Source organism: Glandiceps talaboti, chromosome 7 (assembly GCF_964340395.1).
Source record: "Glandiceps talaboti chromosome 7, keGlaTala1.1, whole genome shotgun sequence".
NCBI lineage: Eukaryota > Metazoa > Hemichordata > Enteropneusta > Spengelidae > Glandiceps > Glandiceps talaboti.
Window position 1 is genome coordinate 25,216,734 of NC_135555.1, and position 140,991 is coordinate 25,357,724.

At 35.1% G+C, this 140,991-nt stretch overlaps 3 protein-coding genes across 7 annotated transcripts; 1 reads left to right on the forward strand and 2 right to left on the reverse strand.

Moving 5' to 3' along the window:
* Positions 1 to 9,208: 9,208 nt before the first annotated feature.
* Positions 9,209 to 18,707, reverse strand: LOC144437646 (uncharacterized). 2 transcript variants are annotated; one of them, XM_078126632.1, is made up of 6 exons: positions 18,497 to 18,707; positions 13,957 to 14,201; positions 13,238 to 13,464; positions 11,825 to 11,958; positions 10,473 to 10,659; positions 9,209 to 9,657 (listed from the first exon to the last, which is right to left on the reverse strand). In XM_078126632.1, the coding sequence occupies exons 2-6, from the start codon at positions 14,181 to 14,183 to the stop codon at positions 9,401 to 9,403; spliced, it is 1,032 nt and encodes a 343-aa protein (XP_077982758.1). In that variant the 5' UTR covers positions 14,184 to 14,201; positions 18,497 to 18,707; the 3' UTR covers positions 9,209 to 9,400. The 2 variants fall into 2 exon arrangements, with proteins under 2 accessions (XP_077982758.1, XP_077982759.1); XM_078126633.1 differs by having other exon boundaries at positions 11,825 to 11,937; positions 18,497 to 18,705.
* Positions 18,708 to 29,309: 10,602 nt separating this feature from the next.
* LOC144437116 (putative phospholipid-transporting ATPase IIB) lies at positions 29,310 to 111,423 on the forward strand. Of its 4 annotated transcripts, none has more exons than XM_078125970.1 (23): positions 29,310 to 29,504; positions 51,454 to 51,624; positions 56,160 to 56,310; positions 57,467 to 57,580; positions 58,322 to 58,489; positions 61,701 to 61,752; positions 62,624 to 62,718; positions 66,542 to 66,695; positions 67,299 to 67,465; positions 73,107 to 73,177; positions 74,309 to 74,474; positions 75,483 to 75,791; positions 76,600 to 76,761; positions 77,437 to 77,529; positions 79,270 to 79,353; positions 80,508 to 80,678; positions 91,850 to 92,038; positions 94,949 to 95,093; positions 96,420 to 96,484; positions 96,921 to 97,141; positions 99,466 to 99,574; positions 100,748 to 101,009; positions 108,712 to 111,423. In XM_078125970.1, exons 1-23 carry the CDS (start codon positions 29,320 to 29,322, stop codon positions 108,843 to 108,845), a joined length of 3,438 nt encoding a protein of 1,145 aa, XP_077982096.1. In that variant the 5' UTR covers positions 29,310 to 29,319; the 3' UTR covers positions 108,846 to 111,423. The 4 variants fall into 4 exon arrangements, with proteins under 4 accessions (XP_077982096.1, XP_077982097.1, XP_077982098.1 ...); XM_078125971.1 differs by lacking the exon at positions 29,310 to 29,504 and adding an exon at positions 40,010 to 40,093; XM_078125972.1 differs by lacking the exon at positions 29,310 to 29,504 and adding an exon at positions 40,258 to 40,447.
* Positions 111,424 to 118,047: 6,624 nt separating this feature from the next.
* Positions 118,048 to 133,962, reverse strand: LOC144438209 (bestrophin-4-like). The gene is made up of 9 exons (XM_078127253.1): positions 133,771 to 133,962; positions 129,594 to 129,882; positions 127,943 to 128,097; positions 127,216 to 127,293; positions 125,816 to 125,968; positions 121,167 to 121,247; positions 120,227 to 120,381; positions 118,750 to 119,200; positions 118,048 to 118,080 (listed from the first exon to the last, which is right to left on the reverse strand). The coding sequence occupies exons 1-9, from the start codon at positions 133,960 to 133,962 to the stop codon at positions 118,048 to 118,050; spliced, it is 1,587 nt and encodes a 528-aa protein (XP_077983379.1).
* Positions 133,963 to 140,991: the final 7,029 nt, after the last annotated feature.

A 140,991-nucleotide genomic window follows, 5' to 3' on the forward strand; every position in this document is an offset into this window, starting at 1 on the left:
TTATTATACTATAGTAATAACACCACAAAATATCACCTTAATCTTTTTTTTTTGTGTGTAGGAAGAATGGGAGTACAAATGTATCTACTTTCATTTTAGTGTTTTGTCTATGTTTTGTACAAAATACACTTTATGTTTGGTACATTTTATGATGCAAAATGATATTTAAGTCAGTCAACTTAATAATTAATTATTTCTATTTCAAGGGATGCATTCAGCTATCCATGTAATTAACAATGGCTATTTGTACAATTGCATCTTATTTACATGTATTTATAGACAATGCACAAACCAAGTTATTGTGTTCAAACAGAAAATGTAGATATACCTGGTCGTTCTGTCTAGACAAACTGTGTCTATGTCACTGGATGAAGTGCTGATGATGAATCGATATAAGATATTTATTTAATCTTGAAGAAAATCATTCACCAAGAATGACATTTGTGCAAGTTTTAAATTTGTAAATTTTAGTTTTAATTAAAGTGGCCATATGGATGAGGATTGGGTATTTGTGTTGGATTTTTAATTTACAAAACAGTTTTATCATGGCTTCATACATGTAAAATCAATGTGAAACAACATAGACTAAGTCTGTGTTTGTAGCTCAATTCAGTGCAAAAAGCTCAAAAGTGTGTAAAAAGTTTGTTATTGTACATACAATAACAAAGATTTGACATATCTATCAATCTCCTGCAATTTATTGAGTTACAACCAAGTATTTGGGATATGTTGTTTCATATTGATATTTCAAGTAGGACGCCATGATAACATTGTCTTATAAATTAAAGATCTAAAATAAATACCCAATCCTCATCCATATGGCCACTTTAATAAATCATTTAAATAGCATGTTGATTATTTGAAATTGTATAAAATATGTTTGAATTATAACTGTGATCACCCTTTTATTAAATCATATACATGGAACAATTATATGTACAATATGCTGGTAAATCCATTCTATTTTCAGCTACACTTCATGTATGTATACATGCATGTATGACTGAACACCAAGTTTTGAATTCTGCAATGATCAATTATAGTAGTCGTATAGTATTATAGAGTGCTCTGGACACCTACCTACATGAGCATGCACCAAAAATTACCCCAACTGCACATGTACCTACAAAATGTTATAGAGACATAGACTCAGTTTGATTATTTTCATGTATTGCTATTGAGTATTGTCTACTCGGACTCCCATAAGGCAATGCTTGCTCATAACAAGGAGCTAACATGAACAGTGAATAAGGAGAAAGTTTCAAATATGTATTTCTAGGCAACTATGCATAATATAAGTGATATAAAATCATGAAGTGACTTCAGATTGCAGTGTTTATATACAAAAATGCCATTATTTCCATTAGTAGTGACTTAAGTTTATCCCCTTTTAATGCCTTGGACAATACCCTTGGATGGAAATCTCGCATTGTAATCCCCAATCTCACTATGGAGCAGTACATTTGCAAACAGGACATTCAGTTATGAAGTGTGCACATCATATTTATTATTGTTTTATAGTTTAAAGATTATTAGTCAGCCAAGTAGTGAAAAGGAGATAATACCGTCTCCATCAAATGGCATCTATAGATCTGGCTATTAGGGCAAAACTTTTTTCAACAATATTAGGAATTTGTGGAGGAAATATGTTGGAGAATTCAGCATTCTGAAAATTGTTGTAGCATAGAACTAAGTAATACAGTGTCAGCAGGCAAAGGTATCGGGCATCCATCTTTTTTGTAGCATTAGCTGCGGTCAAAGACGGCTTTCACAACGGGATTACTCTCTATATATACACAACTCCAGGTGTTAAATTTGAGTTGTCAATGAGAACCAATCAAAATAAAGACATCCCCAAACCACCAGCTTTGAATGGACATTTTGGCGGGAAACCATTGTCTATCATATCTACTAATAGTGACGCTAAGGTATTGCACCTGTTGCATTGGGAAACAGCCAATCAGAGTGCACTGTATACATTACTTCTTTTCTGTGAATTTACAAGTGTTCAAAAACATTCTTGCATAACATACACAGGGGGTTGACACTATACACTAATAAATTGTTCGTCTCGAAATGCAAATACGGAAATTGAGCAATGTTTGTGAAAGAACTCAGAACGCAGAAGTCAGGATGTGTTTCCCCGTTTGAATTACATACCTTTGGTATAATATAGCCCAACAAATGTAAATAAGATCAGTACGATTTCACCGGTACCTGCAGCATCGAACGTGCATTAATTGACAACACAATTCAGTATCACCGGTACCTCTATTGACCTGCATTGAAAGGAATTTTTTGAGAATTTATAAGTCGTCAGTCAGATTAACTGTCATTTTATGGTAACAGTTTATACATATATTGATTACTGAACGCGGTTTCAGACTTGTTTGCTGTCCTCTAGGTTATATATAAGTTTCTATCCCATATCCATTGACTCCTCAACACGTTATCAATATAATTTAGTAAGCTTCTTTTTTTTACAAAAATGCTGAGGCAAGTAATAATCCCATAATGTAATGTAAAAATGTGTTCCATAAATAGTTTAGACATAAACGTAACTGTGATTTTTCCATATCTTTATGTTAACGTCGCAGTACGCTGGGTACAAGAAAACATTTTTAGTGATATTTCAGCATAATTTTCCTCCCGTTTAAAATCAGTTATAATCTATATTCTATGTTTTCTTTTACTCCCAGAATGATTTACAAAATATACAATAAACTATTGTATTATGTTAATTCGGTGCACACATTTGATGGCGTTCTGCATAATCTAAGATAATTTATAAAGGGGATTTCTTCAACATTCTATTATAGTTAATGCTAAATTGGCAAGATAATTGTTTATGCATCAAATATTGGGTTTGCGTTATGAATACCAAGAGATGGTTAAGTTTCCTTGGTAGTATATATAATACTGTAAGTACCATTTACATGTAATATACGAGGAAACGTCTAAAAACGCAGATAATGACCGTTTAAAAGAGTTATACGTTATAATATTAATAACATTATGTCACTATTTATTTCGCGACTGAATGCACAACTTGACGCTTTGATTGACAATTCACGTTTATCAACTAAATAAGGGAAAAGTCACTTTTTAGTATAATCTGGTTTTCTTTGAATAATGTTTAAAAGTCTTCTTTATTTTTCATTGTGCGATCTAAGATTGAATTCGCCAAAGTTACGCATATATTTGAACAGTCAGCAATTGTTATCACATCGCCACCTAGCGGCAGCTACAAACACAAAAATAGCTAGCTATTCCGAATATATCACTTTTTTGTGGTCCTATAGACACTCAACACATTACTTTTTATTTCGGCTCGGTTTGATAACACTTCAATTTTTAATTATATACAATTTTGACCTCTAACAACTGTCAAGGTAAAGCCTAAGCGAAAAATGTAACACGTCGTCATACATTGCCAGCGTTTTCTCAGATTAAATGGAACAAGAGTGAAAAATTATCTTTCAGCTAGTTTTTCTGAGCGTGAAAATGAATGCTACCGCATATGTATGTATGTATGTATGTATGTATGTATGTATGTATGTATGTATGTATGTATGTATGTGTTCACACACATTAGTATATATATGTGTAAGCTACACAGACTTAGGAGACGGGGCAGGTCACTGACACCATGGGCACTAATTGGGGTCAAAACAAATGTTATAATAAACTCTGAATATATGAAATATAATGAAATGACAGTGTATTCTCACTTGTCAACATATTATAAGCAGTTGATACAAAACATAACTGTTCAATACAAAAAGCAATCATGAATTGACTTTCAAAAACACCACCGGATCAATGTCAAATAATTTTAAATGAATACAATATGTTATTCTTAAAAATGAAATTGCGTAACTTATTATCAAACACTAAATATGAACATGTGATTTAAATCGACTGGATATAAAATGGGACGACTTTGTCTCGGCAATAAATGTTACTGACAAGTGTAGATAGAGTATAACGTATGTTAAGACTATAATAAAACTGCCGTGGAGTTACCGTACACTGGAATAGAAGAAAGTTCACGTAGACAGAATAAACCGGATAGCTCCTGACAATAATACCCACGTAATTCATAAATACTTGTTCAAATAAAATTCACTATAACTAAACAAATAGTTGAACTTGATAATTCATGGAAAGTACCGTGTAATCTCGTCCGTATTCAGCAATGAATTCACAATTGAACTTAGAAATCCGTCGAAGGAGTGTTTTGTCGACAGGACAAAGTTATGTCCCTCCTCACAATTCTGGCATACAAAAACACGAAGTTTGAGAGCAACGAATCGAAAGTTTTCAATGTAAATAGAATGTGGAAATGTTGGCTGTTTTAGAAGTGACAGCAAACTTATGGGTCGTACATATCCACTTATATTACCTTGAAAATGATTTCTCAAGACAAACTTCTTTGTCAATGTTAACAACATGTACTCAAGGTAAGATGGAATTCTTTTCTTGTCAAATAAGATATCCAAATGTATGTTTTCAATACTTAATTCGCTGATTTTATTCTCCAAAGTTATGGAGCGTTGTTTCTACTATGTCTATTCTTAGAGTAATGTATCCCTGATCAAAAGACAACCCATTATTTACATGTATGATTTATTTTTTTTCATCATTTCAACAGAGAATCGAGAAAAAATTGACGAATTGAACAAATGGATACAGAACTTGAACAGAAAGAGAGGGGAGTTTATGGCAAATAAGACGGAGTAGAAGAGAAACTCAAAGGTCTTGAGAAAAGAAATTAAATACTTGACGGCACTCAACAACAGCTAGAAAACCCAAAAATGAACTCCGTATGTACAGAGAAAGAGATCTGAGATAAGAGCGATAACAGTCTTCAGGAAAACGACCTCATCAATTACTTTAGTCCGATGGGTATTGTTTCAAATGTTCAGAACTAATTGTCAGCAATTATTCAAAACTAGTGACCTTACGGACACGTGAGCTTAATGAGGGGTCGTATGTGACTGGAAGTTTGTATCGCACTCAGTCTCCACCTCAGTCGAAAATTTCAAGTCACGAATTTCAAGTTTTGTGTTTGGAACAAAAGCTTAACGTAATACATTGGTTCACCAGCAAAGTTGTATTTAGCATGTAGCATATTTATGAATACACATATAGTATGTGGGCATATACTGTATGGGATACCGATGTGTGAACAAATATACTTGACACAGTATGTGGGTATACGTATGTACTGTTATGTATATGAACACATATATACAATTGTATATGTCAATTGCCACCTGTTGATACATAGGCCATCTGATGACACCCAGATCTACATTTGATTCATTTGTCTTTGTAACTAAAACAATCAACTGGATCGTCGTTGTAATTGTCAACGTGATTGCAAGAACGAGCTCGAGTCAGAATTCTGATAGGTTACCTTTAATGCTGAAAGTGTAAATTAAAAGTGCACAATTGCTATCGGGGGAGATCATTTTAACCTCGAAATTGGCACCTTTAACTTCCCAATTAGTGGTTGCTCTTACTTTATAATCAACATACACAATGCGACGACGCAAGAAATGCTCCCTATGTTAACCTGCGATGGTCATTATCCCCATGCATGACGGTAAATGTCCGGCGCGGAGAAAGGAATGCACTTTGCTAAGGTCTGTTGTTCCAAGAAAAAAAACAACGACCAAAAGAACGGACAATCACACAGAAACAACAATCTGTAAGATAGATTGACGTTTTGCACTGACGAATCTAGCTCAGACAGCGAAACTGAAGAGAAAAATCAGTATTTGTTCAGTATCAACACTCGGCAAGTGTATACCGTGCGTACCCGAACACACCCCAACATTCTACAACGGATATCACTATCAGTACTAGTGGTAAAACTTTTAACTTTATCATCGACACTGGCTCATCAGTCAACGTTCTCGAAGAACACGACTTCATGATACTAAAAGATGAAGTAAATATTCGACGCTCTAATACGTTAACATCATCGTCGCCAGTAGCGGGAAAATATACCCCATGTGACCTATCTACATGTCTGAAAGTTACCGTGTAGCCGACTTCCAATCTTACTCCCGGTCAACTCCATGTAGTCATTACTGTAGGAAATAACAGAAAACAACCCAACACTACAGATACTTGGCATATGATATTGTTTGACTTGTAATAGATAAATTCCCAATATGTGTTATTGGGACCATTATAGCGTCAGAACTGTCTTTTAAAAACCTTGCTGGAATACCATCTAAACCTGTGCTTTTGCACACACTCAGATTGTCCAGGTCAGTCCGTATGAATTCCATGGGTATTGGTTGCAGGGAAAATGAATTAGGAAGAACACTTTTGTTATTGTAGTAGTCTTTGACAGTGTCTGAATTAACATTATAAACACCTGTTACCCTAGGAAGCTTGCTTACAAGGGTAGGTGATATTGTAGTGTAAAACTTATTGATATGTTTGGCAATTGATTTGCTATCAAAACACAGTTCCCCGTCGATATTTAGAATGACATTACACTTATCTTTGGATTTGCAATATTCTTTATTAAGTACCTCGTTTTTGTTTTCCTGAACTGAAATTAATACTGCATCTCTTTCTGAAATACATGCAAGGATTTCTACTGTCATCCACCGTTCTGAACCTTGTTTCAGCCTTACTTCTTACTTCAGCCTTACAGGTGCAACAACGTTCAGAACATCTGTAAATATGACTTTAAATAATGACCAGGCCTCATTCACATCCTTACAGGTGAACACTTAACACTGTCCCCATTAGTACTTTCTAATTGACCAGTCAGTGTTTCCTTTCAATAATTTTCAGTGATCTAATTGTAACATTTTTGTGGCAATTGATAATTTTCGTGGAACAGTATATGAGAAAGTGATCACTTATGCCAGTGGGGATGACCCCAGACTGACTTATTTTTTCAGAGTTGTTACACAAGATATGATCAAGAATTGTGGAGCTATTAATGGTTACTCTGGTGGGATTTGTAATGAGTTGTTTGAGCCCAAACACACCACAAACATTTGAATATTTTCTATATTGAGATGACATTGGATGAAGAGAACAAATGTTGAAGTCACCAAGAATAATAATTTCACAATCTGATCTGATTCTAGACAGAATTTCCTCAAAGCTGGTGGTAAAAGAAGTTTGCTTTGGTGGTCTATAGCAAACACTTAAAACAATGGGTTTAGTTTTAGTCAGCCAAATTTCTGTCCATATGGATTCTTGGTCATCAGAGACAACATCATTTCTTGGAGTAAATGTAATATCGGGGGCGAATGTACATGCATACACCACCGCTGTTCTTGTCCCGATCTCGTCGGAGTATGTTGTACCCGGGAATCTTTACCTCATTGGCGGTGACTGTGTCATCGAGCCATGTTTCACTGAATCCGATGATATGAGACTTCGACTGAATTGCTAGGACACGCACTTCTCATATCTTAGACAGCAAGGAACTAGCGTTGAGATGAAAGCAGTGCAGTCCTGTCTTTTTAAAACAAATCAAAACTGAAACTAGAGGCGTCAGATATATACTGTCTACAGGAACCTGGATATGGACCAAACAACTCCAGACTGCCCCTTACGGAAGGCATTCAGTTTATATCTGGTTATTATGTACTCTTATTTTTATTCCTGCGATTTGAACTACGTATGTCTTCTTTTGACTGGCGGCTGCCACCTATAGATACTTAGGCCGTCTCATGTTTACCAGGTCTACATTTGATTTGCTTGTCTTCATAACAGTCATATGTGTATACGGAGCCGTTCACTGTTGTCCACGTACCAGTTGTGTTTGTGTAGTGTGCAGACCCTGGTGTTAACAAATGAATCTTTCATTTGCAACAGATTAACTATTTTAATGTTGTCATTGTTCAAAGTTCCCTAGAGTATGTGATATAGGATTCCCTACTATCCATGACAAACGTCACATTTGGTTTGATACTATAAATGTTGTATTAGTTTACAATAAAACTTGATAGGGCATTCAAACACTTGAAAGATGGTCGTAGAGGACGCACTCCTTACATATTTGGTTCATTATTGATAGCTAATTCTGAGTCTGTGCTCATTATGGCTCCCAGGGTATGGCTTATTACTGATGGTTACTACTACTCTAAATATCTCGTCGTAGGTTACCGCTAGCGTATAGTGATTGAAGAAATCTAAAAGTTTGTGGCAGACCATAAATACATCCCCTTCACTGGTTACTTAGATACCCATGGCAGGTCATCAGTCTACGGACCCGTGATGCTCGCTAGCTTTAATTTTAATATTGTAAAGTAGTACAGTTGTCGTGTGGTACACCTAAACAAAATTTATCAATTTTTTTACCCAAAACACACATCTCAGATGCGATCGTTTTCATTTGAACAATTTCCCATCTACACACCCCTAAGTAATATACCCACCAAATACCATGGCAATCGGATTGGCGGTTTTAAACTTTAAGTCGTTTACACACACACACACACACACACACACACACACACACACACAAACAAACAAACACAAACAAACAAACAAACAAACACGCACACACACACACACATTTCGCCATGATTACAGCACTACTGAACTTCAGTGCAGTTGTGTTAAAAACGAGTTATAAAGAAACAACAATAGACATGATATTATATACTTGTATTGAATGTAAAAGTATAAAAGATCAGAAAGAAAAGTAGAATATAAACATAATTAAACAAAGGAATTTTGAATGATACAGTCCAAGTAGTAAATAATATGAAGACGATAAAGTATAGTCAGTACTTACAATTTGTAAATATTAGGAAAGAAATGAATCATTGTTCTACATCTCCATCGTGTAAGTTGAGATTTGAGGTAGTAGACATATACATATAGAGGTATAGTGTACAGCCCTTTGCAAAATAATCATTCTCTCAAGTCAGAACATATTTTTTCGCTGACAGAACAAAGTAATTTGTATTTTCAGCTATACACCTTGCGAAGGAAAACACACTTTAGGGACACTGTGGAAAAATTCTATAGAAACCTGACAGTGTTTTATGTATTATTACTATAACAATCTATAAATTATGCGTTTACAATATTACTCACTAGTGCTGTGAAGTATGACGACTTTTGACGCTAACGGTGATGCATCGTTTAATAAAAAAAAAAAAAAAAAAAAAAAAAAAAAAAATAATAATAATAATAATAATAATAATAATAATAATAATTACAACAGAAAGACAACTACATTGTATGTGTGTCTTCATTTGGAGACGCTATCGAAACTCTCAATAGAAACATTTATCGGACTCTTGTCTATGTCACAGTGAGCTGTTTTCTAAGTAGATTAGCCTTGTTTGCAATTAATTCAATTGGATAAATTCCGACAATATGTAAATCTGTGGCATGGTTGTTTTTAAACGGTTGTTGGCTCCTTTTGACAAAGTCCAATTTGTCTATAAGACCTTGTCACGTGTTTGATGCCATCTCGAAGTCGATAGGCTGTTACGTCATCACACATTTGAGTACTTCGGTGGATGCAACGTCTGTAACCTAGGAGACTATTACAAGGAGCTTCATCTTTTCGGAGTTCGTGTATGAAATCTGTATCACAATTGATAATTGATGACAAACCACACTTCCTATCTGTAGCGTTCTCGTTTTGTGTCATCCCTGAAATAAAGACATATGCAGTTGATGCCCTATGAAATTTATAATGTATCGATGAAAGGAAGCAGATTTTCCACAACTCTACCGAAAATAGTGTTCGGCGTTTAAATGTGATGGGTCATTTGAAGCAAAATACACAAAAGCGATGCGTATGTGTCATGAATGATGATTATAACATTATCATGCAAATGTTAAAGAACTGAAAAAAATAGAGTCCGTTGCATATATCAAATCGATATCGCGTAACGAAAGAATTGATACAGCCAAAGGAGAACTAAAGCTTTGCATCTAAGACTATGGTACGATATTTCTATACACTGTAGACATCTAAGACTATGGTACGATATTTCTATACACTGTAGACATCTAAGACTATGGTATGATATTTCTATACAGTGTAGGCATCTAAGACTATGGTACGATATTTCTATACACTGTAGGCATCTAAGACTATGGTATGATATTTATATACACTAAGACTATGGTACAATATTTCTATACACTGTAGGCATCTAAGACTATGGTACGATATTTCTATACACTGTAGACATCTAAGACTATGGTACGATATTTCTATACACTGTAGGCATCTAAACTTGATCGTCTGTTTATATTTACGACAGGTCAAATTTAATCCATCAAGTGTACATGTTTCAAAGGTTAATATAAGCTGCGTGACGGCTTTGCAATTGATGCAACGTTGTCATTTTCATATCAAATTTGCTCTCACGTGGCCCGACATCAACCAATCATAAACACCTATATTGATAATTGATTTGCATACTTTTCAAATTATGAATGATGGGCATGTTGTTTACCTTGAACTTGAGCGTGTCTTCTTTTTCTGTTTTGATGTTCTGTTGGTGTAAGTAGAGCATTTACATCAATCTCCGGACAAATGTCGTCTGCTTGGAATGACGACACTATCTTCATGACAGCCGATGTAAAACTTTGACTTTCACATACAGTTGGAATAAGTTGCCTCGAAATACAATCAACATAAGTCTGTTGTGTAAACAAATAAAACAATTCATAAATTTGTCAATATTTTTACTAGAAATGTGAAACTACATACTATACACTAATACTCATTTATAAAGTCAAATTTCATGACATCCCAAACAGAATATATTACTCCGAGAGTACTCATATATATCTAGGCGATTTATTAATGATTAGATCCACCCGTCGTTCCCTTCGGTCGCAATCCGGTAGCGTGGTGAATTTGCACCAACCGATAGGGAACACTGCATACTATGGTGATCGGGCCTTCTCTATTTACGGCCCACGCCTTTGGAATGCCCTGCCACCATGTCTTCGTTCTTCACATACTTTGAACAGTTTTAAATCTGCCTTGAAATGTCATCTTTTTAGATCTCATTATTCTTAACTTTTAACTTTTTTACATTTCAGTTTTTTAAATGTCATTCCGTGTCTTTGTATTTTTATCCTGTTTCATATCATGTTTATACTTGTGTATATGTACATTTTAAAATACTGTTATACTTTTGTTCAGCGCATTGGGATTGTTTTAATGTAATGCGCTCTATAAGAAATAAATATTATTATTATTATTATTATTATTATTATTATTATTATTATTATTACTAGTGCCATCGTTCTTCATCATATTCAAGAAATTGTCGTTATGAAGGGTTCACTCTACAACTTTCATATCAACATTTCTATAAATAACACTCCATATCGATGACTCTCTCCTCCCCATATCTATAGCCGTACAAATCTTAATTGGTACACCCCGAGATAGTGGCATGCTGACAGTGACAGCCCTCACCCCGGGTCACACTCCATCCCCACCCCGGGTCACATCGTAGGTTAAATCTACATCAACTCACCTACACATAGACATTTGACTTCTAGATAAATAAGGACATTATAAACCCTAGAAATAATTCTTGTATGGTTTTGTCGGTTGTTAATCTTATTGTAGCTTTTGTTATAATTTTCGAGTCGCCTCAAAAGTTCAAATGAAATCATATTATGAAAGACAGTGAACAGTTAATTGTCAATTAGGCTTTCTGATAGTAATTCGCTATAGTCACAGACAAGTAAGAAAGCGCAGTACTGTACCAAATCTGGCGATAATAATAGATTAAATTAGTCTATATTGATGCTAGGAACCAATGAAAACAAGGGAACTGTTGTTTACCTGAAGACCTAGGCAGATAGCATCATCGTCATTATTTGCAAGTCTCACTGTGTTGATGAATTGAATGCCGCACTGATTCAATGCGATGACGTCACAGCCAACGGCGTGAGAATCTTCAAAGTGAGTAAAGAAACCTGTCACGTGACGTCATATCCGTTTGATTCAAGTCATGATGGCAAGCACGTCGGAAAGATTGCAAATCAGCATTTGATAGCAAACACAAAGATGTGAATCGGAAAGAAAGACAGAAACGCACTTTGATGAGTAAAGTTGAGTGAGAAATCGAAGAGAAAGATTCTTGAGGGCAGATGATTCGATAGTTCGAGAAAACTTTAAGTTAGCTTACATGCAGAGTAAAGGGAGAGCGTTATATTACACTTTACGCCTGCGTTTTATTTTAGCAAGTCTTAGAGTAGCTTAGCATTACAAGACTGAATATATTAATTTTGTCTTTACATGATCACTCACATAGGCTGGAGAAACTGACCGGTCCCTTACATGATCACTCACACAGGCTGGAGAAACTGACCGGTCCCTTACATGATCACTCACACAGGCTGGAGAAACTGACCGGTCCCTTACATGATCACTCACATAGGCTGGAGAAACTGACCGGTCCCTTACATGATCACTCACACAGGCTGGAGAAACTGACCGGTACCTTACATGATCACTCACATAGGCTGGAGAAACTGACCGGTCCCTTACATGATCACTCACACAGGCTGGAGAAACTGACCAGTTTCTTACATGATCACTCATATAGGCTATATTAACAATCACGTGCAAATGTTCACAGCTATTCTCTGACTCTGGCAAAGATTCTTCAGTAGATTCCAACACAAGGAAAACATCTTTACCCATTCAGCAATTTTATTTTAATGTCGATATTAGACTGTCGACAGTCGTTCGTGCCTTTTTTTGCTACGTTTCATCTAAAACAAAGTCGTCGCATCGCTCCGTAGCACTGAATACTAATGCGTACTGATAGGAACTGCGAGTGCCGAAGATTGCCGAAGGCACGACACGCGGTTATAGTATTGCTCCGGATCGGAGCGAGGCGACGACTTTAGTTTTAGATAAAACTTAGCAAAAAGGCACGAACGACTGCCGACAGTCTATGTCGATATTATTTCGACATGCATGAAGTACAAAAAAAGGTTGCCATGGAAATTTTATGATAAGTGGTATAGCCTCGATCACATCATTTCTACAGTTCATCTCCTGTGATAACATAATTATTGTCAAGGAAAGTCGCAATATGGATAACAAGATTTCGATGACTGCACTATGTCAAAAAATGTATTTGTTTAAACGGGCACATAATATAGTTATTTGACATACACCGATGATCAAGGAAATCCTGTTACTCGTAGTAAATAAAGCATTGTTCTATTGAATTTATAAACTTACCGATATTTCCTTCTCGTAGGAACTCAACTTCCGAGACTCTATTGTCGCCATCTTTGTCATAGACTTCCATAACTATACGTGTGTCTTCGTCTGTCATATTCGGATTATTCTCTTTGTATTCATCTCTTGTTATAAACCCGTCTTTATTCGTGTCTGTATTCTGGAATATTTTCACGTGCGAATCAAAATATTGATGACTCGAAGTATGTTCAGTCTGTCTTTTGTATCTATAGTGAAAACCAAACTTATTGTAAGTTATAATCAAAGCTTCCGTAGGGGCATAAGATTTTTTTGTTTACGATGGGGCATTTAAAAAGTGTTTGTTTATTCTATTTAACTAAAACATTTGAATTCACCGTCACTTACTACATGCAAAACTCAAACCTGGTATTCAGACATTGTGTAAATGACTCAGTGACATACTTTACTATAGTACATAACATAAAAAGCATTAAAAAAACTGCGATTGTGGCATCAACTGTGCTGTTAAAGAACGCTAAATCAAGATCTACGTCATCAACGGCATGTTTTTAAATTAACATTGTACTGGAATATTTTGAGACGACGTGTTTTGGCGGCGATATTATTGATTTGGACAAAGTCATTTCCTTGTTCTTGATTTACCTTTTATATCTACGTGAAATGGATGTATACATACAAATAACAACAGTACATGTACAACGTATGGAACTGACAATACCGTGATATGGGCCACTTACCTGATGGTTCCATCTTTCTCATTGGTTGATAAAATCTTAGGTGTGTCACCAGCATCTTTCCCTGTTTGCAGATTAATGTTGTCAACAGGTTTTAGTCCACTAGCTATGTTAGAGAATCTCTTAGCTCTTACATCATTGATGCTTGCATCAAATCGTGCACATCCGGTTACCATGGCTACGACACAATGTAGTAGCAAGATAGACATTAACAATCTGGCGTTCTCCATTTCAAGGTGACCTCTGACCTGGTATCAAGAAGCAAAAGTAAACGTTTTAACATATATTGCGGTATGTAGTAGTACCACACCAACAAATGCAACTAGCGCTCAACAGATATTTACCAGGGTGACACAAAGACCACAAGTTTGAAAATCATTGAGTCATATACTTTAATAAAGTCGACATAAACTTTGAATAAAACAGACAACCATTATTATCATCAGTATTTTACATCACTAAGATCAGTAGTTTACGTCACTAAGATCAGTAGTTTACGTCACTAAGATCAGTAGTTTACGTCACTAAGATCAGTAGTTTACGTCACTAAGGTCAGTAGTTTACATCACTAAGATCAGTAGTTTACGTCACTAAGATCAGTAATTTACGTCACTAAGATCAGTAGTTTACGTCACTAAGATCAGTAGTTTACGTCACTAAGATCAGTAGTTTACGTCACTAAGATCAGTAGTTTACATCACTAAGATCAGTAGTTTACATCACTAAGATCAGTAGTTTACGTCACTAAGATCAGTAGTTTACGTCACTAAGATCAGTAGTTTACATCACTAAGATCAGTAGTTTACATCACTAAGATCAGTAGTTTACATCACTAAGATCAGTAGTTTACGTCACTAAGATCAGTAGTTTACATCACTAAGATCAGTAGTTTACATCACTAAGATCAGTAGTTTACATCACTAAGATCAGTAGTTTACGTCACTAAGATCAGTAGTTTACGTCACTAAGATCAGTAGTTTACGTCACTAAGATCAGTAGTTTACGTCACTAAGATCAGTAGTTTACGTCACTAAGATCAGTAGTTTACATCACTAAGATCAGTAGTTTACATCACTAAGATCAGTAGTTTACGTCACTAAGATCAGTAGTTTACGTCACTAAGATCAGTAGTTTACGTCACTAAGATCAGTAGTTTACATCACTAAGATCAGTAGTTTACATCACTAAGATCAGTAGTTTACGTCACTAAGATCAGTAGTTTACGTCACTAAGATCAGTAGTTTACGTCACTAAGATCAGTAGTTTACGTCACTAAGATCAGTAGTTTACGTCACTAAGATCAGTAGTTTACATCACTAAGATCAGTAGTTTACGTCACTAAGATCAGTAGTTTACGTCACTGAGATCAGTAGTTTACATCACTGAGATCAGTAGTTTACGTCACTAAGCTTAATCAGCATTTACACACTGTTTAAAATCAGTAGTGTGATTGTCTTTTAGTGCATCTAGTATAATACTAAGCGGGAGTTTTGTCCGGAAGTATTTTCCGATATGACCGAATGGATTAGAAAAAATATTAGCAGAGTTATGTTCACAAAAATAGTTCTACATGAAATGTGTGGAATAATCGCTGTCAATGATACCTGTCAAGCGCTACTCATAAGAAAGTTCAGTTATGCGAGTTGTGGTTATATATGCCATATGCAAGATTTTACCTAATATAATATGTGTATCTTGATATATATATATATATATATATATATATATATATATATATATATATATATATATATATATATATATATATATATATATATATATATATATATATATATATATATATATATATATATATATATATATATATATATATATATATATATATTATATATATATATATATATATATATATATATATATATATATATATATATATATATATATATATATGCAGTCGGAATGCGGTTCAAAATTGCTAGTCACTTAAGATGGCAATGTTGCAGTCGTCAGACGAGTTGATGAAATATATAGATTGGGTGGATTGAAATAGCCTTTATAGGCCAAATCAATATCAGCCATGGAACTAGAAGTTTCGATGGGCACTGCATACCCAGCATCCGTTATAGGCCAAATCAATATCAGCCATGGAACTAGAAGTATCGACGGGCACTGCATACCCAGCATCCGTTATAGGCCAAATCAATATCAGCCATGGAACTAGAAGTATCGACGGGCACTGCATACCCAACATCCGTTATAGGCCAAATCAATATCAGCCATGGAACTAGAAGTATCGACGGGCACTGCATACCCAGCATCCGCCAAATCAATATCAGCCATAGATCTAGAAGTATAGACGGGCACTGTATACCAAGCATCCGTTATAGGCTAAATCAACATCAGCCATAGAACTAGAAGTATCGATGGGCACTGCATACCCGTACCCAGCATCCGTTGGTCCTCTCTTTCACAACTTTTACACTTCGTTAGGTACTGGGTTAAAAAACATTTTGAAACAAACTTTCATACTAGAGATGGATATAAAAGCCTGCATTGACAAAAACAGTTCAGTGATTCATACTTCCAATCGATCATCTGTGTACACAAGCGACGCGACCGTGGCCAAAAATCTACAAAAATCCTTGGGAAAAGTCTTGTAACTTATAAAGTTAGCAATCATACATGTAATTGTTTTACTATGGCTGTTAAAAGTACTGTCACTGTGTAGCAAACTTGATACGTGGTATTAACAGGATGATATATGGAGACGATGGACGTACAGCTTCTTTTATCTGTACTTCGCTAGCTCTCATATAGACTGCCTAATATTTTGCATACATATATTTCCACTTTCAGGTAAGTAAAACGTTTAGGAACAAATGGAAAATTTTGGGGAGGGTGTAATGAATACTAGCAACCATTAAAGAAGAAGACCACTCCAGGAAATATAGACACTTTCTTAAACTATGGGTCCTGTCAGCAGAAATAATATATTCATAGTTGCACACTTTTCATGAAAGATGTTTTACACTGAAGGGACCAGGCACTTAGAAGTCATTAATACTTGTACAACCATGAATATATTATTTCTGCTGACCCCCATGATGCAATGGATCATAGCCAAGATATCCTATAAAGCACAAGATCAACTTGGTGAAATCGCACGAATTTGTGTAGGTGACCGTAAAATAATGGAATGGCTCTAGATCTCCTGAAGCCATAGTTTTATGCTTTTATTTTCTGGAGTGGTGTTCCTCTTTCCTACCTAGCAGGATGTTTTAACATATTCCAATCACTTTCTGAGCCATAAAATGGTTGGTATTTTTTTATTATTAATTTAGTTGCCCATTCTGTTATTGTCTATGATATAGGGACGTGAGCACATTACAGTCTAGACACTGTCAGGATGATATGTTGACACGGCGATACATTAACCAATCACGTTTATGCATTCTTCACACGGATACACCAAGTATATAAAGGATAATAACGGGATTACACTGCTCCACAAGAGGTCATTGTAGTTACGAAACAAAGCCAAATGACATTAGAAGCAGTCGAGGACGGGATTGAAGCACGTATATTACGGTATAACGTAGAAAAATCACTGTGGTAGCATTGCATCATCAATTGATATAGGAACGTCTATATTTGAATACCTTGTCCCGAAGACAAATATATACTATTCATTAAAAGCAACGTTCCCTGTCTAGTGTTCAAATAGATTATGCAAGAACTGGGCTAGCAACACGAACAGACCAAAGAAAATTCCAAAACAGCCCAAATGCCACAGACATTTCAGACATTTACACGTAAGGCCTAACTTTGTTCAGGAATCGAATGTTTCTCATCAAAGAGAATTTGACACCAATGAGAGAATCTGAGTCGAAGACCAAGTAAACATTACGTTAACTTCGTTATAGTTGCATGTCACGTGATTAATACACTGGCTATCCTCGACGTTTAACGCTAAACGTATGCCTAATACTCGTAACCAAGCAGTAGGAGAAGTTTATATAGAATTATTGAAGATATACCAAGGCCCTTCAACGCCGTGAATCATTAGCTGCATCAATATTAAACCCAACAATTTCTGTGATATGCATTTTTATTCGTAGGTAAATTTTCCTCTGATTGGTCCGATATTCATTATATGGTGACAACTTACAAGTCTAATTATTTGGTTAGATAAATAAACAAAGTCCGTTATACTCCTAAAAAACCCGGGTCTTCTACAGCTTTTAACTTGATTGTGAAGGACGTTTGATATTCTTATCAGCTGCCAAAATTATTAAAACCGTCACAATTTTATCAAATCAAGACAGAATATGTAAATCAACAATTGCTAAACGTCGATAGTTGTTTGGGAAGACTTGTGCTTGGAATACATAATTGGAACACAATGTATATCTACATCGACTGATGTCAATAATACAACTACTGTACCGTGGACATATGCACTACTTTAAGTTAATCTGAATTGGAGTCGTTGCAGAAAGATGGATTTAAACTTGAACGTGATTACGAAACAAACCAGGCATATAACGAGTGTAGTTTTACCAATACAGTATGATATACTCACCCTTTGTATAGTACCACCAGTACTAATGCTGGCCGTAATTAACTCTGGTGGAATCAAGGACGGCTATATGGTATTGAAGTCTGAGCGTTATGGTAAATCCAACGTTGGCCCTATATGTGTCTCTTCGAAGTGTTGTGTCCATCAACTGCTGAGAACGAGTGTTTTGGGTCCTTTTATACCCACTTCTAGGATACTAACGTACGTCAACACCGAGATATCGTTTTGCGTGCGGTGTTTATCAAGTTTGCATTACATGTAACATGCTCTGAAATTGACAGGCCCGGGCTCTTTGTAAATGCGGATTACGACACCCGGAAGGAGTACGCCTACTCGTGAGGGCGGAAACGTTTTAGATGCTAAGAGAATGCCACGAATGGATATGGGGGCCCGCTATTGAGTACACAGGAAGGTAGTCCTGCTTGTAGAAGAAGTGTAAAGTTGGGACTCGATTCTATCATTGTGCCTTCGTGTTCAGGTACTGTCAGAATCGAGCCCCACACTCCGTCTACAAGCAGAACTTATACATAGTACAACCTACGGCAAGACGTTATAAGTGTAGTGTAGTGTAGTGTAGTGTAGTGTAGTGTAGTGTAGTGTAGTGTAATGTAGTGTATGTCCTTGTCAAAGGACCCACCTCCATCCCCATCCCAACCCCCATCTCCATCCCCATACCGACGGAAGAGATGGAAGCTACAATGAAGATAAATTCACCTGTCCAATCCTTTAGAGACAGTTCTACCGTTGCGTTTGGAGTGCAAAATAAGAAACATCCTCACAAGTCGATATTAAAAATGCACAAAAGTCATTGATAATGCACTCTCTTCAATGAATGGCCGTAAGTCACTGACGTTTTCACAAATGGTTGACTGTGCCTGAGACCGGACATACACATTCTCTCTCTCTCTCTCTCTCTCTCTCTCTCTCTCTCTCTCTCTCTCTCTCTCTCTCTCTCTCTCTCTCTCTCTCTCTCTCTCTCTCTCTCTCTCTCTCTCTCTCTCTCTCTCTCTCTCTCTCTCTCTCTCTCTCTCTCTCTCTCTCTCTCTCTCTCTCACTGTTGTTATAATCCCTGTAATAAGTTGAATCACCTTCACGTATAAAGACATAGGTACGTGCCAATAGTGCAATTCGTACGGAACTACATCATTCTTGAAAAAAAATACCACTTTAATACAGATACCGGTAGTCGGGGAAAAGACAGTAAAGGCAAACACAGTGTGAATTAGTGAAAGGGTCACACCAGGTGGCGTGAATGCTAACGGAAGGCTTAAAGTCAAAATTCCGTCATGTGGGTACATGTAGCCGGTGGTTTCCTGACTTATCGAATGGAGGAGAAAGAGCTATTGACGATGACAGACAACGCACACCGTTACAATAAAGAATGAGTACCAGTGGTAGAGTGCATAATACGGGCATACATCGATGAACTGTACCTCCTAGGACAATGCCCTTAACAAGTGATACATTTATTTTGTGACCGATTTTGACTCCCGAATTACATGTATACGGATTTTGAACGGATATAATAGAACGACCAGACACAGACTTCCATCCCGCGGGATGATCTGACTAATTTTGGTCAGTGTTGCCAGGGAAGTAGAAAGAATTCTACCTCCATGGTGTTTACAATCAGACAATTCATGTCTGTCCATCCTGCTATCTATTCTAATATATTAAAATCCAGCTTCTTTACACAAAATAAAGAACTGTCATTTTATTTTGCCACTTGCTAAATTATGAAATCATGGAAGATGCGAGGTATGTTGACGCTAGACTGATGTAGTAATTCCTATCTCTGGAAATATCCCACTCAAGTTTTCTGTTAATATTTGGCAATGATATATATTCCATGTGCGTGTAATATTTTCAGAAATGTTATATCTCGAATCATTTCCCAAACCACTGTCTAGGGTATGCCATTTGTGTGAGTCGATATTTGTTACGGTATAAACAACTGTTATCCCTGTCACAATGATTGTTCTTAGTTTTCCGTTGGATATGTCATGATACGAAGATGAGGAATCGATGCCGTCATTTCATATCTTTCTCGTCACCGACGTGACCTAAACCCATGGAGTACGCCGTATTTCTGACTATCTCTGTCATAAAGTGTCGATTTCCTGGGCAATGTTATTGACCACTTAAAGCACTGACGTACATTACTAGTTACTTGTGAAATATGATCTGTTTATTTAGCCTTCGACCTGCAAATAAAGTAGTCCCGATGGTAGCCATCGAGACCGGTATTGCACGAATACTGCCCACTGTCCTTCATCACAACCCGTATATCCCAAGTGTAATTAGAAGTCATCGCATTTCTTACGTTTTTGCTGGGAAATACGTCTCGGTGTTATTTCAGAGGAAAACATGACGGAAAATAATTACTAGAAATCAAAATGCTATGAAATTCGAAAATTAACTTTAAGTTGAGATATGTTTTAAAGACCCAAACGATTGGAAGCTTTCAGCAACAATGCCTATTTCAAAGTCAATACACATTTAGGAGATGGCTAAGACCAATATAACATTTTGCAGAAAAAACTGGGATCGAGAAGAGAATAGTTTATTTGTAGTATATTAAAAACGGATATACGTAAAAGATTTAGCATCAATTAGAGAATAAGTGTTCTCGTATATTGGTCTCTTTGATAGATGCCGTCCCTTTGTATATACTAATATACGTTAATAAAGTAGGTTTTCTAAGCTACCAATATGCTATACTGCTACCTTGTGTTAGCGGGAAATTTTTCAAAGAATGATCCAATGACCCTGGGTAGGTTTGGCCTTGATTTTTGGTTCTTGCTTCATGGTCATAAAATATATGTAAAGACCGTAATCATGCTTACACATGAAACGTGGCGATAGAACCAGGCGCTCGGACCAAAGGGACGCATGATGATTTTGAAGTGAACGAGCGACGTACTTACCAGAGGTTGCTCTTAAATTTTGTAAATGTTCTAACTGTTCTGTACCACTGGCACCAGTACTACCCCCCCCCCATTGTGTGTCGCACTCTGTCTCTATCTCACTCTGTCTCGCTCTATCTGTCTCAATATGTCTCTCTCTGCCTGTGTCGCGCTCTCGCTCTAAAATCTGTCTCTGCGCGCTGTCTCTATTACACACACACACACACACACACACACACACACACACACATACATACATACATACATACACACACATCTCTCATACATACATTAATACACTCTCGTTATGTTTTATAAATACTTTAGAAAGATTTGTTCGTCCTCTCCTATCATTGTAGGGGAAAGAATAAATGTTCATGACAACTCCCAACATTCAAGTTTTTTCAACGTGATCAGCAATAAATTGACTACAACACGACTTGCTTCGATTATCAAGGCTTCGCTCCTATGCGTGCAATTAATTGAATTCTAGTTCTAGAGTTTATCACTAACAATCTTACCTAACTTGACATTGTTGCGTGCCTCACACACTTACAAAAATGTTGCCATCCAACTTTTTCGGCCATATTCTTTTTTAGAAACTATAGATATATAAAACATCGACAAGTGACGTAATGGAAAGTAGTATTGTTGGCCTAATTTCAAAGTCGCTTCTTATGCCCACTCAATTATTGTTTTTGAAATTTCGTAAAATTTATCTGACAGCTCGCCTTAAGCTTATAACATATATAATGCTTTCAGCAGAATATCTGTGGTCGAAAAGGTTACCCCCCCCCCCGAAAAAAAACATATGACTTTGTCGGATCACGTGACACTTTTTGAAGAGTATTATAATCGTGAATTCCTGCGGTCACTTCTTGGCACTGTTTATAGTTACTAGAAATATAGTAATTTCCCACCTACTAGAGTGAGTAGTTAGCTTTGTTTACCAAATATACAATCTTTGTATTCACTAAAACATGATGACGTCATTTCATATAGGAAGTTATTGTGGTATCAGTGAATTGCCTTGTTTTTCTCATGTGTTATTTTCAAGTTGTTTTTCGATCCTAGTCCATGCGCACAGAATTTGAAATCTCACAATTCTTTGATTACAAAACTAGGTTGGATAGCTGTGGAGTGTGAATCGATGTCGTGCAGTGACGGATGTGGTTGAAACTTATACACCGATACTAATATATCCTTACTACCACCAACCATTTACATTGTTTGGCGATATAATGTAGTCATGGTAACGATCGACAAATTCATTTAGGGCTAAAGCTTAAAGATAAAAACAAGACATTTTTGACTCTATACAACCCTTCTTTCCTGTTGCAATTTATAGAATGATGACAATAGAATAGAATGATGACAATAGAATAGAATGATGACAGTACAATAGAATGATGACAGTACAATAGAATGATGACAATAGAATAGAATGATGACAATAGAATAGAATGATGACAGTACAATAGAATTACAATAGAATAGAATGATGACAATAGAATAGAATGATGACAGTACAATAGAATGATGACAGTACAATAGAATGATGACAATAGAATAGAATGATGACGGTACAATAGAATGATGACAATAGAATAGAATGATGACAATAGAATAGAATGATGACAGTACAATAGAATGATGTCAATAGAATAGAATGATGACAGTACAATAGAATGATGACAATAGAATAGAATGATAACAATAGAATAGAATGATGACAATAGAATAGAATGATGACAGTACAATAGAATGACAATATAATAGAATGATGACAATATAATAGAATGATGACAGTACAATAGAATGATGACAGTACAATAGAATGATGACAATAGAATAGAATGATGACGGTACAATAGAATGATGACAATAGAATAGAATAATGACAATAGAATAGAATGATGACAGTACAATAGAATGATGTCAATAGAATAGAATGATGACAGTACAATAGAATGATGACAATAGAATAGAATGATGACAATAGAATAGAATGATGACAATAGAATAGAATGATGACAGTACAATAGAATGATGACAATAGAATAGAATGATGACAATAGAATAGAATGATGACAATAGAATAGAATGATGACAGTACAATAGAATGATGACAGTACAATAGAATGATGACAATAGAATAGAATGATGACAATAGAATAGAATGATGACAATACAATAGAATGATGACAATAGAATAGAATGATGACAATAGAATAGAATGATGACAATACAATAGAATGATGACAATAAAATAGAATGATGACAATAGAATAGAATAATGACAATAGAATAGAATGATGACAGTACAATAGAATGATCACAATACAATCGAATGATCACAATGCAGCAATTCTTGTATATACGTGTTGAATACCAGTACATCAAAACTACTTTTGGTTTTATAAGGACTTTGCTTGGTGACAACTTTAATACTAGCAGTGTATATACAGTGATCCACGTTTATACGTACGTTTATGTACTGTATATGTAAACACAATGTTCCTTGCTGATATATTTTTCTGTTTTTGGTAGCCAGGGATGGGTTGCTGGAAATAATTCCCTATTGCGGAGAGTGCAACTCCTCGCCTTGACAGTGTATGGGAATGTATTTCTTTATTAAAATCTGGTAAGACAGTATATATAATCTTATGGTTAAAGGCTAAGACGTTGAAAGGCACTGTGTTTCAATTCAAGTTACTATTTTGTCGATGTCCATAAATAATTAGGTTAAAGTGAGATGGTTTGAAAATCTTCATTTCATCGTTGTAACACTTGTCTAGTATGCTATCATATATGTTTATACAAGACTAACAAAGTTGTCTCTGTTTTCACGTTACCAAGTACATGGCATTGTAGAAGAAATACGACTTGGAACCCGCTTATGCCGTTTATGGCCGAGTGTCTCGTTTACTGTTCACTCCGTGACCTTTGCGGTCATAGTGCAATGGTTGTAAAAAAAGGAGGGAGTAATAAAAAATAAATTATTTGCGTATCTGTACATAACATGTTCTAGCAAATAAAAAAAAGTGAGCTACGCACTATAGTTATCCAGGGATGGGACGAAAAGTCTCGATAAAATCTTTCCCCGAAAACGTCAAAATGCTGACATACTTATCCACTGAATTCGATATGTCGTCGTACGTCATATTTCTCCGTGTCATGGAATTTAAATTAAAAAAGCATGACACAGTTGTCAAGGTCACGTGTATGGATAACTAAAACGCGTCAACTTTTTGAGAAGTCGTCATCAGCCGAGTCATATAAGGTTGAGGTCAGAATTTATGGCGGGGGGAGGGGGTTCGAGGGGTAGGGGACATGAAAATACTGATGGTCTGAAAGGGGGGGCACGAAATATTTTGCTCATGATTTGAACCAAATTAAACCTCAGGAACGGTCGTTTAACGAATGTATTTGAACATTTCGCTGCAACAATTCTAAAGCCTATCAAGTATTCAGGGATGAGGTGGGTGACTGCCATGCGAACGTGTTTGTGTATGCCTTAATCTCTCTTTCCACTCCCTCCCTCCCTCCCCCCTCTCTCTCTCTCTCTCTCTCTCTCTCTCTCTCTCTCTCTCTCTCTCTCTCTCTCTCTCTCTCTCTCTCTCTCTCTCTCTCTCTCTCTCTCTCTCTCTCTCTCTGTGTGTGTGTGTGTGACTTTTTGAACATTCAAACCTTAGGAGCAGTTGTTAACCTTGTACGTTTGTAAAATTATTCATTTAATTTACCTACCATACATTTAATTATGAGGCAGTGGATAGCGAAGCGAATTTGTGTGTCTGTCTGTCTGTGTGTGTGTGTGTGTGTGTGTGTGTGTGTGTCTGCCAAAACATCTTTTTAAGACTTTAAGCCCATACAGTGATAATGTATTGAGAGTAAAATTGTGATTTGTCAACTATTTTGATGTCAAAGACCGTTAGACTTGCTATACTGTATATAAATGACCGTTAGACTTGCCATACTGTATATAAATGACCGTTAGACTTGCCATACTGTATATAAATGACCGTTAGACTTGCCATACTGTATATAAATGACCGTTAGACTTGCTATACTGTATATAAATGACCGTTATACTTGCCATACTGTATATAAATGACGTTAGACTTGCCATACTGTATATAAATGACCGTTAGACTAGCCATACTGTATATAAATGACCGTTAGACTTGCCATACTGTATATAAATGACCGTTAGACTTGCCATACTGTATATAAATGACCGTTAGACTTGCCATACTGTATATAAATGACCGTTAGACTTGCCATACTGTATATAAATGACCGTTAGACTTGCCATACTGTATATAAATGACCGTTAGACTTGCCATACTGTATATAAATGACCGTTAGACTTGCCATACTGTATATAAATGACCGTTAGACTTGCCATACTGTATATAAATGACCGTTAGACTTGCCATACTGTACATACATGACCGTTAGACTTGCCAAACTGTATATAAATGACCGTTAGACTTGCCATACTGTATATACATGACCGTTAGACTTGCCAAACTGTATATAAATGACCGTTAGACTTGCCATACTGTATATACATGACCGTTAGACTTGTTATACTGTATATAAATGACCGTTAGACTTGCCATACTGTATATAAATGACCGTTAGACTTGCCATACTGTATATAAATGACCGTTAGACTTGCTATACTGTATATTAATGACCGTTAGACTTGCCATACTGTATATAAATGACCGTTAGACTTGTCATACTGTATATAAATGACCGTTAGACTTGCCATACTGTATATAAATGACCGTTAGACTTGCCATACTGTATATAAATGACCGTTAGACTTGCCATACTGTACATACATGACCGTTAGACTTGCCAAACTGTATATAAATGACCGTTAGACTTGCCATACTGTATATAAATGACCGTTAGACTTGCCATACTGTATATACATGACCGTTAGACTTGCCATACTGTATATAAATGACCGTTAGACTTGCCATACTGTATATACATGACCGTTAGACTTGCCAAACTGTATATACATGACCGTTAGACTTGCCATACTGTATATACATGACCGTTAGACTTGCCAAACTGTATATAAATGACCGTTAGACTTGCCATACTGTATATACATGACCGTTAGACTTGTTATACTGTATATAAATGACCGTTAGACTTGCCATACTGTATATAAATGACCGTTAGACTTGCCATACTGTATATAAATGACCGTTAGACTTGCTATACTGTATATTAATGACCGTTAGACTTGCCATACTGTATATAAATGACCGTTAGACTTGTCATACTGTATATAAATGACCGTTAGACTTGCCATACTGTATATAAATGACCGTTAGACTTGCCATACTGTATATAAATGACCGTTAGACTTGCCATACTGTACATACATGACCGTTAGACTTGCCAAACTGTATATAAATGACCGTTAGACTTGCCATACTGTATATAAATGACCGTTAGACTTGCCATACTGTATATACATGACCGTTAGACTTGCCATACTGTATATAAATGACCGTTAGACTTGCCATACTGTATATACATGACCGTTAGACTTGCCAAACTGTATATACATGACCGTTAGACTTGCCATACTGTATATACATGACCGTTAGACTTGTTATACTGTATATAAATGACCGTTAGACTTGACACATAAAATAGATTATTCGTCGACGTCAAGCTCCCATTTGCATCAGCGAGAAAAAATATACGTAGACACAATCCTGGGCTTGGCTGGTTCTCTCCGCCCTCATTGCCTATATCTTCACACGGTGGGTGATATGGCGGTAAGACATATCGTATATTACAGGCTGGTGTTAGCCATGTCTTCCGTAACGACGACAACATGGGTAGTAAAGTAGAGATGTCACATGCCTGTACCGACTGTTGGTGGTGGTGGGTAGTAATAGAGATGTTACATGCCTGTACCGACCGTTGGTGGGTAGTAATAGAGATGTCACATGCCTGTACCGACTGTTGGTGGTGGTGGGTAGTAATAGAGATGTTACATGACTGTACCGACCGTTGGTGGTGGTGGTGGCCATGGGTAGTAATAGAGATGTCACATGCCTGTACCGACCGTTGGTGGTGGTGGGTAGTGATAGAGATGTCACATGCCTGTACCGACTGTTGGTGGTGATGGGTAGTAATTAAGATGTCACATGCCTGTACCGACTATTGGTGGTGGATAAGTAATAGAGATGTCACATGCCTGTACCGACTGTTGGTGGTGGGTAGTAATTGAGATGTCACATGCCTGTAGTACCGACTGTTGGTGGTGGTGGTGGTGGTGGTGGTGGTGGTGGTGGTGGTGGTGGTGGTGGGTAGTAATTGAGATGTCACATGCCTGTACCGACCGTTGGTGGTGGTGGTGGTGGTGGTGGTGGTGGTGGTGGTGGTGGTGGGTAGTAATTGAGATGTCACATGCCTGTACCGACTGTTGGCATGGTGGTGGGTAGTAATAGAGATGTCACATGCCTGTACCGACCGTTGGTGGGTAGTAATAGAGATGTCGCAGTGGACGAACTATTATATCTACAAATGATAGGTTAACGACCTTAAGGTTTGATGAGACATTTGATGTGGACCTTGCTGTGTTGTAGTAGACCTTGTGGAAATCATGATATCATGCATGCTGATATATTGTGACGACATCTACGACCTTTAACCTTCAATACAAATTCAATATGTAATTGAGTCGTCGTACCACGTGGTAATACAATATGTGTGTATCACGGATACCTTACAAATAACACACATATAGAGTAGTAGTTGTTTCATTTATTATAGTGACATGTGGATATACATTTGTAATTTGAGAGAAAGTAAATACATCAGTCAGCTCATCGGGCTTGTTTGTATACATTTCTAACGGTATTCTGTCTATGGCTATGGTCACAAGTACTTGAATCAATCTGTATGATTTTTTTTAAATGTATGGTAAATAAGTCTTATTTACCATTTTTAAAAAAATCATACAGATTGATTCGAGTACCTGTGGCTATGGTACCATTGGTCACATTACCCACACAATATACAACTAAATCCTGTATCTACATCACAGGCACTTGTAGATCACCGAGAAATATATCAGAATATCTATATCAGAATACAATAAAATGTCGATAAAATTGATAATATTGACGTGTTTTAGCCAATTGTATATGAAAGGGGTAAAATAACACTTGTTTCTGTGATCGCGCAAGTCCACTCACCGCGAGATATAGTCTATATATTATCAACATTTTATTGTATTTTGTTTAGAAACATTCTGATACATATCTCGTGAAACAAGTGTCTGTGATCTACATACACATTTACATATTTACTTATAATTCATTGAAAGACTACCGGACATTTCCATGATATCAAATTAAAGGAGAAAATAAAACCTTCACTATTGATCTGGCAGAATTTTTCGTAAAAATATTCAAAACCGTCTAGATAACATATGGACGTGTATATAGTGTCATCATCATAATCCCGACCAATGCATCAGAGGGTGGATCGGTAGGCATGAACTTTGAACCTGCAACATACATAGATACAGCCATTCTACAACCTTTGAGTTGTAGGGACACACGAGTACAGTGTTGTGGATAGTATCTTTTAAGTCTGCGTTATTTCTACAGTAAAAGTAAAACCACTACCTTGACATCTGGAAAAATTACTTCAACGACGACATCAAAGGTGATAAGGTTAAAAAGATATGCTGGTTGCTTCCGTTTGAAGTAGGTGGAACCACCTGTTGACTTCAATACGGAGACATATGTGGTACTGGTACTACGTAACTACCGTCATCTTGTATTGACTTGAACATTTGTTTTGGCACTACCCTAGTTCTATTTTTATTTTTCAAAACCAAATTTAGAACAACATATTGATTTTACGAAAATGGATGTCAACCCAAATTCTATCAATTCACAATATCGAGGATTTGGAAGTGATGATGGCAGTCGAAGCCTGTCTATTCTTGACAGAGTTACGTCGAATGGACTCAATGTTGAAGTCACACATCACGGAACAGGGTATCGGAGTCGACGACCTCGTGGACTATTACAACCGTACCTATTAAACAGGTATTAAAATTTTATATTATTATATTATTATATCAGTACTCGGGTAATGGGATCAGGAAGTCTTATCGTCATATGATTTTGGGCTCATATATATATATATATATATTATATATATATATAATTGACTGGATGTAGATAAAACCACATAAAAGTGCTCAATACGGGTAGTAGAGCGAATTATATACAGGTTTTGAAAATTTGAACCAAATTATATGCTATAGACCCTACAGAACTGTTTCGTGAGGTGCGTATTCCTCACTCATCAGGGGTAGGATGGAATATAGTATCTAAGGAAACGCAGATACTATATTCCATTCTACCCCTGATGAGTGAGGAATACGCACCTCACGAAACAGTTCTGTAGGGTCTATAGCATATAATTTGGTTCAAATTTTCAAAACCTGTATACATATATATATATATATATATATATATATATATATATATATATATATATATATATATATATACACATATATATATATATATATATATATATATATATATATATATATATATATATATATATATATATATATATATAGTTTTGGTAGTACTGGAACTCTTTCTTGGGTGTAACTCGGAGTTTCACGCATATTGCGATCATCAGACACTCTGAGGCCTACTCTCTGGGTGTGCTGTATATATAGAGTGTAGACAATAGAAATACCATCACTATTGTCTGTGTCGGTGGGTAGGTGTTGTATGTGTGGAGGTGTTGGTTGTTATTGTGTGGGTTATTGGGTGCGGACAAGTAAGTGTTGGCGGGTTGTTACATGTTGGGCTTTGATGTTCCGTTAGTTAACGGGTTTAGTTTAGGTGATAGATGCTCTATTGAAGTTGGACAAATAAAACTTATTCTCGTGTCGGCATTTGGATATCAACTCAGTTCTTTTGTTTAATGTGGAGCTTTTGTCTGCTTTAATAATAGTTAGTTTTTCGGTTAAACACAGGTTGCATCGTTTTGTTTTATTGGTGTATGCTTGGGCTTTCTTGCTGATGGACCAGGATACGGAAAAAGGCTCATTGTTTCTTTTCAGTTTCCAAATGTGTTTTGATAGTTCTGTGCTGTTTTCGTGTTTTTCATGTTTGAATGACTGTTTGTGGTTGGCGTATCTCTGTTTGAAGTTGTTCTCTGTTAGACCGATATATACTTTTGTTTGTTTTCCGTGGACGGTGGCTTGGTATACGATGTTTTCCGTTTGGCATTCGCCGTTCAGAGGGCAGGTGTCTTTCTGTCTGCAATTACAGGGTTTTTGAGTGGGTTTAGTTTCGCTGTTGGAGATGGTGGCGTTATGCGCTTTGATTATGGTAGCCATGTTTGGCATGCAGCTATAACTGACTTTGACATTGTTTCTGTTGAATATTTTGTGTAACTTAAAGTCTGCTGGGAAATGTTTTGTGATTAGTGTTTATGGCCATGACGTTTCGCTCAGACTTTGTAGAGCTACTTCAGTAGGCATGTTGAAATGAGACTGCTTATTGTGTGTGTGTATATATATATATATATATATATATATATATATATATATATATATATATATATATATATATATATATATATATGTGTGTGTGTGTGTGTGTGTGTGTGTGTGTGTGTGTGTGTGTGTGTGTGTGTGTGCGTGTGTGTGTGTGTGTGTGTGTAATCCCGGAGTTTAACTGAGTAGAAAGTTTGGCTTGAACTTTGAACTTAGTCAACACTATCCGAGCCGGGTTCAATTAGACTTACTTAAAATGACTCACACACAAACTATTTGGTAGATATCAATTCTCTTTTCGTACTTTAATTTCTCTATACAAACATTTGACAACTACTAATAAGGAGTTCCAAATTGACTGAATTGAGATAAAACAAAGCCAGCATATAGTTGAACTCAGTTCACGTTACGTAGGGTCTATGGTTACTTAGCTATATCAAACGACAGTTCAGTAGATGATTCCAAACACAAGGTCGCATTGATGGATGAGGCGATGACAGGTTTGTCCACTGGTTTTTACAGATGTCGCTCGTCATCGTCAGTCTCAGTCCGCTGGTATCCTTAGATCCTTGTAACGCTAACCGTCTCAATATTCTCTCCATACATTTGGTGGGCATGTCTTTGGGGGTATTTAGTTTAAGAATTGTTCATGACACGATGAACCCATCAGTGATATGCAAATTAGGACTAAAATCTGTATTTTTGGTCAAAAATCTGTAATTCAAATCTACTGAGCAGATTGGGATGAAATTTAATGGGGATGTCTGTAGGGCTGTGTACATGAAAATGTAGTCACAATATAATCGTCCCATCAGCAATATGTAAATTTGGTCAAAAACTTATATCTTGAAAACACAAATGGTGAATGGGGCTGAAACTTGGTAAGGATGATTCTGGAGGTGTTATCTACAGTTTTTGTTCAAAACATTTTAACTCAACTGACCCTAGCAACTATGGTCACGCCCTTAGCAACAGTGAAGTGACAATGCATATTACAAGGATACCAACAGAGACAGGTAGGTAAGTGAATAAAGAATTAAAAAAATGTATGTTAATATGCCTAGCAACAAGACCATACCCATAGCAACATCCAAATGATGGTTTATATTGCAAAGATGAAAACTGGGAAGGGAAGGCAAGTGAATAAAGATTCCGAAAATGTATGCAATACGCCGAGCAACAAGCCCACACCCATAGCAACATCCAAGTACAGTTGTGCTACAACCCCATTGGCGCTATTTTTTTCTTTAATTCAAAAAAATGTCTTATCACTACAATATGTGCCCTGTTCTTGAAAATGGGTTACTTTAAAGCAATCTATAGTATCTACTTTGTGTGCTACATTAGGTATGAGAAAGGGTACCTTTTTTATACGTGTTATGATAACAGTTAGGGTTTGGAGGTGTTGTAGGAGCCATACCACATTTCATACACAGTTGCCCAACCCCTGGGGTCCCAGTTTATACCCAGTTATAGATTCCGCGTACTGCAGTAGACCGGACTCTGCCCTTCGTTCTTGCAAGCATACTATTTGCGATGACTTTGTGTATATTTCTTGCGTAATTTATCGTAAATATTTAGGCATCTTTGGGTTTGTTCGTTCATTCATTCATTCATTCAATTACTTACTCAATGACATTGATCATATCACAGCTTTGTCCTATAGTCCTACTTGCAGATGGAGTATGTGACACGATTCTGACAATGTCCCAAATCACCAGAGAAGGCAGAGCTCTGGGACAATTAATTAATGTCAAAATCAAGTCCCGACTTTAATATATACTCCGTCTGTGCTTGACTTGGTCATCATTTTAGATGTCACTGCAGCAATTTTGTTCATTCATCCATCCATCCATCCATCCATCTATCCCTGACCCATCACCCTCCCTCCCTCCCTTCATCCATCCATTGTCTAATCTGTATCTACTGCCAGTATCCTATTATCTGCATGATCTGTTCAACTGTTTTGGGTAAACACACTCTGCTTCAACAAAGTGGTATAAATACCAGACCGAATAAATTTAATAAGTAGTCATTGAACTGTACCTGTACAGTGATGTTTGTCATGGTCGGTAGAAAACGCAGGTAAAGACCAGGTGCAGGTCAGGTCAGGTCAGGTATCAACTGAATTTTATTTATATATTCACATTTAGATCCAAAGATGGGAGTCCGTCATTATATTTGTTGTAGATTTTTGATTAGTTGTTGTCAGATTGTTTTTTTCTTGGCAATGAACCATCAGTGATTTTTTTTTTCAAAATTGCCCTACAATTACTGGGTAGTGTCTTCTGTTCTAGGAATCACACTTTTCACATTCGATTTCATATTTGTTCTTGTACGTACTCTGTGCGTTCAAGAGCAAAACATGTTTTGTCAATGCTTGGCCAGAGCGTCCTGGACAACTATATGTACAGGCACTTTTAAAATGTTGCATGTGAAAAACAAAACCAAAAAAAGAAAAGATGGCAGACACTCATATGGGAAAGCAGTCACATTTTATGTGTAGGGGGGGGGATAGGGTTCCGTTAATGTTGTTTGCTTATTTAATATCCACATGTAGGTAGCAGTATATCAATGTGCCTGATAAAAAGTGCAGAATAATATATGTAGATAGTGTTTTAAAATGATAATCATGAAAGCTATCACGCTACAGCCTCAAATCAGTCAGTATAAAACACAGGTACAGGCCAGGTACAGACCAGGCCAGGTATTGACTGAATATTTTTTTGGGGTTCATCACATAAAGTAATTAGGGTTGTTTCGAAACTCTTGCTTTGGTATTTCTCATCAGTTGTAAGGGATGTCTGCTAAATTGTGTGCTTTCATTTGGTAGTGGAGGCATCATAGAGTGATTGGATATAATATTGATCAAGTGTAGATTGTGTTCTCATTTTTTTATTCTGTATCAATTGTGGTAGCTAGGCTAATGTCTATACCGTCTATATCATGGTGTATCACCACTAAATGGTATGGCCAGGTTCAGTCATTTTTACCAGTGATTCGCTATATGAATAACTGAAGTTCTGTTTTAGTGGTGTATATAATGTTTGATCATTAATATCAGAGAAAATGTCAGACAAATAATTGTAAAACTCCCTTCTTCCGCTCACACTTTAGGTGGGAAATTCACACTGATCCTGATTGGGTCCAATTACCCGAACGCATTAGTACTGTTTTAATGGTTAAAGCTCTGAACATGTGTTACGGATGACAGAATACAACTTTTTAATATTCGCTAAGTTTTGATGTTTTGCGAGGTCACCGTGAACTCTCAGCTGTCATGAATTAACACTTACAACAAATGTTTGCATTGCGCGAATAGTATTCTTCTAAGATGACAACATTAAGTTATTAAAAGATCAACAGTGTCAAATAATGACTGATTACAGACAGTTGGAAGAACAATGACGTGATCACATTGTTTGGCTGGTTTTCATATTTGTCAATATCATTTGCATTGAATTAAGGCGACGGCAATACTTCCGTTTTAGTCATGTATGGTGCTGATTATTTTATTACCCAATCATTTGAGTATTGTATATTTTATGTTTATAAGAATTTAATGGAATAATAAAGTTTGGATTCAGTCTTGGGAAGAGACGGTCTGAGGCTAGGAGCTTCGATCTGCTCCGTGGCCACTTCCAAATGATCCAGGTTAACCATGAACATTGTGTGTAGTCTGAGCTAATTCCCTAAAAGTCCAAGTCGATCCCGTGTACAGAGTGGAGAGCGAGAGAGAGAGAGTAACAATGGAGGAGGGTTACCTTAACAGAAGAGGTTACCACCTAAAATTTGTTACAGTGGTGGAAAAGCCGGCCTTGGACTAGAAGGACCATTGTGCGCGTAATGAGACAAATTTAAACTTTATGAAGAATAATTGACAACCTTTGAGAAGAAAAAAAACAACGCCGCTGGGTGAGTGAGAAATCGATGACTCGATAACTTTTCGAAAGGAAACTTTAATGATTATGTTGCAATGGTTGGAATTCAACTCGAACTAGAACTTGTAAAATATTGCAGTGATGGACTAAGACATCTCAGAAGGAGGAATTGTGTTTCAAAACGTGGAATTATGAATAAACAGACAGCGATAGAGACTTTGACAAACGTTGCAGCAGTGAAACCTTCAACGGGCACCGAACAGCTGACAGGCGATTACTAGTGGAGATATCACGTATCGGACGCTGATGATGCAGACCGAAGCAGTTCGCATGTGAACCACATGTTTAAGACTTTTGAAGGACAAACAACTCATTAATCATACGGTAGTAGAGATTTGCTAAAGATTGACATTATTTTATTCCTCGAATTCATTTCTATTCATGATCAGCAATTTTTGTACTGTGTGTACAGAGAAATGTGTAAGAAATAATATTTGTATGCTCGATTTAGTTTGACGATGAACAATTCTTGAAATCTATTTTCTTATCAGAATCATTTTAGTGATGCTGTTTTACATCTCAACGGTCGCGTACAAGCAGAAAGAATATTATTGATTTATCTATGGAGAAAATATTTGTTTTAATAAGAATATTTATTGAAGTATGGTGTATTGGAAACTCCTCGAAGTTTTGTTGACTCTGAGTTGTAGTGAGCCGAAACGCGACAGATAAATGCGTTGCTCACAAGTTGAGTCTGATTTTGTGATGTAAGGTTCCTATGATAAAGGAAGGAACCATGTTGGTGTAGTATTTTATTGAATCTGCAGTACAAGATAAATATTTGATTTTCAAATTTGAGTGCAAAACAGAGATCCGACCGAAATGAGCTGTATTATTGTCTATGCAAAAATTCCTTTCAAATTCCACAAGAATTTCTGAAATGCCTCAAATGCTAAAAACCCGTATGATAACTGTTAGTCCAACATTTTTTCAATCGTACACGACGTAAAGTTTTTGTTTTTTCACAAAAAAAGAATGACATCACTTGTTTAATGAAAATATCATCTATTTCACGATTTTTGAGTTGTCATTGAAGAGTACCTGTATGATAGATTTTACAAGTCAAGGATTTCATTTTTTTTCTGGGTAAAAGATAGGCACAGCTGTGTGAGTGATTGTATAGTCTGGCCAGACGTTGTATGGTAGAGGAGCTGTATGACTCTAAAGGCACTTCTTGAATAACCTCTCGCATTATCGTCAATGTTGAAAAAGATAATCGCTGCAATTCCAATCTTTGAAAGTAAACTGCCTGTCTCGAAATCAGACTGCTGTTCAAGAAATGAGCACACATCCATAATATTCCAAGTTTAATTTCTTTAATTGTTTGTACTTTTCTCCTTTTCTATCGATTTACAAAATCATAAAAAGTGTTTCATTTATGAAAGGCAATTATTTTGAATATTTTAATGTGTGACGGGGACGCCACACTTTGGGAAAAGGTGATAGTGTTACGGATGACAGAATACAACTTTTTAATATTCGCTAAGTTTTGATGTTTTGCGAGGTCACCGTGAACTCTCAGCTGTCATGAATTAACACTTACAACAAATGTTTGCATTGCGCGAATAGTATTCTTCTAAGATGACAACATTAAGTTATTAAAAGATCAACAGTGTCAAATAATGACTGATTACAGACAGTTGGAAGAACAATGACGTGATCACATTGTTTGGCTGGTTTTCATATTTGTCAATATCATTTGCATTGAATTAAGGCGACGGCAATACTTCCGTTTTAGTCATGTATGGTGCTGATTATTTTATTACCCAATCATTTGAGTATTGTATATTTTATGTTTATAAGAATTTAATGGAATAATAAAGTTTGGATTCAGTCTTGGGAAGAGACGGTCTGAGGCTAGGAGCTTCGATCTGCTCCGTGGCCACTTCCAAATGATCCAGGTTAACCATGAACATTGTGTGTAGTCTGAGCTAATTCCCTAAAAGTCCAAGTCGATCCCGTGTACAGAGTGGAGAGCGAGAGAGAGAGAGTAACAATGGAGGAGGGTTACCTAAACAAGAGAGGTCACCCATCAAATTTGTTACACATGTAACTAGAAAAAAGTCTGGCGTCAAAGTCCAAGCTAGTCCTGCATGCATACAGAGTATAATGTTGTCCCTTTCTTCTCCATCCTGTGAAGAGACAGCCGTGAAACATTCTTCGGTACTTGGTGTGGAAGCAATTTGCTTCCCATTCCAAATAGGCTGAGTACGGTGTTGAGGGTCATGTCAGTAATCTAGACCCGCGCACCGTCTGCAAGCAGGACTATAAGCCAACGCATGGTTGTAGCCATGTGTACAACACAGTAGACTCTCTCACAGTCCCGCAGCATCACATCACTATTATAAAAAGGGCTGTTTTGTATGTACCGATGTCAGGGGCGTGTTCAGTAGTCAAAACGTTTTGTCATTGTTTGGCCCTGCGCCGAACTGTATTTTACATGTTGCGCGTGAAAAACAAAAGATGGCGGCACATTCAAACAGAAGATTGTCGCATTTGGTGTACATTCAGCACTCATCACTGAAAAGACGATGCGCATAGTAATAAATCACACCTTTGCAGTACTGTCAGGATGCTAGAATGCCTAAAAAAGGCTTATTATTTATGCATACACTATTTTTACACTAACGAAGTGATCTTTGACTTGTGACCTGACCGCAAGTTTATCTTGCATTGCTCAATGTACGTCAAATCGACCGTACCATAATCCCGACGGGTATTCGTATTTCTAAATTCCGTTGCCAATTGTAAATGACCAATTCCATGAACTTTTTTGCAGTGCTGAATCAAAACTAATGTGCACTACGTAATCCTACACAAAAACTCAAGTTCGCCGATGAAGTGAGAATTCGTGGCCGCCATCTTGGCTTCTAGCGAGTCACCTCACTCTTCCGCCTTCCTTCGTCCCGGGTCGCCCGCGAAAAACTATGACAATTAGTCGTTCGGGAAGAAAACGTTTTGAAACGTCCGCAGGCGTTTTGTCTACCGAACGCGCCCCTGTTGCATAATTGTACTGTGGGCCCTCATCAACTGCATATAAGAGCTAATAATAACTCATTTTATTTTCACCAAAAAGAATGACAGAACTTAGACTGGGAAAGTGTACATGACAAAAAATATAATTTAGTATTGCATGGTCACCCTCCCTGGTGAGGGCCATGGAAATAGTTCAGTGGAACTAGTCTTAATCCAATGGCCCAGACACACAACATATAAACTACAAAACAGAAAATAAAATAAAACAAAAACATCTGAAAACAAGTTTTCTGTAAGAAATATATACACTAAGTTACATACAAAACAAACAAGCCCTTAGGTCTTAGATACGATGTGATTTCTTAGTTCCTCTTTGAATGATTTTCTTGAATTTATACATTTGAGGGATGGTGGTAATGAGTTCCAGTGCTTAGGGAGCATTCGTTTTTTACGGGGAGGGGGGGGGGGGTCGGTGGAATTCGGGGGGGGGGGTGACTTTTACAAAGCAGTTTTTAGGGGGGTCAAATTTTATATCCAATGGTTTGGGGGGGGGTCAATTTTTACAACATATTTGTATGGAATCGTAGCAAAAAACAACAGAATTGACAAAAAAATGTACAAAACAGGTGATAACAAGTAAAAAAAAGAAAACACAGAATCACAAAAATAAAACTTTCAGGCTGTGGCAATATAATGACATACCTCATTTTTAAAACTCTTTAAAAACTCTTTAAAAACAACAGAACTCATTCAAATTAATGTTTGACCACTTACCAAACATATCAAAGAAACAATTGACCTGAGTGAATTCCACCATAAAAATCGTAAAATGGCCGCCACGTGGCCCCGGCCGGCGGGGACTAACAAACATAGATAAGAACACAAAAGAGATAGTTACTAAGTTAGTCTGACGAGTCACTTTGACTCTTCAGTTCACTGTAGTCAACTGTATCTACAGATCCACTTTGTTCCGTGTCACTTTGACTGTCAAGTTCACTCAGGTCAATTGTTTCTTTGCTATCAGTGGCTAAGTGGTCAAAAATTAATTTGAATGAGTGCTCGTCAATATATTTCAAGTTGTACATGGGCACAAGCAATTTGGCTTCCGATGCATTTACAGAGCTAACATTACCAATTAATACCATGGTGGCTGGTGCTGGTCTACCAGTATCAAAAGGGTGAAATTCCACCATTATAATCTTGTTGTTGAGAGTCTCTACACGGCGTTGTAATGCTTCCATTTTTCTCTGTCTCGCCTTTCTGTTGTTTTCTTTTTTTGGTCTGGCAGGGGTTTTCATTCTTGAAAATGAGCAGCCAAAAATTTCTCTTGATTTCTGTAGTGGACTAGGTTTCATGGTCCATCATGTGATATGTCGAACAAACACTCATATAAGTCAAGTGTTTCATAAATCTATTATAAATCAAGTGAAAAATTTTTATGGGGGGGGGGTCACATTTTACAATTGATGGATTTAGGGGGGGGTCAAATTTTAGAAAAGTAATTTTTAGGGGGGGGGGTTGCTTTTTACATTTAATTCATACCTCAAATTCCACCGACCCCCCCTCCCCGTAAAAAACGAATGCTCCCTTAGTTATGGCGTATTGGAAGTTGTGTTGAGTAATTCTTAAATCATTTGGTGACGTGTTAATTACTGCGACAATGCCCCAAGGCATCGCAATAACATGTACATGGAGTTGCACTAACACATCAACAAATGAATAGCCCTATGTAGTCGATCATGATGGCCCACAGTACAAGCATATTCAGGCAATTATTCGGTAGATATTGGTACATACAAAACCATGAAAACAGCTAATATAGTGATGCTCCTGAGGACTGGTGAGAGAGGCTAACACAGAACAGCTAGTGTGAATGTGTTGAAAACTTGGGCAAAATATTGAGTAGTGAATACTAATGGTAGATGATACTAGCTCATTGGATCTGAATGTGAAATCAAAAAATAAAATTCAGTCAATACCTAACCTGGGCTGGCCTGCACCAGTGTTTTGTACCGACCGAAGGCTGAGTCACTCACAGCTGATCATGATCGATCAGGCTGGCCGGGACAAGCGATGTTAATGATAACGCCCCCATGTGGTGATATATAGCAACTAGTATGGCGGACGATGTTACGTTAGAAGTGATATTGAATCCAAAACGCCGGTCAGCTCATCGATATTACCGATCTCACAGGTATTGTCAATATTGTGACCTATTAATTTAGATATTTAAGTCATCGTTAGCCTGTTTCGAAAGGCATCAGATCTCTAAAATCCGACAAATCTGTTATTATTTTGCCGGAAGTAGAAAATGAGAGGGCGCCGTAGTAGGCAAGCCCGTCTGGTGATGACATCGTCCACACAGAGGTGGTATTGTCCCATTCCTTTTAATGTCTGCACAGTTTTGCATAAATTTCCATATACCTTGCAAGTGATCTGACCCCTTGACCAAGAAGGTGTTTCCGGTGTAGTCAAAATGTCGGCTAAATATGCGTAAAAGTTCCTTCAAGTCTCCTGTGGTGTATGTGAGACTTAACCAACGTGTAAGGTAAACCAACTGTATATTATTGCCACGTAATAGAGAATACCATTCCTTTTACAAACCCGTTACTATATTTAGATCTTTCGTTTGAGCGATCACGAGTTGCCAGACAATGACACCATTCAACCCAAATATAGATATATGTGTGAATCGTCCCACCCATGTAAGAGACATCAACACAACATTTTGTCACATATACCATCCTGATGGACGTACAAGTCCAACCATAACCATCACTCACTTCCGCGTACCCAACGGCAATGAGGAATTGAAAGTTACGACAGGCAGTTTACTACAACGACATGGGGTATGAGTCATAAATTGACTTCAGTCTTGTCAAAAGAATGTAGCGAGTTAGCCGATCAGTCAGTCACCTGTCCAATTTGTTGTAACTGTTAAAATATTTGAAAAACGGAAATCGGATTTATTGAGTCATGTGATATATATTATTGTCACACGCTCTCGAATCAATCTGTATGATTTAAAAAAAAAAGGATAGTAAATATAAGATATTTACTATTCATTAAAAAAACGGAGTGTCTGGTGACAAGCGCTTGTCAGCAGCATATTGTTCTCGTGACAAGCGCCGAGCGTACATGTGTACTACAGCCTGGTCGACGTCAACATGTGCGCTAGTACTGACCCGTACCTTTGACACAATTGAGTCCCGGAATGGAGTTATACCGTCACCGTGTCGTTTTCCTGTAGTAGTTTCAAGTTTCCCACCCCAGCTTTAATAGTACTTGAGATTTAATGTTTATTTCACGATTCGGCGTTTAACTTGCGCGGCCGGTGAGCTGTCGTCAGCTGTATGTCATTACTTTGAGGCCATCGCTGCACATGGGATAAAACAAGTAAAAAGACCACGCAACACCACAAAAACTATACGCATTTTACCTGTCCTTCACAATAATGAATGTTATTGATGCAACAAACTTTAGTTGTTTTAGATTAATTACCTTTACTGTTTACACGTTGCACGTAGTACTACATCACATACGCGGCCTTGGCCATGGAGCATATAGGCGGTGAAGTGTACATGTAATGTGTGTACGCGGCGGACTTCGCGGTTGTTGGAAAAAATAGGAGCTATCACACGTAAATTAACAGTTTTAAGAACTGATGGTGTTTGATAAAGTGATAAAGTGCAATCAATTTCAAGGGTAATAAGAACGTTTTACACTTGACGCCAAAACACATCATAATGGGTGTCAAAGGTCACGCTTGTCAGCAGCATATTGTTCTAGTGACAAGCGCTTGTCAGCAGACTCGGCCTTAAAAAAAATGGTACAGATTGATTGGAGTGCCTATGGATATTGTAGTTTAAATTAATAATAAAATATACCTGCACTGTAAGGACCTTTAAGAGGACAACTCAATCACTATGAATGTCTGATGTTTATGATCTATGAAAGGAGAGAGATCATAACAACTTCCTTACTGTACATGTGTAAATTACATTGTAACTGCTATCAGTTTTCATAATCATTATAATGGCAGTGTTTTAATCAATACATTTGTAAAATCAATCAACACACTGTACTCAAAGTACTTCACAATTATTACCCAGGTATAAAACCAACACACTGTACTCAAAGTACTTCACAATTATTACCCTGGTATAAAACCAACACACTGTATTCAAAGTACTTCACAATTATTACCCAGGTATATAACCAACACACTGTATTCAAAGTACTTCACAATTATTACCCTGGTATAAAACCAACACACTGTATTCAAAGTACTTCACAATTATTACCCAGGTATATAACCAACACACTGTATTCAAAGTACTTCACAATTATTACCCCAGGTATAAAACCAACACACTGTATTCAAAGTACTTCACAATTATTACCCTGGTATAAAACCAACACACTGTATTCAAAGTACTTCACAATTATTACCCAGGTATATAACCAACACACTGTATTCAAAGTACTTCACAATTATTACCCCAGGTATATAACCAACACACTGTACTCAAAGTACTTCACAATTATTACCCCAGGACTGAGGTATAAAACCAACACACTGTACTCAAAGTACTTCACAATTAGTTCCCCAGGTATAGAACCAACACACTGTACTCAAAGTATTTCACAATTATTACCCTGGTATAAAACCAACACACTGTATTCAAAGTATTTCACAATTATTACCCAGGTATAGAACCAACACACTGTACTCAAAGTACTTCACAATTATTACCCAGGTATAAAACCAACACACTGTACTCAAAGTACTTCACAATTATTACCCCAGGTATAGAACCAACACACTGTACACACTGTGACCTCCATTTGTACATACCTAGTCAGTTACTGTATAATATAGTTTTGTCTACATACATATACATGTATATTTGATTAGTATATCTGTACGTAATGGTTTGATTACTATTTTAGTATATCTGTATGTATATATATGGTTTGATTACTATTTTAGTGCATCTGTACGTATATACATGTATATGGTTTGATTATTATTTTAGTATATCTGTATGTATGTATGTATGTATGTATGTATGTATGTATGTATGTATGTATGTATGTATGTATGTATGTATGTATGTATATATATAATATATATGGTTTGATTACTATTTTAGTATATTTGTACATACGTACATACGTACGTACATGTATATATATGGTTTGATTACTATTTTAGTATATCTGTACGTATATATATGGTTTGATTACTATTTTAGTATATCTGTACATATACAAAATGTATATATGGTTTGATTACTATTTTAGTATATCTGTACGTATATATATGGTTTGATTACTATTTTAGTATATCTGTATGTATATGTATGGTTTGATTACTATTTTAGTATATCTGTACGTATATATATGGTTTGATTACTATTTTAGTGTATCTGTACGTATATGTATGGTTTGATTACTATTTTAGTATATCTGTACGTATATGTATGGTTTGATTACTATTTTAGTGTATCTGTACGTATATATATGGTTTGATTACTATTTTAGTATATATGTACGTATATATATGGTTTGATTACTATTTTAGTATATATGTACGTATATGTATGGTTTGATAACTATTTTAGTATATCTGTATGTATATATATGGTTTGATTACTATTTTAGTATATCTGTACGTATATATACATGTATCGTTTGATTACTATTTTAGTATATCTGTACGTATATGTATGGTTTGATTACTATTTTAGTATATCTGTACGTATATATATGGTTTGATTACTATTTTAGTATATATGTACGTATATATATGGTTTGATTACTATTTTAGTATATCTGTACGTATATATATGGTTTGATTACTATTTTAGTATATCTGTATGTATATATATGGTTTGATTACTATTTTAGTATATCTGTACGTATATGTATGGTTTGATTACTATTTTAGTATATTTGTACGTATATATACATGTATGGTTTGATTACTATTTTAGTATATCTGTACGTATATATACATGTATGGTTTGATTACTATTTTAGTATATTTGTACGTATATATACATGTATGGTTTGATTACTATTTTAGTATATTTGTACGTATATATACATGTATGGTTTGATTACTATTTTAGTATATTTGTACGTATATATACATGTATGGTTTGATTACTATTTTAGTATATTTGTACGTATATATACATGTATGGTTTGATAACTATTTTAGTATATCTGTACGTATATGTATGGTTTGATTACTATTTTAGTATATCTGTACGTATATATATGGTTTGATTACTATTTTAGTATATATGTACGTATATATATGGTTTGATTACTATTTTAGTATATCTGTACGTATATGTATGGTTTGATTATTATTTTAGTATATCTGTATGTATATATATGGTTTGATTATTATTTTAGTATATTTGTACGTATATATATGGTTTGATTAGTATTTTAGTATATCTGTACGTATATGTATGGTTTGATTACTATTTTAGTATATTTGTACGTATATATACATGTATGGTTTGATTACTATTTTAGTATATCTGTACGTATATGTATGGTTTGATTACTATTTTAGTATATCTGTACGTATATATATGGTTTGATTACTATTTTAGTATATCTGTACGTATATGTATGGTTTGATTACTATTTTAGTATATTTGTACGTATATATACATGTATGGTTTGATTACTATTTTAGTATATCTGTACGTATATGTATGGTTTGATTACTATTTTAGTATATCTGTACGTATATATATGGTTTGATTACTATTTTAGTATATCTGTACGTATATGTATGGTTTGATTACTATTTTAGTATATTTGTACGTATATATACATGTATGGTTTGATTACTATTTTAGTATATCTGTACGTATATGTATGGTTTGATTATTATTTTAGTATATCTGTACGTATATATATGGTTTGATTACTATTTTAGTGTATCTGTACGTATATATATGGTTTGATTACTATTTTAGTATATATGTACGTATATGTATGGTTTGATTACTATTTTAGTATATCTGTATGTATATGTATGGTTTGATTACTATTTTAGTATATCTGTACGTATATGTATGGTTTGATTACTATTTTAGTATATCTGTACGTATATGTATGGTTTGATTACTATTTTAGTATATCTGTACGTATATATATGGTTTGATTACTATTTTAGTATATATGTACGTATATATACATGTATGGTTTGATTACTATTTTAGTATATCTGTACGTATATGTATGGTTTGATTACTATTTTAGTATATCTGTACGTATATGTATGGTTTGATTACTATTTTAGTGTATCTGTACGTATATATATGGTTTGATTACTATTTTAGTATATATGTACGTATATATATGGTTTGATTAGTATTTTAGTATATCTGTACGTATATATATGGTTTGATTACTATTTTAGTATATCTGTACGTATATATATGGTTTGATTACTATTTTAGTATATCTGTACGTATATGTATGGTTTGATTACTATTTTAGTATATCTGTACGTATATGTATGGTTTGATTACTATTTTAGTATATTTGTACGTATATATATGGTTTGATAACTATTTTAGTATATCTGTACGTATATGTATGGTTTGATTACTATTTTAGTATATCTGTACGTATATGTATGGTTTGATTACTATTTTAGTATATTTGTACGTATATATATGGTTTGATAACTATTTTAGTATATCTGTACGTATATATATGGTTTGATTACTATTTTAGTATATTTGTACGTATATATATGGTTTGATTACTATTTTAGTATATCTGTACGTATATATACATGTATGGTTTGATTACTATTTTAGTATATCTGTACGTATATATACATGTATGGTTTGATTACTATTTTAGTATATCTGTACGTATATGTATGGTTTGATTACTATTTTAGTATATCTGTACGTATATATATGGTTTGATTACTATTTTAGTATATCTGTACGTATATATATGGTTTGATTACTATTTTAGTATATCTGTATGTATATATATGGTTTGATTACTATTTTAGTATATCTGTACGTATATGTATGGTTTGATTACTATTTTAGTATATTTGTACGTATATATACATGTATGGTTTGATTACTATTTTAGTATATCTGTACGTATATATACATGTATGGTTTGATTACTATTTTAGTATATTTGTACGTATATATACATGTATGGTTTGATTACTATTTTAGTATATTTGTACGTATATATACATGTATGGTTTGATTACTATTTTAGTATATTTGTACGTATATATACATGTATGGTTTGATTACTATTTTAGTATATTTGTACGTATATATACATGTATGGTTTGATAACTATTTTAGTATATCTGTACGTATATGTATGGTTTGATTACTATTTTAGTATATTTGTACGTATATATACATGTATGGTTTCATTACTATTTTAGTATATCTGTACGTATATGTATGGTTTGATTACTATTTTAGTATATCTGTACGTATATATATGGTTTGATTACTATTTTAGTATATCTGTACGTATATGTATGGTTTGATTACTATTTTAGTATATTTGTACGTATATATACATGTATGGTTTGATTACTATTTTAGTATATCTGTACGTATATGTATGGTTTGATTAGTATTTTAGTATATCTGTACATATATGTATGGTTTGATTACTATTTTAGTATATCTGTACGTATATATATGGTTTGATTACTATTTTAGTATATCTGTACATATATGTATGATTTGATTATTATTTTAGTATATCTGTACGTATATATATGGTTTGATTACTATTTTAGTATATCTGTACGTATATGTATGGTTTGATTACTATTTTAGTATATTTGTACGTATATATACATGTATGGTTTGATTACTATTTTAGTATATCTGTACGTATATGTATGGTTTGATTATTATTTTAGTATATCTGTATGTATATATATGGTTTGATTACTATTTTAGTATATATGTACGTATATATATGGTTTGATTACTATTTTAGTATATCTGTACGTATATGTATGGTTTGATTATTATTTTAGTATATCTGTACGTATATGTATGGTTTGATTATTATTTTAGTATATCTGTACGTATATGTATGGTTTGATTACTATTTTAGTATATCTGTATGTATATATATGGTTTGATTACTATTTTAGTATATATGTACGTATATGTATGGTTTGATTACTATTTTAGTATATCTGTACGTATATGTATGGTTTGATTATTATTTTAGTATATCTGTATGTATATATACATGTATGGTTTGATTACTATTTTAGTATATATGTACGTATATATATGGTTTGATTACTATTTTAGTATATCTGTACGTAATGGTTTGATTACTATTTTAGTATATCTGTACGTATATATATGGTTTGATTACTATTTTAGTATATCTGTACGTATATATATGGTTTGATTACTATTTTAGTATATCTGTACGTATATGTATGGTTTGATTATTATTTTAGTATATCTGTATGTATGTATATATACATGTATGGTTTGATTACTATTTTAGTATATTTGTACGTATATATATGGTTTGATTAGTATTTTAGTATATCTGTACGTAATGGTTTGATTACTATTTTAGTGTATCTGTACGTAATGGTTTGATTACTATTTTAGTATATTTGTACGTATATATATGGTTTGATTAGTATTTTAGTATATCTGTATATATATGTATGGTTTGATTACTATTTTAGTATATCTGTACGTATATGTATGGTTTGATTATTATTTTAGTATATCTGTATGTATATATATGGTTTGATTACTATTTTAGTATATTTGTACGTATATATATGGTTTGATTAGTATTTTAGTATATCTGTACGTAATGGTTTGATTACTATTTTAGTGTATCTGTACGTATATGTATGGTTTGATTACTATTTTAGTATATCTGTACGTATATATATGGTTTGATTACTATTTTAGTATATCTGTACTTAATGGTTTGATTACTATTTTAGTATATTTGTACGTATATATATGGTTTGATTAGTGTATATCTGTAGCACAGGCACTTGTTTCCCCGAGATACAATGTACATGTATGTATCAGAACATTTCTATCAGAATACAATAAAATATCAATAATATTGATAATATTGAGCCAACCTTATAAGAAAGGGGTAAAATTACACTTGTTTCTGTGATCGTACAAGTTCACTCACTGCGAAATATTAGACAAGGTAGGTAACAGAATACCTTTACCGATATGACAACATGAACTTTCAACCGGCCATTGTACTCGGCAAACATTTCAAAGATTTTACCTTCCAGTTCCCAAATTTAATAATCTTCCGATAAAATGTGTCGTTGTTACAATCTGACCATGCCTACCAAAGATATCAACCGATTTCTGACTCCATGTAGGAGAATTGGAGCAGGTAAATTTTTTCTAACTACCTTCCGAGAACGTGATTGATATCGATGTTTACATGGTAAATGGAGAGAGCCACTATCGGCTGTAACATGTGCTGCTGTTACATGGTCTAGGGACAATATGCAAAAGAGGTAGTTATAAAAAATTTATCTGCTCCAATTCTCCTACATAGCAGCAGAAATCGGTTGATATCTTTGGTAGGCATGGTCCGATTGTAACAACGACATGATTTATCGGAAGATTATCAAATTTGGGAACTAGGAAGTAACAGGAGGTAAAATCTTCGAAATGTTTGCCGAGTACAATGGCTGATTGAAAGTTCATGTTGTCATATGGTAATGGTGTTCTGTTACCTACCTTGTCTAATATTTCATGTGCGTGAACTTGTACGATCATTAATAGAAACAAGTATAATTTTACCCCTTTCTTATATAGTTAGCTAAATACATCAATATTATCGATATCATCAACATTTTATTGTATTCTGATACATATCTCGGGGAAACAAGTGCCTGTGATCTGTACATATGTAATATTTTTTGTAACTGATCATTCTTTGATTCTCTTGTCAGATAAACTATTCTCTGCTATACTTTTATGCAATGTGGTACCTGAGTCTGACACATGCAATACATACAGTGAACATACATGTATACATCTATAGTTCACTGACATGTTATTAATATGCAAATTGACTACATATAGCAAATATCAACATGATCAATGAATGTGTCAATTTCATTGGGTCATACCATTAATTGTAGGGGTGTTTACAATTATACAATGTAATTTATTTGTTATTGTAAGTAGGGTGTCCATTTTACTGCTAGAGTCATTAGTATCATCGTGGTACATTTTGTTTTTTGGTAATTTATAGAACAACAATAATACCCTGCATTACGTTCTTTGATCACTTCATGACATCTGTTCAATTGTAATATTTTCTTCCCCTCATATGACAGTAGTGTGTACACATGTACCATTGCTGACTTCCCCTTGAGCAGAATAGAATGTTCTATTCTAATTAGCTTTCCAGCATATGTCCCACTTGTTACATGTATGTGATGTTTAAAATTCCATTCAAAACGAGTCTATAGGCTGACACACCTAGACTAGACTCTACCTGAGTTGGAAATTTCTAGTATGAATATAGGAAAGCTATTGTAAAAAATGAAAGAGATCACTATTTCAGTGTAACTAATAGTTATTCTGAAATTTGTGTTCATTCACATCATTTTACTGGAAAAATTCTGCCATCTGGTCCGTCAGTCCTGAAATAATTTGGTAAGCCATTATTTTAAATCATAATTATTTCTGTATTTCCAATTATAGTTGACTGTAGTTTTTGACATACATCTATCGTGTACATCAAATATCAATATTTTGGTAGTATTTTAATATATCATTGTGACATGTAAGCATGATAATTTTAGAATTTGTCATTTTTATGCAGCCAATGTGTCAAAAGACTGTGTGGTTAATTTATTGCTGCATGTCAGAATGTAAAATGGATGTACAATAAATGTATTGACATGTCAATTTAGTCAATTTAATAGAAGTCGGAGGCAAAGGAAACAAATTTACATGTATGCTGTCAACCTAAGGATCAACATACAATATTTAAATATACATAGTACCAAGGATAAGATTATCAGGGTTAGTAGTAGTAGTTCAACCCAACCAGTATCAAGGGTCTTAGACTACCAGGGTTAGTAGTAGTAATTCAACCCAACCAGTATTAAGCAGGGGTCAAAATAATGAAAACATTTCACTTGTCCACTGGGCAAGTAGAAAACAAAAAGTACTTGCCCAAATCAAAAAGTGCTTGCCCATTCCACAAATAGTGGTGTATTTTTCTGTGGCTAACAAATGCACTGTTGGGATTGATTAGTCCTTCTTTTGTTTATTATCAAAAAATGTCACTTTGAAAGTTTCTGTGGGTACTGAAAAGTTTTCTCCAAAATAAACAGGAGTCCTAGATAATATCAATTTTCATGACCTAATTAATATTCATACTATAGCATAGCATACAATGTTTTGTTCAACTGTAAAAAGTAGTTGTTAAAATAATCACAAGTATTTCAGCACTTTCATAAGCTATCAAAATAAAAAATTAACATTTATTTCAAAATATAAAATCTTTCTAAGTATTTCCTTTTGCACCATGTCAATATATTTTCTTTCCTTCCTCATCCACACCAACTATTTTTCTCCCAGTATGATTTGTTCATTTTTTCCTAGTAATATTTTAAAATAAAATCACTGTTGCAAAATTTGCAGTTGATTCAAACACCCAAAACCTGAAAAATCATGCTGTAATTTACTATTGATGAACAATATTCAATGAGTCACTGGTCATTCCAGGTATGTTTTCTTGATAGAGTAAACAAAGTTAATTAAATTTCATATCACTAGGTGCATACACATGATGGATGTGATTGTATTGAGTAGTTTGTAGTATGAATGTCCTGCGTAATAATATCAAGCAAATACATAGTGGTATGAAATACTCTGTCAATTGGGATGTAATTGCTATTTTCGTCGTGTAACATAGCGATATACGTGTGTGACATTGAATGTTGACACAGGCGTGTATCCAGTTTGTTGACACGTGTCAGCTTCGATTGGAAGTCACGTTGGCGTCAGGGTGTCTCATCGAAAATCAAAACATAAACAATGAGTGTATGGAGTTTTTCCTGGAAAGAATATGACACCATCAAATTATTAGCCGGGGTACAAGATAAATGCCATCCTGGCAATACACGCCTCCTACGTCGGCGTGTATTTACCCGGACGGCATTTATTACATACATACATACATGTACATACATAAATACATACATACATGCATACATGTACATACATACATACATACATACGTACATACATACATACATACATACATACATACATACATACATACATACATACACATACACACACATATACATATACATATACATATACATATACATATACATATACATATACATACAAATATACATATGTACATGATATACAAAATGTAGTTTGCAAGGTATAACTATTTTCCACAGAGTTGCCTGAAGTCTCTGCCCCTCTATTAAAAATTTCTTTTTTATTCGTACAGATTAATTTCAGAAGATGATTCTTCCTCATTAGACGAAGTGCCCTTAATGATGTCGGAGGACGGTTTTGACAGTGAAAATGACAGTTTAACAAGGCCTAGGAAACAGAGAAGGACCTATGGCAGTCGGATAGCATGGTGTTTATGCTGCGGATGGAAAGACAGTTTATACAGGTAAAATGTAGTTATTTACTGTATTATATTCTGACAACATTCTGATTGTGAAGTCACAGTAGTCTTTTCAGTGACATAGATGTTCATAACATTAATAGTATCCCAAACATTGTAACATAACATTAATAGTATCCCAAACATTGTAACATAACATTAATAGTATCCCAAACATTGTAACATAACGTTAATAGTATCCCAAACATTGTAACATAACATTAATAGCAACCCAAACATTGTAACATAACATTAATAGTATCCCAAACATTGTAACATAACATTAATAGCAACCCAAACATTGTAACATAACATTAATAGTATCCCAAACATTGTAACATAACATTGATAGCAACCCAAACATTGTAACATAACATTAATAGTATCCCAAACATTGTAACATAACATCTATAGTATCCCAAACATTGTAACATAACATTAATAGTAACCCAAACATTGTAACTAGACATTTATCATAATGTTGTTTTGAGTATCAAGGTATTACAGACCATCTTAAGTTAGACATGATTATACTACATTTTTTGTATTTTGAAAATCCAGTATACATGTACAATGTAAGCCTTACATGTATGTGCCATGTGGAAGTAGGCCTACCATTGAAGTTACATTAAAGGTGATTCAAAATGCTCACATTCACTATCGCTAATTTGCTAGACTACATGTTTGTGAAATGCATTCTGGTTTTAAAACTTTTCAAAAGCGTCTGCAAACACCTTAAAATGACCCTTTTTCAGTCACTTCCCTTCGGATTTACTTCGAGAGTTTTCGGGTATTTCCGGTCCCACCTAGACCACAGGATTTTACGATGTCATAAGGAGACATGGTTAGCACGTAGCCTATGACGAGCGTAGTCAACAGGTGAATAAAACTCAACAGCATTGTGAAAAAATACATTGCTAGTGGTTGTAACAGACATCAGTAAACAAAAACTACAGTCTACATGTCTTATTAACCAACATTTACCGATATTTACTCACATTTTCTCACTAATTGTCAGTGTCTGTGGGTATAAATGCTAAAATATTATCTCCCCATATTATGGCAAAATAAATCAAAACGGCTAGACTACAGTGTAGACATAAATAAACACTTGTAATGTCGCTCGCGTGTTCAATTTATTTATCTGATTTTTTTATTATTTGCCGAGGAGAAGCATTACAGTACATGTATCTTCGACAGGCATGGCGTCGACAGCATATTATAGCCCACTATACTCGACTATACTCACTGATGTCGCCTTTTAAACAGCGCATTTAGCAACAAGTAAACATATTTATCTTGAATAAATATACTAGCTATTAGATTGCCATATTATCAGCAATAAAATTGTAAAGAATTGAGGATTATTTACCCAATCGTATATGACCAAGTTGAGTTGACAAATTGTAATGAATTCACAAGTACATGGAATATTCCTATATGACCAAGTTGAGTTGACAAATTGTAATGAATTCACAAGTTCATGGAATATTCCTATATGACCAAGTTAAGTTGACAAATTGCAATGAATTCACAAGTTCATGGAATATTCCTATATGACCAAGTTGAGTTGACAAATTGTAATGAATTCACAAGTTCATGGAATATTCCTATATGACCAAGTTGAGTTGACAAATTGCAATGAATTCACAAGTACGTGGAATATTCCTAAATGACCAAGTTGAGTTGACAAATTGTAATGAATTCACAAGTTCATGGAATATTCCAAGTTGAGGTGACAAATTGCAATGAATTCACAAGTACATGGAATATTCCTATATGACCAAGTTAAGTTGACAAATTGCAATGAATTCACAAGTACATGGAATATTCCTATATGACCAAGTTGAGTTGACAAATTGCAATGAATTCACACAAGGTGGTCATACAATGTATGTGTAAATTAGTGATGCTAGCTATAAATGAGTTCAGTAATTCATAGATAGGTTTTTAATTTTTAACCCCCCTCCGGGAGGGGGGTGGAGGGGGTTACTACAATGGGTTTTGTCTGTTCATGTGTTTGTCCATCAGTCCATCTGTGCAGTATCTGTCCATCCATAATACATCAAAAACATATAAACACAAGTTATGCCTCATTAATGATTTTTTAAAAAAAAAAGAAAAGGTACAGATGTGTGTGTATGTGTGTGTATGTGTGTGTGTGTATGTGTGTGTATGTGTGTGTATATGTGTGTGTATGTGTATGTGTATGTGTATGTGTATGTGTGTGTATGTGTGTATGTAAATTAAGTATGCAAATTAAGTATGATAAAGAATCAGAGAGTGAGCCAGTAAGTGTATAAATTATTTTATTCTCAAATATACAGGTACATGTACAATATACAGGATGTCAGTATTTGGCCCAGATACATTTTACTGTGTGTTTGTAAAGGTGGTCCTGGTTATTTTTCTGTTTCTCATGACCCAACCAACGCTTTGTATTTATGGCACTTCCTCTATTCATTTTAAAAAGTTAATGTCTGCTGTGGCTAGATAGAAAAACACAATGTCACTAATGCTAGATGGTGACAGCACAAATATGGAATCATTTATGACAGAAATTGGAGATCTTTAGTAAATCAAATGATTCATACCAGTACATGCCAGTACAATTGTGATTTTTGTGACATCCAGACTGTTAACAGTATAATTATGAATTTAAAATATCACCAACATGTACACAAAATTATTTTTTGTGTACTTTCAAGCCAAGTGAATGATCTGTCATTGTAAATGTGTCAAAAGGAGAAACCTAGAAATCAAATAGTTTGTATCACCATAATCTAATTATCAATGTTTTCAAGGGTATGGTATGCAAAGTTTTACTGATAACTGTATTAACTATAATTGATGCAGCCTTTAAGGTAATCACATAGTTCCCTTTTATTTGGAGTGGCATTAGGGATGATCACACAAATGTCACACAATCTTGTTTAGGTGAAAATCATCTTATTTCCCCTAAAGTGCAATACTAAACATTTTATATGATGTACATGTAAACTATGATGAAAACTGTAGTTGTCACACCACTACATGTAAACTATGATGAAAACTGTAGTTGTCACACCACTACATGTAAACTATGATGAAAACTGTAGTTGTCACACCACTACATGTAAACTATGATGAAAACTGTAGTTGTCACACCACTACATGTAAACTATGATGAAAACTGTAGTTGTCACACCACTACATGTAAACTATGATGAAAACTGTAGTTGTCACACCACTACATGTAAACTATGATGAAAACTGTAGTTGTCACACCACTACATGTAAACTATGATGAAAACTGTAGTTGTCACACCACTACATGTAAACTATGATGAAAACTGTAGTTGTCACACCACTACATGTAAACTATGATGAAAACTGTAGTTGTCACACCACTACATGTAAACTATGATGAAAACTGTAGTTGTCACACCACTACATGTAAACTATGATGAAAACTGTAGTTGTCACACCACTACATGTAAACTATGATGAAAACTGTAGTTGTCACACCACTACATGTAAACTATGATGAAAACTGTAGTTGTCACACCACTACATGTAAACTATGATGAAAACTGTAGTTGTCACACCACTACATGTAAACTATGATGAAAACTGTAGTTGTCACACCACTACATGTAAACTATGATGAAAACTGTAGCTGTCACACCATTACATGTAAACTATGATGAAAACTGTAGTTGTCACACCACTACATGTAAACTATGATGAAAACTGTAGTTGTCACACCACTACATGTAAACTATGATGAAAACTGTAGCTGTCACACCACTGTATGTAAACTATGATGAAAACTGTAGCTGTCACACCACTACATGTAAACTATGACGAAAACTGTAGTTGTCACACCACTACATGTAAACTATGATGAAAACTGTAGTTGTCACACCACTACATGTAAACTATGATGAAAACTGTAGTTGTCACACCACTACATGTAAACTATGACGAAAACTGTAGTTGTCACACCACTGCATGTAAACTATGATGAAAACTGTAGTTGTCACACCACTACATGTAAACTATGATGAAAACTGTAGTTGTCACACCACTACATGTAAACTATGATGAAAACTGTAGCTGTCACACCACTACATGTAAACTATGATGAAAACTGTAGTTGTCACACCACTGTATGTAAACTATGATGAAAACTGTAGTTGTCACACCACTGTATGTAAACTATGATGAAAACTGTAGTTGTCACACCACTACATGTAAACTATGATGAAAACTGTAGTTGTCACACCACTACATTGAAACTGTAGCTGTCACACCACTACTTGTAAACTATGATGAAAACTGTAGTTGTCACACTACTACATGTATGGTCGATGTAGTTAAAAGTGTGAAAATGAAGTTCAGCAATTGCATTGACAAAGTTCACTCATTGAGCTTATATGACATTGTGCAGTCGTCCCTTAGATACACAGTAAAAGTAGTTCCAGTCATTCAGTAGACTTGTAGAGGACAAAAATGGCAGAGTCTTTGACTCATTTAGATTTTGTATTAATATTTTATAGCAAACTAGAGTCCTTGAAGAACAGATGTGTCAAGAAAAAGGAGTTGAAACCGAGGACCGTTCCCATAGGGAAGAGAGCTGTGTATCAGGACAAATACTCCCCAAATATTATTCGAAATCAAAAGTATAGTGTGATATCATTTATTCCATTGGTAAGTACCAATCAGAATTCAGAATATAGTGTGATATAATTTATTCCATTGGTAAGTACCAATCAGAATTCAGAATATAGTGTGATATAATTTATTCCATTGGTAAGTACCAATCAGAATTCAGAATATAGTGTGATATAATTTATTCCATTGGTAAGTACCAATCAGAATTCAGAATATAGTGTGATATCATTTATTCCATTGGTACATGTAAGTACGAATCAAAATATACTTTCATGACGCTAGTGTAACAAGTGAAAATGCACGAGAAAAGACTGCAAGCACAAGTGCATATAAGCCTAGGTACCCACACTGTCAGTCATACAGCATAGCATTCTATTATGACATATCTTTATTGGAAACTGTATATTTTCATTTAAAAATCATACTGTGCAATCATGCACTTTTGTGTACAAGATCGTGTGCTCATTCCCATATTTGTATACAGGTATGTAATACAGGTTTGTATACAGGTATGTAATACAGCTTTGTATACAGGTATGTAATACAGATGTAGGTGTGTAATACAGATTTGTATACAGGTATGTAATACAGGTTTGTATACAGGTATGTAATACAGCTTTGTATACAGGTATGTAATACAGATGTAGGTGTGTAATACAGATTTGTATACAGGTATGTAAACAGGTATGTAATACAGGTATGTAATACAGATGTAGATGTGTAATACAGCTTTGTATACAGGTATGTAATACAGATGTAGGTGTGTAATACAGATTTGTATACAGGTATGTAATACAGGTTTGTATACAGGTATGTAATACAGGTTTGTATACAGGTGTGTAATACAGATGTAGATGTGTAATACAGGTTTGTATACAGGTATGTAATACAGATGTAGGTATGTAATACAGGTTTGTATACAGGTATGTAATACAGATGTAGGTGTGTAATACAGGTTTGTATATAGATTTGTATACATGTACATTGTATGTATACAGGTATGTGATGCTATATTGTCATGTTAACTGCACAGAAATCTAATTGTGACATCATTTTCTAGTTGAGAATAGAGCCTTCTATTTGTACAAAAAACTCTTTAAAACTCTTGTACATGTGTAGATTTTACATCCTTAATCTACTTCCTGGCAATGTATTTCAAAACTGACAACCATTATTTCTTTTTTCATTTCAGGTGCTTTACAACCAGTTCAAGTTTTTCCTCAACTTGTATTTCTTATTAGTAGCACTGTCTCAGTTTATACCAGCTGTTAGGATTGGTTACCTATATACATACTGGTTACCACTGGTAAGTTATAGCACTGTCTCAGTTTATACCAGCTGTTAGGATTGGTTACCTATATACATACTGGTTACCACTGGTAAGTTATAGCACTGTCTCAGTTTATACCAGCTGTTAGGATTGGTTACCTATATACATACTGGTTACCACTGGTAAGTTAGCACTATCTAAGTTTATACAAGCTGTTAGGATTGGTTACCTATATACATAGTGGTTACCACTGGTAAGTTAGCACTATCTCAGTTTATACCAGCTGTTAGGATTGGTTACCTATATACATACTGGTTACCACTGGTAAGTTAGCACTATCTAAGTTTATACAAGCTGTTAGGATTGGTTACCTATATACATAGTGGTTACCACTGGTAAGTTAGCACTGTCTCAGTTTATACCAGCTGTTAGGATTGGTTACCTATATACATACTGGTTACCACTGGTAAGTTAGCACTATCTAAGTTTATACAAGCTGTTAGGATTGGTTACCTATATACATAGTGGTTACCACTGGTAAGTTAGCACTATCTCAGTTTATACCAGCTACATGTATAAAGATTGGTTACCTATATACATACTGTTACCTCTATTAAGTTATAGCACTGTCTCAGTTTATACCAGCTGTTAGGATTGGTTACCTACATGTACATACATGCAGCACTGTTACCACTAAGTGACAATGGCAGTGGTAGAACCAACAGCTTACAGATTCTAATCTGACCACTCTAACCAATCATCTTGTGTCTTCTGTAGGGGTTTGTAATATTTGTCACAATGTGTCGAGAAGCTGTGGATGATTTTAGAAGATTCCGACGAGACAGGGAAGTTAACTGTCAGTTGTACAGTAAGCTAACCAAGGAAGGCATTATCAAAATTCCCAGTTCTGATATCAAGGTGTCTGATATCATCTTTGTAGAAAAGGTAAGTGTTACAGCAGAAACCCAGTGTGATATACTCTGGGCTATTTACATGTCAGTGCTTGCAGTGTGAGCCCAGTGTGATATACTCTGGGCTATTTACATGTCAGTGCTTGCAGTGTGAGCCCAGTGTGGTATACTCGGGGCTATTTACATGTCAGTGCTTGCAGTGTGAGCCCAGTGTGGTATACTCTGGGCTATTTACATGTCAGTGCTTGCAGTGTGAGCCCAGTGTGGTATACTCTGGGCTATTTACATGTCAGTGCTTGCAGTGTGGTATACTCTGGGCTATTTACATGTCAGTGCTTGCAGTGTGAGCCCAGTGTGATATACTCTGGGCTATTTACATGTCAGTGCTTGCAGTGTGAGCCCAGTGTGGTATACTCTGGGCTATTTACTTGTCAGTGCTTGCAGTGTGAGCCCAGTGTGATATACTCTGGGCTATTTACATGTCAGTGCTTGCAGTGTGAGCCCAGTGTGATATACTCTGGGCTATTTACATGTCAGTGCTTGCAGTGTGAGCCCAGTGTGGTATACTCTGGGCTATTTACATGTCAGTGCTTGCAGTGTGAGCCCAGTGTGGTATACTCTGGGCTATTTACATGTCAGTGCTTGCAGTGTGAGCCCAGTGTGGTATACTCTGGGCTATTTACATGTCAGTGCTTGCAGTGTGAGCCCAGTGTGATATACTCTGGGCTATTTACATGTCAGTGCTTGCAGTGTGAGCCCAGTGTGATATACTCTGGGCTATTTACATGACAGTGCTTGCAGTGTGAGCCCAGTGTGGTATACTCTGGGCTATTTACATGTCAGTGCTTGCAGTGTGAGCCCAGTGTGGTATACTCTGGGCTATTTACATGTCAGTGCTTGCAGTGTGAGCCCAGTGTGGTATACTCTGGGCTATTTACATGTCAGTGCTTGCAGTGTGAGCCCAGTGTGATATACTCGGGGCTATTTACATGTCAGTGCTTGCAGTGTGAGCCCAGTGTGATATACTCGGGGCTATTTACATGTCAGTGCTTGCAGTGTGAGCCCAGTGTGATATACTCGGGGCTATTTACATGTCAGTGCTTGCAGTGTGAGCCCAGTGTGATATACTCTGGGCTATTTACATGTCAGTGCTTGCAGTGTGAGCCCAGTGTGGTATACTCTGGGCTATTTACATGTCAGTGCTTGCAGTGTGAGCCCAGTGTGATATACTCTGGGCTATTTACATGTCAGTGCTTGCAGTGTGAGCCCAGTGTGATATACTCGGGGCTATTTACATGTCAGTGCTTGCAGTGTGAGCCCAGTGTGGTATACTCTGGGCTATTTACATGTCAGTGCTTGCAGTGTGAGCCCAGTGTGATATACTCTGGGCTATTTACATGTCAGTGCTTGCAGTGTGAGCCCAGTGTGGTATACTCTGGGCTATTTACATGTCAGTGCTTGCAGTGTGAGCCCAGTGTGGTATACTCTGGGCTATTTACATGTCAGTGCTTGCAGTGTGAGCCCAGTGTGATATACTCTGGGCTATTTACATGTCAGTGCTTGCAGTGTGAGCCCAGTGTGGTATACTCTGGGCTATTTACATGTCAGTGCTTGCAGTGTGAGCCCAGTGTGATATACTCTGGGCTATTTACATGTCAGTGCTTGCAGTGTGAGCTCAGTGTGATATACTCTGGGCTATTTACATGTCAGTGCTTGCAGTGTGAGCCCAGTGTGATATACTCTGGGCTATTTACATGTCAGTGCTTGCAGTGTGAGCCCAGTGTGGTATACTCGGGGCTATTTACATGTCAGTGCTTGCAGTGTGAGCCCAGTGTGGTATACTCTGGGCTATTTACATGTCAGTGCTTGCAGTGTGAGCCCAGTGTGATATACTCTGGGCTATTTACATGTCAGTGCTTGCAGTGTGAGCCCAGTGTGATATACTCTGGGCTATTTACATGTCAGTGCTTGCAGTGTGAGCCCAGTGTGATATACTCTGGGCTATTTACATGTCAGTGCTTGCAGTGTGAGCCCAGTGTGGTATACTCTGGGCTATTTACATGTCAGTGCTTGCAGTGTGAGCCCAGTGTGGTATACTCTGGGCTATTTACATGTCAGTGCTTGCAGTGTGAGCCCAGTGTGGTATACTCTGGGCTATTTACATGTCAGTGCTTGCAGTGTGAGCCCAGTGTGGTATACTCTGGGCTATTTACATGTCAGTGCTTGCAGTGTGAGCCCAGTGTGGTATACTCTGGGCTATTTACATGTCAGTGCTTGCAGTGTGAGCCCAGTGTGGTATACTCTGGGCTATTTACATGTCAGTGCTTGCAGTGTGAGCCCAGTGTGATATACTCTGGGCTATTTACATGTCAGTGCTTGCAGTGTGAGCCCAGTGTGGTATACTCTGGGCTATTTACATGTCAGTGCTTGCAGTGTGAGCCCAGTGTGATATACTCGGGGCTATTTACATGTCAGTGCTTGCAGTGTGAGCCCAGTGTGATATACTCGGGGCTATTTACATGTCAGTGCTTGCAGTGTGAGCCCAGTGTGATATACTCTGGGCTATTTACATGTCAGTGCTTGCAGTGTGAGCCCAGTGTGATATACTCTGAGCTATTTACATGTCAGTGCTTGCAGTGTGAGCCCAGTGTGATATACTCTGGGCTATTTACATGTCAGTGCTTGCAGTGTGAGCCCAGTGTGGTATACTCTGGGCTATTTACATGTCAGTGCTTGCAGTGTGAGCCCAGTGTGATATACTCTGGGCTATTTACATGTCAGTGCTTGCAGTGTGAGCCCAGTGTGGTATACTCTGGGATATTTACATGTCAGTGCTTGCAGTGTGAGCCCAGTGTGAATGTAGTAGGAAACACAACATTGATGACAACAAATACCCTGAGTACCAACAATGGTACATGTACTCCAGAAAATGTTGTGAACAATGTATCTCTAGTATTCACATGAGGAAAACATCAATGAATAGTATGCTTTTACAATGTTTTCAGTAGTGCAAATACCGGATGTATACATGCATCCACCAATGCATAGAATCAACAATACATAGTTACATAATATTTGTTCATGTGTACATAGTGATGTTTTGTCACTTGTAATAAATATGATATCCATACAGAAGTGCCCACCTTATTGTAATTATTACCACCCTTAGACCTCTCATTCTCTTCATCCAATCTTTTAAAAAGAGAAGATTTTACACTGACTCTGTTCTCATATTATTTGTACAGAATCAGCGTGTACCAGCTGACATGGTATTTTTACGAACCACAGAAAAAACTGGTAAGACTATTGAAATATTAAAGTGTAACAGCTGTTTAGAGATTAAAAGATATAAGCCATACTCCAATTTAAATTAATACAGATGTAAATTTGTGTGTAACATGTATATTATGAAATATCTCAAGGCTTCGTATGCTTTTAATGCAGTCTACACTGATATCAAAATCAAATTCTGTTAAACCATAGACAGAGGTCTCCCCTCCACTGTCTATGGTTTAACAAAAAACAAAAAAAACAATGGGTCACATGTCAAGTTATCTATTATCATGCACACTGGCAGGATTGTTCCTTTTCAAAAGGTTAAAGGTCAGTAAACTAATCTTTAACATCATATGTCGTGACCAGTAGACCATGTCATTTTTGTTCAAAAATCTAAAACTGACAAAATACATATGATATCAAATTGGTTTGATTGTCAGCAGCAATTAATGTTCCTAAATGTGTCTAGATGATTTACTAAAGTTTAATCAATGCTGTGCAATTATGTAGAAGTAAAAATATGGTTTTTTGGTCTGAGATTCCAAATTTAACTTTGTGAATAATCAGTTGCATTACAGTGCCATCTGTGCTATTTTTAAGGCAGTTTGGTTTGATGTAGAAATTCAAAAACTGAGAACAATGTGATGATAATGCTGAGAGGAATTGTTCCTATTAAAAGATGACAGAATCAAGGAATGTCTCTCTGGCACATAGCTGTAGACCATGTCATTTGTTTGTTTGTTTGTTTGTTTGTGTATAAATATAAAGTGAATTCCTCTATAGTAATGATTTTATTATGCACACCTTGTGTACCCAAGTAGTGTAATGACAGTATGTGTATGTAAATGAATTCAACTTAAAAAGTCGCTCTTTTTTGCCATGTTTTTTTCAGGTGCATGTTTTATCAGAACTGACCAGCTGGATGGTGAAACAGACTGGAAATTACGTCTGGCCGTTGGACCAACACAGACACTTGCACACAATCATGTAGGTAACTTAGATTCAGTAACTTTTATTGAGTAACTTAGATTGACTAACTTAGAGTGAGTAACTTAGAGTGAGTAACTTTTATTGAGTAACTTAGATTGAGTAACTTAGATTGACTAACTTAGAGTGAGTAACTTAGAATGAGTAACTTAGAATGAGTAACTTAGAGTGAGTAACTTAGATTGACTAACTTAGAGTGAGTAACTTAGAATGAGTAACTTAGAATGAGTAACTTAGATTGACTAACTTAGAGTGAGTAACTTAGATTGAGTAACTTAGAGTGACTAACTTAGAGTGAGTAACTTAGATTGACTAACTTAGAGTGAGTAACTTAGAATGAGTAACTTAGAATGAGTAACTTAGAGTGAGTAACTTAGAATGAGTAACTTAGATTGAGTAACTTAGAATGAGTAACTTAGATTGAATAACTTAGAATGAGTAACTTAGAGTGAGTAACTTAGAGTGAGTAACTTAGATTGAATAACTTAGAGTGAGTAACTTAGATTGAATAACTTAGAATGAGTAACTTAGAGTGAGTAACTTAGAGTGAGTAACTTAGAGTGAGTAACTTAGATAAAGTAACTTAGATTGAGTAACTTAGATTGAATAACTTAGAGTGAGCAACTTAGAATGAATAACTTAGAGTGAGTAACTTAGATTGAGTAACTTAGATTGAATAACTTAGAGTGAGTAACTTAGATAAAGTAACTTAGATTGAGTAACTTAGATTGAATAACTTAGAGTGAGCAACTTAGAATGAATAACTTAGAGTGAGTAACTTAGATTGAGTAACTTAGATTGAATAACTTAGTTTGAGTAACTTAGATTGAATAACTTAGAGTGAGTAACTTAGATTGAGACTTAGATTGAATAACTTAGAGTGAGACTTAGATTGAATAACTTAGATTGAGTAACTTAGATTGAATAACTTAGTTTGAGTAACTTAGATAAAGTAACTTAGATTGAATAACTTAGAATGAATAACTTAGATAAAGTAACTTAGAGTGAGTAACTTAGATTGAATAACTTAGAGTGAGCAACTTAGAATGAATAACTTAGAGTGAGTAACTTAGATTGAGTAACTTAGATTGAATAACTTAGATAAAGTAACTTAGAGTGAGTAACTTAGATTGAATAACTTAGATTGAATAACTTAGAGTGAGTAACTTAGATAAAGTAACTTAGATTGAGTAACTTAGATTGAATAACTTAGAGTGAGCAGCTTAGAATGAATAACTTAGGGTGAGTAACTTAGATTGAGTAACTTAGATTGAATAACTTAGTTTGAGTAACTTAGATTGAATAACTTAGAGTGAGTAACTTAGATTGAGACTTAGATTGAATTACTTAGAGTGAGTAACTTAGATTGAGTAACTTAGATTGAATAACTTAGTTTGAGTAACTTAGATAAAGTAACTTAGATTGAATAACTTAGAATGAATAACTTAGATAAAGTAACTTAGAGTGAGTAACTTAGATTGAATAACTTAGTTTGAGTAACTTAGAGTGAGTAACTTAGAGTGAGTAATTTGATAAAGTAACTTAGAGTGAGTAACTAAGATTGAGTAACTTAGATTGAGTAACTTAGATAAAGTAACTTAGAGTGAGTAATTTAGATAACGTAACTTAGATTGAGCAACTTTGATTGAGACTTAGAGTGAGTAACTTAGAGTGAGTAACTTAGAATGAGTAACTTAGAGTGAGTAACTTAGATAAAGGAACTTAAAGTGAGCAACTTAGATTGAGACTTACAGTGAGTCACTTAGAGTGAGTAACTTAGAATGAGTAACTTAGAGTGAGTAACTTAGATAAAGTAACTTAGAGTGAGTAACTTTTATTGAGTAACTTAGGGTGAGTTACTTAGAGTCAGTAACTTAGATTGAGTAACTTAGATTGAGACTTAGAGTGACTAACTTAGAGTAATATCTGGGGAATAATATAATTGTGTAGAACTAGAAAGTTGTGTGATACAGGAGACAATACAGTGTTTCCGCTGCCCACTCGCCAAATCGCAAAACGTGAATAAAATCTGCATTTGGCGAGAATATTTTTGATACAATTAGCCAAACTTGCGAAGCCAATTTAGAATAGGGCACCAGAAAATCTATTCGCAATGCTTGTGGTTTCTTTGTCGCAACATGGAATATCCGTAATTTAAACTACATTGTATTACATTTAGAAGGAAGTGTACACATTGTGCGTTCATCAAAAGTTAAACAAATCATAAAATTGTTACATCAGCAATGCAAATAAACGCCCCATTCAACAAACTTGTAAGTTCCGTTGTGTAAAACTTTCAGCATCTGATCCTTGTAAAATTTGATCAAGTAGTTCGTCACATGCAAGGGTTGATGGAAGATGACTCGTCTTTACCAAGCCCTTCCACTATGCAGGAGAACTCGTAATACACTAAGATATTCATTTATTCTTGAACGATATATACATAATATGCAAACCATGTTCACCTCAGATGAAGAGCATGGTGTAGTGAATGGTGAATTCACGTAATGCATTCAAACTAGTAACGAAGCTCAAAAAGAAAAAGTTTCAGTTTTAGTGAGAATGAAATGGTGACATGGCAGTTTGAATTTATCTAAGTGAAATTTTCAGCATAGACTGTCCAATGATGTGGTCCATTTGATCATCGCTTCACTCGTGAGGGAAGATGCTTCGCCGTAATGGCCATGTTATCGATGGAAACCCTTTCTAACCACATGTGTTAATAAGTAACCAATCACGTGGATAAGTAATGATAATATCACGTAGTTTCTAAACTACCCAGGAAGTGCTCTCCACGTCAGGAAATGGAAACTGTTGAAACGTTATGCATACGATGGGTCATATTCAAATTTCACAGGTCACACTGCACATTGAGATTTAGAAAATAGTTACAATGAGAACAGACTAAACCCTAGATGTTTGGCAAAAACATACAAGTTTGCGTTATAGTCTTTATTTTAATATACAGGTTCATTTTTATCGTTTGGCTAATTGATAGTCTGGTTTGGCTAATAAATTTTGAGGCAAATTAGCCAAATTGCTTTTTAAAATTTTGACCCAGAGGAAACACTGCAATGTCGTCATCACTCCATAACACAATGTCATCACACCATAACACAATGTCATCACTCCATAACACAACGTCATCACACCATAACACAATGTCATCACTCCATAACACAATGTCATCACTCCATAACACAATGTCATCACACCATAACACAATGTCATCACACCATAACACTATGTCATCACTCCATAACACAACGTCATCACTCCATAACACAATGTCATCACACCATAACACAATGTCATCACTCCATAACACAATCATGTCATCACACCATAACACAATGTCATCACTCCATAACACAACGTCATCACTCCATAACACAATGTCATCATTCCATAACACAATGTCATCACTCCATAACACAATGTCATCACTCCATAACACAATCATGTCATCACACCATAACACAGCGTCATCACACCATAACACAATGTCATCACACCATAACACAGTGTCATCACTCCATAACACAACATCATCACACCATAACACAATGTCATCACACCATAACACAATGTCATCACTCCATAACACAACATCATCACACCATAACACAATGTCATCACACCATAACACAATGTCATCACTCCATAACACAATGTCTTTCAAAGAAGCACTTCACACTCTAACATGCATTTCAGATGATTATTTAACTTTTATAATATTTTCTCATTTTTATAATATATTATGGTTGCATTCTGCCCATCAGTATAGTTTTTGATAACCAGCTTACATCTTGATATTTTCTAGGATATGTTTAACATTTCTGGAGAAGTGTATGCAGAGAGACCACAAAAAGACATTCATAGTTTTGTTGGTACATTTTCACGATTTGATGGTGGCAAGCAACAAGACCCACTCAGTATTGAAAACACACTGTGGGCCAATACTGTAGTAGCCTCAGGTAAGCTGCGATAGGAAGGAAGGTGTGTACATAAGCAGAATTGTGAGTACCTACAATAACATTTAACTCGTGTTAGAGGCTCAAAATAGAACAAAAGGTAAACTTATTCTCATGTGTGCCTAGATGATATCATTATCAAACATACAGACATGAATTATATGACTTAGATAACAAAGATCAAACATACAGACAGGGATTATATGACTTAGATAACAAAGATCAAACATACAGACAGGGATTATATGACTTAGATAACAAAGATCAAACATACAGACAGGGATTATATGACTTAGATAACAAATATCAAACATACAGACATGAATTATATGACTTAGATAACAAAGATCAAACATACAGACAGGAATAATATGACTTAGATAACAAAGATCAAACAGTAGAGATATCTACAGAGTCATTTATGGTATAGCTGGCTTTCCATTTGTACAGAAACATCAATTCACTTATGAATTCTGGATCACACAAAGCCAGTCACTTGTGTTTATTTTGTCTTACCATCATAGATAAAGGCATCTTATTGGTTGTTTGTTTGCTTATTTCAACCAGTCAGAATGTATCTTTGAATACCTTTTTGATATTATACAGGTACAGCAATAGGAATAGTGATTTACACAGGAAGGGAGACAAGAGCTGTAATGAACACAGCCAAACCTTCTGCCAAAGTAGGTCTGCTTGATTTGGAAATAAACACACAAACCAAAGTTTTATTCATAGCAACAATGATATTATCTTTAATATTGACAGCTCTCAAGGTAAGTGCACCTACCTGTAATTCACATAACTTATGATTATTGTATAGCTGATTGTATTTTGATATGGGTAAAATATTGCTTAAAAATAAGATGTCTGAGGAAATGAGTCAATTTGGATAGCTGTTATAAAAGTATATTGTATTTGGTTATATTGATAGAATACAGGTGTATAAACCTTAATTACCCTAGTATTGATAATCTACAAGATGAAAAATACAATTTTATTACATAGCCCCTTTCAGACCCAAACAACACATAGTGTACTTTTATTACTCCTTCAGACCCAAACAGAAACCATGACACATGACATGGTGTAATGTAAGTGCGAGTGTGATTTACATGACTAATTGCATATGTGTAGTTATACATTCAAGGGCAAAGTAAGTGAAAGTGCAAGAGAAAACACTGTAATTAAGTACCCACATTTACACCCTTGTGTTATTGAGTTCTGCTTAATATTAATAGTTTCAAGACAGTCTAAACAGTGCATATGTGTGCTCCTTTGTATACAGGTATGCAATAATATTTTCACAATTACACTGTAGTACATACACCAAAAGTATGTGTATACACTGATATAATAATCACATAGGGTATATCTATATGCAGTACATTACTAAAATATATGTATTCACTGATATAATAATCACATAGGGTATATCTATATGCAGTACATTACTAAAGTATATGTATACACTGATATAATAATCACACAGGGTATATCTATATGCAGTACATTACTAAAGTATGTGTATTCACTGATATAATAATCACATAGGGTATATCTATATGCAGTACATTACTAAAGTATATGTATACACTGATATAATAATCACATAGGGTATATCTATATGTAGTACATTACTAAAGTATGTGTATATACTGATATAATAATCACATAGGGTATATCTATATGCAGTACATTACTAAAGTATGTGTATTCACTGATATAATAATCACATAGGGTATATCTATATGTAGTACATTACTAAAGTATGTGTATTCACTGATATAATAATCACATAGGGTATATCTATATGCAGTACATTACTAAAGTATATGTATATACTGATATAATAATCACATAGGGTATATCTATATGCAGTACATTACTAAAGTATGTGTATTCACTGATATAATAATCACATAGGGTATATCTATATGCAGTACATTACTAAAGTATGTGTATTCACTGATATAATAATCACATAGGGTATATCTATATGTAGTACATTACTAAAGTATATGTATACACTGATATAATAATCACATAGGGTATATCTATATGCAGTACATTACTAAAGTATGTGTATTCACTGATATAATAATCACATAGGGTATATCTATATGCAGTACATTACTAAAGTATATGTATACACTGATATAATAATCACATAGGGTATATCTATATGCAGTACATTACTAAAGTATGTGTATACACTGATATAATAATCACATAGGGTATATCTATATGCAGTACATACACCAAAAGTATATGTATTCACTGATATAATAATCACATAGGGTATATCTATATGCAGTACATTACTAAAATATATGTATACACTGATATAATAATCACATAGGGTACATCTATATGCAGTACATTACTAAAGTATGTGTATTCACTGATATAATAATCACACAGGGTATATCTATATGCAGTACATTACTAAAGTATATGTATACACTGATATAATAATCACATAGGGTATATCTATATGCAGTACATTACTAAAGTATATGTATCCACTGATATAATAATCACATAGGGTATATCTATATGCAGTACATTACTAAAGTATATGTATACACTGATATAATAATCACATAGGGTATATCTATATGCAGTACATTACTAAAGTATATGTATACACTGATATAATAATCACATAGGGTATATCTATATGCAGTACATTACTAAAGTATATGTATATACTGATATAATAATCACATAGGGTATATCTATATGCAGTACATTACTAAAGTATATGTATACACTGATATAATAATCACATAGGGTATATCTATATGCAGTACATTACTAAAGTATATGTATACACTGATATAATAATCACATAGGGTATATCTATATGCAGTACATTACTAAAGTATGTGTATACACTGATATAATAATCACATAGGGTATATCTATATGCAGTACATTACTAAAGTATGTGTATACACTGATATAATAATCACATAGGGTATATCTATATGCAGTACATTACTAAAGTATGTGTATTCACTGATATAATAATCACATAGGGTATATCTATATGCAGTACATTACTAAAGTATATGTATTCACTGATATAATAATCACATAGGGTATATCTATATGCAGTACATTACTAAAGTATATGTATTCACTGATATAATAATCACATAGGGTATATCTATATGCAGTACATTACTAAAATATATGTATACACTGATATAATAATCACATAGGGTATATCTATATGCAGTACATTACTAAAATATATGTATACACTGATATAATAATCACATAGGGTATATCTATATGCAGTACATTACTAAAGTATATGTATACACTGATATAATAATCACATAGGGTATATCTATATGCAGTACATTACTAAAGTATGTGTATTCACTGATATAATAATCACATAGGGTATATCTATATGCAGTACATTACTAAAGTATATTTATACACTGATATAATAATCACATAGGGTACATCTATATGCAGTACATTACTAAAGTATGTGTATACACTGATATAATAATCACATAGGGTACATCTATATGCAGTGCATTACTAAAGTATGTGTATACACTGATATAATAATCACATAGGGTATATCTATATGCAGTACATTACTAAAATATATGTATACACTGATATAATAATCACATAGGGTACATCTATATGCAGTACATTACTAAAGTATGTGTATTCACTGATATAATAATCACATAGGGTATATCTATATGCAGTATATTACTAAAGTATATGTATTCACTGATATAATAATCACATAGGGTATATCTATATGCAGTACATTACTAAAGTATGTGTATTCACTGATATAATAATCACATAGGGTATATCTATATGCAGTACATTACTAAAGTATATGTATTCACTGATATAATAATCACATAGGGTATATCTATATGCAGTACATTACTAAAGTATGTGTATTCACTGATATAATAATCACATAGGGTATATCTATATGCAGTACATTACTAAAATATATGTATTCACTGATATAATAATCACATAGGGTATATCTATATGTAGTACATTACTAAAGTATATGTATACACTGATATAATAATCACATAGGGTATATCTATATGCAGTACATTACTAAAGTATATGTATTCACTGATATAATAATCACATAGGGTATATCTATATGCAGTACATTACTAAAGTATATGTATATACTGATATAATAATCACATAGGGTATATCTATATGCAGTACATTACTAAAGTATGTGTATTCACTGATATAATAATCACATAGGGTATATCTATATGTAGTACATTACTAAAGTATATGTATACACTGATATAATAATCACATAGGGTATATCTATATGCAGTACATTACTAAAGTATGTGTATACACTGATATAATAATCACATAGGGTATATCTATATGCAGTATATTACTAAAGTATATGTATTCACTGATATAATAATCACATAGGGTATATCTATATGCAGTACATTACTAAAGTATGTGTATTCACTGATATAATAATCACATAGGGTATATCTATATGCAGTACATTACTAAAGTATGTGTATTCACTGATATAATAATCACATAGGGTATATCTATATGCAGTACATTACTAAAGTATGTGTATTCACTGATATAATAATCACATAGGGTATATCTATATGCAGTACATTACTAAAGTATGTGTATACACTGATATAATAATCACATAGGGTATATCTATATGCAGTACATTACTAAAGTATATGTATACACTGATATAATAATCACATAGGGTATATCTATATGCAGTACATTACTAAAATATATGTATTCACTGATATAATAATCACATAGGGTATATCTATATGTAGTACATTACTAAAGTATATGTATACACTGATATAATAATCACATAGGGTATATCTATATGCAGTACATTACTAAAGTATGTGTATACACTGATATAATAATCACATAGGGTATATCTATATGCAGTACATTACTAAAGTATATGTATTCACTGATATAATAATCACATAGGGTATATCTATATGCAGTACATTACTAAAGTATATGTATACACTGATATAATAATCACATAGGGTACATCTATATGCAGTACATTACTAAAGTATGTGTATTCACTGATATAATAATCACATAGGGTACATCTATATGCAGTACATTACTAAAATATATGTATTCACTGATATAATAATCACATAGGGTATATCTATATGCAGTACATTACTAAAGTATGTGTATACACTGATATAATAATCACATAGGGTATATCTATATGCAGTACATTACTAAAGTATATGTATTCACTGATATAATAATCACATAGGGTATATCTATATGTAGTACATTACTAAAGTATATGTATACACTGATATAATAATCACATAGGGTATATCTATATGCAGTACATTACTAAAGTATGTGTATTCACTGATATAATAATCACATAGGGTATATCTATATGCAGTACATTACTAAAGTATGTGTATACACTGATATAATAATCACATAGGGTATATCTATATGCAGTACATTACTAAAGTATATGTATTCACTGATATAATAATCACATAGGGTATATCTATATGTAGTACATTACTAAAGTATATGTATACACTGATATAATAATCACATAGGGTATATCTATATGCAGTACATTACTAAAGTATATGTATATACTGATATAATAATCACATAGGGTATATCTATATGCAGTACATTACTAAAGTATGTGTATTCACTGATATAATAATCACATAGGGTATATCTATATGCAGTACATTACTAAAGTATATGTATACACTGATATAATAATCACATAGGGTATATCTATATGCAGTACATTACTAAAGTATGTGTATACACTGATATAATAATCACATAGGGTATATCTATATGCAGTACATTACTAAAATATATGTATTCACTGATATAATAATCACATAGGGTATATCTATATGTAGTACATTACTAAAGTATATGTATTCACTGATATAATAATCACATAGGGTATATCTATATGCAGTACATTACTAAAATGTATGTATTCACTGATATAATAATCACATAGGGTATATCTATATGCAGTACATTACTAAAGTATGTGTATTCACTGATATAATAATCACATAGGGTACATCTATATGCAGTACATTACTAAAGTATATGTATTCACTGATATAATAATCACATAGGGTATATCTATATGCAGTACATTACTAAAATATATGTATATACTGATATAATAATCACATAGGGTATATCTATATGCAGTACATTACTAAAGTATATGTATTCACTGATATAATAATCACATAGGGTATATCTATATGTAATTCTTTCAATCAATTGGTCAATTTTTCTGAATGGTTTTGAAATCATCTTTTATATTTCCCATAATTTTAGGGTTTCATTGGTCTATGGTACAGAGATTTCTTTAGATTTGTGTTGTTGTTTTCTGCCATCATCCCTCTTAGGTGAGTAAATCTAATAAAAATATTTTTTATCTCCAAAAAAAAAAATAAGGAAAACACTCAAATTGGTGTAACCTTTGACCTGTACATGTAAATGCTAATCATATCAATCCAACTATGATATCAAGGTCAAAGGTAACAAATATTTGAATTGGCACAGATTTACTCAGTGTCAAGTTACATATTAATAATCTTTATTTATACTGGATTTTGATAAACTTTCTGGCAAGAAATATAGTGATGGCCACCCTTCATTGGTTCAATGTTAATACTGGAGGAAACTGGAGTGTTGAGGGAAAACCAATGAATGTTGTTTGATAGAGTCAAACAGAATGCCATTCTTCTGACTTGAACACTGATCACAGTAGTAAGTGGCCAGTTGTTTAACTATTGTGCCATCGACAACACTGATCACAGTAGTAAGTGGCCAGTTGTTTAACCACTGTCATCGACAACCCTGATCACAGTAGTAAGTGGCCAGTTGTTTGACCACTGTGCCATCGACAACCCTGATCACAGTAGTAAGTGGCCAGTTGTTTAACTATTGTGCCATCGACAACCCTGATCACAGTAGTAAGTGGCCAGTTGTTTAACCACTGTGCCATAGACAACCCTGATCACAGTAGTAAGTGGCCAGTTGTTTAACCACTGTGCCATAGACAACCCTGATCACAGTAGTAAGTGGCCAGTTGTTTAACCACTGTGCCATCGACAACCCTGATCACAGTAGTAAGTGGCCAGTTGTTTAACTATTGTGCTATCGACAACCCTGATCACAGTAGTAAGTGGCCAGTTGTTTAACCACTGTGCCATCGACAACCCTGATCACAGTAGTAAGTGGCCAGTTGTTTGACCACTGTGCCATCAACAACCCTGATCACAGTAGTAAGTGGCCAGTTGTTTAACCACTGTGCCATCGACAACCCTGATCACAGTAGTAAGTGGCCAGTTGTTTAACCACTGTGCCATCGACAACCCTGATCACAGTAGTAAGTAGCCAGTTGTTTGACCACTGTGCCATCAACAACCCTGATCACAGTAGTAAGTGGCCAGTTGTTTAACCACTGTGCCATTGACAACCCCGACTTTGTTTTCATGACTTATTTGGTTATTTTTGTGTATTGTTAATTTCAGTTTACGTGTAAACCTTGACATGGGTAAAATGGTCTATTCCTTTATGATTCAACGTGATAAAGAGATTGGTGGCACTATAGCTAGGTCTACAACTATACCTGAAGAATTGGGTAGAATACAATATATGCTGTCTGATAAAACAGGAACTCTAACAGAGAATGAAATGGTAAGATTTGTCAAAAATTTGCAACAGTCAAATACAGTTGTGCTACAACACCATTGGCACTATTCTTTGGTAAAAAAAGCTTAAATTTCAAAACTGCAAGGCAGATTGGTCTGAAATTTGGTGGATATATTCTTAGGGGTGTGTAGATTAAGAACTGTTCATTGCATGATGATCCCAAACATTATATACAAATAAGGTTAAAAAAAGTGTCTTTTTGGTCAAAAATCTCTAATTCTGAAACTATTTAGCAGATTGGACTGAAATTTAATGTGGATGCATCTGAGGATGTGTAGATGAAGGTAAATTCACAATGTGATGATCCCACTGGCAATATGCAAATTAGGTCTAAAAATGTAAGTTTTGATAAAAAACTTATACCTCAAAAACTACGTGGTGAATGGGGCTAAATCTTGATGGAATGTTCTGGAGGTGTTACTCTGCAGTTATTGTTCAAACCATATTGACAAAGCTGGCCCAAACAACCATGACCACATCCTTAGCAACACTGAAATGATTAGATTCATGCATAGAGCATTGCTTAGAGAGATTAGGTGCATTGGAAGTCTTCTTTGTTAGTGTTCTTATTACAAACTCAGTTTCATTTATTTGACCAATATGTCTTAAATACAGATTCTAATGTACTTAGATTCTGTAAATTAACTTAATAAATCAAAACTGTTCACTTTGTGACTGAGCAGGAAGATTGACTTCCTTCAAAAACTGATGTCATTTCAAACAGTTCACCCAGAGTGCTAAATAACTCATATTTGAGAAAACAACTAGGATGTCATTGAAATTCTAAATAAACAGTTCTTACTAGTAGATAGATCTTAGTGAGGAAAATGAGAAACAAAAACCCATATACATATGATTGACGAGTGTACAATAACAGTTAAAGAAGGTTGTGTGATGATTTAGCCATAATATACTACAGTGTAGGTCAATTATTGACATTCTGAGTTCAGATCCAAACAAATCAAATACTTGTAACTTGTACTTTATTACCAGGTGTTCAAAAGACTTCATCTTGGAACTGTCTCCTTTGGTCAAGACTCAGAGGAGGAAGTTGTAGCTCATTTACAAACTTTCTACACACACCATGGTACAGGAACCAGTACAGCAATGACACCAACCAAAAAATCAAGTGCCATTAAACGTAGCATTGTTACACGATGCAATGAAGCAGTCAAAGCTTTGGCTCTGTGTCATAATGTAACACCTGTATATGAAGATGACAACATAGAAGGCAATGGCTCAGCAATGGCTGATCAACTGAAAGCTGAGACCGTTGTGTATCAAGCTGCCAGTCCTGATGAGGTGAGTTACACATTTGAATTGACTGGGGTGAAAATTGTGGTTTAAACCTTGCCCATGAACTTTAACCATTCAGAAACAAATGGCAGCAGTAAGGCATGAACCTGCAATGTACAGATTACAAGCCAGTCACTCTAACCATTCAACCATCATGACTTCACAACCAGCAATGTATAGATTCCAAGCCAATCACTCTAACCATTCAACCATCATGACTCCACAACCAGCAATGTACAGATTCCAAGCCAATCACTCTAACCATCCAGCCATCATGACTACACAACCAGCAATGTACAGATTAGAAGCCAATCACTCTAACCATTCAATCATCATGACTCCACAACCAGCAATGTATAGATTCCAAGTCAGCCACTCTAACCATTCAACCATCATGACTTCACAACCAGCAACGTACAGATTACAAGCCAATCACTCTAACCATTCAACCATCATGACTTCACAACCAGCAATGTACAGATTACAAGCCAACCACTCTAACCATTCAACCATCATGACTTCACAACCAGCAATGTCTAAATTACAAGCCAGCCACTCTAACCATTCAACCATCATGACTTCACAACCAGCAACGTACAGATTACAAGCCAATCACTCTAACCATTCAACCATCATGACTTCACAACCAGCAATGTACAGATTACAAGCCAACCACTCTAACCATTCAACCATCATGACTTCACAACCAGCAATGTATAAATTACAAGCCAATCACTCTAACCATTAGTTAGATTTGATCTGCTACATTGATTGTTTATGACTTAATATCAGTTTTCTTGTTTACACCTAATAGGTTGCATTAGTAAGTTGGACTGAGAATGTAGGCCTTACACTAATACAACGTGACCTTAATGGTATGCAGTTAAGAACTCCTGTTGGCTCCATTCTTACATATTCAATACTACAAATATTTCCATTTACATCAGAGAGAAAAAGAATGGGTATTATTATCAAGGTGAGTACTGTTTCCCAATTAATTATGTTTAAGGGGAACTAGATTTTATAATTAGTGTTTGTTCTTTTAGATCAATATTTTTTGACATATAAAATATGGAATATGAATTATTAGATTGGACATATTTATATTGATATACATAATATATCTTGACTAGTAGATGAATTTGTACTTTGTAATTACTATATTTTGGGGGAGAATAAATTATTAATTTCGTTCAGCCAAGGAAATACATGTGATATATGGGGCCTTGTCACTACAAGTTGTTAATTTGAGTTGTGACAAAACCCTTTAGGTAATGAATATTTTCTGGTTGAATGAAGACAAATATAATTATACCTCCTCAAGCATAATTTGTGAAAAAATTGGGAGAAATCAATTTTGGCTTTGAACATTTTGACTCATATTATGAACATGGTAGAACCATTGATGTAGTCATGGGTTGTCATGGCAGAACAACCAGGGTACATAATCCATACTTTCTGTTCAAAGACAATAACTTGGCTTGTGCATGATATAATTCTTGGGAAAATGCACAAGCCAAGTTATTGTCCTCAAACAGAAAGTATGGATTATATATCCGGTAGTGGCTATTGTGATGATTTTGTAAGAGTTGTACATATTGTGAAATAGATGGAAATGTTGATGGTCTATTCAATTACATTTGATCTACAGGATGACATCACAGGAGAGATTATATTTTATATGAAAGGAGCTGATGTTGTGATGGGTAACATAGTACAGTATAATGACTGGTTGGATGAGGAGGTGGGTAACATAGTACAGTAGAATGACTGGTTGGATGAGGAGGTGGGTAACATAGTACAGTAGAATGACTGGTTGGATGAGGAGGTGGGTAACATAGTACAGGTACAGTGTAAGTGGTTGGACACGGTCAGGCTTATACAAATATTTTGTAGATTTTAACAGGTTTATTTTGTAGAGAAAAGAAATTCTAGTTATTCATGGAATAGCACTACAGTAATCCAAAATAGTCATGTCCAAATATACATCATTCAAAGTGTATACTTGTCATGTCCAAATATACATCATTCAAAGTGTATACTTGTCATGTCCAAATATACATCATTCAAAGTGTATACATGTCATGTCCAAATATACATCATTCAAAGTGTATACTTGTCATGTCCAAATATACATCATTCAAAGTGTATACTTGTCATGTCCAAATATACATCATTCAAAGTGTATGCATGTCATGTCCAAATATACATCATTCAAAGTGTATACTTGTCATGTCCAAATATACATCATTCAAAGTGTATACATGTCATGTCCAAATATACATCATTCAAAGTGTATACTTGTCATGTCCAAATATACATCATTCAAAGTGTATGCATGTCATGTCCAAATATACATCATTCAAAGTGTATACTTGTCATGTCCAAATATACATCATTCAAAGTGTATACTTGTCATGTCCAAATATACATCATTCAAAGTGTATACTTGTCATGTCCAAATATACATCATTCAAAGTGTATACATGTCATGTCCAAATATACATCATTCAAAGTGTATACTTGTCATGTCCAAATATACATCATTCAAAGTGTATACTTGTCATGTCCAAATATACATCATTCAAAGTGTATACATGTCATGTCCAAATATACCGGTACATCATTCAAAGTGTATACATGTCATGTCCAAATATACATCATTCAAAGTGTATACTTGTCATGTTCAAATATACATCATTCAAAGTGTATACTTGTCATGTCCAAATATACATCATTCAAAGTGTATACATGTCATGTCCAAATATACATCATTCAAAGTGTATACATGTCATGTCCAAATATACATCATTCAAAGTGTATACATGTCATGTTCAAATATACCGGTACATCATTCAAAGTGTATACATGTCATGTCCAAATATACATCATTCAAAGTGTATACTTGTCATGTTCAAATATACATCATTCAAAGTGTATACTTGTAATGTCCAAATATACATCATTCAAAGTGTATACTTGTCATGTCCAAATATACACCATTCAATGTGTATACTTGTCATCTCAAAATATACATCATTCAAAGTGTATAGTACATGTCATGTCCAAATATACATCATTCAAAGTGTATACTTGTCATGTCCAAATATACATCATTCAATGTGTATACTTGTCATCTCAAAATATACATCATTCAAAGTGTATACTTGTCATGTCCAAATATACATCATTCAAAGTGTATACTTGTCATGTCCAAATATACATCATTCAAAGTGTATACTTGTCATCTCAAAATATACATCATTCAAAGTGTATACTTGCCATGTCTGAAAATGACACAAGCAGAGCAAATACTTACATAAAACCCTTGACTCAAAAAATACTTGGCATATAGGTTTGATACTTGGTATTGGTTTTTCTAAATGGTAAACTATTGAAGGCAAGATGTTGTGATAAATGGTATATGTAATTTAGACTACAGTCTATGAATTAAAGTACTTTGGCACTGCTTTGTTTCTTACAGTGTGGTAACATGGCTAGAGAAGGACTGAGGACTTTAGTAGTTGCTAAGAAGAGGTTGTCTGAAGACATATACCAAGATTTTGAAGTAAGCATGTTGCCATGTTTCTCATAAATTGAGATCATTCTAACTGTGTGTCCACTCACAACCATTACTTGGCTGGGCCTGCACCAATGTCTGTTGAATTGTCATTACTGCTCTTGGGATATATTGTCTAATTGTCTGACTGACTGCATGACTGTCTGTCTCAATACATATTGTCTTTCTATATCTGTTTATCTATCTGTATAATTATATATATGACAGTAATTGTTATACAAGAGGCATTCAATCCTACATCTATCAAAATTGATCCAGTCTGAGACTTGTAAAAGAGGTGTTGAGTGCAATATTTGTGTGTGTGTGTGTGTGTGTGTGTGTGCATGTGTGTATGTATGTATGTATGTATGTATGTATGTATGTATGTATGTATGTATGTATGTATATGTGTATGTATGTATGCATGTATGTAAAGATGTGTGTGTGTGTGTGTGTGTGTGTGTGTGTGTGTAGATAGACCAAATTATGGAAAGTGTTGAGTTCAGTTGGGTGTAAGTAAATCTGATTAAAATCTGATGTAGAGAACTTGGTGCAATTTCTCTTTTTGTTCTGTGAATGCCTTGTACGTACATCTGACACAAGACCATAGACATTCTCGGACAAAAGGATAGCGCTGAGTTTATTTACACAGTTAATGACATTGCATAACATTCGAAAACATTTGTGTACAGTACTTTAGAATACAAAATGTACTCAGTTTGAAAATAGCCAGTGGGTAGAATGCAGACAACGATGTTATCGTTATTGTTTGGTGTTTATCTTTGTTTAAATTTCGAATATTGAGTGTTATATTGAAAGACAGTCTCTATGGTAGTCAGCTGCATGTAAATATAAGATGCAGTATGCAGACTCATATGGTATTATGTCAGATGTAGGTATCAGGCACTCACAGAACAAAAAAAGATCAAATGACAATAAAAGTAGGAGGTATTAAAAATTAAGTCATGCCAAGTTCAACACACCACATTTTAATCAGATTGGGTGTAAGTATATATAATTACACACACACACACACACACACACACACACACACACACACACACACACACACACATGCGCTCTGCCACTGCGGTATAGAGCACTGGCTTAGCAGATTGATACTCACCAAGTTTTATATATATAATATATATATCATCTTTCAGACAAGGTATAACCAAGCCAAGCTTAGTGTACAAGACAGGGCATCTAAAGTAGCAGCTGTTGAAGACAGCTTAGAGAGAGATATGGAGTTGTTATGTGTCACTGGTGTAGAAGACAGACTGCAAGTTGATGTCAGACCAACACTTGAATTACTGAGAAATGCAGGCATTAAGGTCAGTAGTCAAACACTTTCGTATTTAGTTTATGTATTTTAAAATATCTAAGAAATTTATCATCAATTATTTTAAGAAAACCAGAAGACTCTTATTATTGTGATAAACAGTATGCATTGATCTTAAAGTAAATGTCCAGTCATACTTATTTCTACCTTTAGTACACTTGTATTGATTACTGCTATCAAGTTAAAGTAAATGTCCAGTCAGACTTATTTCTACCTTTAGTACACTTGTATTGATTACTGCTATCAAGTTAAAGTAAATGTCCAGTCAGACTTATTTCTACCTTTAGTACACTTGTATTGATTACTGCTATCAACTTAAAGGAAAAGTCCAGTCATACTTATTTCTACCTTTAGTACACTTGTATTGATTACTACTATCAAGTTAAAGTAAATGTCCAGTGAGACTTATTTCTACCTTTAGTACACTTGTATTGATTACTGCTATCAACTTAAAGGAAAAGTCCAGTCATACTTATTTCTACCTTTAGTACACTTGTATTGATTACTACTATCAAGTTAAAGTAAATGTCCAGTGAGACTTATTTCTACCTTTAGTACACTTGTATTGATTACTGCTATCAAGTTAAAGTAAATGTCCAGTGAGACTTATTTCTACCTTTAGTACACTTGTATTGATTACTGCTATCAACTTAAAGTAAATGTCCAGTGAGACTTATTTCTACCTTTAGTACACTTGTATTGATTACTGCTATCAACTTAAAGTAAATGTCCAGTGAGACTTATTTCTACCTTTAGTACACTTGTATTGATCACTGCTATCAACTTAAAGTAAATGTCCAGTCAGACATATTTCTATCTTTAGTACACTTGTATTGATTACTGCTATCAACTTAAAGTAAAAGTCCAGTCAGACTTATTTCTACCTTTAGTACACTTGTATTGATTACTGCTATCAACTTCAAGTAAATGTCCAGTGAGACTTATTTCTACCTTTAGTACACTTGTATTGATTACTGCTATCAACTTAAAGTAAATGTCCAGTGAGACTTATTTCTACCTTTAGTACACTTGTATTGATTACTGCTATCAACTTAAAGTAAAAGTCCAGTCAGACTTATTTCTATCTTTAGTACACTTGTATTGATTACTGCTATCAACTTAAAGTAAAAGTCCAGTCAGACTTATTTCTATCTTTAGTACACTTGTATTGATTACTGCTATCAACTTAAAGTAAATGTCCAGTCAGACTTATTTCTATCTTTAGTACACTTGTATTGATTACTGCTATCAACTTAAAGGAAAAGTCCAATCAGACTTATTTCTGCCTTTAGTACACTTGTATTGATTACTGCTATCAACTTAAAGTAAATGTCCAGTGAGACTTATTTCTACCTTTAGTACACTTGTATTGATCACTGCTATCAAGTTAAAGTAAATGTCCAGTCATACTTATTTCTACCTTTAGTACACTTGTATTGATTACTGCTATCAACTTCAAGTAAAAGTCCAGTCAGACTTATTTCTACCTTTAGTACACTTGTATTGATTACTGCTATCAACTTAAAGTAAATGTCCAGTCAGACTTATTTCTACCTTTAGTACACTTGTATTAATTACTGCTATCAAGTTAAAGTAAATGTCCAGTGAGACTTATTTCTACCTTTAGTACACTTGTATTGATCACTGCTATCAACTTAAAGTAAATGTCCAGTGAGACTTATTTCTACCTTTAGTACACTTGTATTAATTACTGCTATCAAGTTAAAGTAAATGTCCAGTGAGACTTATTTCTACCTTTAGTACACTTGTATTGATCACTGCTATCAACTTAAAGTAAATGTCCAGTGAGACTTATTTCTACCTTTAGTACACTTGTATTAATTACTGCTATCAAGTTAAAGTAAATGTCCAGTGAGACTTATTTCTACCTTTAGTACACTTGTATTGATTACTGCTATCAAGTTAAAGTAAATGTCCAGTCAGACTTATTTCTACCTTTAGTACACTTGTATTGATTACTGCTATCAAGTTAAAGTAAATGTCCAGTGAGACTTATTTCTACCTTTAGTACACTTGTATTAATTACTGCTATCAAGTTAAAGTAAATGTCCAGTGAGACTTATTTCTACCTTTAGTACACTTGTATTGATCACTGCTATCAACTTAAAGTAAATGTCCAGTCAGACTTATTTCTACCTTTAGTACACTTGTATTGATTACTGCTATCAACTTCAAGTAAAAGTCCAGTCAGACTTATTTCTACCTTTAGTACACTTGTATTGATTACTGCTATCAACTTCAAGTAAATGTCCAGTGAGACTTATTTCTACCTTTAGTACACTTGTATTGATTGCTGCTATCAACTTAGAGGAAAAGTCCCGTCAGACTTATTTCTACCTTTCGAACACTTGTATTGATTACTGCTATCAACTTAGAGGAAAAGTCCCGTCAGACTTATTTCTACCTTTAGTACACTTGTATTGATTGCTGCTATCAACTTCAAGTAAATGTCCAGTGAGACTTATTTCTACCTTTAGTACACTTGTATTGATTACTGCTATCAACTTAAAGTAAATGTCCAGTCAGACTTATTTCTACCTTTAGTACACTTGTATTGATTACTGCTATCAAGTTAAAGTAAATGTCCAGTGAGACTTATTTCTACCTTTAGTACACTTGTATTGATTACTGCTATCAACTTAAAGTAAATGTCCAGTCAGACTTATTTCTGCCATTAATGCACTTGTATTGATTACTGCTATCAACTTAAAGGAAAAGTTCAGTCAGACTTATTTCTGCCATTAGTACACTTGTATTGATTACTACTATCAAGTTAAAGTAAATGTCCAGTGAGACTTATTTCTACCTTTAGTACACTTGTATTGATTACTGCTATCAACTTAAAGGAAAAGTCCAGTCATACTTATTTCTACCTTTAGTACACTTGTATTGATTACTACTATCAAGTTAAAGTAAATGTCCAGTGAGACTTATTTCTACCTTTAGTACACTTGTATTAATTACTGCTATCAACTTAAAGTAAATGTCCAGTCAGACTTATTTCTACCTTTAGTACACTTGTATTGATTACTGCTATCAAGTTAAAGTAAATGTCCAGTGAGACTTATTTCTACCTTTAGTACACTTGTATTGATTACTGCTATCAACTTAAAGGAAAAGTCCAGTCATACTTATTTCTACCTTTAGTACACTTGTATTGATTACTGCTATCAACTTAAAGGAAAAGTCCAGTCAGACTTATTTCTACCTTTAGTACACTTGTATTGATTACTGCTATCAACTTAAAGTAAATGTCCAGTCAGACTTATTTCTACCTTTAGTATTAGCCTAGGGTATATACAATGTCTTATATTAACTATTAGCCTACGGTATATACAATGTCTTATATTAACTATTAGCCTAGGGTATATACAATGTCTTATATTAACTATTAGCCTATGGTATATACAATGTCTTATATTAACTATTAGCCTAGGATATATACAATGTCTTATATTAACTATTAGGCCTAGGGTATATACAATGTCCTATATTAACTATTAGCCTAGGGTATATACAATGTCTTATATTAACTATTAGCCTAGGTTATATACAATGTCTTATATTAACTATTAGCCTAGGTTATATACAATGTCTTATATTAACTATTAGCCTAGGGTATATACAATGTCTTATATTAACTATTAGCCTAGGATATATACAATGTCTTATATTAACTATTAGGCCTAGGATATATACAATGTCTTATATTCACTATTAGCCTAGGGTATATACAATGTCTTATATTAACTATTAGCCTAGGGTATATACAATGTCTTATATTAACTATTAGCCTAGGTTATATACAATGTCTTATATTAACTATTAGCCTAGGGTATATACAATGTCTTATATTAACTATTAGCCTAGGATATATACAATGTCTTATATTAACTATTAGGCCTAGGTTATATACAATGTCTTATATTAACTATTAGGCCTAGGATATATACAATGTCTTATATTAACTATTAGGCCTAGGATATATACAATGTCTTATATTAACTATTAGCCTAGGGTATATACAATGTCTTATATTAACTATTAGCCTAGGGTATATACAATGTCTTATATTAACTATTAGCCTAGGTTATATACAATGTCTTATATTAACTATTAGCCTAGGGTATATACAATGTCTGATATTAACTATTAGCCTAGGATATATACAATGTCTTATAATAACTATTAGCCTAGGGTATATACAATGTCTTATATTAACTATTAGCCTAGGGTATATACAATGTCTTATATTAACTATTAGCCTAGGGTATATACAATGTCTTATATTAACTATTAGCCTAGGTTATATACAATGTCTTATATTAACTATTAGCCTAGGGTATATACAATGTCTTATATTAACTATTAGCCTAGGGTATATACAATGTCTTATATTAACTATTAGCCTAGGGTATATACAATGTCTTATATTAACTATTAGCCTAGGTTATATACAATGTCTTATATTAACTATTAGCCTAGGGTATATACAATGTCTTATATAAACTATTAGCCTAGGGTATATGCAATGTCTTATATTAACTATTAGCCTAGGATATATACAATGTCTTATATTAACTATTAGCCTAGGTTATATACAATGTCTTATATTAACTATTAGCCTAGGATATATGCAATGTCTTATATTAACTATTAGGCCTAGGGTATATACAATGTCTTATATTAACTATTAGCCTAGGGTATATGCAATGTCTTATATTAACTATTAGCCTAGGTTATATACAATGTCTTATATTAACTATTAGCCTAGGGTATATACAATGTCTTATATTAACTATTAGCCTAGGATATATACAATGTCTTATATTAACTATTAGCCTAGGGTATATACAATGTCCTATATTAACTATTAGGCCTAGGGTATATACAATGTCTTATATTAACTATTAGCCTAGGGTATATACAATGTCTTATATTAACTATTAGCCTAGGGTATATACAATGTCTTATATTAACTATTAGCCCAGGATATATACAATGTCTTACATTAACTATTAGCCTAGGATATATACAATGTCTTATATTAACTATTAGCCTAGGGTATATACAATGTCTTATATTAACTATTAGCCTAGGATATATACAATGTCTTATATTAACTATTAGGCCTAGGGTATATACAATGTCTTATATTAACTATTAGCCTAGGGTATATACAATGTCTTATATTAACTATTAGCCTAGGGTATATACAATGTCTTATATTAACTATTAGCCTAGGGTATATGCAGTTTCTTATATTAACTATTAGCCTAGGGTATATACAATGTCTTATATTAACTATTAGGCCTAGGTTATATACAATGTCTTATATTAACTATTAGCCTAGGGTATATACAATGTCTTATATAAACTATTAGCCTAGGGTATATACAATGTCTTATATTAACTATTAGGCTAGGGTATATACAATGTCTTATATTAACTATTAGCCTAGGGTATATACAATGTCTTATATTAACTATTAGGCCTAGGGTATATACAATGTCTTATATTAACTATTAGCCTAGGGTATATACAATATCTTACATTAACTATTAGCCTAGGATATATACAATGTCTTATATTAACTATTAGCCTAGGGTATATACAATGTCCTATATTAACTATTAGGCCTAGGGTATATACAATGTCTTATATTAACTATTAGCCTAGGGTATATACAATGTCTTATATTAACTATTAGCCTAGGGTATATACAATGTCTTATATTAACTATTAGCCCAGGATATATACAATGTCTTACATTAACTATTAGCCTAGGATATATACAATGTCTTATATTAACTATTAGCCTAGGGTATATACAATGTCTTATATTAACTATTAGCCTAGGATATATACAATGTCTTATATTAACTATTAGGCCTAGGGTATATACAATGTCTTATATTAACTATTAGCCTAGGGTATATACAATGTCTTATATTAACTATTAGCCTAGGGTATATACAATGTCTTATATTAACTATTAGCCTAGGGTATATGCAGTTTCTTATATTAACTATTAGCCTAGGGTATATACAATGTCTTATATTAACTATTAGGCCTAGGTTATATACAATGTCTTATATTAACTATTAGCCTAGGGTATATACAATGTCTTATATAAACTATTAGCCTAGGGTATATACAATGTCTTATATTAACTATTAGGCTAGGGTATATACAATGTCTTATATTAACTATTAGCCTAGGGTATATACAATGTCTTATATTAACTATTAGGCCTAGGGTATATACAATGTCTTATATTAACTATTAGCCTAGGGTATATACAATATCTTACATTAACTATTAGCCTAGGATATATACAATGTCTTATATTAACTATTAGCTTAGGGTATATACAATGTCTTATATTAACTATTAGCCTAGGATATATACAATGTCTTATATTAACTATTAGCCTAGGGTATATGCAGTTTCTTATATTAACTATTAGCCTAGGGTATATACAATGTCTTATATTAACTATTAGGCCTAGGTTATATACAATGTCTTATATTAACTATTAGGCCTAGGATATATACAATGTCTTATATTAACTATTAGCCTAGGATATATACAATGTCTTATATTAACTATTAGCCTAGGGTATATGCAATGTCTTATATTAACTATTAGCCTAGGGTATATACAATGTCTTATATTAACTATTAGGCCTAGGTTATATACAATGTCTTATATTAACTATTAGGCCTAGGATATATACAATGTCTTATATTAACTATTAGCCTAGGATATATACAATGTCTTATATTAACTATTAGCCTAGGATATATACAATGTCTTATATTAACTATTAGCCTAGGGTATATGCAATGTCTTATATTAACTATTAGCCTAGGGTATATACAATGTCTTATATTAACTATTAGGCCTAGGTTATATACAATGTCTTATATTAACTATTAGGCCTAGGATATATGCAATGTCTTATATTAACTATTAGGCCTAGGTTATATACAATGTCTTATATTAACTATTAGGCTAGGGTATATACAATGTCTTATATTAACTATTAGCCTAGGATATATACAATGTCTTATATTAACTATTAGCCTAGGGTATATGCAGTTTCTTATATTAACTATTAGCCTAGGGTATATACAATGTCTTATATTAACTATTAGCCTAGGGTATATACAATGTCTTATATTAACTATTAGCCTACGGTATATACAATGTCTTATATTAACTATTAGGCCTAGGGTATATACAATGTCTTATATTAACTATTAGCCTACGGTATATACAATGTCTTATATTAACTATTAGGCCTAGGGTATATACAGTTTCTTATATTAACTATTAGCCTAGGGTATATACAATGTCTTATATTAACTATTAGCCTAGGGTATATACAATGTCTTATATTAACTATTAGGCTAGGGTATATACAATGTCTTATATTAACTATTAGCCTAGGATATATACAATGTCTTATATTAACTATTAGCCTAGGGTATATACAATGTCTTATATTAACTATTAGCCTAGGATATATACAATGTCTTATATTAACTATTAGGCCTAGGTTATATACAATGTCTTATATTAACTATTGGCCTATGGTATATACAATGTCTTATATTAACTATTAGCCTAGGATATATACAATGTCTTATATTAACTATTAGGCCTAGGTTATATACAATGTCTTACATTAACTATTAGCCTAGGGTATATACAATGTCTTATATTAACTATTAGGCCTAGGGTATATACAATGTCTTATATTAACTATTAGCCTAGGGTATATACAATGTCTTATATTAACTATTAGCCTACGGTATATACAATGTCTTATATTAACTATTAGGCCTAGGGTATATACAGTTTCTTATATTAACTATTAGCCTAGGGTATATACAATGTCTTATATTAACTATTAGCCTAGGGTATATACAATGTCTTATATTAACTATTAGGCTAGGGTATATACAATGTCTTATATTAACTATTAGCCTAGGATATATACAATGTCTTATATTAACTATTAGCCTAGGGTATATACAATGTCTTATATTAACTATTAGCCTAGGATATATACAATGTCTTATATTAACTATTAGGCCTAGGTTATATACAATGTCTTATATTAACTATTGGCCTATGGTATATACAATGTCTTATATTAACTATTAGCCTAGGATATATACAATGTCTTATATTAACTATTAGGCCTAGGTTATATACAATGTCTTACATTAACTATTAGCCTAGGGTATATACAATGTCTTATATTAACTATTGGCCTATGGTATATACAATGTCTTATATTAACTATTAGGCTAGGGTATATACAATGTCTTATATTAACTATTAGCCTAGGGTATATACAATGTCTTATATTAACTATTAGCCTAGGGTATATACAATGTCTTATATTAACTATTAGCCCAGGATATATACAATGTCTTATATTAACTATTTGGCCTAGGATATATACAATGTCTTATATTAACTATTTGGCCTAGGGTATATACAATGTCTTATATTAACTATTAGCCTAGGGTATATACAATGTCTTATATTAACTATTAGCCTAGGGTATATACAATGTCTTATATTAACTATTAGCCTAGGGTATATACAATGTCTTATATTAACTATTAGCCTAGGGTATATACAATGTCTTATATTAACTATTAGGCCTAGGTTATATACAATGTCTTATATTAACTATTAGCCTAGGGTATATACAATGTCTTATATTAACTATTAGCCTAGGGTATATACAATGTCTTACATTAACTATTAGCCTAGGATATATACAGTTTCTTATATTAACTATTAGCCTAGGGTATATACAATGTCTTATATTAACTATTAGCCTAGGGTATATACAATGTCTTATATTAACTATTAGCCTAGGATATATACAATGTCTTATATTAACTATTAGCCTAGGGTATATACAATGTCTTATATTACCTATTAGCCTAGGGTATATACAATGTCTTATATTAACTATTAGCCTAGGGTATATACAATGTCTTATATTAACTATTAGGCCTAGGTTATATATAATGTCTTATATTAACTATTAGCCTAGGGTATATACAATGTCTTATATTAACTATTAGGCCTAGGTTATATATAATGTCTTATATTAACTATTAGCCTAGGATATATACAATGTCTTATATTAACTATTAGCCTAGGATATATACAATGTCTTATATTAACTATTAGCCTAGGGTATATGCAATGTCTTATATTTAAGCAATAAACCACCCCCTGGGGATGGTATACCAAGAGGTTTTGACCAGTGAACGAAATATATGCACAAGCGATAGCGAGTGCATATATTGAGTTCACTGGTCAAAACCGAGTGGTATACCTTCCCCAGGGGGTGGTTTATCGCTATTATATTATACCAGTATATTGAAAATATCGGAAACAAGATAAGAACTAACGTTTTCTCGTTTCATATGCGCCCCTGTGGCTAATTTGCATAACAATAACGCTGCTTTCAAGACAGCTGATCTTGGCCTCAACGTGAACGTCGTGCAGCGACTGGATTTATTTTACCTGCGAATCGTTTCTAGGGATAATCTGTACATTGATCGGCTCATTAAAAGTGCACAGTGATGAATAAACAACCTGTTTGACTCAAGGTATAAACTTGAAGTGGTTTATTGAATACAGCATGCTTCGATCGTTCCCGGCCGAATTCGCGACTCGGTGAAGTGATAGACAGGTTGATATTTACAATGTATTTATATTACTGGAAGTTACGTCAGTAGATTTTCGGGTTTGAGGATTTCCCTCTCGGATTGATGACTGATACTCTAGGACAGGATCCCAGACAAATTTCTATATAGATTAATGGTAAGTCGGCCAGTGTAACCTCTTTCCCTTGCTTCATTTTTATGACAGGACAGGACAGCTCACCTCACCAATGTTTCCACTCCAGCCGCGCCGAGGCATGGACCGATCTCGTGCATGCCTATAGCGCCTTGACCTTAGTACATGTAGTAGGCGATGATTTGAACAAATACGCGATGACTGGGTTGCTTTCGAAATTTCCTTCATAATTTCTCATAAAATATTGTCTCATTGAGAGAAAATCCTCCTCTGACAATTCGAAGAGTTCACTATCAGTATCACGGCGGACTACAACTCAACGCTCGTAGACGAACAAAATTTGGACGCGTGCCAGCAGTGCATTATCGTACCAGCAGTGCATTATCACTCGTTTTAGACGCGCTAGTTTGATGTCTAGACCAATCAGATCCCTCGATTTCCACCATCAATATACTGGTATAATATAATAACTATTAGCCTATGGTATATACAATGTCTTATATTAACTATTAGCCTAGGATATATACAATGTCTTACATTAACTATTAGGCCTAGGGTATATACAATGTCTTATATTAACTATTAGCCTAGGATATATACAATGTCTTATATTAACTATTAGCCTAGGATATATACAATGTCTTATATTAACTATTAGCCTAGGATATATACAATGTCTTATATTAACTATTAGCCTAGGGTATATACAATGTCTTATATTAACTATTAGCCTAGGGTATATACAATGTCTTATATTAACTATTAGCCTAGGGTATATGCAATGTCTTACATTAACTATTAGCCTAGGGTATATACAATGTCTTATATTAACTATTAGCCTAGGGTATATACAATGTCTTATATTAACTATTAGCCTAGGGTATATACAATGTCTTATATTAACTATTAGCCTAGGGTATATACAATGTCTTATATTAACTATTAGCCTAGGGTATATACAATGTCTTATATTAACTATTAGCCTACGGTATATACAATGTCTTATATTAACTATTAGCCTAGGGTATATACAATGTCTTATATTAACTATTAGCCTAGGTTATATACAATGTCTTATATTAACTATCAACATTTTAGTAAGTACACAAATAAGAAATAGTGATTAAAAATTATGAGAAGTGTTAATGGAATACTGATTACTGTACTGAAATGGATCAGCATCTTCATTTATTTAGTTATTTATTGATCTATTGTATTTATTTATTTATTTATTTAGTTATTTATTGTATTTATTTATTTGTTTGTTTGTTTGTTTATTTATTGATTATTTTGACTTTGTAGATCTGGATGTTAACTGGAGACAAGCTAGAAACAGCAACGTGCATAGCAAAGAGTTCAAAGCTGGTGTCAAGAGCACAAGATATCCATGTTTTCAGAACCATACTAAACAGATCTGATGCCCATTTAGAATTAAATGCTTTCAGGAGGAAGAGTGATTGTGCCTTAGTTATTAAAGGGGATGATATGGATGTAAGTATAAAAGTATGCATGCCATATCAAGTTACTTTGTTTTATTTTCACTGTAGGAAGTGTCCATTGAAATTGCCACATTATAAAGTTAGGTGTATGATTCACAGTGGGCTTGTATCAGTGAATTTGACCATGATCTTTATGGTCAAAGTTTTATTAAAGTTTTCACCAAACTCAAAGACATACTCCCAACCATTGTGCAAAGTGTTTTTACTCTCCAACGGGCACCACACGGAGGGAACTTATACTTTTGGTTCCGTCTGTCCATCCATCCATCCATGCAAGCTCACCCTCATATCTCTGGCATGCACCAACTGATTTCAAGCAAACCTGTCACAAAAGTAACATGCTATGTGAGACAAATACGCGTCACTTTATTCTGTGACAGAATCAAATATGGCTGAATAGCAGCCATTTTTGTTTGTTAAATTTCCCAATAGGCCTAGTAACTTTAAATGTATAATATGAAGTGATGCCATTCAAGTGCCTACATCCATATTATCAAATATGAAGTGACGCCATTCAAGTGCCTACATCCATATTATCAAATATGAAGTGACGCCATTAAGTGCCTACATCCATATTATCAACTATGTAGTGACGCCATTCAAGTGCCTACATCCATATTATCAAATATGAAGTGATGCCATTCAAGTGCCTACATCCATATTATCAAATATGAAGTGATGCCATTCAAGTGCCTACATCCATATTATCAACTATGTAGTGACGCCATTCAAGTGCCTACATCCATATTATCAACTATGTAGTGACACCATTCAAGTGCCTACATCCATATTATCAAATATGAAGTGACACCATTCAAGTGCCTACATCCATATTATCAAATATGAAGTGATGCCATTCAAGTGCCTACATCCATATTATCAACTACTAGTATGTAGTGACACCATTCAAGTGCCTACATCCATATTATCAAATATGTAGTGACGCCATTAAGTGCCTACATCCATATTATCAAATATGAAGTGACGCCATTAAGTGCCTACATCCATATTATCAACTATGTAGTGACACCATACAAGTGCCTACATCCATATTATCAACTATGTAGTGACACCATTCAAGTGCCTACATCCATATTATCAACTATGTAGTGACACCATTCAAGTGCCTACATCCATATTATCAACTATGTAGTGACACATTCAAGTGCCTACATCCATATTATCAACTATGTAGTGACACCATTCAAGTGCCTACATCCATATTATCAACTATGTAGTGACACCATTCAAGTGCCTACATCCATATTATCAAATATGTAGTGACACCATTCAAGTGCCTACATCCATATTATCAAATATGTAGTGACACCATTCAAGTGCCTACATCCATATTATCAACTATGTAGTGACACCATACAAGTGCCTACATCCATATTATCAACTATGTAGTGACACCATTCAAGTGCCTACATCCATATTATCAACTATGTAGTGACACATTCAAGTGCCTACATCCATATTATCAACTATGTAGTGACACCATTCAAGTGCCTACATCCATATTATCAACTATGTAGTGACACCATTCAAGTGCCTACATCCATATTATCAAATATGTAGTGACACCATTCAAGTGCCTACATCCATATTATCAAATATGTGCTTTTTAGCTAAATTTGGATTATCTTCATAGTATTTTGAATCATACATTTCAAGTGATAATATTTTAATCGTGACTTGGGTTTGACTATGTGACGCATATGCGTATCACTTAATTTTGTGACCTTGACCTGTATAGCAAAATGACAGCCATATTTAACTCCCCCCCCCCCCTGCGCCTATCACAGTCTGACACAGACACATTGTAGTAGTTACATATTCCTAAGTTCTTTTAAATGTTGCTTACAAGTAATATTGAAGAAAGGAAGTATAAACAAAGTATTATTTTTGGTGCTCACATAATTTCTTCTGAATGGAAGCCATAGTAAAAAATCTCTATATTACTGCATAACTCAAAAGCTGCAATACATAAACTCAAGTGTCTAACCCCATATAATCACTTGCAAACTTTCTAGTAGGAGTGACCGTTCACCTTTACCTTGACCTAAAGGGTAGACTATCAAAATTAATCTATTACTTACATTTTACAGACACTTTGTAGCAATTATGTGTGGATAATGTCTTTTAAATCAGGTCTATAGGTAATATAGAACCAGATAAACATACACATGAACTACTTTTGGTGCTCATAACACTTTGTACTCAATGGCAGCCATATTTGTAGTGAACAATCATGATTTACCAATAATGTTGATACATAGAGACAATATTCAAGTGTCTACCCCCATATTGCCAGGTTTAAAACTTTCTTTTGAGACATTGACCTTTGACCTGGACCTGTATCACCTTCATTTACTGAAATTCAGCAATTCCCTGCATTAACACAGACACTTTGTAGTATTTATTTGTTGCTACTAATTTCTTTTAAATGCATGTCTCCATTCAGTAACATTTGAGGGGGGGGGGGGGGGGCTATGTCTTGAAGCCTTGTTATATCTTTACCTTTGACTTATAATCTAATCAAGATCAAATAGTAAATTGGTCAATAAACTACGTAGTTTTGTATCTAGAGAAACCATTCAAATTTTGACGATATCTTTGCCATATAACACACCAGTTGGAAATTATGTCATTGACTGAAGGCTTGTTTTCAAATACACAAATATAGATTTGACGGTCTATAAATAACCTACCCCAAATGGTTTCCAAATCTTGCCATAAACATTTCCAGAATTCAGTCAAACTGGATAATAAGCCCAAGTGACTGTACTTTAAAATACTACTCTGTGTATGTACTAGTATGCATTGTATCTTGTGTGTGGTTGATAATGCATCTAAACTCATCTTTGATTATCATCTTCTAATTTCTGTCCCAATTCAGATGATTTTACAGTTCTATGAGCATGAATTTATGGAGCTAGCATGTCAGTGTCCTGCTGTTGTGTGTTGTCGATGTTCACCCACACAGAAAGCTGACATTGTTCAACTGATTAAAACACACACAAGGAAAAGAACTGCTGCTATAGGTGAGTGTTATCAAGGGTACAATAAAATATCACTTTTCTACATTAGACTTAAAGATGCAACTGGGAACATTTTAAGCACAAACTGAACCAATAAGGTTCAGTAGTGCTATACATATGTCATGGGGTCTATCTGTCTGTCTTTGTGTGTGTGTGTATGTGTGTGTGTGTGTCTGTGTGTCTGTGTGTCCGTGTGTGTGTGTGTGTGTGTGTCTGTGTGTCCGTGTCTGTGTGTGTCTGTGTGTCCGTGTGTGTGTGTGTCCGTGTGTGTGTGTGTGTCTGTGTCTGTGTCTGTGTGTCCGTGTGTGTGTGTGTGTGTGTGTGTGTGTGTGTGTGTGTGTGTGTGTGTGTATGTGCATGACTTAAACTCAAAAAACACCAGACTTATTACCTTGGTATTTGGTAGAGACATTTCTATTGGTGTCTAGGTGGAAAATTGTTCAAATGAAAATGATCACATCAGAAGTACCGGTATGTGTTTGGGGTAAAAATGTGATTTTTTGGGTCAGAGCAGTTTGGTCTCAAATTTGGTGGACACATTCTTAGGAATATGTAGATTAATAATTGTTCATGACATGATGATCTTATCCGTGGTATGTAAATTAGGTCGAAAAGTGTGTCTTTTTGGTCAAAAATCTATAATTCCAAAACTACAGAGTAGATTGTGCTGAAATTTAATGGTGATAGCATGGTTAACTTTCCAGTCATGGTGATAGCATGGTTAACTTTCCTGTCATGGTGTTAGTATGGTTAACTTTCCTGTCATGGTGTTAGCATGGTTAACTTTCCTGTCATGGTGTTAGCATGGTTAACTTTCCTGTCATGGTGTTAGCATGGTTAACTTTCCTGTCATGGTGATAGCATGATTAGCTTTCCAGTCATGGTGATAGCATGTCTAATTTTCCTGTCATAGTGATAGTATGGTTAACTTTCCAGTCATGGTGATAGCATGGTTAGCTTTCCTGGCTGGTATCAACATGGCACTTGATTTAAAAATGGAGTGTTTGCAAAAGATTTCAACCCTGCTATTATACTGCAAAATGATAAAGTTGACTAGTGACATAATTCGCCATTATTGGATTTTGGATGAAATAAAATGCCCTAGTTGTAATATCTCCTATCTCAAGTTTTGTTTTAGATGAAGGTGTCTTGACCTAACAAAAGTATTTTACTACATGAGCTTATGTGATATTCTAAGATGGCCTCTCATGGAAGCAAAACACTGATAAAAACAAATACCAAAAATTTAGGCTGTTTCTGACACTGAGGGCTGAAAGTTCATGGAAGAGTACAACAATTAATCTGATTTCATCTGTATGTTTTGTCTAGGTGATGGTGGTAATGATGTTAGTATGATTCAAGCAGCTGATGCAGGTATTGGTATTGTTGGCAAGGTGAGGAAATTTGATCAAAAATATCCTTAGAATTCTTACTTTTCCTAGAATTCTTAGATACTATTCCTAGAATTCTTAGATACTATTCCTAGAATTCTTAGATACCTATGGCCTAGCATTCTTAGATACTATTCCTAGAATTCTTAGATACTATTCCTAGAATTCTTAGATACTATTCCTAGAATTCTTAGACACTATGGCCTAGAACTCTTAGATACTATGGCCTAGCATTCTTAGATACTATTCCTAGAATTCTTAGACAATATTCCTAGAATTTTTAGAGACTATTCCTAGAATTCTTAATATACTTTTCTCTAATAGTTTTCTTTGTCTCACATGGCTTCTTATATCCACATGACAACAAATAAGTCACACTTGCTGCAGCTTTGTAAATTCCACAATTCAAACATGTTATAAATCTGTTTTACATTTACAGGAAGGAAAACAAGCTGCATTGGCAGCAGATTTCTCAATTACTCAATTCAAACATGTTGGCAGACTACTTATGGTTCATGGCAGGAACAGTTACAAGCGTTCAGCAGCTTTAAGCCACTTTGTCATGCACAGAGGATTGATTATTTCCGTTGTACAGGCAGTCTTCTCATCTGTCTTCTACTTATCTTCCATTGCATTGTATCAGGGTTTTCTGACTGTAGGGTAAGTGTATAATTTGTATCAGGGTTTTCTGACTGTAGGGTAAGTGTATAATTTGTATCAGGGTTTTCTGACTGTAGGGTAAGTGTATAATTTGTATCAGGGTTTTCTGACTGTAGGGTAAGTGTATAATTTGTATCAGGGTTTTCTGACTGTAGGGTAAGTGTATAATTTGTATCAGGGTTTTCTGACTGTAGGGTAAGTGTATAATTTGTATCAGGGTTTTCTGACTGTCTTAGGGTAAGTGTATAATTTGTATCAGGGTTTTCTGACTGTCTTAGGGTAAGTGTATAATTTGTATCAGGGTTTTCAGATTGAACGTGGATTTATTAGCACAACTAACTTAGGTTCAGTTTAGCTACAGTCCTGGTGAATGTAATGTGTGTGTGTGTGTGTGTGTGTGTGTGTGTGTGTGTGTGTCTGTGTGTCTGTGTGTGTCTGTGTGTGTCTGTGTGTGTCTGTGTCTGTGTCTGTGTCTGTGTGTATCTGTGTGTGTCTGTGTATGTGTGTCTGTGTCTGTGTCTGTGTATCTGTGTGTGTCTGTGTCTGTGTGTATCTGTGTGTGTGTGTGTGTCTGTATGTGTGTGTCTGTGTCTGTGTATATCTGTGTGTGTGTGTATCTGTGTGTGTGTGTGTATCTGTGTGTGTGTGTGTGTGTGTGTGTGTGTGTGTGTGTGTGTGTGTGTGTGTGTGTGTGTGTGTGTGTGTGTGTGTGAACAACTGAGATTATCCTTTTTGCTGAATGACACCTTCTGTATTATTTTCCTGTAATAAATCACCCCATTTGGATAATAAACCACCCCATTGGGATAATAAAACCACCCCATTGGGATAATAAACCACCCCATTGGGATAATAAAACCACCCCATTGGGATAATAAACCACCCCATTGGGATAATAAAACCACCCCATTGGGATAATAAACCACCCCATTGGGATAATAAAACCACCCCATTGGGGTTAATAAACCCACCCCATTGGGGTTAATAAACCCACCCCATTGGATAATAAACCACCCCATTGGGATAATAAAACCACCCCATTGGGGTTAATAAACCACCCCATTGAATAATAAACCAACTCATTGGGGATAATAAACCACCCTATTCGATAATAAACCAACTCATTGGGGATAATAAACCACCCCATAGGAAAATAAACCAACTCATTAGGGATAATAAACCACCCCATTGGATAATAAACCTCCCAATTTGGATAATAAATCAACCCAATTGGATAATAAACCACCCCATTTAATAATAAATCACCCCATTGGGATAATAAACCACCTTATTGGGATAATAAACCACCCCATTGAATAATAAATCACCCAATTGGATAATAAACCACCCCATTGGATACTAAACCACCCCATTTGGATAATAAACCACCCCATTGGGATAATAAACCACTCCATTGGGGATAATAAACCACCCAATTGGGATAATAAACCACCCCATTGGATAATAAACCACCCCATTGGGATAATAAACCACCCCATTGGGATAATAAATCACCCCATTTGGGTAATAAACCACCCCATTGGGATAATAAACCACTCCATTGGGGATAATAAACCACCCCATTTGGATAATAAATCACCCCATTTGGGTAATAAACCACCCCATTGGGATAATAAACCACCCCATTGGGATAATAAATCACCCTATTTGGATAATAAATCACCCCATTGGGATAATAAACCACCCCATTGGGATAATAAACCACCCCATTGGATAATAAACCACCCCATTGGGATAATAAACCACCCCATTGGATAATAAATCACCCCATTTGGATAATAAATCACCCCATTGGGATAATAAACCACCCCATTGGGATAATAAACCACCCCATTGGATAATAAATCACCCCATTGGATAATAAATCACCCCATTGGGATAATAAACCACCCCATTGGGATAATAAACCACCCCATTGGATAATAAACCACCCCATTGGGATAATAAATCACCCCATTGGATAATAAATCACCCCATTGGGATAATAAATCACCCCATTGGGATAATAAATCACCCCATTGGGATAATAAACCACCCCATTGGGATAATAAACCACCCAATTGGGATAATAAACCACCCCATTGGGATAATAAATCACCCCATTGGGATAATAATCCACCCCATTGGGATAATAAACCACCCCATTGGGATGGTATACTCTAAGGTTTGATAAGTTGTCTCCCGATACACGTTTGTATTTGCTACAATACTAGTCGAGTTAAAGAGATAACACAGATAAATAATATATCATGTGTTCGTGTGTATATAATGTTTTGTTGTTTTTTCTTCTGATCCAAATTCAGGTATGCTACTGTATATACAATGTTTCCTGTATTTTCACTGGTGTTAGATGAAGATGTAAGTGCTGAAACAGCCATGCTTTACCCAGAACTGTATAAGGACTTATGTAAGGTATGTAATCTATGCACTAACTCTATACTCTGTGTCTGTGCAGAAATTTTGTTCCACTGATATCTCAAAAAGTACTGAAGCAAATGTTCTGAAATTTACTATATGTGGCATTGTCAGGCTGTAACATAGTGCTGATTAGTTTTTGGTGGGAGTGGCTTGCATAATTAATGATTTATAGAAATGGGGCTATATATGCATAATAGCTGCTCCAAATTCAACGAAACTTGCTACATCTATGGATCATACAAAGATAACTAACTGTAAAGCGCCGCTGAACTCTACTTCGTATTGGATATTGGCGCTCTATAAATGTATTGATTGATTGATTGATTGATTGATATAAAAGCGCTAAAAGACAATAACTTGTGTCAAAGGGCTAATTTGCATAATTAATTAATGTGTGTAACTCAGGTTATGCATCCAGAATGGCTTTATCAAATTTGATGAATCTTGTCACAGATATTGATCATACAGAGATATGATAGTTCTTACAGAAATTAAGTGTCGTCAATTAATTACTCATTTGCATAATTAATGAACTTTGGTAATTAGGGCCTATACCATGAAAGACTGCCACATTTGATGAAACTTGCAACAGATATTGATTGTACAGAAATATTATAGTTCTTAATGAAATTTAGACGTGTCAATTACTTGCTCATTTGCATAATTAATGAACTTTGTCAATTAGGGCCTATACCAAGAAAGACTGCACCAAATATGATGAAACTTGCCACAGATTTTAATCATACAGAGATATGAAAGTTCCTAATGAAATTTAATGGTATCAATTAATTGCTCATTTGCATAATTAATGAACTTTGGCAATTAGGGCCTATTCCCAGAAAGACTGCACCAAATTTGATGAAACTTGCTAAAGATATAGCCAGGACTGAATTCAAGTGAATTTGCTACAGATATTGATTACACAAAGGTATGACAGTACAGAAAGACATTTCAAAGTCTCAGTAAGCACATTTTTAACAACATTTCTCCTCATACAGGAGCATTTTCTCTAGTTCTTATATTGGGTGCACTCTTATGAAAATTCCTACAAGGTGGGTGATCCAAATATGGTGTATTCAAAATTGCATGCACACAATTCAAGAACAATGTTCAGTTATAAAAAATATGAAAGTTGTTCTAAACAGTATTATATCATTTTATTTATAGGGTAGAGAATTGTCATTCAAGATGTTTTTCCTGTGGATTGTGATTAGCATATACCAAGGAAGTATATTAATGTATGGTGCACTGCTACTCTTTGAAGAAGAATTTATCCACATTGTAGCCATTTCATTCACATCTCTTATATTAACGGAGTTATTGATGGTTGCCTTGACGATACGTACCTGGCATTGGATGATGATTGCTGCAGAATTTCTTAGTCTTGTTATCTATATTTCATCACTTTTTATCTTCAAAGATTACTTTGGTGAGTATTATATATCCAAACTTGGAAGCTTTACACATATACTAGTCACCATTCAAGTGCATTCATACAGCCTTTGAGATGGGCTTAAAATGCACACATTGACCTTTCATCTTTGGGTTCAAATAATAATTTCCAAAATTAAATTCGAAGCTTTTTTATCCATATTCCATGTAAGTGTCTCTGTAAGTACTGTGTCTCTGACTCCATGTAAGTGTCTCTGTAAGTACTGTGTGTTTGACTCCATGTAAGTGTCTCTGTAAGAACTGTGTGTCTGACTCCATGTAAGTGTTTCTGTAAGCACTGTGACTCATGTAAGTGTCTCTGTAAGTACTGTGTGTCTGACTCCATGTAAGTGTTTCTGTAAGAACTGTGTCTCTGACTCCATGTAAGTGTCTCTGTAAGAACTGTGTCTCTGACTCCATGTAAGTGTCTCTGTAAGAACTGTGTCTCTGACTCCATGTAAGTGTCTCTGTAAGTACTGTGTCTCTGACTCCATGTAAGTGTCTCTGTAAGAACTGTGTGTCTGACTCCATGTAAGTGTCTCTGTAAGTAATGTGTGTCTGACTCCATGTAAGTGTCTTTGTAAGAACTGTGACTCCATGTAAGTGTCTCTGTAAGTTGTGTCTCTGACTCCCTGTAAATGTCTCTGTAAGCACTGTGACTCCATGTAAGTGTCTCTGTAAGTACTGTGTCTCTGACTCCATGTAAGTGTCTCTGTAAGAACTGTGACTCCATGTAAGTGTCTCTGTAAGTTGTGTCTCTGACTCCCTGTAAATGTCTCTGTAAGCACTGTGACTCCATGTAAGTGTCTCTGTAAGTACTGTGTCTCTGACTCCATGTAAGTGTCTCTGTAAGAACTGTGTGTCCGACTCCATGTAAGTGTCTCTGTAAGTACTGTGTCTCTGACTCCATGTAAGTGTCTCTGTAAGAACTGTGTGTCCGACTCCATGTAAGTGTTTCTGTAAGCACTGTGACTCCATGTAAGTGTCTCTGTAAGTACTGTGTCTCTGACTCCATGTAAGTGTTTCTGTAAGCACTGTGACTCCATGTAAATGTCTCTGTAAGCACTGTGTCTCTGACTCCATGTAAGTGTTTCTGTAAGCACTGTGACTCCATGTAAGTGTCTCTGTAAGAACTGTGTCTCTGACTCCATGTAAGTGTTTCTGTAAGCACTGTGACTCCATGTAAATGTCTCTGTAAGCACTGTGACTCCATGTAAGTGTCTCTGTAAGTACTGTGTGTCTGACTCCATGTAAGTGTTTCTGTAAGTACTGTGTGTCTGACTCCATGTAAGTGTTTCTGTAAGAACTGTGTCTCTGACTCCATGTAAGTATCTCTGTAAGTACTGTGTGTCTGACTCCATGTAAGTGTTTCTGTAAGTACTGTGTGTCTGACTCCATGTAAGTATCTCTGTAAGTACTGTGTGTCTGACTCCATGTAAGTGTCTCTGTAAGTACTGTGTGTCTGACTCCATGTAAGTGTCTCTGTAAGCACTGTGACTCCATGTAAGTGTCTCTGTAAGTACTGTGACTCCATGTAAGTGTCTGTGTAAGTTGTGTCTCTGACTCCATGTAAGTGTCTCTGTAAGTACTGTGTCTCTGACTCCATGTAAGTGTCTCTGTAAGTACTGTGTCTCTGACTCCATGTAAGTGTCTCTGTAAGAACTGTGTGTCTGACTCCATGTAAGTGTTTCTGTAAGTACTGTGTGTCTGACTCCATGTAAGTGTTTCTGTAAGAACTGTGTCTCTGACTCCATGTAAGTGTTTCTGTAAGTACTGTGTCTCTGACTCCATGTAAGTGTTTCTGTAAGTACTGTGTCTCTGACTCCATGTAAGTGTCTGTGTAAGTACTGTGTCTCTGACTCCATGTAAGTGTCTCTGTAAGAACTGTGTGTCTGACTCCATGTAAGTGTCTCTGTAAGTACTGTGACTCCATGTAAGTGTCTGTGTAAGTACTGTGACTCCATGTAAGTGTCTCTGTAAGTACTGTGACTCCATGTAAGTGTCTGTGTAAGTACTGTGTCTCTGACTCCATGTAAGTGTCTGTGTAAGTACTGTGACTCCATGTAAGTGTCTCTGTAAGTACTGTGACTCCATGTAAGTGTCTGTGTAAGTACTGTGACTCCATGTAAGTGTCTCTGTAAGTACTGTGACTCCATGTAAGTGTCTGTGTAAGTACTGTGACTCCATGTAAGTGTCTCTGTAAGTACTGTGACTCCATGTAAGTGTCTCTGTAAGAACTGTGTGTCTGACTCCATGTAAGTATCTCTGTAAGTACTGTGACTCCATGTAAGTGTCTGTGTAAGTACTGTGACTCCATGTAAGTGTCTCTGTAAGAACTGTGTCTCTGACTCCATGTAAGTGTCTCTGTAAGTACTGTGACTCCATGTAAGTGTCTGTGTAAGTACTGTGACTCCATGTAAGTGTCTCTGTAAGAACTGTGTCTCTGACTCCATGTAAGTATCTCTGTAAGTACTGTGACTCCATGTAAGTGTCTGTGTAAGTACTGTGTGTCCGACTCCATGTAAGTGTCTCTGTAAGTACTGTGACTCCATGTAAGTGTCTCTGTAAGAACTGTGTGTCTGACTCCATGTAAGTGTCTCTGTAAGTACTGTGACTCCATGTAAGTGTCTGTGTAAGTACTGTGACTCCATGTAAGTGTTTCTGTAAGTACTGTGTGTCTGACTCCATGTAAGTACATGTATCTCTGTAAGTACTGTGTCTCTGACTCCATGTAAGTGTTTCTGTAAGCACTGTGACTCCATGTAAGTGTCTCTGTAAGTACTGTGTCTCTGACTCCATGTAAGTGTTTCTGTAAGCACTGTGACTCCATGTAAGTGTCTCTGTAAGTACTGTGTCTCTGACTCCATGTAAGTGTCTCTGTAAGTATTGTGTCTCTGACTCCATGTAAGTGTCTTTGTAAGTACTGTGTCTCTGACTCCATGTAAGTGTCTCTGTAAGCACTGTGACTCCATGTAAGTGTCTCTGTAAGTATTGTGTCTCTGACTCCATGTAAGTGTCTTTGTAAGTACTGTGACTCCATGTAAGTGTCTCTGTAAACACTGTGACTCCATGTAAGTGTCTCTGTAAGTACTGTGACTCCATGTAAGTGTCTCTGTAAGCACTGTGACTCCATGTAAGTGTCTCTGTAAGTACTGTGTGTCTGACTCCATGTAAGTATCTCTGTAAGTACTGTGACTCCATGTAAGTGTCTCTGTAAGTACTGTGTGTCTGACTCCATGTAAGTATCTCTGTAAGTACTGTGTGTCTGACTCCATGTAAGTGTTTCTGTAAGCACTGTGACTCCATGTAAGTGTCTCTGTAAGTACTGTGTCTCTGACTCCATGTAAGTGTCTCTGTAAGTACTGTGTCTCTGACTCCATGTAAGTGTCTCTGTAAGAACTGTGTGTCTGACTCCATGTAAGTGTTTCTGTAAGTACTGTGTGTCTGACTCCATGTAAGTGTTTCTGTAAGAACTGTGTCTCTGACTCCATGTAAGTGTTTCTGTAAGTACTGTGTCTCTGACTCCATGTAAGTGTTTCTGTAAGTACTGTGTCTCTGACTCCATGTAAGTGTCTGTGTAAGTACTGTGTCTCTGACTCCATGTAAGTGTCTCTGTAAGTACTGTGTCTCTGACTCCATGTAAGTGTTTCTGTAAGAACTGTGTCTCTGACTCCATGTAAGTGTCTCTGTAAGTACTGTGACTCCATGTAAGTGTCTGTGTAAGTACTGTGACTCCATGTAAGTGTTTCTGTAAGTACTGTGTGTCTGACTCCATGTAAGTACATGTATCTCTGTAAGTACTGTGTCTCTGACTCCATGTAAGTGTTTCTGTAAGCACTGTGACTCCATGTAAGTGTCTCTGTAAGTACTGTGTCTCTGACTCCATGTAAGTGTTTCTGTAAGCACTGTGACTCCATGTAAGTGTCTCTGTAAGTACTGTGTCTCTGACTCCATGTAAGTGTCTCTGTAAGTATTGTGTCTCTGACTCCATGTAAGTGTCTTTGTAAGTACTGTGTCTCTGACTCCATGTAAGTGTCTCTGTAAGCACTGTGACTCCATGTAAGTGTCTCTGTAAGTATTGTGTCTCTGACTCCATGTAAGTGTCTTTGTAAGTACTGTGACTCCATGTAAGTGTCTCTGTAAACACTGTGACTCCATGTAAGTGTCTCTGTAAGTACTGTGACTCCATGTAAGTGTCTCTGTAAGCACTGTGACTCCATGTAAGTGTCTCTGTAAGTACTGTGTGTCTGACTCCATGTAAGTATCTCTGTAAGTACTGTGACTCCATGTAAGTGTCTCTGTAAGTACTGTGTGTCTGACTCCATGTAAGTATCTCTGTAAGTACTGTGTGTCTGACTCCATGTAAGTGTTTCTGTAAGCACTGTGACTCCATGTAAGTGTCTCTGTAAGTACTGTGTCTCTGACTCCATGTAAGTGTCTCTGTAAGTACTGTGACTCCATGTAAGTGTCTCTGTAAGAACTGTGTCTCTGACTCCATGTAAGTGTCTCTGTAAGAACTGTGTCTCTGACTCCATGTAAGTGTCTTTGTAAGAACTGTGACTCCATGTAAGTGTCTCTGTAAGCACTGTGACTCCATGTAAGTGTCTCTGTAAGTACTGTGTGTCTGACTCCATGTAAGTGTCTCTGTAAGAACTGTGTGTCTGACTCCATGTAAGTGTCTCTGTAAGAACTGTGTCTCTGACTCCATGTAAGTGTCTCTGTAAGAACTGTGTCTCTGACTCCATGTAAGTGTCTCTGTAAGTACTGTGTCTCTGACTCCATGTAAGTGTCTCTGTAAGAACTGTGTGTCTGACTCCATGTAAGTGTCTCTGTAAGTACTGTGTCTCTGACTCCATGTAAGTGTCTCTGTAAGTACTGTGTCTCTGACTCCATGTAAGTGTCTCTGTAAGTACTGTGTCTCTGACTCCATGTAAGTGTCTCTGTAAGTACTGTGTGTCTGACTCCATGTAAGTATCTCTGTAAGTACTGTGACTCCATGTAAGTATCTCTGTAAGTACTGTGACTCCATGTAAATGTCTCTGTAAGTACTGTGTCTCATGTAAGTGTCTCTGTAAGAACTGTGACTCCATGTAAATGTCTTTGTAAGCACTGTGACTCCATGTAAGTGTCTCTGTAAGTACTGTGTGTCTGACTCCATGTAAGTGTCTGTGTAAGTACTGTGTGTCTGACTCCATGTAAGTGTCTCTGTAAGAACTGTGTGTCTGACTCCATGTAAATGTCTTTGTAAGCACTGTGACTCCATGTAAGTGTCTCTGTAAGTACTGTGTCTCTGACTCCATGTAAGTGTCTGTGTAAGTACTGTGTGTCTGACTCCATGTAAGTGTCTCTGTAAGAACTGTGTGTCTGACTCCATGTAAGTGTCTCTGTAAGTACTCTGACTCCATGTAAGTGTCTCTGTAAGTAATGTGTGTCTGACTCCATGTAAGTGTCTTTGTAAGAACTGTGACTCCATGTAAGTGTCTCTGTAAGTTGTGTCTCTGACTCCATGTAAGTGTCTTTGTAAGTACTCTGACTCCATGTAAGTGTCTTTGTAAGTACTGTGACTCCATGTAAGTGTTTCTGTAAGCACTGTGACTCCATGTAAGTGTCTGTGTAAGTACTGTGACTCCATGTAAGTGTCTCTGTAAGAACTGTGTGTCTGACTCCATGTAAGTGTCTCTGTAAGAACTGTGTCTCTGACTCCATGTAAGTGTTTCTGTAAGCACTGTGACTCCATGTAAGTGTCTCTGTAAGTACTGTGTCTCTGACTCCATGTAAGTGTTTCTGTAAGCACTGTGACTCCATGTAAATGTCTTTGTAAGTACTGTGACTCCATGTAAGTGTCTCTGTAAGTACTGTGTCTCTGACTCCATGTAAATGTCTCTGTAAGTACTGTGTCTCTGACTCCATGTAAGTGTCTCTGTAAGTACTGTGACTCCATGTAAGTGTCTTTGTAAGTACTGTGACTCCATGTAAGTGTCTCTGTAAGAACTGTGACTCCATGTAAGTGTCTCTGTAAGTACTGTGTGTCCGACTCCATGTAAGTGTCTCTGTAAGTACTGTGACTCCATGTAAGTGTCTCTGTAAGTACTGTGTCTCTGACTCCATGTAAATGTCTCTGTAAGTACTGTGTCTCTGACTCCATGTAAGTGTCTCTGTAAGTACTGTGTGTCTGACTCCATGTAAGTGTTTCTGTAAGTACTGTGACTCCATGTAAGTGTCTCTGTAAGAACTGTGACTCCATGTAAGTGTCTCTGTAAGTACTGTGTGTCCGACTCCATGTAAGTGTCTCTGTAAGTACTGTGACTCCATGTAAGTGTCTCTGTAAGTACTGTGTGTCCGACTCCATGTAAGTGTTTCTGTAAGTACTGTGACTCCATGTAAGTGTCTCTGTAAGCACTGTGACTCCATGTAAGTGTCTCTGTAAGTACTGTGTCTCTGACTCCATGTAAGTATCTCTGTAAGTACTGTGACTCCATGTAAGTGTCTCTGTAAGTACTGTGTGTCCGACTCCATGTAAGTGTTTCTGTAAGTACTGTGACTCCATGTAAGTGTCTCTGTAAGCACTGTGACTCCATGTAAGTGTCTCTGTAAGTACTGTGTGTCTGACTCCATGTAAGTACATGTATCTCTGTAAGTACTGTGTCTCTGACTCCATGTAAGTATCTCTGTAAGTACTGTGACTCCATGTAAGTGTCTCTGTAAGTACTGTGTGTCCGACTCCATGTAAGTGTTTCTGTAAGTACTGTGACTCCATGTAAGTGTCTCTGTAAGCACTGTGACTCCATGTAAGTGTCTCTGTAAGAACTGTGTCTCTGACTCCATGTAAGTACATGTATCTCTGTAAGTACTGTGTCTCTGACTCCATGTAAGTGTCTTTGTAAGTACTGTGTCTCTGACTCCATGTAAGTGTCTCTGTAAGTTGTGTCTCTGACTCCATGTAAGTGTCTTTGTAAGTACTGTGACTCCATGTAAGTGTCTTTGTAAGTACTGTGTCTCTGACTCCATGTAAGTGTCTCTGTAAGTACTGTGTCTCTGACTCCATGTAAGTGTCTCTGTAAGAACTGTGACTCCATGTAAGTGTCTCTGTAAGTACTGTGTCTCTGACTCCATGTAAGTGTCTCTGTAAGAACTGTGACTCCATGTAAATGTCTCTGTAAGAACTGTGACTCCATGTAAATGTCTTTGTAAGTACTGTGACTCCATGTAAGTGTCTCTGTAAGTACTGTGTCTCTGACTCCATGTAAGTGTCTCTGTAAGAACTGTGACTCCATGTAAATGTCTCTGTAAGAACTGTGACTCCATGTAAATGTCTTTGTAAGTACTGTGTGTCCATGTAAGTGTCTCTGTAAGTACTGTGTCTCTGACTCCATGTAAGTGTCTCTGTAAGAACTGTGACTCCATGTAAATGTCTCTGTAAGTACTGTGACTCCATGTAAGTGTCTCTGTAAGTACTGTGACTCCATGTAAGTGTCTCTGTAAGAACTGTGACTCTGACTCCATGTAAGTGTCTCTGTAAGTACTGTGTCTCTGACTCCATGTAAATGTCTCTGTAAGTACTGTGTCTCTGTATAATTGCCCTCAGATATACAAATACCCTGACTATGGCAAACTGTCACTTGCACTTCATGTGAAGACAAAGTATTGATGCAATTCAATTTCTTCTCTTAGATTCTAAATTTTCCATTTTCTTTTCCTAGATCCGTCGTTCTTCTTAACTGGAGCATTTGTATGGAAAGTAGTGGTAATAACTCTTGTAAGCTGTGTGCCATTATATATTCTTAAATATCTCAGAAGAAGATTTTCACCACCAAGCTACTCCAAACTTACATAGGGAGCCAGTTGAGGACCACTTAACTTTATTGACATTTAAAGTGTGCACATAAAGAAATATAACATGTGGTGACATATAAAAACAGTCATTACAACTCGTAGTGAAACATTTTAAACAAGAATTTGATAGTAGAGGAAATACACTATTTGAATGGTATGATGGTTGACTGTGTCAATACAGCTAGTACAATTGAGAATTTATAAACAGAATCAAGAATAAAAGTGACCTGAAATGTTCCATATTTAGTAGGTGTAAATAATTATAACTTATATGTACATGTAACTGTATTTTAGGTCAATCAGTACTTGTACTTGTCACTTTTTATAAGGAAATACTTTTTTTTCAAACTTTGATGTAAATAATTGTGCGGACTTTGTATTTTAGCTACTGCATTGTATGGTGTAAACTAACATGTTATTGCCCTAGTCATCTCATAGTGAGTTATTGCCCTCAGATATACACAGGCAGTTATCTCATAGTGAGTTATTGCCCACAGATATACACAGGTAGTCATCTCATAGTGAGTTATTGCCCTCAGATATACACAGGCAGTTATCTCATAGTGAGTTATTGCCCTCAGATATACACAGGCAGTCATCTCATAGTGAGTTATTGCCCTCAGATATACACAGGCAGTCATCTCATAGTGAGTTATTGCCCTCAGATATACACAGGTAGTCATCTCATAGTGAGTTATTGCCCTCAGATATACACAGGTAGTCATCTCATAGTGAGTTATTGCCCTCAGATATACACAGGCAGTCATCTCATAGTGAGTTATTGCCCTCAGATATACACAGGCAGTCATCTCATAGTGAGTTATTGCCCTCAGATATACAAAGGTAGTCATCTCATAGTGAGTTATTGCCCTCAGATATACAAAGGTAGTCATCTCATAGTGAGTTATTGCCCTCAGATATACAAAGGTAGTCATCTCATAGTGAGTTATTGCCCACAGATATACACAGGTAGTCATTTCATGGCGAGTTATTGCCATCAGATATACACAGGCAGTTATCACATAGTGAGTTATTGCCCTCAGGTATACACAGGCAGTCATCTCATGGTGAGTTATTGCCCTCAGATATACAAAGGTAGTCATCTCATAGTGAGTTATTGCCCTCAGATATACAAAGGTAGTCATCTCATAGTGAGTTATTGCCCACAGATATACACAGGCAGTCATTTCATGGCGAGTTATTGCCATCAGATATACACAGGCAGTTATCACATAGTGAGTTATTGCCCTCAGGTATACACAGGCAGTCATCTCATGGTGAGTTATTGCCCTCAGATATACAAAGGTAGTCATCTCATTGTGAGTTATTGCCCACAGATATACACAGGTAGTCATCTCATAGTGAGTTATTGCCCTCAGATATACAAAGGTAGTCATCTCATTGTGAGTTATTGCCCACAGATATACACAGGCAGTTATCACATAGTGAGTTATTGCCATCAGATATACAAAGGTAGTCATCTCATAGTGAGTTATTGCCCTCAGATATACACAGGCAGTCATCTCATTGTGAGTTATTGCCCACAGATATACACAGGCAGTTATCACATAGTGAGTTATTGCCATCAGATATACAAAGGTAGTCATCTCATTGTGAGTTATTGCCCACAGATATACACAGGCAGTTATCACATATTGACTTATTGCCATCAGATATACAAAGGTAGTTATCACATAGTGAGTTATTGCCCTCAGATATACAAAGGTAGTTATCACATAGTGAGTTATTGCCCTCAGATATACACAGGCAGTCATCTCATAGTGAGTTATTGCCCACAGATATACACAGGCAGTCAGCTCATGGTGAGTTATTGCCCTCAGATATACACAGGCAGTCATCTCATAGTGAGTTATTGCCCTCAGGTATACACAGGCAGTCATCTCATTGTGAGTTATTGCCCTCAGATATACACAGGCAGTTATCACATAGTGAGTTATTGCCCTCAGATATACAAAGGTAGTCATCTCATAGTGAGTTATTGCCTACAGATGTACACAGGCAGTCATCTCATAGTGAGTTATTGCCCTCAGGTATACACAGGCAGTTATCACATAGTGAGTTATTGCCCTCATGTATACACAGGTAGTCATCTCATAGTGAGTTATTGCCCTCAGGTATACACAGGCAGTTATCACATAGTGAGTTATTGCCCTCAGATATACACAGGCAGTCATCTCATTGTGAGTTATTGCCCTCAGATATACACAGGCAGTCATCTCATAGTGAATTATTGCCCTCAGATATACACAGGTAGTCATCACATAGTGAGTTATTGCCCTCAGATATACACATCGGGTAGTCATCTCATAGGGAGTTATTGCCCTCAGATATACACAGGAAGTCATCTCATAGTGAATTAGTAGTAGAGACAGTAACTTAACATTTGAAAGACAAACGATATGTACTGGTAACTTATTTCGACTTTGAAATTGATTGTCATTATTTATTGCCTCTACCCGAAGGTCACTGACCTTTGTTCATATTGTTGATAAACCTGTCAAAGTTTTTTTTTACCTAGTGTATTAACTCTGCTAGAATCTCAATAAAGCTTTACACATGGCACAAACTATGACTTTGTATAATATTTTGTGGTTATTTCGTACTTTACGCCTTGATCAGCTTATTTATGGTTTATGGTATGTTGCAAAGACCATACTTTTGTCTACATGTATGCTGTTGGCAAGTTCAGGATGATAGTCCTTTGTGATCTGTTAATAAGCTGGAATGTCCACAAAGCAGTTACTGTGCTAGCTCTTGTCTACTACGAGAACAGATCTAACACCGTGGACAGATTTCAAATGACTTATCCTGAACTCACTCCTGGTCACTGATCTGTAATATCTCTATAGATATGACTTGGGTCAAAGGTGACTACTTGGTAATAGCTCTTTATATGGCATGGGTGAAATGTCACCAGTCAATAACATGTATAGTGACATGGTCACCAGTCAATAATATCTTAATATGGCATGGGTCAAAGGTCACTAATTAGTAATATCTCTATACATAGCATTTGTTCACTGTGCTTGATATAGTGTAATTGTGAGAATTGACCAGTTCATAAACATTTCTATGGTTGGTCAGGATCCAAGATCACTAGTATGACATATGAACCATCAAATTGTATAATACAATGAAATTCAAATGATTGGCGTGAAAGGAATAGACACAACTGTGATTTTCAAGATAAACTCAATTGACAAGAACCCTGTATATAAACAATTACACTCTTTGGAAAGTCCAATTCAAACCATCAACACCAAGTGTGGTATCTGATAACAGGAGGTCGTAAAATAGATGTCTTGTGTTCAATCTCAGTCTAAGGTTCAATCCATTGTATTGCAACTTTGTCTATAAAAAATAGTGTGTTTAGTAACAGTCAGTCTAGATATTGATGGCTTGTATTTTATGACCTCCTGTTATCAGGTACCACACTTTGAGTTGATTGTTTGAATTGGACTGTTCTTTATATAAATTGTTTATATACAGGAGTTTGAGTCAATTGAGTTTATATTGAAAATCACAGTTGTGTCAATTCCTTTCACATTACTCATTTGAATTTGATTGTGATATTAACTATACTTTCTACACACAGTCTGTCCCTAGGGTTCTATTTTCAGTAGAAGTCATTCCAATCAGGGATAAATCATTTCATATCTGGGGTAAGGACAAACTCGGGTCAAAAGTTAAAAAAAAGTGCAGAAATTGCTGACAAAATCGGGATGCACAGAAAAACTGCCTGATGGGTATGAGCTAAACAGAATTGCAGTGATACAAGTGATCAAATTAGTCAGTTTCTCAGGTATGTTATCTGTGGCAGCATTGCTACTCATAAACCGTTGCTGCTTACAACAGCACTTAAACTTTCAAAGATTCTTGTTACGGGGTTTACACTATTTGTTGGCTAATGCTGAAAAAAAACCCACTACCATCAAATATGCTGATGGGGAAAAATTGATTTTGGGTCCAGTTCCTCCAGACCTCCCCAAATATCAAATGGTTTACCACTTATAGTTATAGATAACACTGTTGGGCAACTTGTCCATCCTTAGTAAATAGGAATGAATTAGTTTGTGTTCATACAAAGAAATCAAACCAAATCAATGTTGGGCATAAATTTACTCAGCAACTTTAAACACTGACAGACTTAAGTGCTAAGGTTATGCTGGACTTTGTTTGTATTTTACTCACGATGTATATACATGACATTGCCTGCCTAAGACATTTACCCATGCATGATCAAGATTAGCCATGCACTCCTGGTGATACTGTAAGTCAGAGAGTTTGCCATTTGGCTTTGAAATGTCATCCACCAGAACACAGTATGTTGAGTTACATAGCCAAGTCTATGATGATTGCAGGTGTCAATATGATGGACATCCAGCAATGTCAACACACCAGTCACCATTAAGAACTGTCATGTTTAAAGTCTTATCTCACGCCTTAGTGAAAACAGGAAAAAAGACATGAAATATAGGTAACATATCAGCTTTATTGCAAGTGAAAATAAGCATACACTCCTTCCATGCATACGATTATAACATCAAATTGTGTATTCATAACAAAATCTAGTATTGTTATAAACTCAACATTTCTGAGATCAGAATGAAAAGAAAGAAAGGAGATGACATCTCAAATTTGACAATTTGCCCAGACTGTACAGTTTATAGACTACAAATTGAAGGACACCGTGGTTTACAATGATGAACTAAACCTGTATTTGGCAACAGAACACAGTAGTGATATCACCAGAGAGGAGTTTGTAATTATGTAATTTATACAATTATATCATGTTTAAATAGCTAGGTCCAGTTACCATGCATGGTACTAATAGTAGTAGGAATAAGGTAGGGATATTTCAATATGAAATAAATATAACCCTCCTAGAGTTATATACTACAGACTGTGCCTTGTCTATCACTGAAAGTGGTACAAGCTCAGTTTCTAAGCTTTTTGCTCAAGTTAAAATACTTACATAAAACCTTTCTGATATAATGATAATGGTATTGTCAATGCATACTTTCTACGACATTACAATTGTTAGAATAGTTGATTACATAGTAGGGATGTCCTTTACATTTTTATACATATATGTAAATTGCATCATTTATACCAGGTTTGTGTTCAATTAATCAAAACAAATAAATTCAACTTATGCCCCTTTAATCAAATAGATAAGCTAAGCTTATGCCCCTCTAATCAAATGGATAAGCTAATCTTATGCCCCTTTAATCACAATAGATAAGCTAATCTTATGCCCCTCTAATCAAATGGATAAGCTAAGCTTGTGCCCCTTTAATCACAATAGATAAGCTAATCTTATGTCCCTTTAATCAAATGGATAAGCTAAGCTTGTGCCCCTTTAATCACAATAGATAAGCTAATCTTATGCCCCTCTAATCAAATGGATAAGCTAAGCTTGTGCCCCTTTAATCAAAATAGTTAAGCTAATCTTATGCCCCTCTAATCAAATGGATAAGCTAAGCTTGTGCCCCTTTAATCAAAATAGTTAAGCTAATCTTATGCCCCTTTAATCACAATGGATAAGCTAAGCTTGTGCCCCTTTAATCAAAATAGATAAGCTAGTCTTATACCCCTTTAATCAAATGGATAAGCTAAGCTTATGCCCCTCTAATCAAATGGATAAGCTAAGCTTGTGCCCCTTTAATCAAAATAGATAAGCTAATCTTATGCCCCTTTAATCAAATGGATAAGCTAAGCTTGTGCCCCTTTAATCACAATAGATAAGCTAATCTTATGCCCCTCTAATCAAATTGATAAGCTAATCTTATGCCCCTTTAATCAAATGGATAAGCTAAGCTTGTGCCCCTTTAATCACAATAGATAAGCTAATCTTATGCCCCTCTAATCAAATGGATAAGCTAAGCTTGTGCCCCTTTAATCACAATAGATAAGCTAATCTTATGCCCCTTTAATCAAATGGATAAGCTAAGCTTGTGCCCCTTTAATCAAAACAGATAAGCTAATCTTATGCCCCTTTAATCAAATGGATAAGCTAATCTTGTGCCCCTTTAATCAAATGGATAAGCTAATCTTGTGCCCCTCTAATCAAATGGATAAGCTAATCTTGTGCCCCTCTAATCAAATGGATAAGCTAATCTTATGCCCCTCTAATCAAATGGATAAGCTAATCTTATGCCCCTTTAATCAAATGGATAAGCTAATCTTGTGCCCCTCTAATCAAATGGATAAGCTAATCTTGTGCCCCTTTAATCACAATAGATAAGCTAATCTTATGCCCCTTTAATCAAATGGATAAGCTAAGCTTGTGCCCCTTTAATCACAATAGATAAGCTAATCTTATGCCCCTCTAATCAAATGGATAAGCTAAGCTTGTGCCCCTTTAATCACAATAGATAAGCTAATCTTATGCCCCTCTAATCAAATGGATAAGCTAAGCTTGTGCCCCTTTAATCACAATAGATAAGCTAATCTTATGCCCCTCTAATCAAATGGATAAGCTAATCTTATGCCCCTTTAATCAAATGGATAAGCTAAGCTTGTGCCCCTTTAATCACAATAGATAAGCTAATCTTATGCCCCTCTAATCAAATGGATAAGCTAAGCTTGTGCCCCTTTAATCACAATAGATAAGCTAATTTTATGCCCCTCTAATCAAATGGATAAGCTAAGCTTGTGCCCCTTTAATCACAATAGATAAGCTAATCTTATGCCCCTTTAATCAAATGGATAAGCTAATCTTATGCCCCTTTAATCAAAATAGATAAGCTAGTCTTATACCCCTTTAATCAAATGGATAAGCTAAGCTTGTGCCCCTTTAATCACAATAGATAAGCTAATCTTATACCCCTTTAATCAAATGGATAAGCTAATCTTATGCCCCTTTAATCACAATAGATAAGCTAATCTTATGTCCCTTTAATCAAAATAGTTAAGCTAATCTTATGCCCCTCTAATCAAATGGATAAGCTAAGCTTGTGCCCCTTTAATCACAATAGATAAGCTAATCTTATGCCCCTCTAATCAAATAGATAAGCTAAGCTTGTGCCCCTTTAATCACAATAGATAAGCTAATCTTATGCCCCTCTAATCAAATAGATAAGCTAAGCTTGTGCCCCTTTAATCACAATAGATAAGCTAATCTTATGCCCCTCTAATCAAATAGATAAGCTAAGCTTGTGCCCCTTTAATCACAATAGATAAGCTAATCTTATGCCCCTCTAATCAAATAGATAAGCTAAGCTTATGCCCCTCTAATCACAACGAATAAATTCAACTTATGCCCCTTTAATCACAACGAATAAATTGAGCTTATGCCCCTTTAAAGGTCAAATAAAGAAAGATCTTTATGTTGTACATAATTCTGTAGTCATTTGTATATACCTCCCTAGTTCAATGATGAAGGGCATGGGTGTATACACTTGTAACTCCCTAGTTAAATGACAAAGGGTATGGATCTATACACTGGTGATTGTATTGCTGATGAAATGTATTACATTTATACTAATTTATTCATAATAAATGTATATGGCATTGCTTATGGACATCTACAGTTGCTTGTTATGTTAATGAAGTATGTAACATGATCGGTATAACAACCAAGATGATTCTTTTTAAGGGGGCACATTTGATTTTGGATGGAGGGGGGCAGGAGTTTTTAAGAAATAATTGTTGCTAACAGAGGGGAAAAGATTATCTATTGAATGAACCTATTCAGAAAAAAAAAGTTTGGTTCAAGGGTGAAAAGTATAAACTGTTGCCATGGAGCTGGTATGTGTTGCTATGCAGTTGAGAGTTGAAACCATTTTGAAAAGGCAAACTTTCAATATTGTTCACCTTAGATATAATCTTTTCAACAAATCTGAGTAGATTCCCAATTTGTGAAGCGTGTATATAAAACCACACAGCAAAGCAAACTAATGAATGGTTTCAGTGAAGTCTGAAACGTCTTTTGTGACCAAAATACAAAAAAAATTCTAAAATAGAAAAAGTCAGATGATCATCATGCCACACTCATCCCTGGAAACATACATACATCAATGCAAATCAATGAGTGGTTTCAGAGAAGAAGATGAAAATAAAAAAGTTAATAGATGGATAGACAGACGAATGAATGACAACCATCTCAATAATTGTTGACTGTTGAGCTAAATAAAGAGTTTGGGTTACCATCACGATAAAAACATTAATTTGGGGACTATAGCTAATTCCTCCACTTCTCCCCCCTCCTATATCAAATGGTTGAACCCTAAGGTAATTTTCATTAGTACTAGTATTGACAATCATAGGGACACTGGAGTATTGGTCAGTACTAATTATGTAATTATTGTAACATCTGTATATTTAGTACACTAACATATTAATATAGTCTAAGGTATTTAATAAACAAAACAAAAACGCACACATTTTACAAAGTACTATCATTGACAGTGGATAAGTCAATCAATCACTGCGGAACAAACTACAGTACTGCTATTTTGAATGTCCACGTGATGTCCATGTGATGTTAACAACACATACTAAAGAGGAATATTTAGGTACACAAGTACTATGAGACGTGTTTGAGTACAAAGAGTGGACAATACTACAAGGTTAGCACCAACACATCATTAGCAGAAAGATAGTGGTCCCTCTATAATTATAAAGATGAAATCACAAAATAGAACAAGGGTCCGTTGTATTTCAGAAGTTTTAAACCTATCCTAGTGTCACATTATGTGCAGATTCCAAACACTCAAGTATTAAAGTAACATATATATATATCTGTATATTGATATGCCATTGCCATGCCAACGTTGCATTATTGAGTGTAAATGACGTGTAAAGACTACATGCAAGTTTCACGTGATGTTTGCATTTCAACATTGGGTGCATGAACATTGCGTTATTACTTAGAACCAATAAGCCCCCAGTATAAAGCACCAACAAAGTAGGTAGCTTGCAGCCAAGTATCAGCTCTTAGTGTTATTAACCATTACTCAGCAGTCAGGACAGGTAAAACTTCCAACTTTTAATAACAGTATTTTACTAAGGAATTGAATGAGATTAGGCCACACTCTCTGAGATTCCTGTACCATTAATAACGTGTAAATATCTCATCAGAAGTGTAAATATTTTGACATTGAAGTGTCGGCGGATGATATGCGGTGGGTCTCAGTTGAAAGTTGCACACACGATAAAGACAACCACTGCCATCACATCTAGGCTGCTGTGCCGCCCTCTACGTCGATCAACTGAGAGAGAGAGAGAGAGAGAGAGAGAGAGAGAGAGAGAGAGAGAGAGAGAGAGAGAGAGAGAGAGAGAGAGAGAGAGAGAGAGAGAGAGAGGGGGGAGAGGAGAGGAGAGGAGAGGAGAGGGGTGTTAACATAGGGGAAGCAGGGAAAGATAGGGTAGGAAATACGATGGAGGAAGAGAAGAGATCAATACGCTGTTTAATTACCTTTACATTTCAGCATGATGAATTGAACAACTACAATACTTGATATAAGATAATTGCAGGCTTGAATATAAGAATTCACTTTTCTGTGCACAAGTGATAAAATCTGAGTTTAGCTTTCCATACTAAAAAAATATTATTTAATAAGCTAGAATATTTAATTTATTTGATTGATAGACACCAAAGTGCATTCATTCGTTCGTTCGTTCATTCATTCATTCGTTCGTTCGGTTGTTCGTTCGTTCGTTCCGTGCACATTAGCATCCTTAACTAAACTGTTATATTTATAGCTGATACTACAAAAATGAACACACGTCAAGTGTGTACACTAGTGGAGATACATCTTATATTGAATAATAAGTCGAATTAAAATGTCAAATACCCATAAACAATTATTTCTTTGTATTTAATTGTGATAGAGATACCTCACATAGCCATATATTTTACTAGTCATACCAGACATTACCTTCGAAGTATCCTTAGCTTCTTGTACAACTGGAAACTTAACGTTCACCTCCTCATCTGGGGAATAAAACGGTGAACTTGTAGAGACGGTCACATCTTTTGATAGCTGGCTTTCACGTGAAGTTTGTCGCATCATTCTTCCCAGTTTAGGACTCGACTTTGGAGACAACCTTGGCGTTGGGATTCTACTTTCGTTCGGTGTTTGAAATTTGCTTTCATTCGATAGTTCCCGCTGAATATGACTGTTCTTTCGTGATGTTATATATTGAAGTATTTTCCGGGTGGCACTGTCCTTAGATAGCTGCCTGTGAAGTCGTATCTCGTCGCTTCCATTTGGGGAAACCGAAAGAGAATGATCAGATGACTTGTCCGCACCAGCAGATTTTAATGTTGATGGTCTGCTGCATTCCGCAATAGTTTCTAATTGTGTCCACATACTATCATCATAAATACTGTAATTCAAATCAGAACAGTTTTGTATTATTTGTTTAGTATTCTAAGAAGATAATTAAAAATAGATGTATATGATGAGTGAATGATAACGACAGCCTGGCGATGGCATAGCTAAGTAATCTATAAACGACAGCCTGGTGATGGCATAGCTAAGTAGGTAGATTTGATATGAGAGTGTCATAAATCCACGGAAAATATGTAGTTTCCTATGAAACCGAATAGGGAAATGAATAAGGTCGGCAACTGGGTGTGCAGGGTCACAGGGGCGTGTATTTTACTATTATTGCTTAGATTTCCGTTTTCTTAGGAAAATATCATACGAATCTTGCTGCTACAAATGTATCGATCTATAGTACGTATACTATCCCTATACAGGTTGGAATATATATTCAAAAGGTTGTTATATTTAGTCTGTAGACCTGGAAAACAACAATCTATGCAATATTACACGCCCCTGTGTGCAGGGTGTGTGATATGAATGTTAGTGCGCCACCAGGCGTCAGAAAAGAGAATAACATTATTAGAATACAAGATGGCGTCAAATGGTAAACAAAAGATCAAGAGAAATGGACAAAAGGATTAGTTTTACGAAGTTAACACCCCTTACAACCGAATCAAGTTCCAGGGTTTCACTCCCTCGTGTTTGGTGTGAGCTGTTGCAGAATTTGTCGACGTCTTGTGAGCTTACAACTTCACAGTAGAGAAATATGGGCACAACGGCCAAATTGCGAATAAGGAAATGAATACGGACGGGAAACAGGAAACAGGAGCCAACTTCACACACCCATTAAAAACTAGAATTTGGCAACATTTTCAATTTGATGTAACAAAACAAATGGTATGAGTTTATTTTCCTGTGTTACAAGCTAAAATTGATTGTTTTGACTTGATACATCTTGCATCGTCGCAAACCACGGTCGCTTTTATGACACCGTCCAGTACCTGCCCTACCACAGACGTGGTAAGGTGGAAGAATTAACAGCTCTGATTGCGAGAATATACATCTTGTGACAGACTATACTCACTGCATGTTTGTGGTAGACCCCATCCAAGAGTTTTCTTTCTTGTAGGGAAACGATGCTTTAGTATATGGAATGTCGAACTCTGTTTGATCCCAGTATATGTCCTTGTCTAGTTTAGGATGCATTCCATATAATTCATCTACAGTTAATAAACCCACCTGATGAAATATAGCCAGACATTATTTTCTAAGACACCGGAAAAGGCCCTGTCTGTCTGTCTGTCTGTCTGTCTGTCTGTCTGTCTGTCTGTCTGTCTGTCTGTCTGTCTGTCTGTCTGTCTCTGTATGTCTGTCCGTAGGTCTCTGTCTGTCTGTCTGTCTGTCTGTCTGTCTGTCTGTCTGTCTGTCTTTCTATATCTGTCAATCTGTCTATATAATTATATAAATGACAGTAATTGTTATACAAGAGGCATTCAATCCTACATCTATCAAAATTGATCCTGTCTGAGACTTGTAAAAGGGGTGAATGCAATATTTGTGTGTTTGTGTGTGTATGTATGTATGTATGTATGTATGTGTGTGTGTGTATGTATGTATGTACGTACGTACGTACGTATGTATGTATGTATGTATGTATGTATGTATGTATGTATGTATGTATGTATGTATGTATGTATGTATGTATGTATTTATGTATGTGTACATGTATGTGCATGCATTCACGTATGAGTATGTTTGTGCGTGAGTGCGTATGTAAGAATTTATTTCAATAAAACACCCATACCCCAGCAAGTCCAAAGTAGCCAAACCCTGAAATATAAGTGGTGAATTTCTATTGTACGTAAGCTTTGCAGAATAGTCCTAAATATATCCTGTTGTTATTTAATTTATGTCATCTCATTCACTATTATTTGTTTCAATTTCTTTAATTATAATTTCACGGATATTGACGTATTAAAAGACAATTACAATGTTACAATTACAATGATATCGATGTATATTACCTGTAAGTTTCTGTCAACTATAAAGTTAACTTCAAAGTCATCATCATCTTCTCCATATGGGTTGATAATAGCCTCCGCAACCTGTGCATTTTTTTTAAATATCAACATCCCAGTGGTTAATGATAGACAATCCTGCCCACAGCCTTAATGGTTTCAAGTGTTCTACGTGGTGTTGTCTTGGTTAATTCACCCAGGTTGTAGAGGACATAGTCCTACAGACTAATTTGTTATTTCAAGGTACTGAAAAGGTTTACTGCATAAAGAATGCATCTTAGTTACTGTAAACACCCCCCACCCCACCCTACAATCCCACCATCCCACCCCACAATCCCCACAACCCCTTCCAATTGTATTGATTAATGATTAACATCTAACTGTTTCTTGGATATTTAAATAATAACACATGCCAGCGAGGCCAATATCACAATTTAGTGCCCACACAAGGTTTGGCACTCTTTATCAAAATTTCAGTAAAAAGTGTCAGCCCAAGGGCAGGCACTAATTGTGATATTGCCCGAGCGCGTGTATTATTAATTTTATTACACCGTACACTGATCATTGGTCCAGTCATCCACATAGCTACCCTTCATTCTTCATCATTCGTCATTGTTAGAAGAAAAGTTTCTCTTTGATGATGCATTTCGAAATTGTACTTGCATATAAGCATCTAATATGGACATTGCCCTATGGGGTGAGATCCCCGTCAAAATAAATGTATTTAATGTATTTTAAGATTTCCACAATTATTTCTGTATTTATTCACTTTTTTTATTTTAATTATTTATGTAATTATTTTTAAAATTTATATTTCATTATTAAATATTTCCACAATTATTTCTGTATTTATTCACTTTTTTATTATAATTATTTCTGTAATTAGTTTTAGAATTTATAATTTCGTTATTAAATATTTCCACAATTTCATTTTTTATTCACTTATTTATTATAATTATTTCTTTATATATTCACTTATATTCATTTTAATTATTTCTGTATTTGTTCTTAATTTGCTTTTTATTTTTATTTTTCTATTATTAATTCAAGTTGAATTATTTGACTTATGTCAAGAAACTTGCTTATTTAATCATTTGGCTTTATTTCTTAACATTAAATTAATTATAAAATTTATAATTTCGTTATTTAAGTCTGTATTTTGCAACTGTTTCTCTTTTCATCACTATTATTATTATTTTGATTATTTATCGTTTTGAATTATTTCATTTGCTAAGCCAATTTAAACATTCTCAGCAATATATTATGATAATGATGTTCTCTTATCATTAAATTATTTTTTTCAATTCATTATTTTGTTATTTAAGTCTTTATTTTGATTCTTGTTCGTGCTTTAATTTATGCTCTATACCTGCAAACCATGTTTAGTTTATAACTTAAACTTGAACAATTACAATTGATGAATATTTTATTTTGGCGGAGATCTCAATATAGTTTAAAGTAATATATTCTCTATGCCTGCAAACCATGTTTAGTTGATAACTTAAACTTGAACAATTACAATTACAATTGATGAATATTTTATTTTGGCAGAGATCTCACGGTAGTTTAAAGTAATTTATTCTCTATGCCTGCAAACCATGTTTAGTTGATAACTTCAACTTGAACAATTACAATTACAATTGATAAATATTTTATTTTGGCGGAGATCTCACCATAGTTTAAAGTAATTTATTCACTATGCCTGAAAACCATGGTTCGGGGTCATAGATTCGTCCTATGACTACAACGTGCAACGTATTTGGCCCGGAACATGGTTATCAAGCACAGTGAATAAATTTCTTCAACTACCGTGAGATCTCCGCCAAAATACAATAATTAATTAATTTATTATTCTCTATGCCTGCAAACCATGTTCAGGGGCCTACGATACGTCATATGACGTATTTGCATCACTTTTCTCCAATCACGATTGATCACTAACTGACTATCATATGCATCATGGTGACTGAGCTTACAAATCTATGTGATGCATATGCCTGGAACCGTTAGATCGCTGGATGATGTTTCAGAGTTTAATCAGTTGAATACTGCAGTCCATAAAGTTGTTTTGGTTGAAGAAGAATTGGTTTGGCATGCCCTTAGTTTTGATATTCCAAATGAAGTCTTCAATTACATTCGGTACGCTATAACAACTTTACAGGAATGTGATGAAGCTGGCAGTACAGATGTGCGCCATTTATCCCCAAAAATCGGTGAATTACGTGATGTAACAAACTATGACTTTCGAGAGAAAATAAATTCGTAACCGTGAATAAATGTTTGTGTAGTTTTATTAAATGTAAATATGAGACAGTAAGCAGCAGGGTCATAATTTTTTACCTGTATTTTCTATGGACAATCGGTGCCGCGGTGGTGCACATGGACGGTGTAACGTGTATCATCATGCTAGGCACAACATTAGTCAAGTTACGTGTACACCGTATGCTTGTAATGGCAATACTGTCACTCGGTAAATTGTATCATATACCAATATTATATTCCGGCCTTTGAGTGAGAAATGAGACAAGTAAAATTTATAACTGTGAGTAAATGTATGTACTTGTACTATATTAATTGCGATTGTGGGATGGCTGGGTTGTAAATCCTCTTATTTTCTACAAAAAAAGTGACGTGCACGGTGCATACACCATCCCCGGACGCCGTCATCACACAGGCCATGTGTTTTGTACAGTACCTTACGCTCTAACTTTCGAGCAATTAACCCGGATAAATAAAATTCAGCCAATAAAGTTATAACTGTGAATTGATGTTTGTACTTTTAATAGTCTACATTGTGATTATGATACGGCAGGCTCGCAAACCACGATAAGTAAACGATGTATGCCCGGACGCTATGCATATGCAGAGAGCAGATAAACTTAGACCCACGTATGCTACGCTACGAGCATGCACCACAGCTCGGTAAATTATATTGGCTTTTGAGCAAAAAGAAAGAGACAAATAAATTCATGACTGAGTAAATTTTACTTCTTTGATTACTTTGGGACAGCAGGGACAACGCGATAGCCGTCACATATTTTCTTCAAAAGTGACACAACGTAATGCATGTGTAGAACCAACAACATTGTTTGTGTATTCTGTATGGGTAATCTGATGTGCCTTGCCGCCGGGCAAGCAATGCAGTCTAAATGCCACCCACCAACATGCGTGCGGCAAATTTCATAGCCGCCCCCCCCCCCCCTCCTCCAGTTTGGGATAATTTTCCTGTAAAATGTCGTGGAGATCAGTCGCTGTACTGTCGTACACTTTCCGCCATACTCATGATACTTGATTTACTAACAGTGAACTACGTCATGAACGACATATCTTTGGCCCCGGAACATGGTTTGCAAGCATAGTGAATAAATTAAATATTTCAAGTTGATAACTTAAACTTAAACAATTACAATTGATGAAAAGCACAAATAAGAATCAAAATATAGACTTAAATAACAAAATACTGAATTGAAAAAATAATTTATTGATAAGCTTAAGAGAACATCATAATTAAAATATATTGCTGAGAATGTTTAAATTGACTGTAGGCAAATGAAATAATGAAATAATTTAATACGATAAATAATTAAAATCTTAATAATAGTGAGGAAAAGTGAAATCAGATGCAAAATACAGACTTAAATAACGGAATTATACATTTTAAAACTAATTGAATGTTAAGAAATAAAGGTAAATGATTAAATAAGCAAGTTTATTTAATTTTTTATTGAATAATAGAAAAATAAAAATAACAAGAACAAATTGCAAATTAAGAACAAAATACAGAAATAATTAAAATAAATAAGTGAATAAATAAATAATGAAATAATTTCAAAAATAATTATAATTAATTTGACAAAGGAAATACACCTATTTCATTAAAATAAATAAGTGAATAAATAAAGAAAGAATTATAATAAAATAAATAAATTTGACAATAAAGTAAATACATTAATTTTATTAAAATAAAGAAGTGAATAAATACAGAAATAATTGTGTCAATTAAATACATCTATAAATTTGGCGTGGATCTCACCCCATATTGGCCTGCATTATTTGTAGGAAATCGAGTGTCCCCACAGCTAATCTGTAATTATATGTATTAACGTGACATTTCTGCAAGAAATAAACTTTTGTGTCTCCCTGTAGTTACTTTGTCACTTCGACGCGCAACACTGGAAAACATGCGCATAAGAGAAGCGCAACAGTCGAAATAACTTCAGCGGGCAATAGGCAAAAAGCCGGACATTAGTCTTTGCACGCGCGGGCAATAGTCTATTTAAAGAAGATCATGTGATTCGATTCTGACCAATGACAGCTTGTGTAAGAATGTCGAGGTGTAATAAACATATACAACCAGTAGAGCTGTCCATTTCCTCATTGTCTCTATCTAGACAACAGCCTAGAAGAGTTGAAATATTTTGCTGACGAGACACTTATATCAATTTTCTGAAAGTAGGTGTACATGACCATGTCTTGTATCACGCATGACGCGTTCTGGCAAACATGTCAAGAGTAAAATGATCAGTCCAACAAGATTCTTATCGATACTGTCAAAAACCGTAAATTTTTGCCCAGACATGAAGCGAACGGGAATTGAGAACTGCAATTGTTGAAGTCTATGGTGGGTAAACAAAGCAATTATATCAATGATCTACCTTTAGCCATCCGAAGTAGAAGAAGAATTCCAATATTGTGAAGAAGGGAATATAGAGGTCGATAAAATGACCTGCATAACCCTGACTTGTATCTAGGAACTGACGACCAATCAGACACGCAACGAAATACGAATACACTGCCAAAGTAACGACCTACAGTAGAGGAATGTTATAATACATTGAAATATGTTAATTACTTGTTATAGACTAAAAACAAATAAAAACATGTATTTAAATTCCCGTCATCCGATCCACACACTTTCACTTTGAGGTCTTACACTATGAAAACCTAGCCCGGTAACTAGGGGACGCACAAAACTACTTTCAACTATTAGACCTTGTTTCTCAACAGATATTGACATGCTTTATGAAAAACATTTCTACCTCAATTGACTGCAGCGTTATTCGATTCAAAGAAGCCTATTATATGTGGAGGTCGGCCATACTCAATGTGGTGGTCGGAACTTTGGCTCGGAGTAAGAGATAATACAGTGATTATCAACAAACAAACAAAAGCAATGTATCCTGACATGCGCATTAGACGATTGCTATTATCTCTAATTATCCCAGATGTGTTTGCAAACACTGGAATTGTCATTTGCATACATAGATTATTAACATACACTAGAAAGGTCATTTGCATGCTTAGAAAGATTACTAACGTAATTAACATACACTGGGACAGTAATTTTCACACAGCTATTTACATAGATGGAAAGATTATTAAAGTAATTAACATACATTAGAAGGGTCATTTCCATACATGGAAAGAATTAACATATACAGGAAAGGTAATTAGCACCCTCTGGAAAGGTCATTTACAAACATTAGATTGGCCATTTAATACTCTGGAAAGGTCATTTACACACATTAGATTGGCCATTTAATACTCTGGAAAGGTCATTTACACACATTAGATTGGCCATTTAATACTCTGGAAAGGTCATTTACACACATTGGATTGGCCATTTAATACTCTGGAAAGGTCATTTACACACATTAGATTGGCCATTTAATACTCTGGAAAGGTCATTTACACACATTAGATTAGCCATTTAATACTCTGGAAAGGTCATTTACACACATTAGATTGGCCATTTAATACTCTGGAAAGGTCATTTACACACATTAGATTGGCCATTTAATACTCTGGAAAGGTCATTTACACACATTAGATTGGCCATTTAATACTCTGGAAAGGTCATTTGCATACAGTGGAATGGTCCATTTTATTTTCAACCCATATGGACGCAAGCATGATAACAAGAAATAAACAAAACATATAAGTGCATGCAGGCAAAAGTGTTTTATTGAATATAGCAACACATGGTCTACCACAGGATGGTGAAAAACCATTTCAGAGGCAAAACAATAACAAAGATTGTTTGAACAACTTTTACCTGGGTGTAAACAAGAGGTACACTAATCCAATCAAAGGAATACATCATACCAGAATTATCCCGGAATCGTTGAATTTCCTGTAGGTAATATCACATAAAAGCTTTTAAAAGAATGATGTGAATAATCTATTAATTCCAAGGGGTTCCAGCGTTCCGAGACGAAAAATGATTTCCTCTTCCTTCAACCTCAATACTTTCTCATCACCAGAAACCTCCTGAAATAGACATATCTGATACACTTTGATCGTTGGTAATAAAATCTATAGATACGATAGTATAGTTACGATTCGTTTGTCTGGTTAGACGGAGATATTCCACAAAACGATCACCAAGACGACGTACAGTCGAACCTATATATAATAAACCACATTTCTGGCATGTAATGCAATACACTACTTTAGTACTAATACAAGTAAATCTACTCGTAACAGCCACATTGTTCCTGGGGCCAAAATCATGATTAGTATTAATGAAACGACATGTATGTATGTATGTATGTATGTATGTATGTATGTATGTATGTATGTATGTATGCATGCATGCATGCATGCATGCATGCATGCATGCATGTATGTATGTATGTATGTATGTATGCATGCATGCATGCGTGTGTGTGTGTGTGTGTGTGTGTGTGTGTGTGTGTGTCTCTGTGTGTGTGCGTGTGTGTGTGTGTGTGTGTGTGTGTGTGTGTGTGTGTGTGGCTAGATGGATGGATGAATGAACTTACATCAATGAGAGTCTTCATCGCAATATCATCTCGTATCCTACCCTCTCTACGAGATTCCGCCACGAGATTACATGCCCATAAACAGGGAACCCAGAATTTATTGTGAGGACACGGCGTATCAATAAACGCTTGCATTTCTTCTTCTGTGAAGAACCCTTGATGTAAGAAACGAAAACATGCCGTCGTTGAAGACATAGTCAAGAGATGTGATTCAGTCTTGCACGACATACTGGCTTTACAATTGACTATTGAAGACAAAACATCAAATATAAGTAAGAAGCTCTAATGAATGTGCGAAATGTCACAACTGTATGTAGTTGTCTGAGTCGAATGATGTTCCATATAACCCAGTGCATATACTATAATAGGATTAATGTTATTTATTCTATGATATAAAACACCAGATTTAAACTGAATGCCTCCCGTGAGGTAAAAACCATATATCTTTGTTCCTACACAGTAATTGTTGGAATGCAAAATTCTGAGCTACAGCTATCATACATGATGTACCGCTTAATTGGAAAATTAATTATATGAAACTGCGAAATTTGACACTTGCATACTTAAAACATTACCTAATTACCGAAATTCATTAATTATTGAAATTATTCATTACAAAAAGCTATGGATATGTGTTGATGGGTGTGCCAAATTATAATGAATTTAAGGTTTTTTTCTTAAGATATAGCTTAATTACCGAAATCATTAATTATTCAAATTACCCATTAAAAGTAAAAATTGTGTCAACAAACTTCATAGAACATGCACATTGTTATGTGAAAATTATATGAAAGCTGAAAATTGTATTAAGATATAGCCTAATTACCAAAAATCATTAATCATAAATTATTTGTTAAAACTAAAAATTATATTAACAGGCTTTGTAGGATATGTATGCTTATTATGCTTGATGTATGTGCCAAGTGTTGCGGCATTTGAAGTGTGCATTCTTGAGATATGGTTTAGTTACTGAAAATCATTAATTACACAAATTGCTCATTAACACTAAAAACTACGCCAACTGGCTGTATAGGACATATGTGCTTTGTTATGGTAGATATATGTACCAAATGTTACATAATTTGAAGAGTGTATTCTTTAGATATAGCTTAATTACTGAAAATCACTAATCATGCAAATCAATCATTAACGCTACAAATCTTTTAGGATATAAGCACTTCATCATGGTCAATGTGTATATTGAATTTGAAGTCTGCACTCTTAAGATATAGCCTAACCACTAAAACATCAATCATACAATTGACCATTTGTTGGACGTTTGGCAAATTCTAATCAGTTCTTACCATTACCATATAGAACATGTGTAGTAACACCCCCTAGTATGTTTCACTAGAATCTATGCAGTAGTGTTTGTGAGATATCGTGTCCACAGACACAGACAGACAGACAGACAGACAGACAGACAGACAGACAGACAGACAGAAAGAAAGACAGGCATTACCCCCCCCCCTTACTGGAGGTAAGAATGACAATTATCATTACTCATATCTCTACAGAAACATATCTTAATTTAGAACTTTATTCAGATGACGTAAATAAAATATGACGTCAATAATTTAACTCATTGTAAGAGAAAAACAGTTAGCATGCACAAAATACATGATTCTTTCGATAAATTGTACTCAGCTACCTGCTTCTGCTATATGCCATGTGGTTGGAAACCGTTTCTTGATTGGCGGAGACACTGCAGTCAGTACTATAACTGATGATGCATTCACCCAGCGGACAATAGCACGTCGAATCATTCGACTCTTGTCATCTACACCATGGATATTAGCAGCCACATTCTGAGCCACCTGGTCAGTCCATGGAATAACCAGGTATTGGCTCCACCATCGACCGATTATGATAGACACATAGAATCCAAGGATAAAACTCAATGGAATGAATTCGATTCCTTTGTCTGCATACAACGCCAACTATTTATGTGTGGTGAGACAAGTTCAAAGAAAAAGAAAGGTATAAATTATTGTAGAGAATCGTATTACCCAATCTTTTGTTAGGCGTTAAAACATTCTGAACAAAATTCCCTGAACATATAACTCATAACCTAAATTTATAGTACAGTATTTTAGTAAAAGCCAAATAAGCAAATTTTGAATTGTTTTTATCTCAGCAGCATTTCTTTATGCTTAACTTGTTAGAGTAGTCATTTTCACCAATCTTCCAGTCGGCTAGCATTGTGAACAATGCATAGTGTAGAATAGTCGGCTAACATTGTGAACAATGCATAATGCAGAATAGTCGGGTAGCATTGTGAACAATGCATAATGCAGAATAGTCGGCTAACATTGTGAACAATGCATAATGCAGAATAGTCGGCTAACATTGTGAACAATGCATAATGCAGAATAGTCGGGTAGCATTGTGAACAAGGCATAGAGTAGAATAGTCAGTTGGCATTGTGAACAATGCATAGAGTAGAATAGTCGGCTAGCATTGTGAACAATGCATAGAGTAGAATAGTCGGCTAGCATTGTGAACAATGCATAATGCAGAATAGTCGGCTAGCATTGTGAACAAGGCATAGAGTAGAATAGTCAGTTGGCATTGTGAACAATGCATAGAGTAGAATAGTCGGCTAACATTGTGAACAAGGCATAGAGTAGAATAGTCAGTTGGCATTGTGAACAATGCATAGAGTAGAATAGTCGGCTAGCATTGTGAACAATGCATAGGGTAGAATAGTCGGCTAGCATTGTGAACAATGCAAAGAGTAGAATAGTCGGCTAGCATTGTGAACAATGCATAGAGTAGAGTAGTCGGCTAGCATTGTGAACAATGCATAGAGTAGAAAAGTCTGTTGGCATTGTGAACAGTACATAGAAGAGAATAGTATGTTGGCATTGTGAGCAATGCATAGAGTAGAATAGTCGGTTGGTATTGTGAACAATGCATAGAGTAGAATAGTATGTTGGTATTGTGAACAATGCATACAATAGAATAGTCAGTTGGTATTGTGACAAATGCATACAGTAGAATAGTCTATTGGCATTGTGAACAGTACATAGAGTAGAATAGTTTGTTGGCATTGTGAACAATGCATAGAGTAGAATAGTAGGCTAGCATTGTGAACAATGCATAGAGTAGAATAGCCAGTTGGTATTGTGAACAGTACATAGAGTAGAATAGTCGGCTAGCATTGTGAACATGCATAGAGTAGAATAGTCGGCTGGTATTGTGGACAATGCATAGAGTAGAATAGATGGCTAGCATTGTGAACAATGCATAGAGTAGAATAGTCGGCTAGCATATAAGCAATGCATAGGGTAGAATAGTCAGTTGGCATTGTGAACCATGCATAGAGTAGAATAGTTTATTGGCATTGTGAACAAGGCATAGCGTAGAATAGTATGTTGGTATTGTGAACAATGCATAGAGTAGAATAGTCGACTATCATTGTGAACAATGCATAGAGTAGAATAGTCGGCTAGCATTGTGAAAAATGCACAGTGTAGAATAGTCGGCTAGCATTGTGAACAATGCATAGAGTCGGCTAGCATTGTGAAAAATGCACAATATAGAATAGTCGGCTAGCATTGTGAACCATGCATAGAGTCGGCTAGCATTGTGAAAAATGCACAATATAGAATAGTCGGCTAGCATTGTGAACCATGCATAGAGTAGAATAGTCGACTAGCATTGTGAACAATGCATAGAGTAGAATAGTCGGCATGCATTATGAAAAATGCACAACGAAGAATAATCGGCTAACATTATATAACAATGCATAAAGTAGAATAGTCAGTTGGCATTGTGACCAATGCATAGTGTAGAATAGTCGGATAGCATTGTGAACAATGCATAGGGTAGAATAGTATGTTGGTATTGTGAACAATCCATAAAGTAGAATAGTATTTTGGCATTGTGAACAATGCATAGAGTAGAATAGTCAGTTGGTATTGTGAACAATGCAAAGAGTAGAATAGTCAGTTGGTATTGTGAATAGTACATAGAGTAGAATAGTATGTTGGCATTGTGAACAATGCATAGAGTAGAATAGTATGTTGGCATTGTGAACAATGCATAGAGTAGAATAGTATGTTGGTATTGTGAACAATGCATAGAGTAGAATAGTCAGTTGGTATTGTGAACAATGCATAGAGTAGAACAGTCAGTTGGCATTGTGAACCATGCATAGTAGAATAATCTGTTGGCATTGTGTAGAATAGTCGGCTAGCATTGTGAACATGCATAGAGTAGAATAGTCGGCTATCATTGTGAACAATGCATAGAGTAGAATAGTCGGCCAGCATTGTGAACAATTCACAAAGTAGAATAGTCTGTTGGCATTGTGAAAAATGCACAGTGTAGAGTAGTCGGCTAGCATTGTGAACAATGCATAGAGTCGAATAGTCGGCTAGCATTGTGAACAATGCATAGAGTAGAATAGTCGGCTAGCATTGTGAACAGTGCATAGGGTAAAATAATCAGTTGGCATTGTGAACAATGGTTAGTGTAGAATAGTCGGCTAGCATTGTGAACAATGCATAGAGTAGAATAGTCGGCTAGCATTTTGAACAATGTATAGGGTAGAATAGTCAGTTGGCATTGTGAACAATGCATAGAGTAGAATAGTCTGTTGGCATTGTGAATACTGCATAGTAGAATAGTATGTTGGCATTGTGAAGCATGCATAGTAGAATAATCTGTTGGCATTGTGAAGCATGCATAGTAGAACAGTCAGTTGGCATTGTGAACCATGCATAGTAGAATAATCTGTTGGCAGTGTGAACCATGCATAGTAGAACAGTCTGTTGTGAACAATGCATATAGTAGAATAGTATGTTGGCATTGTGAACAATGCATAGAGTAGAATAGTATGTTGGCATTGTGAACAATGCATAGAGTAGAATAGTCAGTTGGTATTGTGAACAATGCATAGAGTAGAATAGTCAGTTGGTATTGTGAACAATGCATAGAGTTGAGTAGTCGGCTAGCATTGTGAACAATGCATAGAGTAGAAAAGTATGTTGGCATTGTGAACAGTACATATAGGAGAATAGTATGTTGGCATTAGGAACAGTACATAGCGTATAATAGTGTGTTGGCATTGTGAACAATGCATAGAGTTGAGTAGTCGACTAGCATTGTGAACAATGCATACAGTAGAAAAGTATGTTGGCATTGTGAACAGTACATATAGGAGAATAGTATGTTGGCATTAGGAACAGTACATAGCGTATAATAGTGTGTTGGCATTGTGAACAATGCATAGAGTAGAATAGTCAGTTGGTATTGTGAAAAATCCATAAAGTAGAATAGTATTTTGGCATTGTGAAGCATGCATAGTAGAATAATCTGTTGACATTGTGAACCATGCATGGTAGAATAATCTGTTGGCATTGTGAAGCATGCACAGTAGAACAGTCAGTTGGCATTGTGAAGCATGCAAAGTAGAACAGTCAGTTGGCATTGTGAAGCATGCATAGTAGAATAATCTGTTGGCATTGTGACTCATGGATAAATTATCCTCTGATATGTTCTTACATTTAGTATACATCACCGATTTATTGTTGATGTATAATAGTAATATCAAAATGAATTCAATCTTCCTGATTTCCCAAAAGAAGTTAAAATATGGGCACTGTTTATAATCATGATATAGTTATGTTTATATTGAAAATAAATGTCGTACAGTGTTGAATTACGATTAACCCAACGTACGTTTACATGTAAATATTTGAACCAGTTATCATAGTAAATATCGTGGTGATCAGTAGTACCGAGACAATGGGAACTGGTTCTGTTGTCAATCATAATAATTGTACACGATATTAAAAGTAATAATGCTCTTTGAAACTAACCTTTTCAAAAACGCGTCTTTGTGATTCACCCAGTGCATTTCTATAGATGACACTCAATAGGTAATAAAGACTAATGAAAATCAGCATTTCTCTGTACAGTAGTTTATATATGCTTCCGCGCCATCGAAACAACAAACTGGAAAACGCCGTCAAACTTGCATTGGCCACTTTAAGAGAGTACGTCACAGTCATTTTGATGACGTCACAAGTTACTTAGTGTTATAGTTAACAATGTTTCAGCATCAGTTTCGTTTGGAGAGTAACCATGAACCTAAGACATTGGAGAATAACCAGATTGTCTCTACTGGTCGTTAAAAAATATATATTATGTTGTGAATATTCATAAACCAGGTGCTTCAAATGTCAACACACGTAGTGCAGACAAATCTTCAAATCAGAGATTGGATTTCATAGCACGTATTATCAGACAGTCCCTATATTGATCGCTGGATCAGGTACGTGATGTCGAAAATATAAAACTACAATTAAAGTAAGATGGTCGTCTTTAAGTATTCAACACCATGGAGAGTGTCAATGTTGATGCCAGCCGACTCATCGATGCAAATGGCTCCGACATCTTCATACAGATAGCACATGAAACAGAATTTACAACAAAAAAAAGATGGTTGTTATAAAATATTTGATTTATTAGTTTATTCACTCATCTTTCTCGATATATCGTAATCTTGTCAAGTTCCCTTTGTGTACCTTATGTCTATCTATCTATCTATCTATCTATCTATCTATCTATCTATCTATCTATCTATCTATCTATCTATCTATCTATCTATCTATCTATCTATCTATCTATCTATCTATCTATCTATCTATCTATCTATCTCTCTCTCTCTCTATCTATCTATCTAATCTATCTGTCCATTTGTCTGTCTGTCTGTCTGTATGTCTGTCTGTCTGTCTGTCTGTCTGTCTGTATGTATGTATGTATGTATGTATGTATGTATGTATGTATGTATGTCTGTCTGTCTGGTGGCAGCGGTGGGATCATGCCAAAATCATGTAAAGTTAGATAAGGAAATGAGTCAATGTAAAATTTGACCCTTGCCTAATTTCTATTTTCTAAAATATGATCCTCCCCCGAGGACCCATTTGTAAAAAGTGACCCCCATAATTCCCTAGCCCTACCCCTTGTTACTACAGAAGGCTTCCTTATCTACATACACAAAACTCAGACATTGATAGAACCACACATATATCTCACATCATCCATTTTCTCACTTTGAAACAAATAATCATCACTGTACATGTACATGTCATATAGCCAAATAAACATCCCTGCCACATATATAGCCAACATCCCTGCCACATAGCCAAATAAATATTACTGTCACATTGCCAAATGAATATTACTGTCACATTGCCAAATAAATATTACTGTCACATAGCCAATATCACTGTCACATAGCCAATATCACTGCCACATAGCCAAATAAACATTACTGTCACATTGTCAAATGAATAGTACTGTCACATAGCCAATATTACTGTCACATAGCCAACATCACTGCCACATAGCCAAATAAACATTACTGTCACATTGCCAAATAAATATTACTGTCACATAGCCAATATCACTGTCACATAGCCAATATCACTGTCACATAGCCAAATAAACATTACTGTCACATAGCCAAATAAACATTGCTGTCACATAGCCAAATAAACATTACTGTCACATAGCCAAATAAACATTACTGTCACATTGCCAAATAAATATTACTGTCACACTGCCAAATAAACATTACTGTCATATTGCCAAATAAACGTCATATAGCCAAAGATACATATAGGAAAAGTTGTAAAATTTCATACGTATGTGTACAATCGGTACTTGGTGTTGTGGGAGATACCTCCCCCCCCCCCCTCCTCATGATTCTACTTTATTGATACTGTACGCTTACCTGGTTTCCGTAGTCAAATCTATAACTGTAATGTCTGGTATACATTAAATACCTGTCCTAATTTAGCCTACAGTTGGCATTCTACTCGCATTTATCAGGATATGAAAATAGAACCAATGTTGGAATAAAATAAGTAATTTATTTAAATCAACGTCATATTTAAGGCAAAAACAAACTTTTGATACACTCCGTGGAGTTCATTAAAAATGGTTTTCATCCATCCATCCATCCATCCATGCATCCATCCATACATACATACATACATACATACATACATACATACACACACACACACACACACACACACACACACACACACACACACACACAGTTTTATCAACCTCATAGTGACCGACAGCCCCTTTTTAACACATCTAAACGGCTTGTCGTCATCATCCCAGAAGACCTTAATATATCAGATTCAGAACGGAATGTTCTTAGTAGGGGCTTACATACATTCCTATTAAATCTCATATCAACGAGTTCTATGTTAAACGTGATGTCGAAAGTCTTCGCTTGAAAGAGTACTTTGCTAATGATGATAATGATACCCAGGGTGAAGCTCATGTTAATAATATCAATAACCAACGATTGTTTGGTGCCCTCCCTGCACATTGGACACCTCAAGCTGGTCGCAATAGTACTCTTGACCATTACATCAATGTTTGCAGGCGTGAGGTTTATACTATTAAATTTAATAACAAGTTCCCTTTCAGTAACATCACCAAGGAAGAACGCGATGCTATTTCATCCCTTAGAAAGCGCGATGATACGAACCATGCTCTTAAAGTACTTAATGGCTTCCAATTCCAACAAGGTAAGCCAAGATACCCTTTTTCCTTGTATACTTCCATACCACACAATGAAGGTTTATAGTTGCAATCGAACACTATCTTAATTTAAGACCTGTACTTGACCCTCCTACCCACGTACTTCTTAGATTAGCTGAACTTGTTCTTACCTGTAATTATTTTACCTCTAATGACAGATATTTTGTGCAGAAACGCGGCGTTGCTATGGGAAGTTGTATTGGACCTAGTTATGCTTGTTTATTTATGTCTTATCAAGAACACCTTATTTTCAGCTCGTATCAAGGGATCTTACCTGATCTATATAAACGATTTATTGATGACGGCGTTGGTGCAGCATCACTCAAACTTGAGGACCTTATGCAGTCTATTAATAACATATGTAATTTTAATCCTGCTATTCAGTATACTTATGATATTTCAGAACTAACTATCAATTTCCTTGACATCTCCCTTAGGATTGATGGTGATGATATAGCTACATCTATTTATACTAAACCTACTGATTCACATTCATATTTGCAGTATGGTTCATCACATCCTAATAAGTGTAAAGATTCCATTCCCTATTCACAATTACTTCGTTTACGTCGTATTTGTAGTAGTGATTTGGATTTCAGAGAAAGGTCTGCTGAATTTTGCACGTACTTCCATCAACGTGGTTATCCTATGTCTGTTACCAACGCGGCTTTACATAAAGTATCATCTTTAATTTGTCTAGGGAAGCGTGTATCAAATCACATGATCAGAAGAGTAACAACGATCGTCCCATACTAGCTCTTACATACCATCCCTTTTCAACTAGAGTTAAACACATTATATACAAGCATTTTAATATCTTACGTTCTAATAGGGTTACCAATTCATTGTTTCCTGAAGTACCATTAACAGCTTGGCGTCGTGATACCAGTCTTAGAGATATGGTGGTACGTACAGAACAACGTGAATTGGAAGTTAATGCTGGTTCATTTCCATGCGATCGTACTCTGTGTGGTACATGTCGTTTCATTATTAATACTAATCATGTTTTGGCCATAAGAACAGTGTGGCTGTTACAAGTAGATTTACTTGTATTAGTACTAACGTAGTGTATTGCATTACATGTCAAAAATGTGTATCAGATATGTCCATTTCAGGAATTTGTAAGGTTTCTGGTGATGAGAAAGCATTGAGGTTAAAGGAAGAAGAAATCATTTTCCGTATTGGAACGCTGGAACCCCTTGGAATTAATAGATTATTCTCGTCATTCCCAATCTAATCAGGGTATTTTTAAAATTTCAGGCGTATTCTATTGGGTTCTATTTGGTGCGTGCGAATATTAGAACTTTTCCCACGTATAACCGTTTATATATCACGCGCGGTTTTGTTCCCTTTCATTCAATTATGTTCAGGTTTTAACCTAACATTTCTGTATCTCGCCGATTTTTCCTTTGAAAAAGAATATTTATTCGAAACGTCGGATTTTTCATCTATTTAAACGGACTGATTTATAAGTTCCATATACATTTCTACATACATACATACATACATACATACATACATACATACATACTTACATACATACATACTTACATGCATGCATGCAAACATACATCCATCCATACATACATACACACACACACACACACACAAACACACACACACACACACACATACATACATACATACATACATACATACATACATACATACATACATACATACATACATACATATATACATACATACATACATACATACATACAAACAAACAAACAAACAAATAAAGTATCTTATTTATTCAATGTATTATAGCCTATAGGTCAGCATAATTTAGTTTTGTCACGATTACATATCATTATCATATGTCTTTCGCCATTCGACGAGAAATGTATAGCCAGATAATGACGAATAAAGTCTGTTTGACTTTAATATAATGTAATAATCTTACCTTGATTGTAGATGAAATCCTCAACACACAGTTACCACATTAACGTTTCAGTTCATGTCTAAAGGGTGTCATGTGTCCAAATTATAGCCACACCGATCCTCATTTTTTCTTCGTCATCTCTCAGCTGATATCGATGAAACTACGCAGACTCAGTCACATAAGTCACTTTCATAATTTATTCCCATCGTGACAAGCATTCACCTGACGTTATTTAATGTTCCTTTCCTACCTACAAACTACGTAGTCAAACTGTCTATGTTATATTTATATTTCAAAGGTAAAAATCGTTTAATTGATCCTAACATCAGACAGGTTTAGTAGCATTATGAAAATGTTCAATTCTTCACATATATTATTGACGATGCATAATTTTTACTTGGCGCACGAGAGGAGTATAACCAGTATGTGATTAGGTTCAATTTGACATTTGGTGTATTGTTTGAATCTGTACTTTCGGAAACAACTTATGTGATATCCAGGAAATGATTTCATTCAGTGTCACATATTTATGTTGCAATGGTGAAGCACTTTTTTTCTTTTTTTTGGAGGGGGGGGGGGGTTGTTGTAAGAAATCGTATAGGTTAACATACAACACTCACATAAGACGTTAAAGTTAAAATACACTCCCCGCACATTATATTCCAACTTAAATTCTTAAAAATTGGATGTATATATACAATATAAAATACTAATACAATATATTCTAAGAAACGGACGGATGGTGCAGATAATCTATGGCCTAGATTTAGTGAATGAACACAAATTGATCAAACACACTATATTAATGAAGCTCTCGTGTACAAAATCCGACACATATATTATTCCCCAATATTTTTCATCGAGCAGCCAAGGAAAATACGAGTGACCTAAGGGGTCCTTGACAACCCTTATGTCACGAGTAATTTTCCGGTTGCATGAAGACATATTGGGAATAATAGAATTATACCATCGCCAGTAATATAGAAAAAAATTTATGGAAAATAATAGCAATTTTGAGCGTTTTGACTCATATTTTAACAACACAGCAGAACCAATGACGTAGACACGCGTTGTCGTGACGTAGACACATTGTAGAACGATCAGAGTACTATATATTCCATATTTGTTGTAAAACGTGACTCGTGCATAGTATAAATGAAAATTAGACATATCGATTGTAACAAAGCACTGACTTTCAAATACTTCATGATAAAACACCAAACGTATACAGAAAACATCAAAGTGGCACAAACTGAATATAAACAAGATTCTTATCTTAGTTTGCGTCAACTGCAAGTGATGGTTTCATATAAGAATCCTTCATTTAGTAGTATACTCCAAGTACCTTTTTCAACATGTAGTAGAAATTACGCCTCAAACCTATAAACTCAACTTGTGATCATTGAGTCCTGATCCTGGGAACAGTCAGGGATCGGTCAGTTTCTCGGGGGGGGGGGGGGGGTCGATGGTTTTTTCCATTGGGCCGACGACAATTCTCTACTCCCCCTCTCTGTAAAACCGAAAACAGTCTGACCCCCCTCTATCACTTAATTCTAAAACATGATGACCCCCCCCCCCCAGGGTCCCCTATATATCATATCAACACGCCGGGTACTTCATCGTGAATCAGAGTGACTTGACTATGTGTCGTAAATTCTTTATAAGACAGTACACCATCATGTAATTAGCGACTACAGAGGATTGAAATATTTCAAAACAAGAAAGATAAAAAGAAGCTTTAATAGCATCTTGACAGTAAAACGTAGAAGGGAAGCTTGAGATGGGAATATATGCATCACTCATGGGGGGGGGGTCCTAGGCGATCTCCCCTACTACTAGAAACTCTGGAGGGTTTTTTGACACTCACAGCCAATTTTTAGGATATTCAGACACTTTTAGCCAATAATTTCCAAGCTTTACGAGACAGCACCATCAAGTACATGTACTACTATTTTACACATAAGTCAGCACATCTGATGGTTGTATCATTGCTACATGGTAGGCAGAACGTTGCTACATGGTAGGCAGAACGTTGCTACATGATAGGTAGAACGTTGCTTCATGGTAGGCAGAACGTTGCTTCACGGTGGGCAGAACGTTGCTACATGGTAGGCAGACCGTTGCTACATGGTAGGCAGAACGTTGCTACATGGTAGGCAGAACGTTGCTTCACGGTAGGCAGAACGTTGCTACATGGTAGGTAGAACGTTGCTTCATGTTAGGCAGAACGTTGCTACATGTTAGGCAGAACGTTGCTTCATGGTGGGCAGAACGTTGCTACATGGTAGGCAGAACGTTGCTACATGGTAGGCAGAACGTTGCTACATGTTAGGCAGAACGTTGCTACATGGTAGGCAGAACGTTGCTACATGGTAGGTAGAACGTTGCTACATGGTAGGTTGCTTCGTGGTAGGCAGAACGTTGCTTCATGGTAGGCAGAACGTTGCTACATGGTCCATATGTGACCATTTCGGGGGGGGGGCAGTGTTTGGTTGTTCGTTGGTTTGTTGTCGTTTACTCATGTATGTATCTACTCATTTGTCAGTTTATTTTGTTTGTTTGTTTGTTTGTTTGTTTGTTTATT

Excerpts from the sequence above, each read along its gene's own strand:
- LOC144437646 (XM_078126632.1), bottom strand. The coding sequence starts at position 14,183 with ATGGAGAACGCCAGATTGTTAATGTCTATCTTGCTACTACATTGTGTC. Across the intron at positions 13,465-13,956 it reads GAGAAAGATGGAACCATCAG|ATACAAAAGACAGACTGAAC; the intron begins GTAAGTGGCCCA and ends TTTTCACTATAG. Across the intron at positions 10,660-11,824 it reads CTATCTGCCTAGGTCTTCAG|ACTTATGTTGATTGTATTTC; the intron begins GTAAACAACAGT and ends TTTACACAACAG.
- LOC144438209 (XM_078127253.1), bottom strand. The coding sequence starts at position 133,962 with ATGACTGTGACGTACTCTCTTAAAGTGGCCAATGCAAGTTTGACGGCG. Across the intron at positions 128,098-129,593 it reads ATGGCATATAGCAGAAGCAG|GGTTCTTCACAGAAGAAGAA; the intron begins GTAGCTGAGTAC and ends TCTTACATCAAG. Across the intron at positions 119,201-120,226 it reads GGGTCTACCACAAACATGCA|TATTTATGATGATAGTATGT; the intron begins GTGAGTATAGTC and ends TTTGAATTACAG.
- LOC144437116 (XM_078125970.1), top strand. The coding sequence starts at position 29,320 with ATGGATGTCAACCCAAATTCTATCAATTCACAATATCGAGGATTTGGA. Across the intron at positions 92,039-94,948 it reads TTAAAGGGGATGATATGGAT|ATGATTTTACAGTTCTATGA; the intron begins GTAAGTATAAAA and ends GTCCCAATTCAG. Across the intron at positions 96,485-96,920 it reads GTATTGGTATTGTTGGCAAG|GAAGGAAAACAAGCTGCATT; the intron begins GTGAGGAAATTT and ends TTACATTTACAG.